The 144179-nt window shown below is 40.1% G+C and overlaps 4 protein-coding genes across 5 annotated transcripts in view; 2 read left to right on the top strand and 2 right to left on the bottom strand.

Moving 5' to 3' along the window:
* Window positions 1-37742: 37742 nt before the first annotated feature.
* On the top strand, window positions 37743-47040 carry LOC111228193 (very-long-chain enoyl-CoA reductase-like). Its single transcript, XM_022753997.1, has 13 exons — window positions 37743-37890; window positions 41078-41128; window positions 41405-41456; window positions 42058-42102; window positions 44292-44395; window positions 44653-44768; window positions 45618-45723; window positions 45911-45983; window positions 46110-46153; window positions 46243-46300; window positions 46481-46569; window positions 46670-46715; window positions 46876-47040. The coding sequence occupies exons 1-13, from the start codon at window positions 37867-37869 to the stop codon at window positions 47001-47003; spliced, it is 936 nt and encodes a 311-aa protein (XP_022609718.1). The 5' UTR covers window positions 37743-37866; the 3' UTR covers window positions 47004-47040.
* Window positions 47041-48716: 1676 nt separating this feature from the next.
* Window positions 48717-84211, bottom strand: LOC111228192 (retinal-specific ATP-binding cassette transporter-like). The gene is made up of 51 exons (XM_022753996.1): window positions 84143-84211; window positions 83549-83664; window positions 82605-82698; window positions 82358-82499; window positions 81986-82125; window positions 80275-80402; window positions 78443-78640; window positions 76012-76101; window positions 73918-74152; window positions 73329-73468; window positions 70908-71024; window positions 69895-70092; window positions 66794-66999; window positions 66535-66711; window positions 66103-66325; window positions 65070-65291; window positions 64680-64884; window positions 64487-64561; window positions 64144-64365; window positions 63502-63679; window positions 63257-63388; window positions 62917-63056; window positions 62642-62779; window positions 60920-61098; window positions 60472-60574; window positions 58838-59043; window positions 58482-58536; window positions 58253-58336; window positions 57540-57715; window positions 57187-57311; window positions 56900-56998; window positions 56623-56812; window positions 56378-56472; window positions 56035-56067; window positions 55241-55346; window positions 55040-55114; window positions 54691-54860; window positions 54257-54434; window positions 53948-54063; window positions 53027-53174; window positions 52810-52933; window positions 51775-51904; window positions 51513-51633; window positions 51342-51404; window positions 51136-51242; window positions 50687-50828; window positions 50006-50140; window positions 49749-49852; window positions 49471-49563; window positions 49103-49352; window positions 48717-48861 (listed from the first exon to the last, which is right to left on the bottom strand). Exons 2-51 carry the CDS (start codon window positions 83612-83614, stop codon window positions 48742-48744), a joined length of 6993 nt encoding a protein of 2330 aa, XP_022609717.1. The 5' UTR covers window positions 83615-83664; window positions 84143-84211; the 3' UTR covers window positions 48717-48741.
* A 414-nt stretch (window positions 84212-84625) lies between these two features.
* Window positions 84626-119110, bottom strand: LOC111228251 (rho GTPase-activating protein 29-like). Of its 2 annotated transcripts, XM_022754093.1 has the most exons (23): window positions 119074-119110; window positions 117628-117988; window positions 103592-103735; window positions 100515-100611; window positions 99605-99677; window positions 99036-99096; window positions 98364-98510; window positions 96865-96929; window positions 96674-96784; window positions 96438-96518; window positions 95527-95709; window positions 95127-95264; window positions 94750-94940; window positions 92746-92915; window positions 91956-92084; window positions 90268-90366; window positions 89794-89957; window positions 88631-88819; window positions 87971-88108; window positions 87460-87695; window positions 87004-87319; window positions 86788-86896; window positions 84626-86596 (listed from the first exon to the last, which is right to left on the bottom strand). In XM_022754093.1, the coding sequence occupies exons 2-23, from the start codon at window positions 117887-117889 to the stop codon at window positions 85635-85637; spliced, it is 4065 nt and encodes a 1354-aa protein (XP_022609814.1). In that variant the 5' UTR covers window positions 117890-117988; window positions 119074-119110; the 3' UTR covers window positions 84626-85634. The 2 variants fall into 2 exon arrangements, with proteins under 2 accessions (XP_022609814.1, XP_022609815.1); XM_022754094.1 differs by lacking the exons at window positions 103592-103735; window positions 117628-117988; window positions 119074-119110 and adding an exon at window positions 101496-101706.
* A 7303-nt stretch (window positions 119111-126413) lies between these two features.
* The window catches only part of prkdc (protein kinase, DNA-activated, catalytic polypeptide), a 42516-nt gene continuing 24750 nt past the window's right edge, over window positions 126414-144179 (top strand). The window contains exons 1-37 of the mRNA XM_022754081.1: window positions 126414-126712; window positions 127822-127898; window positions 127980-128084; window positions 128505-128579; window positions 128716-128824; window positions 128943-129055; window positions 129882-129981; window positions 130092-130147; window positions 130633-130663; window positions 130746-130903; window positions 131025-131171; window positions 131449-131613; window positions 131816-131984; window positions 132297-132346; window positions 133164-133286; window positions 133708-133857; window positions 134089-134198; window positions 134503-134662; window positions 135037-135123; window positions 135212-135331; window positions 135902-136061; window positions 136196-136305; window positions 137420-137507; window positions 137664-137827; window positions 137934-138086; window positions 139129-139236; window positions 139416-139642; window positions 139780-139874; window positions 140178-140280; window positions 140751-140884; window positions 141015-141245; window positions 141617-141843; window positions 141924-142132; window positions 142251-142383; window positions 142632-142790; window positions 143537-143740; window positions 143913-144101. Of these exons, the coding sequence (XP_022609802.1) occupies window positions 126550-126712; window positions 127822-127898; window positions 127980-128084; window positions 128505-128579; window positions 128716-128824; window positions 128943-129055; window positions 129882-129981; window positions 130092-130147; window positions 130633-130663; window positions 130746-130903; window positions 131025-131171; window positions 131449-131613; window positions 131816-131984; window positions 132297-132346; window positions 133164-133286; window positions 133708-133857; window positions 134089-134198; window positions 134503-134662; window positions 135037-135123; window positions 135212-135331; window positions 135902-136061; window positions 136196-136305; window positions 137420-137507; window positions 137664-137827; window positions 137934-138086; window positions 139129-139236; window positions 139416-139642; window positions 139780-139874; window positions 140178-140280; window positions 140751-140884; window positions 141015-141245; window positions 141617-141843; window positions 141924-142132; window positions 142251-142383; window positions 142632-142790; window positions 143537-143740; window positions 143913-144101 (4962 nt within the window). The 5' untranslated portion in view covers window positions 126414-126549. The remainder of the gene's footprint in view (window positions 126713-127821; window positions 127899-127979; window positions 128085-128504; window positions 128580-128715; window positions 128825-128942; window positions 129056-129881; window positions 129982-130091; window positions 130148-130632; window positions 130664-130745; window positions 130904-131024; window positions 131172-131448; window positions 131614-131815; window positions 131985-132296; window positions 132347-133163; window positions 133287-133707; window positions 133858-134088; window positions 134199-134502; window positions 134663-135036; window positions 135124-135211; window positions 135332-135901; window positions 136062-136195; window positions 136306-137419; window positions 137508-137663; window positions 137828-137933; window positions 138087-139128; window positions 139237-139415; window positions 139643-139779; window positions 139875-140177; window positions 140281-140750; window positions 140885-141014; window positions 141246-141616; window positions 141844-141923; window positions 142133-142250; window positions 142384-142631; window positions 142791-143536; window positions 143741-143912; window positions 144102-144179) is intronic.

The raw sequence follows: 144179 nt of genomic DNA, 5'->3' as shown, positions 1-144179 counted from the left end.
TGGAATTACCCCTCATTACAATGGATTTTAAGGACTGTGTGTGTGTTAAAGGAATGCTGATGAATGCTGATAATGTTAAATTTTCATGATCAGTACAGTGAGCAAGCAATATATTCTTAAACAGACTAAATGACTATGGACTACCAGCAGTGGCGATTCTAGAGTCCGCTGGGGCCCCAGGCAAAAACTTGCCAGAGGGCCCCTCCAATCAGCATTCATCAACATTATTACAAATTTTCACATTAGTAAAATTTTTAAAATATAAACATAAAGAGCATGAAAAACGAAGATATAGATAAAGGGCAGAGAACCTTGTAATTTTCAAAATATAGATTGTAAAGACCAATAAAAACATAACTGAATAGCGTCAACGTTGGCACATTGTAAACAGCCCACATCATAAGGCCAGTGCTCATCAACACATTAAGCCCCTTTAGGGAGGTTTACTGCTGAGGGCTTTTGGTAACTGATTTTCTCTCTCGATTTGGTTGTTTAAATCCTTTAGCTACTTTTTTTTCATAAAAGCAGCTAAAATCATATCTAGCAGCTTTTTGGACAGACCTTATCTCCTTTTTTTCTTAGTGAATGAGCTCTGATGTGGCTCTCTGGACTAACAGTGTTCAGTAGGTGGGATAGAGCATCAGCATGTTCAGAGACATGAATGGGCTATGATTGGTACCCAACAACCAATCCCAATTGTTTTATTTCTAAGTGACTTAACTGAGTTTAATTTTGTTTCATAAAAATACTTCAGTTACACAGCCTGTATAAAACAGTTTTCTTAATATCAGTGTTAAATTTAGATGCACATTGAGCCTTGTTTTGCCTACTAGTTGCATTCACATGGTAGCACATTGCACCTATGGTCTGTATGGCATTGCATATGTGGATACATACTTACAAAGATACCTTCTCCATGTCTGTTCAAAAGCTGTCTCACATCTGTATAAACACAACAGAATTTTACTGCTGTGGCCCACATCTCTTTGCCACAAAACAACCTAATTGTGATGATAGTAGATCAGAGGACAGGAAGAGACAGCGCTGAATGGGTGGATTCAGTCAACACCACACAGATACCATAACACACAGCTCTTGCTTTCATATTCAAAACAACCAACAACCTTCCAACAACATGAAAAATATATGCTTTGAGACATCCACTGCCCCAGTATCAGTAAATCAGGGACTTTCTGACCGACTAGAGATATTATGTGAGGATGGACAATGGTGGAGCCATCTACCAGAGAAATGGGACTAGAGGTATCATGACAGACTTTGGCTTACAGGAAAAATTCCCCCTCTAAGTCTCTCTCACTGTTGCACTGTATATCACCAATCTGGGATCTCCAATGCATTCCAGGACTTTTGTGATAAAGTGCTGTAATTTACTTTCTAGGTGTAGCCACATTTTAAATCTACCATCTTCTTCTATTTCAGCTTCAGATATTCTCTCAAATTACTTCTTGGGTCTCTGTGATGGCGAGTGATGGCAAGTTTTTGTCTGTGTTGAGAAAAAAGTGAGTGAAGAAAAAAAATGCAAAGTTGTACCCATTTGTTCAAATCACACAAAAGCTGTCAAGAACTATTTTGTTTCTCACATGATACTGATAACCACAAAGATCCACAAAGCTGCAGTTCTGGCTCCACAGTTTATTCATAGATATTTAACAATCACGTTTTCTTCCATGTTGAAAAACAAATATTTACTCTGATGCACAACAGCTATATAAGTGGTGGGAAATGCCATTTTTAGACACTAGTTCCAGTAGACATACCTGCAGTGGTCCGCACTTTAGATTATTGTCTGTGGAGAAAATGGCTTGTCTTGAGAAACTATCTCATGTATAGATAGATAGATAGATAGATAGATAGATAGATAGATAGATAGATAGATAGATAGATAGATTTATGTGTCCATTAGCTCATTGTTGATGATAATAATAATAATAACAGTTGATAATAAATAAACAAAAATAATTAGATTAATCCACTTCCTTCGGCTGAGTTGTTGTATAGCCTGATGGCAGTGGGAACAAAGGATCTCCTGAACCTCTCTGTTCTGCAGCGCAGTGAGATGAGATGTTTGCTGCAGCTATAGCTGCTTCTCTGTCCTGCCAAAATGTTGTGGAGAGGGTGGTTGGTATTGTCCAAGATGGCTTCCATCTTACATTGCATGCATCTCTCCACAACAGTCCTGAGTGAGTCCAGATTCCTGCCAAGCACAGATCCAGCTTTTTTGACCAGCTTGTCCAGTCTCTTTGTGTTCATGTCGGACATGCTGCCGCCCCAGCAGACTGCAGCATTAAAAAGTACACTGGTCACCGCTGACTGATAAAATGTGCAGCGTTTCACTGCAGACATCAAAGGACCTGAGGAAAAAGAGCCGGCTCTGGCCCTCCCGGTAGATGGCATCTGTGTTCAGGGACCAGTCCAGTTTACTGTCCAGGTGCACACCTAGGTATTTATAAGTGTGCACCACCTCAATGTCCTTCCCTCAGATGTTGACTGGCTGAAGGGTGGGCCTAGACCTCTGAAAGTCCATGACCATCTCCTTGGTCTTGGAGGTCTTCAGAAGGAGGCAGTTCTTGTCGCTCCATTTACTGAAGGCCATCATCAGATCCCTGTACTCCTCTTCCTGCATGTTCCTGTGTCATCTGAATACTTCTGGATGTGGCAGGACTCAGAGTTGTATTTAAAGTCCGCCGTATACAGGGTGAACAGGAACGGAGCCAGAACTGTCCCCTGTGGAGCCCCAGTGCTGCTCTTCACTGTCCCTGAGACACAGTTACCCAGCCTGACGTACTGTGGTTGTCTTGTCAGGTAATCCACAATCCAGGACGTGAAGCAGGGATCCTCCCCCATCCCTTCCAGCTTGTCTTTAAGGACGGGGGGTTGGATGGTGTTAAATGCACTTGAGAAATCAAAGAACATAATCCTCATGTAACCACCTGGCTCATCATCAAGTAAGAATGGGCATGTAAAAGACAGCATCATCCACTTCAATATGTTCATTGTAGGCGAACTGTCGGGGGTCTAGTGCATATTCGACTTGTGTCCTCAGAAGGTGGAGAAGCAGCTGCTCCAAGGTCTTCATGATGTGGGATGTGAGGGCCACCGGTCTGTAGTCATTAATCTCAGCCGGTCGTCCTACTGTAGGTACCGGAACAAGACATGATGTTTTCCACAGGACTGGGACCCTCCCTGTTTGAAGGTTTACTTTACTTTACTTTACTTTATTTATTTATAGAGCGCATTTCATGCACAAGGCAGACACAATGCGCTTTACAGCATACAACAAAACAATAACAAACAATACAAATAGCACAGAGTAGACAAGCGCACAAGCACACACATTCAATCAAACGCTGTTAAGAGGAGAAAAGTTTTTAATCTATTTTTAAAAAAGATTGACTGACGGGGCAGTCTTTACTGCCTCGGGCAAACTGTTCCACCTGCGTGGGGCATAAACAGAAAATGCAGCCTCCCCTTCCTGAGTTTTGGTGCGGGGAATGACTAGTGTACTAGTGTTTGTGGACCTGAGGGTTCTTGCTGGTGTGTAGGTAATTAGCATGTCTGTTAGGTACTGAGGTGCAAGACCATTTATTGCTTTATAAACTAACAGGAGGACTTTGAAATCTATTCTTTTTTTGACGGGTAACCAGTGCAGGGTTTTAAGAACGGGTGTGATGTGTTGATATTTTTTTGTACCAGTGAGAATACGTGCTGCTGCATTTTGAATTAGTTGTAATTGTCGAATGCTTGTGTTTGCGAGGCCAGTGAATAGGCCGTTACAGTAATCTAATCTGCTGGTTATGAATGCATGAATTAATTTTTCAGTCAGGTTTTGATAGAAAACTTCTTAACTTAGATATATTTTTTAGATGGTAGAAAGATGATTTTGCGATGTGGTTGATATGACTCCTGAAGTTTAAATTGCTATCCATGATTATGCCAAGATTTTTTGCAACAGTTTTACTCTCCAGGGAGAGGGACTTGAGGTGTTCAGCCACTCTCAGTCTTTGAGTCTGTGCACCAAAGATTAGTATTTCTGTTTTGTCTTTATTTAACTGCAGGAAGTTTTCAGTCATCCATTTGTTAATGTCACTTATACATTGGGTGAGGGACTGTATGGGAGATAAGTCATCATGGTATAGAGAAATGTAGAGTTGCGAATCGTCTGCATAGTTGTGGTAATTAACATTATGGTTAGTGATGATATGTGAAAGTGGAAGCATATACAGGTTGAACAGTAATGGTCCAAGAATTGACCCCTGGGGAACCCCACATGTGACGTCCTTTTTTTTGGAAGAGAAGTCGCCGATGGAAACATACGACTTCCTGTCATGTAAGTATGAATTGAACCATTTAAGAACAGGACCAGATAAGCCCACCCATTTCTCGAGTCTCTCTAGCAGAATTTTATGGTCAACCGTATCAAAGGCAGCACTGAGATCAAGTAAAACAAGAATGGATATTTTTTTGGAGTCTGTGTTTATATGCAGGTCGTTTATTACTTTAATGAGAGCTGTTTCTGTACTATGGAGGGGACGAAAACCTGATTGATAAATATCTAGGAGGCTATTTGATGTGAGATATTTTTTGAGTTGAATGTAAACAGTTTTTTCAAGTATTTTACTAAGGAATGGCAGATTGGAGATGGGCCGATAGTTTGCTATATCATTTGGATCCAAATTCTTTTTCTTCAGGAGTGGTTTTATGACGCCTGTTTTAAGTGATGTGGGGGAAAGACCAGTTTATGATTTTTAAAACTTCAGGTGCTAAACAATTGAAGACGGTTTTAAAAAATGTTGTTGGAATAGGATCCAAGCAACAGGTGGAGGACCTGAGCTGACCAACAATATTAGAGAGATCTGTTGGATCTAAGCGGTCAAACTGAGACATAAAAAAGGTGGAGCCCCTGGAGAAAGGATGGAAAGGTTCATTTTTTGGGCTGAGGGCACTGATGTTTTGTCTGATTGTGTTAACTTTGCTATCAAAAAATAAAGCAAATTGCTCACATTTTTCTGTAGACACCAAATGTGATGGGATGGTGGATGGTGGATTTATGAGTCTGTCAACAGTGGAGAAAAGTACTTTACTGTTATTGATATTTTCATTTATAATTTTAGAAAAGAAAGACTGTCTAGCTTGTTTAATAGCTTTGTTATATTCATTCAGTTTGTCCTTATAAATCTCATTATGAACCTTAAGTTTTGTTTTTCTCCACTGTCGCTCTGCCTGGCGACACTTTCTTTTAGACTGACTGACCTCTACGCTAGTTCTCCATGGAGCTTTTAGTTTTTCTACATATTTAGTTTTGACTGGTGCAATGTTGTCCAGGATACTCTGTATTTTTGAGTTGAAACTGTCCACAGGATCACCAGCTGATGATACATTGGACAGTGACAACTTATTCATGGCAACTTTCAATCGTGTTGTTGTTGATAATGCGTTTTTTGATTGTACGAGAACCATTATGGTATACAGAAGAAGCAGATACATTAAAATATATGCAACAATGGTCAGAGAAAGCTACATCTATTACGCATGGTGTAGTAATATTAAGTCCTTTTGTGATGACGAGATCCAAAGTGTGTCCTTTATTTTGGGTGGGTCCACGGACATGTTGGGAGAGATCAAATGCCTCCAACAAACTCAAAAAGTTAGTGGCATCTGGATCTGTTTCATTGTCAATATGAAAGTTGAAGTCACCTGATAAGATAAGGCAGTCATAGTCGGTGGAGACCTTGGCTAGTAGTTGAGAAAATTCTTCCAGAAAGCCACTTTTCATTTTTGGTGGACGATAGACTGTGACTATTAAGATTGAGGTTTTACAGTGTACAGATATTGCTAAGTATTCAAAACAATTATATTCGCCAAGAGAGATGTCCTTACAGCTATAAATGTCGGAAAAGACGGCAGCAATTCCACCACCTCTCCTGTTTGCTCTGGTGGTGTGAAAAAAATTGAAATTGGGAGGAGCAGTCTCAATGAGTGTAGCTGCACCATTTCTATCTAGCCAGGTTTCAGTGAGCAGAGCGAAGTCTAGACTGTGGGTGCTAATTAGATCATTTATTAAAAAGGATTTATTTGTGAGTGACCTGACGTTTAAAAGAGCCATTCTTAATATTTGAGGTGCATTTCTGTGTGGGGTGGTGGTGACTAGAGTAATATTGATAAGGTTGCTAAGGTTAGCTGATTTTGGGAGATCAAAAATGCATTTCATAGGTCTGACATTTGTGATAACTGGGATTAATGAGACAGTGTTACTGGAATGTTTATGGTGTGGATAAGCTGACCGTCAACCAGAGAAAGCTTTGCAGGAGTGCAAGGTGAGTTCAATGTTCAGGGCTAACAGGCGAGATCCAAAAAAATTTGGGTGGAGGCGGTCGTGTTTGAAGAGGTCCGCTCTCTTGTGGAAAGAGGTGAAATTGTCAACGTATGGAATATTTTTGCTCTGGCAGTAGCCTTTAAGCCATTAAAATACTATTTTTTACCTAACCATCATCATTTACGAGTCAGTAAAAGGCTTATGATAGGCTACCTGACTAGCGCCTTCTTCATCTGTTGTCTTTCTCTTCTTAGAGAAGTATCTGAACAAGCTCATCTGAAAATGCAGTCAGCAGTTAATACATAATGACGTGTAGATATTAGCTTAATGCTATCAATTAGTTTACCCAAGTTAGCGTCACTGAGTTGGCTAATAAGTCTACCTTTTCTCCAGTAATTCGCTGCCTTATTCCTCACGACTACACTTCTCTGACTCTGACCTGGTACCTGACGTGACGTCACTTTCAAGGCCGCGCTCTCGCGAGTAATTAACTCCAATAGGATGCAATGAATGCATCAGGGTGCTGGGTCTGTACTCTCGCAACAGTCTCATGATCATGTGGTTAGATGAAAAGTTGATCACGCTATTACGATTCACCCTGAAGGGGGCATGAATGTGTGAACCAAACTTCATGCCAAACCATCTAATAGTTGTTGAGAAAACCACAAATGTTAACCTCATGGCACACAAAGGTAAAGTCAGGGGATCACCAGTAAGGTTCAACCTCTGGGTACCATGGATATCTGTGGTAATCTGTTGGGATATTTCAGCCTGGGAAAAAATGACTGACTGACTGACCAACTGTGGCTAACGAGAGCCATTTGCAATTAGCATCAGCTACAGCATTTCATTATGTCATCCATCAGTAAACATGTTGTCATATCACAGGTGGATATGGCTCAGCATCCTCCTCTATCATTATGATAAGTTTATTCTTAACAGTCCCATGTGCTGATGATGAATGTCAGCCTCTCTGAACTCACTTTTATGGCTTTAATTACACAGCACTCCCTAGCCCTTGGTTGCCTGCAGCTGACAATAATAAGGCGGAAAGAATTTATGGAATTTAGTCACTTTGTGTGTGTGTGTGTGTGTGTGTGTGTGTGTGTGTGTGTGTGTGTGTGTGTGTGTGTGTGTGCTTAAAATTTTCTTTGATCTTCACATGTATTCTGACAACATCTATTCATTTTATACTTTTTTTTAAATGTAGCATTTGGTGCTATTCATGGTACCACAAAGATACTTGATGTTCTTTGGTTCCACAGTTCATTCTCTCTCTACATTTAAATGGCATATCTTTTGCGCACCATGCTCCATGTGAGACCTTTTATGTTTGCTGCTGCACCTGGTGCTCAGTGCTGTGTAAGTGTCCTCCAGTGTGTCAGCATTCAGTACCAATTAAACAGGTTTATTTGCCAGTGTGCCCATTGTGCTTGGTGAGTAAAAAGTGTTTCTGACTCTGATGCGGACAAGTGGGTTTATCAGCCCTTTCAACATTGTGATGCTACTTTTATCGTTTAAGATCAATGCATGAAATGACTGCTTTGACCTCTGTGATAACCACAGGCTTGTGAAACTTCACACCACATCTTACCACCCTGTGATTTTAGCTGTTGGAGAGTAAGGAAGGTAAGATGCACATTAATTGTTGGTTAGCTGTCCTTGTTGCTACAGGTTGTAGTATTGGAATATATTCCAATTAATTTACATTTGTATAGTATATAGTATACTTAACTGTGTTACTTTGGAGTTTTCAAAACCTTTGTAGTTGTCCTCTGCTCAGCAGGGAGGGCATGCTGCTGTGGAGATGCACCGTCACTTTTCAAACTGGGCCTTGGCCCAAGACCAAAGCTAATGAGGTCTTGTAGGTTCCAGTGCTCTGAAACAGCCTGTCTTATCATTTTAGGTAAAGTAATGAAAATCATTTCTACAATAAATCATTTAAAGCACATTTTACAGGCAGGTTTTGATAAAATGCTTCTATAATCTATTTTTTTTCCCCACTTACTTTTACTCCTGCTATCCTTTTCTCTGCCTCTAACCCCACACCATTTATTCCGCAGCCTTGTGGGTAGACACACTCTCTTGTAGCCTGAAGGCTCCAGGTCTAATCTCACAACAATCAATGTCCATCGACAGACATGTGTCCTGAGCAATTATCCCTGAGCAAGCAAGTGACCCCATACCTGATCTCTCATTGTAAATCACTGTAGGTAATAGTGTCAGCTAAAGTTTAAGTGCACTGAAGTTCTTAAAGATAACTCTCAGCAGCAGTCAGTGACATTTTAAAGTATGAAACAGCAGCACAGACACGATTTTAAATAATGCATTTCTCTTAAATAATCAACTAGGGGGAATTTATGCCTTTGACAGTCATCAACACAAGAGAAAGTCTTGTTTTGCCTTCCATCCAGCCTACACTGAACATACTTTCTATTGTATGCTCCTTGCAGGACATCATCTCTTATTGATATTCAAAAGTGCAGTGAAGGAGTTGTGCCTGCAGGCAGAGAGAGCAGAGGTCTTAATTAACACAAGTAAAGGGCAGTGACAATAAACAAGTGAGCCCACACACACCACTCTAGGCCATTTATCAAGGCGATACAAATGTAGACATCACATTTTCTCTCTCCTTTTCATTTCTCAGTCTCTTTTCCACATCCGCTCAGACTGGCCTCCTCTCTCTGTTCATTAGTCTCTCTTTGTAAGCATGCATTGGGCATTAAGAGGAGAATGGGGAGAGAAAACAGTGCAGGGGAAATTTGTATTGTACACATTGAACATTTGTGAGAATGATCACACTACTGTACTGGTGACTGAGCACAACGGGCAGGGATGGGTGTGGTCAGAAGCAGGGGACAGGGTTAAATCAAACAGTCAATCGAGTCAGCATGTGCGTTATCTGAAAGCACCACCCGCCTCCTTCAATGGGAATCCACTTCTCCCAGATCATTATGGAGGGCGATGAGGAAGCAGGACTTTTCTCCATAAAATAATCTATATTCAGTGGACTGAAATGACTGAGAGATTCTTGGGCTGCTGCGACATTTTTAAGGGTCAACCATAAAAGACAAGAAACATCTGAGATGGAGAAAAATCATTACTCTCCCGGTTTACTCTTTCTTATCGTGCTGCAGCAGCCCAGGCTTGGAGAGAGAAAGAAACATATGCAGATGGGGGTGGGGGGTTGGGTGGGTGTTTTTATGCATATCATGTGTTGAGGCTGCAGCTCAAATTTCATCTCATCATTCCCCCAGCTAACATAAATTACACACTCAAACCAAAAACTTAGATGCTGCCAGTAAAGGAAAATAAATCTGATATGTCTGGCTGGAAGGAAGTGAATCACACCATGAGAAATTTAAGTGTTATTAATAAATCAACTCAATGTAGAGCTGAAGGGATTATTTGAATGTTGAGGAATGTGTACCATGAACATTGAGGCTTAGCAATATTGACCATAGAACAGAGACATTTAATTATTACTATTAAATCCTTTATTTAGACAGGTAGTCTCATTGAGATCGGGATCTCTTTTTCAAGAGAGACCTGTGTACAAAAATAAATATATACAGATTATACAAAGAAAGACACAAATTCACAGGCATTAAAAACAGCCACACAGATAATTCACAGACATACATTACACACATTTAAGAAAAGCAAGTGTGATTGGAAATACATACAGTAAGTATAACTTTTTAAACCTTGGTCCAGTGAAATAAGAGCATGTAACTTGGAGCTCATTCTGCAATGTAGTATTTGTAACCATTTATTCCAGTTCAGTGTGAACAAGATGTACAATTTAGGAATAAACTCCCATTGCCATGTGCAAAATTAGAGAGAGAGAGAGAGAGAGAGAAAGAGAGAGAGAGAGAGAGAGAGAGAAAAAAAAATAATGAATGTATGTATTTAAATGTAACCAGCGAGCAGATGTAAGTGCAGCAGTTTTTGCAGCAGAGCCTTATAAATAAATAACATACAATGCTTCTCCCCTCTGTTTGGTAAGGAGGACTACCCCACCGTTTCATATCAATGCAATGGTGAGAAAAGTGTCACGTGTAATGAAGCTCAGTACGCTGTGATACAGAGTCAAAAGGCTTCAGTGTGGTGGGAGAAGCATATCACCTTAATCAAGAGCAGATGGGATTGTAGATTGTACAATTGTGTTTCTGTCAGGTTTTGTAGTGTTAACAACCTAAATGCAGAGGGAGTAGTTGGAAAAAGTGATTGATTAAACAAAGAAAACAATCAAAAGGCCTGGGGAAACAAAATTCCAAAAATGGAAACACAAGGAGACACAGAGGATACACAACAGACGTAAAACAGAGAATCTACTGGAGCAAGAGGGAAACTTGTAAAACTGGGTAAAACAGAGTAAAACAGACCATCTGACAAAGACAGAGCGGAAGACAGAGACTTAAATAATCAAGGGAGGCAAGGGTAATTGAACACAGGTGAAACACATTAGGGTGGGGAAACAGGACAAAGACAGGAAGTAAAATTAACATGAGAAAGGAAGGAATGCTACTACAAAATTAAACAAGAATTAGCAAATGTCCAAACATAAATTCAAACAAAGTCCACACATCCGAACCAAGAGTCAACAGAAATAGACCTGTCATTTCAAACCATGACGGTTTCGACTCTAAGGAAAGAAATTATATTTTTTTCTATACAAAATATTTTAAGGCCTCAGACCCATCAGAGGCCTCAGGGCTTGCTTTATCATGGAGTTATGTTGTTGGTCTTCAAAGATCCAGCATCTTGTCTTCCAAGATAATAAATCAGCCATACTGTGCTCAGCCCATCCACAATATATGCTACCAAGCTGGGAGCATGAGAAAAATAAGAAAGAGCTTTTTCCAACGTTCTCTTCTGAGGTAGGCTTGGCTTTGCCTTTAGGCTACGCTTTGTCTTTGCCTCCTTCTCTCCCACATCTGACAGTCCTCGGGGGCTGGCGTGCATGAAAAAGTAAGGGACTGATTGAACTTATAGCATAGTGCTATGCTGACAATCTCACTGACAGACACTCACATACAACCGCCTTGTGAGAACAGCAGGCTACCTCTATTTAGAGTAAAACATAAAAAGGATACAGTTATAATGGAATGCCACAACAGAGAGTTGTATAATTATAGATTCAGTGTGCTCCATTCCCTATCAGCGGCAACTCCAAGCAGAATGGAAGATTGGTCGTGAGCTACTTCTCACTTCACCTTTCTCGTTTGTTGCCCACAGTACTGCAGGGCTTTATGCTTAAAAACACCAGGGGAAAGTTTTCATTTGTACGTCCCATGTTCTCTGCTTAGTGGCTCAGTTTGGAAATTCATGTGACATAATGGTGCAACTCTCTCAGATGAATTAACCTGCGTAGATGGACCCTGTTGGATAACAATCACTTTGGGGATGCACACAGATCATTTAGCCCCAGGTTAGGTCACCTCCATCCTGTGTATAAAGCTTTAATCTGACTTCAGTGGGAGAACAATAGTCTTCAGGTCACCTTTACTGTCAGACTCTCCGTATTGCGGGAATAATGTTGAGAGGAAGTTGGTTTCATGAGACATCAAAGCACACAATGTTTAAATCATTCCTAAGTATCTCATAATCATATTTAAAACTTGAGCGCAAAGCCAAAAAATCTGTGGTAAACATCAGCTGTTTTGGGTTTCCAGGAATGTTAGATGGATGAGGCTTACATTTTTAATGACCCCTACAAGTCTGCCATTATCTGAGGCAAGAGTTTCAGAGACAGATTTCAGTCAGTTTTTGAAAGAAATTCAGCTCGAGCTCTGGCTGCCAGTGTTCTTAGAGATGGAATCACAAATCAATTACTAATTAGTAAAAAGATTGTAAATCACTGCCTTTGTGGTGTCATGGTTCCACAGATAATATTTTTTAAGCCTGTGATGACACTTGTGACAGCCCCTGCCTAGCCGGTTATGTGGGTAGAGTGGATGAGTTGCTGTGCTTTACTGTGTTCTTGAAGGTAAGTGAAGACCACAGTTGCAGCAGCCAGACAGATTTGGAGCAAATGGGCTAAGTGCTCCCAGAGGATAAAAAGCTCAGTCCAACACTGCTCTGGTCCTCTGTGTGTCACATGGAGTCATCCCTTCCAGCATTTGCATGTTTTCATTTGTTTTGTTTTTGTTTTGACAACACTCCACAAGCCATTACACAAATAAATAAATAAAATAATAGCAGCCAGCAGTAAAAGAGTAATTGTTGTAGGTTGATATTCAGAATGAATCACAACTTTTTAAAGTTCCACATTTGTCTTGTTGATCAAAGTAACATGTCGTCTGTAACGTGTTGAGCAATATCCAATTAGCTTTTCACTTGATCCTTCAAGCTATCAAGGGAAAAACAGCTACAAGCATCTGACGCTTCCCAACCCATTTCCTCCCTCAGAGGTTCTTTTAACGCCTAGACTTTCATGTGTGGTGCTGTTATTTCAGACAGATAGTTTACAACATCCCTGATAGCTGCTTCGATTTCTTCCATGTGTCAGGATTCTGGCCATTCCCAAACTTGGTTCCAACCTACAAAACCTCTAATTGGCTTGGTTGTTTTTATGCCGCTGCGCCAGGGATAGCCGGGGACGGACGCATTATGTTTACAGGTTGTCCACCCGTCAATATGTACGTATTGTCTGGCACATTCTTGTGAAAGCGATATCTCAATAAAGCCTTGAAAGAATTTTTTCAAATTTGGTATCATTCATTTGGACTGAACTGATTAGATTTTGGCGGTCAAAGGTCAAAGGTCATGGTCACAGTGACCTGACAAAACACGGTTTTGGCCTTATAAACACAATAGCTAAGGTCCCGGTGACCTCACATTCTTGTGAATGCAATATATTAGGAATGCCTGGAGGGAATTTCATTTCATCTGGCAAAAACACTCACATGGACTCAAGAATGAACTTGGAACTTGGTCAAACGTGTTTTGTCAGGTCACAGTAACCTTTACTTTGATCTGAAAAAACACGTTTTTGGCCGTGACTCACAAATTCATACACTAATTATGACACAATTTAACTGAAATATCTATAAGGATAAAATGAAGTGATGAGATTTCTTGTCCAAAAGGTCAGAGGTCAACTTCACAATCATAATATTTTGAAAAAGCACATCCTGGCAGAGGCATACAACTGCAAGGTGGTAATTCTAGTTCTATTTATAAGAAGCAACACTGGACCATTAAATTGTGAGACAAAATTAAAAGATGTGGGCAGTAGTTCATCCATTGTTGGCATAAAAAATATCGATTATAGCTGCTTTAAGTATACTGCATCTTAGTGATGAAACGCAGAAGAGGTCTTAGTATGTCCTCATGTCGACTATTGTGGCTGCAATGCTATTGAGGCACATCTATTATCTTCACTGCACCAGTCTGCTGAGTTTAATATTCATTCCCATATCCTGACCGGAAGATGAGTGTCAAACACTTTGACAGTATGTCAAGTAGAAGAACCTAATATGATGAACTCCCTCATCCCACAGAGATATCATTGTCTTTTCATCTGCTGGAAAAAATCAACAGTGTGCCTCTGCTGTGAGGTAGCAGCTTGCTGAATGAACCAGGGATGAGTCTAAATGTGTGGACAATTTTTCTGTCATGGCTAGACACAGCAGTGCTGAATCAATCCCCCCGAGGCATGGAACAGCCTCAGGCTATTATATGGGGAGCTGTTACTGTCAGACCCAGAGGAGTAACAATGTTGACAATGGCACTCAAGCAATGTGAATCAGATGCCCAGATTAGCCTTTAAACTGGTGTGTATGTCTAGATTCAGCTGAACCATTTAAATGCAGGGGGAAGGGCTAACAATTAGCATGCTAATCAGTGCTGTTACTTTTTAAATACTCATGTTCTCACAGCTCATCAGAGCTCAAAGACCCTCCTGTTGGTCAGCACCCACAAGCATTTTTGTAGCTGCAGTGCAGCAGTGAACATACCCCAAGCAAGATATATGGATTTTCCAAAGATTTAATAGTGCCTTAATTGTATGTTGACATTTTGGAAAAAGTGTGATGAAATCTAGAGCAATCTTAAGAGCAGTCTTATGCATGTTCACAAAGTGTGGTGGATAGTTTGTCAGTTTTTTTTTTCAATCAAAAGTATTTTTGAAGTTTATAATGAGGGCGCCAGGGATTTTAATGCAGCAATAGAAATCAAATGAGAAACAGAAAAAACAGCAAGGAACTAAGCATCATCAAAAAAGCTTGATTTAGTGCCACTGCAGGACACAGCTACGAGGCTCTGTCACAGAAAGAGCAACTAACTGTTAACTCTGTCAAATCTTTCAACCAAATCCAACTTTTATTTGAAACTAATGGCTGCCTCGCAGGTAGGAAATCAGTCTAGAAACTTGATGTAGCCTGTGCTTTGGAAAACGGTTGACAGTGATGTAAAGTAAATGCAATTTGTAGTTAATGGGCCGAAACATGTAAAAGCACTGGTGAAGTTTTTCAAATCCAGCCATTATTAGTAGAAGTAACTCTACCACAGTAGCAAGATTTGTTGACATTCCCATAAAGCCTTTGGTCAGCAGTTTGTACTTATTGCCTCAGGATATGATGCAAATTCTGGATAAAAACATAAATAAATGAAAAATGTTGACCACAGGGCGGGCTAGATAGCCTGAAACATTTTTGTTAATGAACAGATAAGGATAAATTTCTCCATTACAACATAATCATACAATCATGAAAAAAAAAACACCAAAGACATCCAAAAACACTATGTGACCACAGGAAAAGGGTATAAGATGTACTTTCAAAGAGTCAGCTTTAAATTAATAAAATCAGAAAGCCACTATTTAATTAGAAAAGAAAAGATGATGGAAAAGATAATTTTACCACTTCAGATTATAGAAAGAGAACTCTGTAATCCAGCTTTCATCCCCTCCAGCATCCTTTTAGACGATTTCAGAAGGCAGCAGGGGGATATGTGATTCAGGGGAAGACTGACAAACAGCTGTTGGATATGCATTCAAGATTTCAACAAAGGGATTACAAAAATTAGGTACTCAAGGGAGTCTATAGAGAAGCAATATCACATTTCTGCAGTTACTTGTTCATAAAGAGCACAAGAGTCTCTAAATCCATATGGCTTTACTGTGTGAGCCTGTGGTATTCAATTGTTTTGAAAATCAGACATTATAAAAGAAGAAATGGGTGACCCTACAATATGACCAGTCTCTGCACAGCACATATCCCCTTATTTCCCTTCTGATGTGCTCTGGTATACAAGGATTAATTGGTACACAGCCTTCAGTGTGCTGAAATTAACATAACTTTAAAATGGCCATCTCAAATGTAAATGTGTGTTAAGTCACTCATTATCAATGAATGAGGTAAGGTAAGCTATGGCCTACTAATGAATGTTTTGCATTATATGAACTGAGTGTCTGTGGCAACATTCTAGGAAAAAATGCTGTATTATGTTACTGTTAATACAAACCAAACATTTCCTCCTGTTGAGGTTTCACATTAAAAGCATTTAACTGGTATAATATGTTTACTTTATGTTTTGAAGTAGTAACTGCATTTACTGTTATTGTTCTTCATAAATGTGTTCATAAAACAAGACAACTGCTATTTTCCGAATTTACTTACAGTGGATCAGTTTGAAATATTACAGGGAGTCGTTGAACAAGAACGAGCAGCCAAAGTAGCCTCGTGGCTACGTCACATGATCTAGAGATTCAGCGTCTCTTGCCCTGCAAAAATAGACAGAGAAAAGACGTGTTGATAGTGATACTGACATCATACCCAGCAATATTACATAATAGTGACACCTGTCACTATAGTTGTCTATGTCTAGGCTGAATCTCAATAGCAGCAATGCAGCAGAGACGCGCCCCTCTGATGTGCTGCCTCAAGCTGAAACCGGTGAAGTCGACCAAAGCACAGCCATATGGTCCTGTAGCTGTCCAAGGAGCTCCACTACTGTATCAACATGCATAAGGAAGGAGGTTCTGATGACGAGATGCTCAAGGAAGCTGCTGCTGCTGACTGTGTGCAAAACATCCTGGCTCTGGCTAACATGATTGTTTAATTGACCCCTAGAAATTTAGTAGAGACTGCACAAAATGCCCGGGGTGCAAGACCCTCCCCAACGTTATTGATATCTATGTTTGGACCCTCCCCTTTGACTTAGCACCATTACCCATAAAAGTTCAAAAGTTCAAGGTGAAATGTGTATGAGAATGTATGTTGTATCTGAGAAAGGCTTCAAATGAAATGTTTTGCCTTAAAAAAAAAAAGAATAAAAAAAGAATACAGAAAAAAATGACAATTTACAGTTATGACAAAATACGTTTGTGCATTTTCCTTTTTTGAGGCACAACACTGGCTTCTTGCTGCGACATTACTTATCAACATTGTGTGGTAGCAAACAACTAGGTAGCCTAGAGAATGCTGAACTAAAAATGGGCACCGGAAAATTCTGTGTCAACCTTTAACACAAGGGTCATACTGTATGACCAACTGCAGTAGCAGAAGACTATTCTTCTGATATTATAAATAAAGAAATATTTTTGCAACTGTACTGTACTGTTTCTGACTCTTATTATTCTACACAGTGTGTTACTTCCCGACATTTGTTTCCCCTGACACTTTGTTTTGTATTAGATGTTTTATGTTGTTTATATTTTATCAAACGAAGATTTGATTGTTTTCAATTAAGTTTTTTTTTTAATGGTAGTTTTTTATGTCAATAATTGTATTGTGTGGGAACTTGGTAATCAATGACCTGATAGATAGAAGCTCTTCCTGCTGACTCTGACAATATTTGTCTTCCCTCTTTGAAGCTAGCAGATTTGTAAAGGAATTGATCCAGACTGAAACATATGGTTGCCCTGCTATTCATGTGGATTTCTTAAATGTATTATCTGTGTTTTTTCACCATTAATGACAACTCTCCACTTACTTCACTGTAATCACATAATATTTAATCTCTGCAACCAGCACAATGTCATCAGCATAGAACAAAAGAGTAAAATTCTTACTGTTAATCAATATGCCTAGATCAGTCTAAAAAAAAGTTGATGCATATCTCCCTGCTTCAACCAAAATGGAGAAGGAAACCAACAAGTCCTGAGATGACTGAACTGCCAACATGCAGCTGGGGCTTTGTACAAGGATTACAAAATTCACCATCAATTAATTAGAACTTTAGTGACCAAGCAGCAATGTTTGTGTTGTGAGACACAAAGTCTGAGGTCAATTAAAATGAGACTCAAGACAGTTGAAATAATAGCTTCTTCTCCTACAGGTGAGAAGTTGAGCTCATGAGCAGTAAAAGGCTTCTGAGCTCAGTTCAACACACTCTGCTTCAACTTTACTGTGGTCTGGTATGACCAGCTAGCTAAAGTTAGTTAACGTTAGCTACTACAATTCACATACCTGGTCTGGCATCAGTCACAAGCCATTAAAGAAGTTCATCATAAGGACATGCAGAGTTATGGACCCAAAATTGATGCTTTGTTACTCTTCCCACCATCAAAAAATCAAATTGATGGGAAACAGAGACAAAGGATCCTTCTCTCACAAACAGACTAGCATTAGAATGTCAGAGAGATGTACAACTAGACCATGGGTCAAAGGGCCAGCTCCAGAGAATCAACGAATGGACACCAGCCAAACTGGAGAGCATAGGCAAAATCTCCCTTTTGCAACAATAAGACTCTGTCTATTGATGTTTGATTGATTTGAACTGTTCAGATGTATGATTTGTTAACACTATGCATTAATCTCAGCTGTTCTCACTTCTGTCATCTATCATTCCAGATGACAAAGGGTTTTAGGTTTAATTGAGATTTGTGAACAGGGATCATTTGAATCTTGGACATTTATAGGCTCTTATCCCAGAATTTGTGTAACAGTTATTAGATTTGAATTTTACATTGGAAATATATTGTGGTTGGCAAATAACCCATGACCTTCTCCTCCATTACTGCAATCTTCCTCTGATCAGGAGGTTTGGAGTGACAATGAGGAAGAGCTGATAGCTGATGTTGACAACCATGAACTTCCTGGGGAAGTTGCTGCATCAACACCAGAAACAACAATAATCTTAATTTTTAATCTTCTTCTTCCTCACTGTGTCAGATTATGCATTTGAGGCAGTTTTGAAAATGTTTTCACCAAATCTTCAGTATTGCGTTTTGTGTAACTAAACTGAAACACTTAGATATGAAGTTTCCTTCCACACTTCACATGTTTAGCAAATAACTGTCTCTTTAAATAAGGATGATTTCACAAAATATGTTGTTTGTCCCAAGTGTAGCTCTGTTTACAGTTATGAAGAGGCAGCAGTAGTTCTTCACAATGGAAATGGTAAGGCTGTCAGAAACCAGTCAAACAAATGTTACCATGTGGCATATCCAAGGCACCCTCAGAAAAGACTTGGACAGAAATGTGACACAATTCTAATGAAGTCTGTAATTGGAATATATTCTCCAGTTGTCTGGTGTCCATTGGTTAATCCTCTGGAGCTGACCCTTTGACCTTTGGTCTGGTTCTGTGTCGTTCGGACATGCTAATAGCATGGTCTGTTTGTGGAAGAGGGGTCCTTTGTCTCTGTTTCCTATCAATCTGATAGTTTGATGGTGGGAATGTCACACCGTGGTGAGGTTGTCTTGTCCTGGGTTTGTTTTGTCCTGTCATTTCCTGTTTTATTTTGAAAAGTAATTCTCCTCTCGTTGCAGGTCACTTGCCCTTCCTCATGTGTCAGTCTGATTGCCCTAAATGTTTCCACCTGTCCCCCTATTTCCCTCCATGTGTTTAAATAGTCTGTGTTCCCCTTGTCTCGTGTCAGAGTGTCTTTGTCTTCGACCTGCACCCGAGCCTTTGTCCATGTCCACAGCAATCGCCAAAGTAAGCCGTTTGTACCTCGAGAAGAGTGATTTTTTTGTTTGTAAATTTTTCCATAGTTAAAATTCATATCCCTTTGTTTTTCCTTGTTGAGAGTGATTTTTTTGTTTGTAAATTCTTGCCATAGTTTCAGTTCATAGCCCTTTTGTTTTTCCTCTTTAAGAGTGAATTTTTGTTTGTATTTCTTCCCTTAGCCTAGTTATTAATAATTCTAGATCCTCCGCTTAGGAGCGTGAGTAGATTATTTTGGTTTATTTTTATGTAGTCAGGTTTTTCCTCCTCCTGGAGTGTTTTTCGTTCCTCAGGATTCAGAGTTAGTGTCTAGTCTTTGTCATAGCCATTTTGTTTGTCACTCTGTCTGAGGTCTCCGGTGATATCAATAAAAGCCTATTGTTTTCTAAATCTCTGCATCTGAGTCCTGCTTCGAGTCTTGGTCTGACAGGGAAGAGTCGCAAAGTGTCAATTGTGGGTCTGTAACTCTGCATGTCCTTATAATGAACTTCCTTAAGGGCTTGTGACTGATGCCAGGCCACGTATGTACGCTACAAGGGCATACCACTCTCCAGATCGCTTTCATTCCCTTCTCTGCCTCCTCTAGTCAGTATTTCACCACCCTCCTCACTCAGCACTCTAGCTGAGTGCAAGGCTCCAAAATTGCAATATGTGGTAGTCCTACCACATGTCCAGGTCTGACCAGTAGCCATCCTACTACATGTGCACTGGAACCCATTCCCACAAACCTTTTTTCAAAACCTTTCTCCCTTCATTGTGCCAGCAGTCACACATGTGACAAATGCTTCACTGGTTTCGGGAACATTTCAAACTGGTTTAGGTAACCCCTCTGCTCAAAAAAAAAAAAACTCACTTAACCCTGCTCAAGTAGAGAACTATAGGCCTGCCTCACTACTTCCATTCTTATCTAAGTGTATAGAAAGTGCTGCTTTTAAGCAGGTCTCAGAATTCTTGTCACGGATCAATCTCCTCGATCCAAATCAATCAGGCTTCCAGAGTGGCCACTCCATTTAAACAACCCTGTTGTCTATGATAGAAGCCCTAAGGGCAGCCAGAGCTGCAGGACAGTCCTTAGTAATCATCTTGCTGGATCTCTCAGCAGCCTTTGATAAAGTGAACCACCACATCCTGCAATCTGTCCTCTCCAACATGGGCATGTTGGGCAAAGCCCTTTCTTGGTTTGAATCCTACCTCACTGGGTGCTCCTTCACTGTGTCATGGCAAGGGAAAATGTCCTTATCCCCTCCCCTCCCCACTGGAGTGACCCAGAGATCAGATCTGGGACCCCTCCTCTTTGCAATATACACCACTTCCTTGGGTCTAATTATCCGCTCACATGGCTTCTCACATATGCTGATGACACCCAGCTATACCTGCTGTTCCCATTAGATTGCCAGCGTATCAGTTACACTTCTCTGCAAATGGAGGGTGTGAGTGACACACGGCAGGCTAGGGAGTTAGCATCACTCATGGCCTTGATCATGTTTTTGGCATTGTACCAGGGCACAACGTGAACCAAACTTTTTTTTAATCCCCCATGTCTTAAGCATAACATCAAACACACCTGCTAGTGTGTGGTTGGTATGCAAACCCTGAAACTGCTTAACTTGTAGAACAACTCTCTGCAGAGTAAAATCCTATAAAATAATGTCATTGGTGAAGCTGGAGGCCAAAATATCCTGGAAAAGGCTGTGGATATGCTCTTTCACAAAGTTGTGCAGCTTCGGTAATAAGATGTTAATGATGTGGTGATGGCTGGGAATTTCATACTTCAGTTCCAGTACACTGAGGAGACAGCAAAATCCCGTATTTTCCACAACTGACAACGGCTGGACATCAAGACCAATGTATTGGGTAAGAACTTGTGTTATTTTTACTGCCCATGGGTTGTCTCACGACATTTTCTCCCACTTCTCCAGTGTTTGCTGCAGAGTTGGTAGTCGCTGTTTCGTGCTGCTAGCATTAGCAAACTCCTTGTACTGTGCGTCGTGTTGGTTCTTTTGATGCTTTATCAAATTGCCTGTGTTGAAGCAGCTACTTTTCACCCCCTCCTTATCTTATCTCCTAACCCCTGCTTATCTTAAAATATCTTCACACTGCTGACATTCCTCCGCCTCCGTTTATCGCCGCACATCTGCTCAACTGTTGGATGCTACGCTTCCATAAAGAGGTATCATGTGCTGTAGCATCGGAGTAGCTTTTATGAATACAAGTACATGAGCACAGTATCAGACCCGATACTTGATACTTGATACTGGTATCGGTATCAGTGCATCACTGGATAAAAGAATCTCCCAAATGACTAAATGTAAAATGTAATGTAAAATAATAGTCACAGGAATTATACCAGGTCCAAAAGAGTGAGAACTTCATATAAATGGGTTTTGAAAATGCCATGAACATACAGAACGCAAATTGTTGATAATGATAACTGATGTATGATTTTCATGAATCTTGCAGATGTGATGGCCAGACCAGGGGTGGCGTCCAGCTATTGGAACATGATCAGGTGCCATGTGTTTGTCTCTGAATGGGTGATCAATTCACCCAATGGTCCAAATTTCCAGGATGACACATTTGGAGACTGTCATTTCATTTTGAATGAAATGGAGGACATTATAGATATGCTGTGTATTAGAGCTTAAAGTTTTACAGTTAAAGTTCAGCAGCCCAACACACATTTATGGAAATGAAACCATGTGAGAAGTTTAGAGAGAAAAATCACTATTAGTCTGAGCTGTGACCCCTAATATACTGCTTTTTTTAAGACATCAGACTCCAAAAAGGTTCGGGAATCACTGGTTTAATTTTTAACAATACGTCTTATTATAGAAGCTTGTTTAGTATCCCTTGTGTAATTTTCATCTTAAAAGTAACAAACAACTAAAGGTTAATGTAGTTCATTATTTCTATGAGTGCCTTATTGTTTTGGTCAACATGAGAAAGTAACAGAATGTAAAAGCATACATTCCAGAGACATAGTAAGTAAGGGAATTTAACAAATACATTAGCTGAGTCCCAATTCTGGGGCCAAAGTGTTCAGAGACTGCATTTGAAGAACGATTGCGTCACAGCGGCTCGACTAGGCTTTCCCATATTGAAGGCTCCTTCAAATGTGGCAGAGAAATGCGTCCTTTTTTCCTGGGCAATGAAGGATCCAATGGGTGGATCCTTTGTGGTCCAACCTATCCCAAGATTCATTGCGCCGGTAATGAAAGCAAACAACAATGACAGAGAGCCCGAGGATTACACTTTTAAATGGAAGTGTTGCGTTTCAGGTCAGTTCAACAGCTAATGGTACAACTGTTACAATCCAGGGCCTTAAAACCTCAAGTTTTTGTGAAAGAGTTACATGTCGTCCAGGTTGCTAGGCGACCATGTCCTCCAAAGGATGTGGCCCCTAAAATGGGACACAGCTATTGATTTAATCTAAAATCATGGAATTTCACGTTTTGGTAACTTATGTATGACTTTTTTGCATTCATCGCCTAAGCAGTACTAATTACTACTACTACTAAACTACTAATTGAATATTTGGCACTGATGAAACCCCATCTGTAGACTCTTAACTTTGCAGCTACCATGGGCGTGGGAAGTGGTGTGCTGAGGGTGCTTCAGTACTCCCTATTGACAAGGGGTGGAACACACATTATGTTAATAGTTGGCTATCTGAACTTTTGTATTACGTTTTGGAACGTTTACACCTTTCTAAAAACCTAGGAGCCTTCAGAACCAGGTCGGCAGCGACCCCAGTCCTATATATTAACCTCTCCACCGGGGTTGGGAGATGTGATTATACAGGGTTAAGATATATACATCTAGACACAAGGTTTTTAAAAGTAGTAAAAGTAGTAGTAAAGTTCACATGTACATCACCTAGGGTTATATCTGTACAGTATATTCCACCATATATGTATATCTCAATGACAAAGAATAAGGATATGCCAAAGATTTGGTCATATTGTAGCCATGTTTAATGTGTATGCAACATTAGATGTATCTGGATAAAGTATACTATATTAGACAAATGCTGACTCAGAATTTGGCCTGGCATAAAGCTTTTAAAAAAATCTCCAGATATGATCCATATTCTTGCAAGAATCTAAAAAGGATATCTTCGGATTCTTGGGGTTTTGGGCTCAGTGTCAGCCTGTCAAACAACTCCTTTCAGCATAAAATTAGATGATGGTTGCTCATAGAATGATGGGGAAAGGCCAATTGTTGCCTCACTTTTTATTAAAACAATAGCAGTCTGTTTTGCCACCAGATTTCTGTGGTGGATGGATCACTCAGGTCTGGTTCTATGTCACAGGCTTAATGTTAAGCTAAGTTAAGCAGGTGCTGAAGCTGAAGGTGTGAAGTTGTTAGCTTCCTCCATCAAAAGGTTTCTTCTAACAGTTGGAGGGTCCACCACAATGCACCACGGCACAATAACAAATGTGAGCGCCACATGCAGAGCATCCAGCAGCTGACTTTTTTTTTTTTACATTGAACGGGATAACGCATGGTAAACATTGTTATAAATGATGTATGAGTGAAGAAGAGGAAATCCGGAACTCACCATCCTGGAGCCAACAGCTCAGATAGAGAAGGAGGTGATTATTGGTAAGGTAACTATTGTATGTCAGTAGGATGTTTCTTCTATTCTTGCATTAAAAAAAACCATGTGTTTCTCATATTTCTTATATTGTATTTGAAGTATCAGGTGTATTTGTATTTTGGCTCACCCCTGTTGGACTGGGCTACTTGCATGTTATCCTGCTTGAAGAAAAGAAAGGTCAGCTCGTATGGCCTCTGCAGACTGAACTGAATAAAATAGTTACTTCAGTACAGTAAAATTGCTGCAGCAAAGACACATTTATCGCAGCAGTAGAAATGTCACGACTGAATAAGGACCAGCATTATGAGGTCGCAGAGGGAGCCATCTGCTCAGACGGCATCTGCAATTTTTCCCAAAAATTTTAGCTGGGACATGTGGGTGGTAGCTTCTTGACAAAGCATCACCATGTGCCACTGTGTTTTTTTTTTGTTCACTTTAGGATTACAACTCAAAACACACTGGGGAGGTTCCAAATAATCACAATAATAACAAGCATTATTATAATAATAATTATTATAGGTATTGTGCTTTAAGGATAAAACTTAATTTTCATCAACCAATGTATTTGTTCCCTTCCTTTTGTCCTTTACAATAACTGACAATATTTCTGGGAGGCTGAGTGCAGGGAAGAAATTATGTCATTTATAATATCATATACAAAAATAATTGTCTGTTAACAATTAATAATGCAAGAAGCATTATAAATGTGATGGTAACAGTTTTGTAGATTCACCATCTTTACCCAGATGTTCCTCCAATCTCTTTGCTGTTTTGTACTCCCCACTGTAATCTCCTCTGCACATAGTTATCGATTTTTATCTGTAATTTGCCTTTTTCTTCAAATACTTTGTCCTTGTCCTGTCTCTTATCCCCTCAGCATCATTGCGTTTCTTGCTTGATAGAATTCTGAAACTATCTATTAAGGTGCTCTTGTTTTTCCGGTTCTTATCTGATGTCTCTAGCTGCCTCTTCCGCTTCCCCTGTGCTTCAGTCTTTCCAAACCTGCTTCAATGAGTGACTCATCATTGTCTCTCAGCTATCAATTACCTTTCTCATTGTTTGACTAAATCCATTGTTTTCAGTTTCTGCTTTCCTGTCTGAACATCCCATGCCAGAGGCTTTCACTTTTTCTCTCTCTGCTGTTCCACTTTCCTGCTCTTCTGACTCTGACCTTTAGCATTCACTGCTGGTTTCCACCCAGAAGGTCATTTCTATTTCCTCATTTTGACTCAAGGGTCTTTACTTGCAGTTTAACACCTAGATTTCTTCTTTGTGGATCTTACTTAATCAGGCAGTCAGTGAAGTGCAACATCTCATTGCCTGTTAACTTGCACAGTAAGCCCACCTGGGTCAGGTTCTTGGATCGGGTGTTACAGCAAAGCCCCACTGAGTATTCAGAAGCAATTTATTAGATGTTGTTAACTGTGAAAAAATGCCACTGTGGCTGAAAGAAATTTAAGCATTTAATGCACATAATGAACATACTGTAGCGACTTCTTAAATTTAGTTTCAGTTAGTGCTCATGTATTTGCATAAAATTGTATTTTATGATACTGTACAGCTTATTGAAAAATAACCATTAGCAGTAGCAGCCAACCAACTGTGACCTGACTACCATCTCCTCAGATCTCCAAACCATTAGCAGCATTCATTAATCACAATTCTTCTTGTTGTAGCCATTTTTATCTGAGATGTATGTTCTGTGATCTCTCTGTTCTGTCTATGTCCTGCTGCATCATGGGGCACACCTGTAATACACACTGTAAAACTCTGCAAGGTTCTTTCCTGGTAAAATAAGGTTAAAACATATGATCTGTTGAAAATCCTCTGGCAGACTCAACGAGGATGTGAGTTTGTGACTGGATATGAGCCCTCATCTAGCAGGTTTCATAGATGTTCATCAGTCCTCCAGTCATCCTGGTTTTCTACCTGGTGACCCATGCTCAAGAAGGGCTAACCCTATTCAGCCTGGGACTTCCCTTAACAAGCTTGTGGAAATAATTTGTGTATATTATAATATTCCACTGTATCAGATCTGATCTCAGCATCAGCACCCATCCTTCTGTTGCCTTTTTATTAAATCATGCCTCATTGCAAAATAGACAGATTCTTGATATATCAAACATTTCCATGGTAAATGTTGTCAATAGTACAGCATGTAATAGTACTGTGTCAGTACTAATTATTGTTTACAAGAGGAGCTTCTATCTCTGCCATCGGTACCGTATCCTTCATGGATGAATGTGATCATTTTTGTTTTGGCAGGAGTCTCCAGTCTGGCTCTGCCTGTGTATGCACTGTGTAGGCTGGAAGAAAAGATGAAGTGCATTGGAATAAAATAGCCAAATATCTTGGATTTATTAAAAGTTACATTTGAGACTATGAATGCAAGATTATTTAATTAGTTGTGTTGCTTCATAAAAAATTCTACTCCATTATATATAAATTACTAATATGTCGAATATCTGTTTGTCGAGATCATGGTCTTGAGCACAACCTTTAACCGGGAGAGAGCTCAGGCTCAGACCTGAAACAGCACTGAGCCTTCAGACGTGCTGGTCCACCTCAACTCTGAAAGATTATATTTCTCAGTTCCCGCCCCCCTGCTGCAGTCACTGTCAGCAGTGACCTGGTGTAGAATCTGTTTGTCCAGCTGATGCCGAGACTCAACCCACGGAAGAGCACCACTGGTGCACAGCTTCAAAGAATCCATTATCAGAAGTTTCCTGTTGGAGCTTCTTAAAGGTCATGGGTCGTGGGTTCAACCTGAGGAGTGTCTAGTGCTGATTGGCTTTCAAAGTGTCCAGCTTTTCAACAGCTGGACTCGGCTTCCAAACCATTTGAAGGTTAGTCAGCACATTTTGAGGCCATAGATTATTTTCTTTGTTATTTTGGCCTTGGTTCACCCTGAATTGTGTTTCTTCATTTCACTTTAATCACAGTCCAAGGTTCAGATTTTGGTCTGGGGCACAGGGAAGAAACCATCTTTAAGTGGGAGCCTGACAACACACAGGAGCATTTAAAAACCAAAGAGTCAAGATCAAACTGGAGTGAAAGGGAGAGGGAATATTGGACTTATATTCACCACAGGGCCATAAAAACAACTCCAATTGAATTCATCATACTGACTTTGTGAGGTGATAATATGTCAGTGTTGTGTTTACAGATTGTTCCACTGCCCCAAAGGGGACAAAAAATCAATTACTGCTGGTTTAAGAAATCCTTTTATCGTGTCTTCAGTTTGCTTCACGTTACTCGTCATCATTCCAAGCGTGCCTCACTATACTGATTCATTCAACTCGCACAGAGACAGGAGTCAACCACAATGCTCTTTTGATATTCAGCAAAATCAGAGACAGCTTTATCAGAACGTACAATATAATTAATAATTAATCTAGAAGACTCGTTACCATAAAAGAAGAATTGTAAAAGAAAAAACAACACCAACAACAAAACAATATCAACTTAACTCTTTGTGCATTACTCTTTGGTGAATACATTCTACCACTGGGGATCAGATCATCAAGTGTTATTGTTATTATGAATTGTATTGTTATTGTATCATGGACTGTCAGTCTTCCAGAGCCACCATGAGGTTCACATTTGTAGTGCTTTAATTTTAGAAAGCATCTCTTTTGCTACATTTAAACCTGGCGTCCCCACGACTACGCCTAAAACTGAGGCACCTATGGTCGCTCCCTGATTGGGTCTTATCAATCACAACTACCAGTTGTGAATGCAACATGAATAACGAAAAGTGCTACTGACCTTGTTGCCTTTGCTAGCAGCACTTTGCTTTTCCTCATTCATGGTATTTTCTGCAACTAACCAACTGCAGAGTGGACAACCTGCTTCTTATTTACACTGGCACATGCATGCCCAGAGTACGTGAATGGTCACGTGACTTGCGTTTTCAGGTGTCATAGACAGAGATCGTTTCTGATATGGAAAGCGGTTGTCTGGATGGATATTGGTTTAGTTTTAAAACGCCATTTTAAAATGAAAATGTAGTAGTGTGAACAAAGTCAGCCTGTAATGTTAACACTTGATGTGATAGAGGAGTCAAAACAATTGAGAAAGTGAGTCTTGAAAGTCAAAACAGCACTCAGCCATGTGATCACTGAGTCACTGGTATTGATCGACGACTCTACCAAATCTGCACAGATATGATATGATCACCTCGTACTTTGGTACAGAAAAAAATCTTATTGACTGCACCTTTACTGGAACTTTGAAGGAATTTTCAAGGGTAAATGTGAGAAGAAGTGTAGATAGTGCCACTGCAGCTTCTGTTTGACATGAAGTGCTATGTGCTTGCACTGCTACAGTCACATTACAGAATCACAGTCCAGATTTTTGTATCCTGGGCACTGACTCATTACCTCAGTTTTTTTTTTTTTTTAACCGCCATTCTAGAGGTCATGCTAGCACCAACTCAAGTTCAAAACCTGGTTAAAGGAATGATAAGGTAAGAATCAATAGAGAAATTTCTCTTGAATATCAAGAAGTTGTAGGGTACAAAGAGGAACAGAGGCTGTTTGGTTCCTTGTTCCAGATCTTTCAACACCCAACAAATCAACACATACTTGAATAGAGGTGAACTAAAATCCAGGCCCAGACACCACTGAAAAAGAGAGAGGTCAAAGATGCACAGGTACGTTTCTCATTGGTGCTTGTGTTAAAGTGAACCCTTTCATTAAATGTCACACTTTACTTGCTGAACTACTTGAGGGAAAGAAAAAAGAGATTCACAGCTAACAAAAATACTGTTAAAGAGTCTGGCAACTACTTGAGACCCTTGTGTTAATAATAGTCATGGAAGAATCTGCTGCAGTGAAGTTTAATTCATCATGAATGACACTATGTAGCACGCAGCTGGTAGCTGAGTTTGTGTGTATACACAGCAAAGCTACACACAAATCACAGACAAAACTGCATGATCTTAAAAAAAAAAAATCAGACACTAAATGACAGTGATGGACTTTACTGCGGGGTTTGTGATGGGCAGGGGGGGTGGGGGGGTGGGGGGGTTAAACAGTTGGTTGTTTCCACAGTGTGGAGGCTGGGATGAAACTTTTATAATGGCTGCCACTGCAACTGACTCCTTTACCATCTGTCTGGACAATGAAGATTGCATTATGTGTGCAAAACTAATGAAAACAATGATGTGTGTGGTTGCAGCGACATGTCGTAATATGTTGACTGATTACTTGGGATCTCTTCCGCAGCAACGGTAATATCTTTTCCCTGTAGCAGTGACAGCACAACAAAAAGCAGGAATGACATTGCTCCTTATGAGAGCCTCATATCTGCGGTTAATGTGGCGAAACATTTTCTTTGTCTTTGTTGTGATGCAGACTTCAGTGTTGTTAGCAACAGACATTATTGTCACAGTCTCAATTGTTTACACACTGCAAACTCATAGATGTGGCCAACTGATACTGTCATAAAAATAAAAAAGAAAGTGAACAAGCACACCTCTGAAAACTTTGTTTTAAAAAAATGCTCCATTCAAAGTTTGGTTCTTATTATCAGAAGGAGTAATGTTAGCAGACATAGTTGCAAAATGTCACTCAATTTATAAACATTTACCTTTTTCTGCATCTGCATCATCCTCCAGTGTTATTATTAGATCAGGTTAAGGTTAATTCAGATTCGTCATGTTAGTGTTCTACAAGGAGCAGTAATTGGGTTTTTTATGCCACTGTTTGACTTACTATAGAATGGATTTTGTCTGAATTAGATGGTGTTGAATCAGTCATGTTCATCAGCGTTATATTCTGCAGCCTGAGCAAAAAATCAATCCATCTGACATAGAAATGTGGTAGACGACTTACCTGGCAGTCTTCTTTTCCCTGCAAATGGATTTTGATTAAGGTCATTTCACAGAATTCTCATTATTTCTTTTTTACAACCCATTAGTTTTCTCAAAATTAAAGTGAAAGGTTGTTTTTGCCTTGGAAGGAACATTAGTAGTCCTTTGTAGTATCCGCTCACTTCATTGGGTTAGTCACTGATAAAGTGTGGGAGAAAAATTCTGAACCGAAGTATCACGCTATGCTGTGGAGACAAAACAAATGAATAATCTGTCTATTATATTTGATTCTACCAATAATCCAAACTCATTTGGTGATAGAAATTCTTGGTACACTCATAGCTGATGACTTCCACTCTCCTTTTTCAGTTACTGGTATTTATGTATTACTGCATTACTACTATGTATTAATGGATTCATGTCACATTTCTTGTCATGGTCATGATGGTAAAAACTTTCATCATGTCTGTCTCTAATGATCCTAACAATAATAATTTTCCTTCACAATAATAAAATCTGATCAAATTCTATTTGACCTGCTGCAAAACTTCAGACAGTTTATTTTCAGTTCACTTTACTCCGCATCTACACATCAAGAAGAACAATAGGTAGGCTGAAAAGTCTCCCTCGTGTGCTGGAATCTGTGAAAGATGATCAAATAGAGATACATGAAAGAAAGCAGTTTAAGAATTTAAAAGATCCCTTGTTTAATAACTGATTCTACAGGATACTATACCTGTACCGCCCAGTGCCAGGTCACCATCTCCCCCTACTGGAGAGACGCTACCTGTACTGGGGCGCACGATCAAATAATGTGCAGCAGACCATATTAGACTAATATACTGTGTAGTCTCTACCGCAGATTACTCTACAGATTGCACTTGAAAAGGTTGTTACGGGAGTGTAATTGTATAATTGTAAGACTAATAAATAGATGACTTTAAGCATGCACCAGTTTTTCTACATCCGGCATGCTAACTGCCAGGTTTATTTGTATTCCTGTCCAAAGCTCTGTAACCCTTCAAGCACTGGCATGAGATGTTCACAAGGGGAACCAGGTGGAATAAGCCACAGGGCTCCCAGCCTTTAGGTCACAAATGGGTGGAGTGCAGTTCAGTTTAGGGGTCGGCTATTGATTTTTATAGATGAATATTTCCAGAGAACAAAAAATTTTAATATAGTTTAAGGGACTGTGTACAAAATATTTTTGGGAATAGAGGGTAAGAAAAGGGGAAGATTATTGTATTTTTTTCTTTTTTCTTTGGTTGAAGGGAGGGAGGAGATTTTTTGGTAGCACAGGGGAGGGTCTTTAATTTTTCCTCATCCTAAATTTAATTCCAGCCTTCCTTTGTGGTGTATTAAATAGTTACACAAGTAGTTCAGACAGATAGCTTTAACTTGTGCCATTGTTCATAAAGGTGGTGCACTTTGCCATATGCAGAACACAGCAGTTCTTTATCTTGCTTTTATTCATGGGTAAACTGGTCCTATACGTATATGAGATACATGCACGGTACATATACTGAATTAATATGTAATAAATATGTACATATAAAATAAAAGTACATATGTAAAAAATATATTTGAAACCTATTAGAAATTGGAACAATTTCATATATTGACATATGTCTAGCCCAAACAAATATGTATGTGTATGCTCATATTGTAGTTACATAAATATATATCCACCCCAAAGTCTGTCAATATATGTTGATATTATATACAATAGACAACCTTCCTAGAATGCGAAGATTGACTTTTTAATAAATTATTATACAACATACAACATATTATACCATGTAAAAAATCATCATACAGATATTTTAATATATATGTACATACACAACTTTTACTGTGGGTATTTCATATATGTTAACTTATATCCTCATGTATTCAGAGGATGTATTTATGTTATAATAATATAAGTGGGTGCCCACACTTTCAGATGTAAACATCAACACACACGACTCTCACACACAGTGCATTTTCTTCAATTTTCTTTTTCTTCAAGTGTCTCCAGCACTTCAACATCAAACAGAGGCTCATTGAATGTAATGTATGTGGGCTTCATGCAGTCATCTTACGCAGGGCCGCAGCCTGAGGAAAGTGGAGGCAGACTTCCTGCCAGCCGCCATCACACCCCCTCACCCTGCAGTGTGCCAATTCCATTTAGCTGTAGCCTCCAGCCCCTTTCCATCCAAACTCCACATTTCGACACCAGACTGAGGTTTGCTCATTTAAAGAACCAACAGCGAATACAAGGAAGAAAGAAAGCCCCCAAACTACAATGAGCTGGCATCCTCAGAGGTTAGACGGATAGAAAAGTCAATAATGACCACTCCGGACCAGCAGGTGAAAGGCCCTCCCTGCGATGTAGTCTCAAACTTTTGATCATTGAAGGCAACTGCCATGACTAAGCTTTAAAATACTTTTTAAAAAATGCATTATGACTGTTCCAGAAACTTCTTTCCCAAAAGTTCTCATTTTCAAAATAAACACAAAGTTATACTCCTGAAGTATAAAAATATAGAACTATAAAAAAGACCACAAAAATATTTAAGATCACTGCTAATTAAATTTCATCCTTGTTGAGATTCATAAACAACATCCTAAAAAGGCATGAACCTTTATTGTACACTTAAATTATGTATTTGTCTTTAAAGTAATCAAAGAATCCATTAATCTATTACTTGGTCATTATGGTCATCATGTGGCCAAAGCTCAGTACCCAGAGGGAGTGGACACACTGACCAGCAGAGGACAGTCTTGGCCCGTATGGAAGATGCCTGTGGGGACCTTTTATATACAGTCTCTGGTGGGGACAATCGAGGGTCTGTTGTATCATGATATGAAACACTCAGCTTTTAATGCTGATCATCAACCGGCTGTTCCATGAATAACTCATATTAATAATAATAAATAATTTAACCCTGTGAAGCCTGACACATGAAATAATAGTCAGAAAACTAATTTTTTTTAGAAATTGAAGTCTTCATTGGACCTTTTGACAAAATCAAAAATGTTTTAATGGCAATTTATTGACCACACAATAATTTATTGTAGAAACAAAATCAGATATTGCTCATTGCATTTGGAACATTTCAATTGTGCTGATTCTGTTTTTTTCAAACAGGAACCTTTTACAACCTTTTTATTTTGCCTTAAGGTAGGAAAAAAAGAACAGCAAAAAAAAAAAAATTCTGTCATCACGTAGACAAAGATAGATTTTACATTTCCAACATTTGTGGTACAACGTATTAGTACGCTTAATGTGCAAAATGCTGCAGTATCCTGCAGCAAGCCATAAAGCTGTTCATGTAAACTTATCCTGTAAACTTATTGTAGGAACTACGCATTCAAAGAAACGTTAGACCTCATTTAAATTGCTCCAGAAGCTATGCATACTTTTGTTCATTTTGAGAAGAAAACATTACTGAACAAAATAGTACATGCTATAACAAGCCTAAAAGTACTCATATCAACTTATTCATTTTGAGATATTTCAAACAGAAGAGCAATGCACATGATCACTGCAGAAGTACTTCCTGCATACAGTATACAAGTCCTTCCGGACAATGCTTTTAGTTCTGCTGCATGGCACAGCACTGGTGCACTACTTATACAACAGGACAGTCTTATCTGTTTCAGAAGAAATCAAGGTTTTTGTCCTGAAAGTGAATCAGTGTCAGCAATTTCAGAAATCGGTCTCGAGATATTGCATCACAAACTGTGGGATGCTTTGTTTCCATCTCCCAGTAGACTCGTACATTGAAAATCTGTACTAACCCCATGTGCATGTACATACCCAGAACCTGCTCAATTTCTTTGGCAGTTGTGTTTAATGACTTTCCATCTTTCTGTACACTGTACAAATTTGTTTGTTCTGCAACTTCCTGTAGCATTTCATCAGTAACAAACTGTTTGAAATGTATGGTGTCCATTCACACGTCTTCCGAGGCCTCCTCAACACACTCTTCAAATTCAACAGCTGGAGGTTCATATTCTACTTTTCTCCATCTGTATTCTTTCCTTTTGTCTTTGCGCCTTGGTGACTGCTTTGTTGCTGTGCTCTGTGTTGTTATTGTTGTTGTTGTTGTTGTTGTTGGGCCCTCTAATTCTGCGCTATAGTCTGTTTGACAGTTTCATCTCTGAAGTCTTCCGCATCACTACTTTCTGAGTTTCCCTCAGTAAGCATTGCATTAGGAGTCCATTCCTCCTCCTCATCATCATCCTCATCCTCATCTTCACCTAACTGCTCAATGTCGCTCGTATTGCCATCCATAATCATGCTGATGACATTTTGAACAGTGTACCTTCTTGTCATCTTAAAATAAACACAAAAAACTATTTATTGTGTACTTTGACTTTCTTCTCTGGCTAAATAAATAAATATAACATACAGATTGGTAGCCTGGGAATTTTTGGTTTTATTGAAAAAGACAACTGTGAGCAGGTGAGCCATTGCAACATCCATGTGACTATCATGAGTCCAGATAGCATGTATAAAAATTACATATAACTATCTCAGATTTCACTCTAAATATGCCATGTCTTAAGATGACATTTCAAGATTTTACCATGAAATAAGGTGTTTCAATACAGTAAATATTCATTTTGAAAAATTAGTAACAATATAAATGTTATTCTTACTGGAACATTGACTCACAACTTGAAGGCAGCCATTTTGGAATTGGCATTCCAAAGCCCGGATTGATCATGCTGATTAGATACAGGTCTCTGAAACTCATGAACCAAATATGATACACCTGGCTTTATAAAATAAATTAATAATAATAAGACATGATAAATGTGCGTGAATCAAAACCCACTAATTATCAGCTTATTAACATATACAACTGCAGACATGATCAATCAAAACTTTTATGACTGACTTGGAGGCTTATAAGAAAGTGAGAGTCCCATGAACAATTATGAACGGATTTCATCTGTACCAGAAAGGATAAACACCTGCCATATGTGTTTCATAACCTGGCACCCATATATTGTTCTCATTAATGACTCATGACTAATCTATAAAGCATTAGTAAATTATTATAAAGCAATCAGTTACACCTTATAAACCTCAACCCGATGTGGAGTCCTTTCAAGCAGGCATTTCTTTAGTTAACCTCAATTTCACCTCAACATTGAATTCAGTTCAGTTCAATTTCATTTGTACGGCTCTAAATCACAACAAACATTATCCCAAGCAAGCACTGTACAGAGTCAGGTCAAGACCTTACAGCATTGTAGAGCGAAACCCAACAGTTCCCACCATGAGCAGAGCTTGGCAACAGTGGAGATGAAACATCTTTTCAAATTTAATTTTTTTAATTTGAAGGGACCTCTGACAGAACCAGACTCAGGGCGGGTGGCAAACCTGGTGCTAATCTGGTCATACAATGTCCAGACACAGTACAGTGTTGGAAGACAAAAGATTAAATAGAGGCTGCAGTTCATTGCATTGACTGAATCAGAAATCAATACTCCTTTGGCAGTTGTTCAGAGTCAACAGTAGCTGAATTCAGTGTCATTACGTCCCTTTAACTAACTTGTTTAAAAGCAAATATGTAGCCACTTCCTTTAAGTTCTTCAAATTTTCAAGATTTTTTTTTTTATTATTATTTTTTTGGGCCTTTTATGCCTTTATTGACAGTGCAGTAGAGAGAGACAGGAAATGGGGAGGCAGAGAGAGGGGGAATGACATGCAGCAAAGGGCTGTCCGATGCAGGACTCAGACCGGGGCCAACTGCAGCGAGGACCTTAGCCTCTGCACATGGGGCGGATGCTCAACCAACTGAGATACTCGACGCCCCAGTTTTTGAGATTTTATGGATCATTATGATCATCATTTATAGAAATGCTATAATTACAATGACGCTTAACATCATATTACTCTAAAATACAGATAGCTGCTGTACTGTTGAAATTTTAAAGACACTTTCCATTTATTGAAGCACCTCAGTAATGTGGTAAAAATATCTTTTGACCTCTTTCTCTAGGTGTACCAGTTACCTGCCGTTACTCTATTTTCAGACACTGGTCTTATGAAGAAGGCCATAGTCTCTCATTTACAACCACTCTTGAATTACACACTTGAATTATTCATTTGCTGGAGTGAGAAAGTTTTAAAGCTGTTCTTTTTTTCCTTTTTTTGCTGCATATTGCAGCAGTTGTTTGGAAATATAAAGGCTGCAGTCTGTTTGCGTGATGCTGCATGAGGAGATGAAATTTGTGCATGTTTTTCATGCATTTCTCTCACATAAATCACACATAAGTCACACAGTGTTATCCAAACGCCTCTGCACAACACCTCACCACCCGCTGGTGTCAGCTGTATCCTGACTTAGTAAATAACAGACTTTAGTGTTAACCATGTCTAGCATGTCTACTTGCTGTCTGTTTCTCCGTCTCATCCTCCTCTAAATTCTACCTGGTTTAAATTTGCCTGAGGCCTTCAGGATCTGGTCCAGCTCTGTATCTGAGAGACTTCTTTTCTTCACAAACTGAATCCCCTTGGGCAGGACATCTGCTACCTGAATACGTGCCCAACTAGATTTACATTTTCTGGATCCATTTTTGAGGGGTACAAGTATGGAAAAACAAGATTTAGCAAGAGCATGTGCAAGACTAGAGGGCAAAGCAGGCTGAAGAAAACCTCACTAAGGAGTTGAAGAACTCACCAAGGCTGTGCATGAGAGAGAAACTGTAATCTGTCTCTTAGACAAAACAGTGCAAGTCATTCATAATTCAGCAACTTATTTGTGCTGACTCATATTGTATGTTTAAATCTATATAATATAAAACAGGTCAGAACAGGTTCAGCTGACTTGTTTTATTGGTATTAATACAAAGCATGTTCAGAACAGACACTCAAACGTTCATTAGTTATGTAACCATCCAAAGTCCAGTTCTAGATAATAGTACTTACCTCTTCTTCATTAAATACAAGTGAAAAACTGAAATACATATAAATATTCTATCAAGCAGCAAGTTAAATAAGTTGTTATCTTCAAACAGCTTCCTGCTGTTCATTATACCATAAAAATAAAACCACAAAACCTGCTGAAAACAGGACTTACAATCTATCAGTAAACACTTTGTTTTCAATGTAAAAATAGCAACACTCCACTATACATGAAAATTCAGTACATGCGCAAAGAAGTAAAAACAACACAGAAGATATCACTGAAAGTATATGAGGTGGTACACGCCGAGGTACAGGGTTTCACAATGATACTTTATAAGAAACCATAAACTGGGAACTCTCAAAATATATGGCTGAGCTAGAGACACTGTTGTAAGATTCCACTGAGAAAAGATTATTACAATCTAACACAAAGGCATCCTTTTACTTTGAAATCTTTTTACTTTATTCCATAAACTACACACTGTAACTTAAAATAAAAAAAAAATGTATCTTTAACCTTCATACATGTGGAGTACAGTTTGACCCCATAGATATTTTGGTGCTCAGTTCACCGCTGGTGGGTTCATCTTCTGCTGACACAACTAAGCGCTGCAGCTGAAGACGAAGGTGGTTCGAGTCATAACTCTCTCACTGGCATTTGGTGGAGCACATCCCATAGAATGGTATTTTGTTCTATGTTTCATATGTGTCATGTATTTTTAGCATTTTTTCAAAAGTGAATTTCACTATGAAATGCATTTGCTGTTTGCTGACTCTGCACCTTTTTATTTGGGTTAGTGTTATTTCTTCCTCTGTTGTCCCTGTTATCGTTAGCTACTGCAATGGTCCACTTTTTCAGCTGTTTTTCAGCTGTTTCAGTCTCAGGTGTCTCAAGTTGGACTCCACCAAGTGCTTTCCTCCAACGATACCTCAGCAAACAGAAAAAAAGAGATAGAAGGGAAAGCAGGAGAAAGAAGCAGGAAGGAGAGGCAGGGAGGGAGAGCATGTGCAGGGTTTCTGGAGTGCCTCTAGTGAGTGTGTGTCCCAGCACTATCTCAGATGAAGAAGGAGAGCAAGCGAGAGAGTGTATGTGAGAGAGAGAGAGGGAGGGAGAGAAGGAGGCTGGGAAGAATAAGGGGTCAGTCCAGGAGTTGTCCTCGAAAGGAGAGGAACTAACTCTGCGTGTGTGTGTGTGTGTGTGTGTGAGAGAGAGAGAAATGAGTGTGTGTGTTCTGTTTGCTTATAATGATTTTTAAGGTCATTTTTTCATCCTGTACACAGAGGACATAATAATAATAATCCACAGCCATGAGCCGGACCACCTTCTTTGAGGTAAGTTTGCTGTATTTAGGCCTCAGAATGCAATAGTTAGCTGAGATTTTAAATCTTCACATTGCGATAGAGGATTTTATGTATTAGATTACTTTGTTTCACAAGGTCTCACTTGAGCAAGAGACTCTTTAATAAAGGACAAGCAGAATTAGAGAAATTCTTGCATTAATAATGTCTTCCTCTCCATTGTTTTAATCATTTTGTTTATATGGAAACATCTTCAGAAACTTTTTTTTTGCTTTTTGTGAATAACTATCCAGCTAACAAACTACATCACTCATTCTGAGGACAACACACGGAGGGATAATTTAAGTCATCGAAATCAAAACTTTTAAAGTCAGTGTCGGTCTGATGTTGGAGCGATCATTCTGCTCAGTGTCACAGTGTTTTAGAGAAAGACAGAATTATGGCTTAGTGAACTCCAACAATACAAATGAGGTTTAAAGTTTTTAAAGTCCAGGTTCATGAGTCAGAGTAAAAACTGAGTGTGAGCCTTTTTCATGATTTTTCTCTTGTCCTCAGTCTCGTCTCACAGGGCCTGACGAGCACTAATGAAAGGGCAGACAAGTAATTCTCTGTAAGTGCAGCGGGCCTGGGAACGTCAGCTGATTTAAAACAGGCTCTGGGATGTATGCCATCCGCTCAGTAGCTGTCACATAAAGGCTGCAACCCCCCATTAGCAAATATTTAGATGGTTCATGAGAGAACCTGGTCTCATGGGGAACTTGCAACCTATTTAGAAAAAAAATGTCAGTTCTCATAACCAAAAGATCAGTTAAGATTTATTTTTACTTTAAATTGACTTTAATAGAATAGTTTGACATTTTGGTAACTGCACTTATCTGCTCTCTTGCTGAGAGTTACACAAGAAGATAGACACCATTCTCATGTCTGTACACTAAATATGACGCTACTGCCAGAAAGAAGTTAGCTTAGCTTAGCACAAAGACTGGGCACACACAGCCAGTCTGCTTCTGTCCAAAGCTAACAAACTCCTCATAGCACCATCTCTAAAGCTCAAGCACAATTGTAGATGGTACAATCTTTTTTTATGTACTGGAACAGATGAGTCTACTGGGACAGATGAGTACAGGGACAGCTGAGTGTACTGGGACAGTTGAGGGTACTGGGACAGATGCTTGTGGAAAATTTAGGGCTGACTGTCGATTTGCAGCACGCAAAGAGACAGCTGAGTGCTTAGCTGATTACTTTGCCTTGACTGAAAAAGGAATTTTTTCTCTAGTTTGGTACAATGGTAAACACTGGGAAGCCATATGCAGCTAATTGGCTTCAATTATATTATGCTCAGAGTTTGAAGTAATGATCCTGCAGTTCAATATCAGCCACACTCGTCATCTTACACATTAAGATGTTGTGGCTATGAGACTTCATCAGTTCACAGCCATTACTTGGATTATTATGCAGAAAAAAATGGATCACCTTCCATGTCAAACTCAGACATCAAAAAAATACAACACGCATACAAAGAATGAGAGTTCATTACAAGCACGTACTATATATGTTCTGTGTGACCTGTGCTGTCAGCAGTACCCTGTATACCCATGAGAGGAACGGGCGTCTGATAATCAGATTTACAAGGGCATGGCACAACAGAGTACACAGCACTTTACAACACACGGCCCTAATGACACCCTTGATGCTCTTCACCAGCATGTAAATGCATCATCATGTGCCCTGAGAATGCAGCTGGGAAGGTTAGCAGATGGAAAGCAAAATAAACCCACCTCCCATGATGCTCTCTACTGAAACACTACAAAGAGTGCCAAGATGAGATAGTCTTTTTAGTGTATAGTGGGGTATTTTCAATGCAAATCTCACTGTATTGTGAGGGTGGACAGGTGGGAGGGTATAACTTCAGAAGGGTGTAATTTGTTTTGTTTATTTTAAAAAAGATAAGAATGCAAACTCAGTTTCCTGGTTGGAGATGTAATTGATCTTGTGAAAGTGAAAGAACCCATGACTAGAATAACATCTGAACACAAAACTAAATGACATACCAAACTTGTATTTTTTGTAATGCAAACAAGATACAATAGAGATATAATATGTGCAGAGCTCTCTCTCTCATTCTCATTCCCTCTTTCTCAACTGTGCACTCAGCAAATCTTTAGGTATCCATTAGCCGGTTATTACACTGTCCAGTAAGGCAGCCAATTTAGTCCGGACAGCTCTGCTGAGCAGCACAGTATGGAGTGCTTTCAGGGCAAATTGTGCGACGCCACCCACCATCCTCCTTGCATATGCTGTACATCACTACTGACATGCTCTAATTAAGATGAAAAAGATGTGTGCAAGAGAGCAGCAGGACAACATGATTCCTTTCTTTCTACCAGATTCTCCCAGCCTCTTTATTCAGAATGAGATTATTGTACTTGATCAGGAAGACAGCAGAGCAGAGCACTGAGGAGACTGTCAGCTGTGCTTAGCCATACAGGTCAATTTTCATTGTTTTATTCCTACAAGAAAACTAAATGTGAATCTGAATGTGTAGATATATTGTAGACCAGGTAACATGTACAGTTTCAAGTACACAGGTAAATATGTGGAACATGAACTTAACTTTTCTGTTCTAAAGCAGAAAATTGGACTGGGGTCCAAAAGACTTTTTGAATATATGAATGCTTTGTCGTGTCAATATTTAAAGGCTTTATTGAGGTTGATGAAGTGCTAGCTGGAATTTAAGAAAACTTGATCAAAACAGTCATAAAGGTGAATAGAGATATTCTGTGACAGTGATATGGATAAAGTTGACTTCTTATCAAATTTACATCTACATCTACTACGTTATATTACAGTCTTCTGATAAAGGAAAGGCACAATTAGGGATGCTGCGATATCCAGGCATTACTGATATCCATGAAATTAAAAAAATTAATAAATCAATTCATCTGCTTGCCTTTTCTTTGTCCATTAAGTGTAATAGTTCTGGGTTTTATTCAGTTCTGGTTACACACACTCTGTCCAACTCCCTACATTCGTATTTAAGTCTAATTCATTTGCCCAAAAAAGAGACAAATCACACAATGAACAAAGTTAAAGATGAATTTGACTGATAGCAGCATTATTTATTTATTTTCGAATTTTTCGGTATAGCAATAAAATCATTATTGCGAATTCTTGTGTGTGTAACTCACTGCCTGGGTCTTATTCTTTGTGCTTTCTTCAGGTGGAGGTCCTGGATGCCAAGACAAGAGAGCAGCTTTGTTTTTTAGATAAGGTATGATGACATGTTCGCACGACTTGGAGGATTTAAGTCTGAGGCTTAAATAAATACTGTGAAGAAATTCGATTATACATAACATACAGTTTCACCGTTTGGTTTGTAGCCTTAATTCATCCTGGCCCACTGAGTATTTTTTTACATTATTTTCAAATTATATTTAAACAATGTTTGGCCGACAGCATTAGCTTGTAATGACTGTGTTTTTATTTGGTTTAAACACAAGAAGCACTATCATCAAGGTTACATACTTTATGTTTTTACTCCATTCAGGTGGAGCCCTGCTCAACAATAGGAGACATCAAGAGCCTTTTTCACAAATCATGTGAGTGTTCATCTTGTTTGCAGTGTTTTTATTTTATTTTATTTTATTTATTTGCTGGCCTTTATGTTTTATCTTGATCCCTGACAGAAAATAAAATGTCTGGTATAATACTCTGATCCACTTACAGACTGCAGGATTTGTAGCTCATTAGCCAAGATATCCATTGACTTTGTATCTTCTGTTGCGCATTTACTGCAAACTAAAACTTCAATTCACATGATTCCAGTTATGAATAATCATGCTAACACTATTTAGTGAATCATCTTACAGTACGTCATGCCGCATCACTTCACCCAAGAGATGTCCCATTATAAACAATTTCTTGTTTACTCCTCTGAAGTCTGCATTGCTTATGTGGGTGTCTGGTCAGAGATGTTACCAAATTTGTGCCAAGCCTGAGGCTGTCAGCATCCATCAGACCAGCAGAGCTCAACCTTATTCCATTGTGATCAATTATTATTGGGCCTGAGGCCAATATCTGTGTGTGCAGAGCCAGGTCCGTTCAACTCTGTGTATGTGTGTGTGTGTGTGTGTGTGTGTGTGTGTGTGTGTGTGTGTGTGTGTGTGTGTGTGTGTGTGTGTGTGTGTGTTATCTACAAAGATCCTCACTGGTATCCAGCAAGACAGGCCCTGAAGCTTGATCCCAGTAAGTAGCCATGTTGAAAAAATGAGATGATGATCAGGATGATCAAAATTGGGTGGCAACTATTCACTGTTTAATAAAAATTGGAAATCATTACTCACAAATAGCAAACAGCATTCTGCTATTTCCATCTAGCCAGACAGTGTGGTAGAAAAGAAAAGGGGGCTGCTCAGCTGTGGACTGGAGCTGGAGCTGTTGAAGGACAATCTATGTTTAGTCTTTAAGCTTTGACCTGTCCCACCAAAAGAACACAGTCTCCACAGTCTCACAGTGTCTGTCTCACCTACTGGAAATGTGATGCTTTTGTCTCTTAGAGCCCCAGAATGAGGCTTAGGCTAAAGAGGAGAGATTCCAAGACCCTGTCTGGTGTGTTTATTATAATCACAAAAGGTTTTCTGCCACTATAAACATCATTTTTGGCAGGATCGCAACAGCAGGGCCAGCCTTGTAATCATGAATGTCCCTGACTGGTTGACTGACTGACTGATTGATCACATTTCCACCACTGGTCAGCCGAATGTCATGTGACTGAGTTGGCGTTTCCCCATTCAACATAGCTCTTTCAAAATGATTATGCACAAACAGTTTCTATAAGGGAGTGGTTACAGGCTACAGTATTGCCAACTTAGCGCATTTGTCACTAAATTTAGAGAGGTTTATTTTTTCAAACAAAACTCGGTATAAACCTGGTATACGACTGGACCTTAGGGCTACACCTCTTATTAGAGGCAGTCACCCAGCCACCCTGGTTTTTCCAGCTGCATGGAAGCTGCAGGGAAGCTGAGTAGCATTTCCAGTTCATGGAGCCTTGCCCATGAACTGGCATTCTGGCAAATAAATTACTTTCAAGGAGGCAGAGGAATAACTAAACATGAGACACACCAAGCAGAGAGAGCAGGAGAGAGAGCGGGAGGGAGAGAGAAAAGTCATTGTTAACTGCTAAAGAAACTAGCAAATCTGAATAACATCTAAACAACATAAAAGCTAGCAACTGGAGACGATGTCAGTTTACAGCGGTTCCACAACAGTTTTCAAATTCTTCCTCGATTTTGCACATTGACCATAGGCAGTCCAGTCATATAAACGGTTTTGGCCCAGTCTTGTTAACAGAGAAATAAAGGGTTTGCTGTGATGTAGCCGTTATCATCATTAGGTGGGTAACCTGAGGTAAAAGCAGGCATAAAGCTGTTTGAAGTTGTCTGGAATGAAAATGGGTTACGGATGATTAGCCATAGCTTTGATTGTGTATAAAGGGTCCGCTCCACAGAAGGGTGTGCAGTAATTGAACGTCACATATTTAGAAATGTACAGTCTATGTCCCCCCAAGCTGCTGTTTTATCATTTGACATTGATGCAAATTGGAGTATGACGTAATTTACATACACACATGTTGAGAGGAGAAATGCATCTCCCGCAAAGCCACTGGAAAATTATGGAGGAACATTTAAAATGTTCTCTGATCTTAGGTGTAAGTTTTCTAATATTAATGCTAGACATATTGCAAAACCTAGATGTTAGCAATGGGTAAATTTAATTAAATCATTTCCATTACATTTTGTAACACAGAACGTCGCTAACAGAATGGACGACATAAATAGCACCTCACATTTCTACAGAGTCGCCATCAGTGTGGAAACCATCATCTTTGTTTTCCCCATGATAGAGAGAATATTTCATGAGCATCCTTTATCCATTTGTTTTCACTTAAATTAAAACAGGAAAAGCAAATTCAACACATCAAGTACACGAGAAAAAACCTATGAGGTCTGATGGTGCAGGGCTTTCGTCTGGAACGGACTATGAGGTCTATCTTGTTGCAGAAAAGCACAGAGTAGAGATTTGGTTTAAAGCTATCTGGGCCAGTTTCCCCTGAGGATATTCTAAAAATTTCATCCAATTAGCACGGTATCTTATCTGTGGCTCCAGGTACAGAGAACGTGTACTGAAAAACTGATTGGGCATTCATTAAAAAACATTCTCAAACATCAGTCTTAATACAATGGTTTGCTGAATACTTCCAAATAATCCAAAGCAGCATGATTGTCATAGTAGGCTACTGTCAGCATTGTATTTCTCAACTCTAGGAAGTTTGTTATTCTAGAGACGATGTAGATAGTATAATTATTTTATACTACCATGTCAGATGAAGCTGAATATCAAATATTTACCCAGGATTTTTTCTCCTTTTTCAGAGGGAAAATTACTCAGAGATGATGAAATCTTACAGAATTTACCAGTTGGGACCACTGCCACCATGTACTTCAGAGATCTTGGCCCACAGTTAGGTTGGACTATGGTAAGAAGAGCAGAAAAGTACCAATATACTGTTATGTGTACAGCACTGCATTTACATATAATTAATCTTAGCTGACATAATTTTGGGAATATCTGGCTGAATCCTTGTATGAAATGACCAAGGATATAAAACAAAGGATTCTCAACTAGTTTCAGGATATCTCGGATTTCACTTATTCTGCTTTTTGATATTTAGTTTGCATCAAATAGCAAAGTGATGGTATAAGGTGTTTGCTTTTTCTGTTCTACTGTTTCCAGGTGTTTCTGGCCGAGTATATCGGACCCCTTCTCACCTACCTCCTCTTCTATTTTCGAGTACCGTACATTTACTCACACAGACATGCCTTTACCTCCAGTCCCCATCCTGTTGTCACGTAAGTGGAAAAAAAGAGAGTCAACTACAGCACAGTTTATGACAACCTATGGCAATTACAAGCCTATGATAAGCTTTAAGTTAGTTAGCTAGATAGAAACTACCAAACAAGCTCACTGAAAGCCCTGTGGCTGACCTTGACATGCTGGATAACGCTCTTCACTGGCAGGAGACTGATTTCTTGGTCCAGAAAAATATACATTTTTGAGTCTTCATTGAAGTCTCAAATTTGTTATTTATAGAGGCTTAATATGGAGCAAAAGTCTCAGTAAAATTAAATGAGGAAAAGTAACTGTTATCTCGTCAGTGTAGCATCTACCAACTTGTTATAAAAATCTATATTATTGGCAGTTATGACAAGATGGTGTTCAAAGTCTCTTTTACTTGTGTTAATTTACTTGTATCATCCACATTCTGTTGCTGGGTTGGTGTCATGACTGCAACACAATTTATTAATGCAGCTATGAAGATATTTTCAGCTAAGTGATATATTTAATTTTTTTTCTTTATATTACACATTATCCAAACTCAGTACCATATTCATATCTCATTTATTTATGCTATTGTTCCTGATATTCTAGTGTTGCATCTAGTTGCGTATGTGTTTCATTTTGGTTTGTTGTTATTTACTGTATCTTGCACCTTCTTCGCTGAATCCCAAAAGTTTTGTTGCAGCAGTGACACAGTTTGGCCAAAAGGAATCATTAAAATTTCATCTTTTTTTATCTCAAATCTGAAATCTGAAATCTGCCATGATAAAGACGCGCACTACAACAAGACTGTTACACACTCAGTTATTCACTTAAATGTATTTGTATTTGTGACCTCTTCCCTCCCCTCTGTCTCTCAGACTAGCCTGTGCCTGTCACACCTTCCACTATATGAAGAGGTTGATAGAGACTATCTTTGTCCATCGTTTCTCTCATGGGACAATGCCTCTCAGGATAATAGTCAGGGTGAGGACATGACTACCCTTAAAAGGAAGAGCTTCACCTGTGCGCTAACCTGTGTGTGTGTGTGTGTGTGTGTGTGTGTGTGTGTGTGTGTGAGTGTGTATATGTATGTATGTATATATATTACATATATAATGTATATATAATTTCCATATATTCATATATCTGTATTGTTTGTTTCTTCTCTTAGAATTGTGCCTATTACTGGGGTTTCTCTGCTTGGTTGGCCTATTATATCAACCACCCTCTTTATACACCTCCATGTAAGTTCACACACACACACACACACACACACTCACACACACATACCCATATACACACATATACACACAAAATGTGGCTTATCTATTTTCTGCAGCTTATCAATGCCAGACAATCTCTCTTCACAGCTTACGGAGACCTACAAGTCAGTTATGCACTAATCATATTTGTGGTGCGTACACTCTTATCATAAATTCATGTGTTCATGCTTCATGTGACACATTGTGATAGTATGAGGTGAATTGCATATTTCTGCTCCAGGTGTGTGAACTGGGAAACTTCTCCATTCACTTGACTCTGAATAATCTCAGAGGAGATGGTGAGTTGTTGAGCTTGTGATCATGTTGATCATCTGCTTAGTATTCCGTATTAACACTAATGATCCACCATATGGTGATAACATGGTTGTCTATAGTTCCATCAGTATGAGAAATGCTACATACAACTGCATTTAAATGTTATCTAAAGTCAGTCCTTTCTCCACAAACCAATTTCTCAGGACCCAGGGGGAGAAGGTACCCTGTTCCAACTAAGAACCCCTTCACATGGCTGTTTTTCTTTGTGTCCTGTCCAAATTATACATATGAGGTAATACAAATCATATAAAGTAAATTATCATGGTAGTGAATATCACCCACACTTGTGTATTCACCTCTTTGTCTGCCTGAATATTTGACATATAATGCAGGTTGGAGCTTGGCTGAGCTTTTCCATCATGACGCAGTGTCTTCCAGGTATTTACAGTGCATTACTCTTTGTTGACATAAATTGACATCACTTACTGCACCAGTGTAGCATGTACATACAGACGGTGGACTGCAAGGACCACAGTTTGATATTTTTAACAAAGATTTTGTGCTCTCTTCTGTTATTGTATGTTTTTTTTTCTTCCAGTGGCACTTTACACATTGTTGGGGTTCATTCAGATGACGATCTGGGCCAGAGGGAAGCACAAAGCCTACAGCAGGGAGTTCAAGGACTATCCCAGCCTCCGGATGGCCATTGTCCCGCTTATTCTGTGATCGTGGCTTAAACTGGGCCATATATTCACTCCTTACACGTGTGTCATGAAAATAAGAAGCTGCTACTGCTGAGTCCGGCACTATGCAATTTTTTTTTTTTCTAATGAATGAACTAAAAGGAGTGGGAATAGGAGCAATAATATTATGGCATTATACAGTAAATCTTTAATAGCCTGTTCAGTTTCAAAAATTGGTTTTAGTTTTGATTTGGCATTGTGATATGAAGTTAAAAATGAGATGAGATAAATCTTCATTGCTGTGACATTTTCTATGCTGTGTTGACAATGACTACACATATTGATTTATTTATTTTGGTGTCCGAATGCTTACAATATATCAAAGGTTTCAGGATAAGCGAAAGAAATAAAACATATTCTCATAATGAAGTGCCTCTGGCAGCAAACTATCAAATTAAAAAATGTCATGGCATCCAACATTACTTTGAAGCTCTCAGGAGGAATGCTGATGAAGCAGACAATTAATTATACTAATATTATGCTTCTCCAGTGTATATCTCAGATTGTTTTCTTCAGAGAAAAGGTAATTGTGCTGTAGAGAAGTATCTTGTGGCATTAATGTGTAGAGGGCTTATCAGGTAGTCAGTGATAACTGTTGAGGTTCTCTAGCCCTTACTGTCTAATCTCAGGTTTTATTAAAATGTTAAAAAGTGTTTTCTATAGAAGTGAATGTAAGGCATCTGAGGTCAAACAGCATGTCTGAAAAAAGGTCCATATCCTAAGGAAAAATTCAACTTTATTTGACATGATGCTCCTTTTAAAAAACATCACTTCTAATGACACCAGGTGCCGGTTTCCATCTGACAGTTTAGCAAAGTCGCACATGTATATGTTACTTAGTTAGTTAGTTGGTTTATTGTCCACAAGGGGAAATTCATGAAGCGCAAAAATTAAACAATACATTAGTGGCATAAAAATATCGAATGACATTGAAATGATTTTCATAGCAGCAAGGAAATTTTGTAAAAATGATGAGCTATATTGCACTACTAGCAGATTTTATTTCAGCAAATTGCCAAAATTCTTGGTCAAAATTGTTATGCTTCAACTAAAGCTGCATTAATAAAGTGCTAAGGCTATGCTTCTCTGAGTTTTTATTTCACATATCTAAAGAAGGCAAAAAAGATAATCTTGCTTGGCATCAGAAGCAAAAAAAAACACAGGATCTATGCTTTCTTTACAATGCACATCAAGCTCCAATTAAAACCAGATATTGACCTTTTTTTGACGTTTCATCTCTCAAAGTCCTGGTCCTTGTCATAAATCTAAAGCTCAGTTTCATTGAGTTTGCAAGGCCTACAAGGTGAGCAGGAAGTGGAACATGTAGCAGGCACACAAATGCTCCACACTTTCAAATTCAAAGCCCACTAACCCTGTTTACTGGAGAGCAAAGGAGAGCATGTGCAGTGTTGTCACATGTCAAACCATCAGTCAAGCATGACATGTCCTTCACAGACTGTGTTTCAAGGCCTAATACAACACAGCAGATTAGCGTGGGCTGCTCCATTCCAAACGATTGTCCAATTGTGGATGAGAAACACAGCCTACTTTCACCCAAAGATGGAGGACACATCGAATTCATCCTTCATGACTTTCAGTATCCCAACCAGATTCATGCATCAGTTGCTCGTCTCTATGAGGCCAGGGCTGGGACTTTGAGATGACGCTACAGTGAAATGAAAACCAACGACTCTCTTCCAGTTGAGCTCGATGAGGTAAGTTCACTTCCCCAAACACTTGATGGGTGTGTTGTCAATGTATCGTTGTGCCCCAGCTGCTTTTGGATGCAACACAATAGTGTCATCTTCTCTTGACTGTTGCTTGGCGAAATTCACAAACACCTGCAGTGATGTCAAAAAATCAAAATGAATGATGTAGAAAAAAAAGGGTTGTTTGAAGCAGCAGATTGACATATAGTGAGGAGAAAAACAAGGATATAGTGTTTAAAAAAGAAAATAAATTAATTAAATATTGACTAATATTAGCCTAATTCAATGGAGATATGTGAAAGTAAAAAATGTGCACCCCTGTTAAATTCCAATTTCACAGTAGATTATGTTGTGTTTTCTTAAACTCATTTACCTGGTCAAGAGTGGTCTGTGACACTGAGTAGTCCTCTATGTTTAGCTTGTCTTTGTTAGCCAGGACCATTTGAAAGATCCTAGCCAGTGAGGAGGAGGAGATCTTATACTGTAGAGTGTTGTAGTGTTTCTCTCTCTGGATGCAGCCAGGGAAGGTGCTCTCCATGAAGGCTTCAGCAGGGTTCAGGTCCGGGGCGCAACCGGGTTTAGCCGCCCTGATCTTCATGGTCACCACGTAGCCATCACCAAATCTACGTAAAATCAAAATATTAGTAATTTCAGAGAATGCTAATTTGATATTGTATCCACTGGAAAATTAGAATATTTCATGTATTGATCAGCAGCATAGGATGAAGTAGAAAGACCAACTTGTATTTGAGATGCTGAATGGTTCCCAAACACTTGAAGGATCCATTAACCATAATGGCTAAACGAGTGCACAGTGCCTCACATTCCTCCATGCTGTGAAGATGAAAATATACGAATTATGTTCTGTACTTAAAGCAGTGGTAGAAGAGTAAAGAGTTCAGATGAGATATTATTTTTAAGTGTGTAAATATACTTAGTTACTTTCCACCACTGGTTCACAAATACACACACGTGCATACACACACACACACACACACACACATAACCATACAGCCTACCTGTGTGAAGTGAGAACCACAGCTCGTCTGTCCTGAATAACACTCATAATGGAGTTCCAGAGGAAGCGTCTGGAGAGAGGGTCCATACCTGTGGTGGGCTCATCCTGATGTACAGTAAGAGTAACAACAAACACATTAAAACACACACACACACACACACACACAGACAGAAACAGCATCTGCCATGCTCATGTAACTGTGATCCCAATCCTAAGCCTCTGATCCAAACCCAGAAATGTCACTAGTGTTGGCCTCACCAGCAGCACCAGAGCAGGGCAGCCAATCATGGCAATGGCTGTGGAGAGTTTCCTCTTGTTTCCTCCACTGTAGGTCCCAGCGCTCTGACCTGCATATTCTGAGAGACCCAGCTTCTGGATGGCCCACTCTGCAACCTGAGCATGAGGAGGGTGAGGGACTCGCAATACAACTTTGCCAAACTTCAGTAAAGTAAAGCCATAGCCTTGCTGCAGGAATAGATTTGGCAGGTGTGTAGATCACACTATGTACACTTTCGAGTTTCCAGTTACACAGGGTTCCCGACTGTTCACTTCATTTTCTAGCTGATTGCTGGTATTTACTTCTCTCTCCAAACAAGTTTGTATTTGGTAAAGGAAGAAGCTGGCCAACCATTTGTACCTAGTAATGTCTTAAGCTGTTCAGATTTGGTGAAATGATATTGCCACTGCGTTGCTTTCTTCATCAGACTGGCATTTTTTTCATCAGTGCTTATAGTGACAGGATGTTCTGCTGTATTCAGCTTGAAGTAAAAACATCATCTTTTTTGGTATAACATCCAGAGGAGGTGTCCAGTGGACATGGGGGTTATTAAGTTAAGGGGATCAAGTCTTGGGGATTGTGTTCATTTAAGACCCAAACATCATGTATACATTTCATCATATTTCTCATTTTACACTTTTCACACTTAAGCTCCAGCTCACCCTGCTGATCTCAGACTCTGGGACTCCACGGAGGCGAGCGTAAAGGTGTAGATGTTCTCTACCTGTCAGCAACTCATCTATGGCGTCAAACTGCGGGCAATATCCCATGTTCTGGTGAACGTCCAGGATGTTGGTTAAAATGCTGCCACGACAACAATAATGGAAACAAGTAAGCAATAAATAGTTCACCAATATACACCACCTCTTACATGATACAGTACAAATTCAATACAGCTCGGTTATCGATTCTTTTGTCATAGAACAAATTTTGTCATCCAACGGCTATTTATTGAAAGCTAATAACCTGGAGTGACTGGGTGCCTAACAAATACAACTTAATGAGTATTAAGAATTTTTTTTCATTTAGAGACTGATGGTTATCAGCCTCAGTGTTGATATTGAAGCCCATATTGGTTGCCTCTTATTTATAATAACATTGTATGACGAACCTGTGACCAGAAACTGAGGCTTCTCCTGAGGTGACGTCAATGTCGCCTGTCAACATCTTGAATGTGGTGGTCTTTCCCGCTCCATTTACCCCCAGGAGACCAAAGCACTGCAATGGATCAGAAAAAAAAATCATGATAAATGGACTATAATGCGCCCAGAAGACTTTCCTCTGTGCTGCAAATCGTATCAGTTTAACCGTACCAACCTCTCCAGGTGATACTCCAACACAGATTCGGTCCACTGCAGGGGTGATTGTTCCTGTGTACGTCTTATGAAGCAAGATTAGAGCAAAAAATTAAGGATGAAAGTGGAAGTACTTTTTTTTTTTTGTTTATTGTCAATGATTGAACATATTTTGAAAAGAAAACTGTCTCACTTTGGACAGGTCTCTTATGCGTAAAATATCATTTGTTTTTCCACTCCGGTAGATGTGCTCTCTTTCTTTAGCCACATCTGCATCTTCATCCAAAATAGAAGGCTTTGGGCAATCTGATATCCTGCCAAGAGAAAACCAGTCAGCCAATGAGCCTGCCATCAGTCTGTGCACCAATAACATCATATTTTTAAGCTGTGTTATCAGGAACAAATCCTTTAAGTTTCTCTGCATCTCATTACACACTAATTTAATTCAAACTCACCAGTGATTCAAGAAGAAGCGATACTGGAAGAGAATGTTAAGGAGGAAATAGACGAATCCTTCAACAGCCATGCAGAATAGGTTCTTCCCAATAAAGTCCCAGTTATAGGGGTCTGGACTGTAATCCTCACCTGAACAAACAACATAACACACCTGTTAATGACATTAAACCTTTCAAGTGGATGTTTTTCCTCAACATGTGGGAGTTTTCAAGTAACAAGCAAATGATTTGATATATGAAATATACCATATGTACATGTAAAAATCATATATTTAAGACTGTATATGAATATATTTCATATATTGACATATATGTCTAGCTCATACAGATATGTATGTTTGCTTCTATTGCGTTTACATAAATATATTCCATTCCAATGTTAAATGATGTATATGTTATGTTTGTTGTTTTAATAAACTTTGATATATAAATTAAATATATTGTTAACATACATTATATGGTCACAACATATACATTATACCATATAAAATTCATCATATATATATTTCAATATAAGTATATACACAAATTTTACTATGGGTATTTCATATATATCCAGAAGATGTGTATATGTGATAATAATATATCCCCTAATAGGTGACATATATGGCAACATCACTCTTGATATAGGGACAGTTATGTCATATTACGTTTCTGCATGGGATTAACATTTAGAAATGAGACAATATCAGAATGAAAGCAACTGAAGTTTAGTTTATCCTGATTATACATTATCATCAATACATATATTTCATATTTTGCCATTTCAAACTCTCAGACATATTCTTGAACATCACTGGAGGAGAATTTGTCACAGAGTATCTGTTGTACAAGTGACTTGTAGAGTGTCTCACAACTCTGCAGCTGACCTGAGTGTTGATGGCACATGTAAGGCATCAGATTTCTGATGCAGGCAATGACCCAACATTCAGTCAGAGTGATGACATAGTGGCTGACAGTTGAAGGCTTTTGTTGCTACAAGTGTTTGCCTGCTGGGATGTGAGGGATAAACAAGTCTGTGTGTTTTGTCATTACCAAAGCGAGCGTAGATGTCAGTCACAGCCTGGTTCATGGCCATGTCTATGAGACCTCGTCCCAGGCAGTAATGGGGGAAGATGAGCATTACGGTCTTTAAAAGCTGATTGAACTTGTACAGAGCCTAGAAAACAGTGCAACACATATGCATGAGGATGAGATGGGAGATGGATAGATGGATGATAGCCATTTAAAGAAAGGAGAACCCTGTTCTTACTGTGGTTCCCTCAAAAAGGTCCAGGATGAAGGTGATGGCGCTGCTGTTGATGCCAATGAAGAGGTTAATACATGACAGAGAGACGTAGGCTGTGCTGGGGATGCTGAATATGTAGGACATGGGGTACATCATGGGTGTCACAGACCAGCTGAGAGAGAAAGAGCAGAGCGTGCGTCAGTTAAGCACAGAGATTGTCACAAACTACATTTTGTAGACTGCAGAAATGCAAATTGTTAGCATGAATAAATGACCCCCGCCTTTAACAGCAGACAGTAGAACTACCATAAACAAATAATAAGAGACTGACAGCCTTAAATCATCTCTACCCTGTGTTTTACTAACATACCGTGTATGAAACTATTTACTAGATACAGAATATAAAATATAAGCTACGTCTTAATCTAAGTTTGAAAAAGCAAATTTATGAGGGGTTGTAAAACAGCAGCAATAGTGCTAATGAAAATGTTTATGCCAAATAAGAATATGAAGCAAGGCAAGACATAACATCAGAGTAAAAACACAGGATGCAAATATTGTAATATATACTGTACATATACACATAAATTGATGAGTTTGATGTGCAGTGTAAAACAGAACATAATCCAATGACTGTCACAGTGTGAGCTGTGGAGTAAACTTGACCTACAGGAGTGTAACAAGGATCTGGTGATGACAGTGGCTGACATACAGACTGGATGGTGAAAAACATCTGCTAAGGGAGGGCATCTGAAAATCTACCCATTTGTCCTGTGTTAGACGAAGAATCGAAACCAAATGCTGGAGTTAAATTATGCCTAAGCTCGCTACAGGACACAAATGTATTATTTTCAAAAGTAAAACCCACTTTCAATCAGTCTAAATGTAGCAGTGTTCTGTTGCGTTTGCTTATTTTGTTTCCCCTAATCTTACCCATTTTCTTACCCATAAAGCATAAGTAGGGCAATAAGTGGTTGAAGGTTGGTTGGTGAGGTGTAGCATTTCTTATCGAAAAAGATGAAAATTTCCACCACCATCGCTGCACTGATGGAGTAATTCACCTGGAGAAAGAACACAGTCACACATAATACCAGCGATTACAAAAGCTATGTCATGAGTAAAGAAAAGACAATCCACAGTAGTCACACTCTTTGGTCTTCTGAATGTCATTATCCTTATTTTTACATCCCCTTGGTTACAGCAACATAACCCAGGCATTGATGCACATTTCAGATGGAAACAGGGTCACTGTACCATGTCCCAGAGGAAGTTGGCCATCCAGTAGACCAGTGGACTGACACCACTGACAAACTGCAGGTGCTTGGCCTGGGTGACCCTCTCCTGGATGAGATAGAGGACAAAGCTTGCCGGGACAAAGGACATGGCGAAGATGACGCAGATGGCCACCACTGCATCCACTGAGGTGGTCAGGCTGGGGAAAGGACACGGAAATGACTGAGCTTCCAGGAGCTAGTGTCTCTGAAAAATATCATACTATTCAGCAGTGACCTCTATGAACAATGTTTATGTTACAAATCTTTTGTTTGAGACTCTTAGATAAAACTGACTGGATCACACGTGTCACACCTGGGTTCTACTCCTCTTTACTTTTCCCCTCTAAAGACCAGAACAAGATTCAGACCTTAAAATGTAATTGGATGGGGACTATGTGGCTGCTGGTCACTCACACAGTGATCTCAGAGAGTTGTTCTTTGGTGAGGTTCAGGGGATGGTTAATGGCAGTGATTCCATATTCATCCAGGTTTGCTTCTTTGGCCAGGTTTGCACGGAGGATGGCGTTGTTGGCCACGTTCATGAAAGATACCATAGCATGCCAGCCCTTATTGTTGTACCACACCTGTGGAAAGACAGTGCAGGATATACTGACCACGGCTTATGTGTAGTATTGGTAACATAGTGATGTAATGCATAAACGGCAGTATTTACTCGGTCTGTACAAAGTTATGTACAGCCTATTATACTGTGTTATACAATGAGGAAAGTGATGCAGCTTTCATCTGGCTGCTGTGGACTTACCTTGACATTGTTAGGAGTCTCCATGTACCTGAGGAACGTCCCTATGTCCTTCAGCGTTTGTTCAGAGTATTTGCCCTATTACCAAAAAAGAGCCCATTACAAAAGAAATCACAGAAGAGCAAGGAGATGAACACTCAGAAACTAAGATACAAGTTCACACAAATACAAGCAAACACATCATTTAAATGTTTAAAGTCATACCCCAGTGACATTGAGCAGTCGTCCCAGCTGCGCTGCTACATCTTGGATGGTCTTTGGCTGCAGCCCTAAAACAGGAAGCTGCCCTCCTACTGATATACCTCCATACCTGGACACCACAGAGAAAAGTCTCTTGGTATTTGTGACAATAACGCCAGTAACTGCAGATTGTACTACATCCTTACAACCACTGGAGGGAGAACAGCTCCACTTCATAAACACATACATTCGAGTCATATTTTACACTTTTCCAGTGTTTATATATGTAGTTTTAAGAACCAAAAACCATCTCAATATAGTTTTACATCTCCTTTCTCAGGGTTCTCTCTAGAGCAAGACTGTTTTCAAAATGACACAGGGACAGGCCAATCAAAGATGACAGACTGTAGCCTACAGCCGTAGCTAGGTAAAAGTCACCAGCAAATGGTGATGGTCAATATTGGCTTGACATCCAATGATTGTGGAATGTTTCCTCAACATTTTTCTGACTTGTAGCTGCTAGCTCAGCAACAGAATGACTGCTTTCATGTTGTGGTTAAAATAAAGGGGTTTTAATAAAGTTAAAACTACAACAAAAAAGGTTAGATGTTGGCCCTGGGTGGGCTGGGCTTGGGGCATTGCCTAGGGTGGTGACTGTTTTGCTGTGACATCAAAAAGTTACAGTTACTGACGGCTCGTTTTAAGGCTGAATACGGGCTGTGAGCATTTCTCAGTGGATTGAGCGCTTTGATACTTCCATAGCACCTAGACCTGTTTTATAATCAAAAACATGGAGATGGATGCAAATTTGAATTTACCTTTGTTCATTCACCCAATATTTGCTCTTCAAGCTGGAAAGAGATCATACACACAGATACATAATTATTCTTTCTCATATCAGAATATATTTCAATTAAAAACATTTTATCACCACACATTTGATGTAAGAGAAATACAGATTTTGCACAACTACAGTAAATTTCAACATTGCAATGAAAATACCTACAGAGTCTTTATGTGTAGATCAATGTAAAACACAGAATCTATAGCAAATTGATGCCATAATGTCCAGGAATGAAATATATTTGTTTGCATGCACTTTTTGCTTTTTGAACAATAAGTTAAGTTCTCCATTTTTAGTTGGTACAAAGGATCAAATACCTGGTTCTGATGAGGGTGGGGTAGGTCTTCACCAGGTAGTCGGAGATGTTCCTGCCTGTTAGGTCCATGAGAACATCTCCTGTTGACTGAATCCTCTGATGCACAAAATAACACACAGTGCACTTGTTATTTAAGATACTCATCTGCAGTGGTTGACCTATGAATATATGTGGATTTTAGTTGAATACATGGAAGTGATACAACACACTGTGGTCATTTTCAGTATCAGTGACCAAACCACCTACCTGTGGAGGTGGCAGGCCTCCAGCTCCCTCAGGGCACACAGGCAGCATAGTGAGTTTTGTGGGTGTGCTGCACTGACAGACTGGAGACGGTCTGAGAGAGTTCCACTCTGGATCAGCCAGCATATCTATCAGAGCAGGGTTAACCAGGGGCATCTCCCACTCCGTGGTGATGTTGTTACATGGGAAATCTCTGCCAGTGGGAGAAAGTGACCCATGTGGTCAACAAAACAGCACAGAAAACAGAAAAAAAAAAAACAGATCTTAAAGTGTTACTCACTCCAGTGGTTCATCCACCATGCAGCGAGTCCCAAAGCCAGGCTTGTCCAGCAACACCTCACCAAAGTATCTCATCTGAGCATCCATAGGACGTTCATTACTGCAGTGGACAAAATATTCAAAAACAAGATCAGCAAATCACATAATTCTGTCCCATTTATAAATGTAATCTTTTTTAGGCAAATTCAATTGAAATATTGTACTGATCTCATTAAATTAAGTAAAAGCTCATTAAGATTAAGTAAGACTCCTGACTGCTAAATGTCATGAAGAATCCTTTATAATCACCTGAAGAAGGTGTACTGTCGTCCATACATCCAGGGACTGAGGGTCAAACTCGGATACTCTCCAAAGGGTGGAACTATCAGAGTGAATGTCAGTGCCAGGAAAACAAAACTGGCCGGCAGCACAATCTACACGAAACAGAGGTGTGACAGTGATTATTTTCCACCAAGCGAGAAACAGTCCAACGGTGGCCTATGTGGGACAAAATGTCCAGGTTGTTTGCTGTTTCAGTTGCTAGATTCAAAACATCAAAACTTCAACAACACAACTCATAACATAAAATGCTATAAAGATTACAGTGGTTTAGTGTGTAGTGGATGCAAGGATTATGGTATAGTGAATTATAGTAAGGTTACCTGGGCGAAGAAGTCTTTGTAGGAGCGGGTGGCGTGATGCAGCCTCTTGATCAGCAGAGCAAAGAACTGTTTGACTGTCAGACACAGGCCTCTGACCTGGTAGGATCCCCTGCCTGCACCGCCTTCTAGGACATCACATGGACCCTGGCCATTGGCGTGAAAAGCTCCGTCTGTCTCTGGAATACAGAGTTCAAGTTCAGTGCCACAGCCTGACTTGCACAGACGGTGGGTGTCAGCTAGAGCAAAGAGGCCAGACAGCAAGCCAAGCATGCTTAGTCTTCTGTGGACAGAGACCAGAAAGTAATACACCTGTTGCCTACCTGTAGGCATGTACCTATGCATTGGCAGCATTGCTCTACTTGCCTATAGGCATATAGTTCAGCATCTTTTGCATATTGTCGGTACATCAGTGACAGCTCCAGATCTAAATGTATGTTTATAATAAATCATACAGTTAGTCACGTCACTAGTAAAATTCCCCAAGCTGAAGCTCTCTACATTACACTGCTGTTGGGAAAAAACACTATTGCCAAAATGTGTTGTCAGTAATGGATAAAATAATGTTCAGAATGTTTTTATTGGACAAAGGAAGCTTGAATAGGTTTCAGCACATAAAAGACTGGAAACCCTCTTAGATTACTGTTATTATTAATAGTTGTTTTTTCCACAACAGCAGCATTTGTCCTGAGCTTTAAGCTGAAAGTCACTGTCACCTTTTAGTGGCTCCATATCAACAACAGCCACTCTGTTGAGTCCACAGAGGCTAGCTCGAGAAATCTGCTTCAGTGATTTCTTGTCTGGGAGGGTTAGAGAGTGGAATACAAAGGATACAACTCACATGATGAGAAGTAGATGGAGAAAACAGGGATGGCTACATACATACAACCACATACGGAAATACAACTACACAACAAATCAATAGGAAGAGAAAAAAAGTGCTACCTTGTATACACTTTCTGTTGGTTGCATTCCCATCAGCAGTGACCTTTAGGAAGATCTACACAAAATAGTCAAGATTAACAGATGCTTTTTATAAACAAAGCCTAATGACTGTGAAGGTGAAGCTGAGGCAGTGACTATATGACAGATTGCCCCAATGATTTCTTTTCAAATTGCTGTTTAGCATTTGTACTTTAATGACTAAGAATCTGTCTTGTACAGAAGGCATTCACTGTCAATTTGATCTATTGTCTCATTTCTTCAAGTGCTGGCACCACAATGCAAATTTGTAAATGTATATTCCTTTTACTATGATTACTACAACTGCTAACATTTATTTTGCTATTAATTCCATGCACCTCTTCCAGTGATGTGTCGGACACACCGAAGCTGCTGAGGCCGATGTCCACCAGGGTTTCCTCCAGCTCCCTGAAGAGGCTGGCATAGGCCCTGGGCTGGAAGTTACGGTTGGGAAGCAGATAGGTCAACTCCTGGCCAATGGTCTCGATCAGACGAGCCTGCGGCACGTGATGATGGACCAGGGCAGTGATGCTTTCCATGTTACCTGGAGATGATTTTCACACATTTCTACTTAACATGCCACCATGCCATTATCATCACTGTTGGTGCTGCAACAGTTCACTAATTTAAAGGCTTTAGAGTCTTATCTCCCTATAAAATCCAGAATAGAATTTAAAACCCTCCTCACCTACAAAGCCGTTAATGGTCAGGCACCATTGTCTCTTAAAGAGTTCATAGTTCCCTATTATCCCAACAGAACACTCCACTCTCTAAATGCAGACCTACTTGTGGTTCCTAGAGTACAATCTATCAATCATTCTATCAGGCTCATTTCCTGTGGAACCAGCTCCCAGGTTGGGCTGGGGGAGGCAGACACCCTCTCTAAGTTTAAGATCGGGCTTCAAACTGTCCTGTTTGATAAAGCTTATAGTTTGGCCTGGCTCAGGTGAGCCCTGAGCAGAGGTGAACAAAGTACACAACTTCATTACTTGAGTCAAAGTATAGATCCTCCTGCTCAAACATTACTCCAATACAAATGAAAGTTTTTCAGGCAGATTTTTACTGACTGAGTGACTGACTGACTGACTGACTGACTGACTGACTGACTGACTGACTGACTGACTGACTGACTGACTGACTGACTGACTGACTGTAGAACCTGTAGAATACAGAAAAGAAAATTCATTCCACAGACTAAAAGCTCTGCTTCAAAGTAAAAAGTCAAAGGTAAAAAGTAAAGAGTCAAAAGTACAATATTTGTCTTTAAGTGTAGCGGAGTAAAAGTCAGAGGTTTCCAAAAAAATAATACTCAAGTAAAGAATTCAGATTCCAGAAAAATATACGTACAGTACTCAAGTAAATGTACTTAGTTATACTGCTATAGGCCTAGACTGCTGGAGGAACTCCCGTGATGCACTGAGCACTTATTTTCTCTCTCGCTCTCACTCTCCCCTTGCATTTATATCATGCTACTGCATGTCATTAACTTGGTAATTGCTAATTGTGGGAAGGTTTCTCGCGATAATATTGTAAGCTCTTGGCCTTATCCTGAAAAGTGAGATAATGTATGTTGTGATTTGGTGCTATACAAATAAAATTGAATTCAATTGAATCTTTACTACATATAGTATGAGAGGAAAAGAATAGTCAGTGATAAGATATCAAATTTAACTGTAGCATATAGACAGGGGGAGTTTCCCCTGTGTTTGACTGTTTATACAGAGGGCACACAGAAGTTGACAAAGTATAGTGATTACAGGGTGTTTCTAGGTGTGTTGACAGCAGGTATTTACGTAGACTGACTACAATCCAATGCAAAGGCACTATTCATCAGCATGACAAAGAGATATTGTCACATTGTATTTATGATTTTGAAGATGAACAGAATCAAAACAGGTCTGATGAGATTGACAATGAACTTGGCATAACACACCACACTCTCTGACACTAATGTAACAAATGGTGGCCTTACCGTCCATCTGCCTGTCCGCAGCCTGGCTCTCCTCCGTGTTCGCTTTAAACTTTGAGCATGTGGAGCATATACAGGAGCAATCCTCTGTACAGTCGCAGCTAGCCTGGAGGACAAAATGTTACCAGAAACCATAATTGACTTTTTTTTTTAATATCTCCTGCACTTGTTCAACCTCTTAGTCTTACAAGGACTCGTTTACATAAATACTTCAATAGGGACATACTAGACTGTATGTTTTCTTTGCTTATTTATTCATTATTAATAACCAGGGTTTCAGACCAGAATTTTAGTGTGTTATGGTCTAAATGTTTTTCTGCCTAGATGACAATCTAAATCTGACTAAAAATGAATCCACATTCAGCAAAAATTTATCATTCGTTGACAAAACTACCACTCTCTAACATTTTAACGCAAATGCACACAAACATTCGCTACTCCATTTTCTCACCTTGGGAGTGTCATGTTTCATTCGTCGTACAAGAGTGAGGTAGAAACCAGCACCAAAGCAGTTCTTGAGGAAGATTGGGGAGCCGCAGCAGTAGAGGCGACCCTGTGAAATGATAGCCACCCGGTCGCTCAGCAGGTCGGCCTCGTCCATGTGGTGGGTGGACATTATCACTGTTCGCCCTGCAAACCGGACACAGAGTGAAACAATGAAGAAGGGATGAAGACAGATGAATGAAAGAAGGAAGATGTTTGATAGTTCTGATTTTTTCTTTCTGTCTTGGCTCAAGATCTAATAATACTGTTGTGCTGTGAAGCTATACAGCAGGAAAAATCTCACATTCATTTTTAAATGTCCCATATTGTATAAAGTAAAATTTTCATAAAACAGGTCTTTTGGCTAAATCATTAGATGGTGTTTTATTGTATGTTTTATTATCCATAAGAACATATTTCTGTGGTTTTAAATACCAAAAACCATCTCAATGTTGTTATACCTCTCCTCTCTCAGGCTTCTCTCTGGAGCTCAACAGGTTGGTGAGCCAGTCAGAAGAGAGGCTATGAGCCTGTTTTCTGAGTGACCACATAAGAATACAGGAGTGTTCAGGTAACCACTTAGAGCAAGCAAATCCTGATCACAAAGTTACGTTAGTCCTGACGGCTCCTTTTAAGGCTCAGTTTCTGAATACGGGCTGTCATAAAACGAGCTGCAGGGACTTCCTTAAAATTGTGATGTCACAACAAAGCAGCCTCTGTTCTGATTGGTTCACCAAACTGTTGTTACTAGAGCTCCAAAAAAAGCCTGAGAGAGGTAATGTAAAACTACATTGAGATGGTATTTAAAACAACAAATATATCTTTTTATGGATATCAACACTTCAAATAAAACACTGGAAATACGGAAAATATGGAACCTCTAATATAAAGGTTTCGGTTCAGCTTATCTGTGGTAGGCCCAAGAATACATGACATCTTTGTGAGAGTTAAACTGGAAGCATCTATGCTTCGAACTTTGTCACAAAGGGAGTCAATTATTGTTTTATTGTGTACATAACAGCTTTTCTTAAGCAAGTTTTTTGGATATCAGGTTTACTTGAAAGACTATCAGACCTGCTGTCAATAGATGCTTCAGTGATGAAATGTTTTTTGCAGGAGGCAGATTGAATTATTTGTGGCCTGACCAGACACACCTTTCAGGCTTGTTCATCGTCTAACCTCTACATATTATGTAATATAGCTATAAGTTACCATGCTACTTTTCGATGTCAGATAGCCTCAAATCGTGTGATATGCAGGGCCCATGTAATGTAAACAATTTAGGGAAACCTGATATTGAAATGTGTTAATGTCATATAATATTTGTTATATGAAGACTGGAACATTAAGCATTATGGTCTAATGAATTATACTCAGCTTGGCTGTCAACAGAAATTTGGAATTTGTCACAAATACAACACCATGTTAAATGGTTAGTTAATGTGACGGAAACAAATTGAAACAAACGGTAATTTAGTCAGCAAACACTGACATAAAACCAGTTAATGTGGTGCTCATAACACAAACTTCATTCATGCATGATGTTACATTACATTAAATGCATAATGATAACAATTATATCATAATAATAACTGTGTAAAAGTTGCCAGTGTTAAGGGACAACTGTGCAGCAAGTGCCCGCAGTGTTAGGACTCTATACCCTCCTTTAGCCAGCAGGTGTCAGTGTTACCTGTACGGTATTTCAGCAACAGGTCCCAAATGGAGCGTCTGGAGTAGGGGTCCACCCCTGAAGTGGGCTCATCCAGGATCACCACCTTAGCCCCACCAACAAACGCCAAGGCGACCGACAGCTTCCTCTGCATGCCTCCTGAATTAGAACACCATAAGATGCACATGTTAGAGTGTGTGTGTGTGTGTGTCTGTGTATGTGTGTGTGTGTGTGTGCGCAGTTTACACGACACGAAGCTTTGATCTATTTGTGCATACACCTGCTTCCTGACAGACCTGAAAGGTTCTGGGTCAGTTCATCTCTCTTGTGAGGCAGACCCAGATCCTGCAGCATGTTCTCCACCTCTTCCTCAGCCTCCGCTATCGGACGGCCTTTCATCAGTGAGTAGAACAGGATATGTTCGGCCACAGTCATACTGACAGAAAACAAGAGAATGAGAAGGATGCAATCACCCATATCATACACTGCTAGCATGTTTATTTATCACATTGTTTGATGAATATTCAATTGTGGTGCAATGTAAGATTCAGTATACAGGCTCCAAAACTATTCATTCTTGTAATTTTGGAGCATCTTTTATACATGTTTTAACTAAATGTGAGCAGGGTTACATACTGCTGAAAAAGGATGTTGTGTTGAGGGCACATTCCCAGAGACAGGCGGATGGTATCCATGTCTGTGCGGATGTCCTTGCCATAAATGGCTGCTGTTCCCGAGGTGGGAGGGAACATACCAGTCAAAATAGACCTGGGAGAGAGAGAGAGAGAGAGAGAGAGAGAGAGAGATGAGCAGCAGACAGTTTTCTACAAGTTCACATGTTCAGATTATTGGCGTGCATGTACAGCATCTGTGTGACATACATGGTGGTGGTCTTCCCAGCCCCATTGTGGCCCAGAAAGGCAGTAATCTGGCTCTCGTAAAAACTGATGCTGAGGCCGTCCACTGCCGGTCTGGGGCTGCTGCTGAACACCTTGACCAGGTCCTGGATACAAACACCCTTCACCAGGTCAGCTGGCTCTGCCTCAAAGAATGCCTGGCCTGCACACAGCAAAGACAACCGCATACTGTATACACAATATGGTGCATTTAAAAAGCAAAGTAAAATACATCACAGCAGTCGTACCTTTCAAGTAAACAAAACAACAGAACGATTATTAATAAAAGAGTTCAACCAAATTACAAAAAGTCATATCACCATTTCATTTTTTTTTCAGAAAGTAACAAAAGTCTAATTTTATTTATGTGTATGAAGAAGACAGGACACACATATGAAGTCAGGGGGTTGGAATGCAAGTTTCCATCACTTATTAACTAAGCAAACTGAGAAGTTAGCACTGTGTGCATTCACATATATACAAGCAAGTGCAAATACACACAAGGACAATGAGTTCCCACATACAGTGAAACTGACTGGCAGAGAGAGAAAGTGAGAACACTGGTCTTGATAAAAGACTGTAGTTTTTTTTTAATATTAAAAAGCAAATAATATGCAGCTATTATACCATCTTTCTCCTGGTTCTCCTGACCCTCAGCCTGGTTCACCTTCCCCAGCCTCTCCCGCTGATCCTGGTGTTCACATGAGGCGGTCTCCTCCAGGGTCTTGGGTTTCTCCTGGTTTTTCTCCTGTTCTTGGTTTTCTTCCTCCTCTTTTTTCTGCTGCTCTCCTTGCTCCTTGTTTGCCAGGTTATCAAAGCCTTTTTTCTCCAACTCAAGTGTGTTGTTGCCTTTCAGAAAAATAACAGAATACACACACACACATAAACACTTTACAGTCCAGGTCCTCTGTATTTTAGACAAAAATTAGACATATTCATTTTAGGATAGGTTTGTAAATGATATGCTTACAAGCTGGAGTCACAGTGTTGAGCCAATAACAGGGGAGGAGGGGGAAGTAAAATGGTCGACCAATTCCATACTGTCCTGTGATCAAAAGAAAAAAATATTTAACACCTGAGCTACTGTAATGTAGATAAATCAATAATCCTGTGTCCCAGAAATGATCTGTAATATAATAAAGTAATATGACATATACACTGACCAGGGAAGACATTGTCCAGGTACCAGGCCAGCACAGCATACAGTACAGTGTCCAGGCTCATCATGCAGATGGAGGTGAGGAAGGAGAACTCGTCCCCCTCCAGAGGGCTGGTCTGGATATTGTCCCACTGCAGACCCAGACCCTGCTCTTCGTACCTCGACAGGTACTCTGTCCCAAAGCCAAACGCCACTTGGGACAGCAGACTCTGAGGAAAGAGGCATGAGAACGTTCCTGGACTGATACCATAGATGAGGCTAGACTTACATTATGTGGCAGTTTACTCACTTTAATGATTTGCTAGATAGATATATATGTATATACTGTATGTATATATATATCTATTATTGCTTGTTTGTAATGTATTTTATTCTCAAGCCATGCGACACCCACCACCAGGATCTTCATGTCTTTGGTGATGTGGTCCTGCCAGGCGAAGAAGAAGATGTGTGGGAGGTAAAGGGTAAAGTAAACAATGCCGCAGCAGGCTGCTGCCAGGTTGGCGTGGTTGAAAAAGACGCTGAGGAGGAAGCATTGCATAATGGTAGCCATAGTGAAGGTGAGAAGAAAGAGGAAGAGGATGATGGGATTGCTGTAGTTCAGTACCCTCCCTCCCTGTAGGCCAGAGAGAAACACATAGATTAACACAGATTTTCCTTGTGAAATGTTTCAGTAGCATTAAAACTAACATTTTTTGTATCTTATATTGTATTTGATATTCAACAGATTATATTTTGCATAATAATTGCAATGCATCAAACTCATTTCCCTAAACCCTGGAATTTAAAAATAGTTTTAAGTAATCTTACTAAATAAAAACAGGGCAAAAATAATAAATGACTACTGACTCTTTGTTGAGGTAACCTCAGTATAACACGTTGGTTTATACAAATTAACCACTAGAGGTCAGAACAGCCCATCTTACTATAATGAGAGGACTTGTCACTTTTACAAGGTAGAAGTGTTAATCATTGACCATCATTCCTGCAAAGCCAATGACATAATTCCCATGATGTCATGGTATTCATCGTTCTTTCATTAATGATTAATAGTGTAAGTATGCAATCGGTGAGCCGTTATCATTAATGAATTATTTCAAGGAAAAAGATCTGATAATGATTCGCAGTAAAACTGGGTAGTATCATGACATTTACAGCCAGGCTCATTAACATGATCAGAGACACATTGTATTAATCATTAAGAGTGAATAGTATCTCAGGTGTATTAAGTGTCTCTGGTAAAATATGAATTGTAGCATGAAATCTAATGGTAAAAATGGCAACTAAATGCCATAAAAGTGAAAATCCAAAATGAAGTACCTCAGAAATGTACTGGAACTTAGGGGACAAAAAGTCTACACACACTGTAAGAGCTGGTATATATAGACAAAGAGACAAAGAGAGGAATGTTGGTAAATTTTCCTCACCATGATGATGGCGGTGAGGAGAGCGGTGCTAGTGCCCATCATGATGAAGCTGTCAATAAACCATGTGGACCAGATGACACCATTGGTGACGCCCATGGCCTTCAGGGTCTCCTTCAGACGGAGTTCCTTCTCTAGAACTATACTCTTGACTATCATGGACACAGAGTAGACCCACGCCAGTACCATGAAGATGGGGAAACAGCGGTTCAGTGTCAGCATGAATCTGTATGGAGGAGAATAAAATGAAGGAGAAGAATGTTTTGACTGATGCAGGAAACCTTAACTGTGCGATTCCAAGTACTGTAACACTAAATTGTGACTGAAAATGATACCTTGAAAAATCAAAAGCTAAAATGAAGTCAATGATGAATTCTGTTGTAAATGTGATTGAACTTTGTGTAAAGTTACTATAAGATCATGGTTTCTACTCACAGATCATCCACATAACAAGGGTAGGGCATCTGCTGAAGGTAAACACCCAGGGGCCACTCCTTTCCTGTGTGAGTCTTGATGATCCCATGCTCTATTATGTCCTGAAGGTAAGCAAAGCCGCCCCAAACATAGCGGAGGTCATCCATAGGATCAGCTCTGGGGCCAGGATCCCAGTACCTGAGCAACACATACATAATTAGTGTCCAAGTTTATCATTGTTATGCTAAACCCATTATTTAAACTTGCTTTTGATTCTAACCTGTCTTTGACCTTATTGGTGCGCTCCACTGCATCAATATCCATACGGATCTTGAACTTCACATGAGGCGGCACCTTGGTGGTCCAAGGGTACATATTCACAAAGACAAGGCCTGCCCAGAACTTGCTGTCCTCCAAAAGGTCCAAAGCCTGATAAGTGATGGCATCTTCATCAGGCAGAGCCACAAACTTATCCAGGATGACACACTGGATGAGGGAGGACGAGCAAGACAGAGACCAACATATAAATGGACTGATCTCAGACCTGCGATTTAGAGGAGGATCAGCAAAACAGCATTAAAAAAGCAGTGCTTTAAGCAAAATATTAATGTCAGCATGCTAACATACTGACGGTGACAATGCTAATGGTAACGTTTACCAGGTTTATTTATCATGTTCACCATAAACAAAAGGGGGAATGTCATTAGTTTTGCTACCAAAGTATTTGTAACCAAAGTATTGGTCAAACTGAAATTTTGACCCAATGATGTTGCAAGATGACAAGTTAATAGATCACCAGAGTTAATACAAATTATCCTGAGGGGGGCATGAATGTCTGAACTAAATGTCACAACTCGAAACCACAAATCTGAAGCTTATACTGGACCTAGATGAAGAGTCAGGGGATCACCAAAGTCATAATAGGGTTCATCCTCTTGGGACCATGAATGTGTTTACAAAACATTGTGTCAATCTGTCCCGTTAATGTTGAGATCTTTCACCAGATCAGACATAGAACACTTCCATTCCAAGAGTGGCTAAAATCTTATTACTTTAAAAATGAAGATCAGATGTCAGAATTTAGTCAACAAAGGCCTTCTTTTTTAATCTTTTGGTCTTAGCATTTAGCTAGGTGAGTATATATATTTTTTAAAGTTGAAAAACACCAGAGGTGCAAGTGTTGAGTGACGTCTCTGATCCACACTCTACGTGCGCATTTGCAGTTACATTTGAGCAGTGGTTGTCTATTCCCTGTAAAGCATGTCTGATATAGCCATTCACTGTAGGCTAATGCAAATAGGGAGGGCCTTGATCCAAGAGGAAAGACTCCAAAACAACTATTTACCAGTGAGATCTCACCCAAAGCCAAAGCACACATGCACAATTTGCCTTGGAAACAGAGACATGCAATGAAAATACATGCTAATACTGTATGCATTTTACATACATAGTGTATTCTAGACATGCACAACAAATGGTCCAAATCTCAAAGGCCGTCCCTTAATTCACCCAAGCATTCATCGACTAACACTGCAGCCCCACTGTGTGGTGTGATACGCATGCATGCCACCAACATGCAGCCAACCAGCCATCAAGCCCACGGTCATTGTTGCTGCTTTATAAAGGATGGTGGATGGAGTGACAGCTGTATCTAATCGGCCTCAATCGTTCCCACTCTCCCTGTCACACTCAAGTGCTGTAAGCTTCAACTTGCACAAAAACAGTGAGCACCAACCATCCACCCAGCCATGCCCCCAGGTGCCCCCCATGTCACCCCCCAGGGCGATAGGCCTCTCATCCACATTAGCTCCCGCAAGAAAAAGGGTGATTTCAACTTTGTTTCAAATAAACTGGCCCACTTTAAATGTTGAGGGCCTTCACGAGAGAAGGTATGTGATGTGTTTTCTTCTTTTTTTTTCTTTCCCTCCACTGCATCAGCAGTAAACAAAAGAGACTTGACAGCTAGTTTGTTTCTCTGGCTCTCGCCCACCTGGGTAGATTTCCATGTCTCTGGACAGGGAGACAAATTGCAGAGTGTAAAGACAGCTTATCTAAACTCTCACATCATGTCAAGAGTGGTATTCAGCACACAGTGGTCAGGCAACTGAGGTATTGAAATCAACAAATGACAAGACCTGTGCCTAATTTGATTATTTCATGAATAGGCTTGTCCTAGAACTTGACATTTCAGGTGAAGTGAAATGTGGAAAAACAATCCACATTCTTACTATTACAGTCCAATGGGGGAAAAGATAAAAAAGATAGCAAATGATCTTGACACCTTATTTTCATCCGGAAATTTAGAGCCCTCTTTGACTAGTCAGTATAATTATGTACGCTGGTAAATGTACTAAGCAAGCACTTTATTAAAAACACCATACTAATACTGGATAGAGCTTCCCTTTGCTCTCAAAACAGCCTCAGTTCTGCCTTCCACAAGATGTTGGAAACTTTCCTTTGAGATTCTGCTCAATGTTGACATGATCGCATCACATCAGTTCTGCAGATTTGTCAGCGGCATATACTTGCTGCCAATCTGCTGTTCAACCACATCCCAAAGGTGTTCTACTGGATTCAGATCTGGAGACTGGGGAGGCCATTGAAGTTCACTCTGAACTCACTGTCATGCTCATGAAACCAGTTTGAGACGACTTTTGCTTTGTGACATGGGGCATTATCCTGCTGGAAGTAGACATTAGAAGATGGTAAACTGTGGCCATAAAGGGATGAACATGGTCAACAACAATACTCAGATAGACTGTGACATTCAAACCATGATTGATCGGTATTAATGGCCCAAAGTGTGTCAAGAAAATATTCCCCACACCATCACACCACCACCACCAGCCTAGACTGTTAACACAAGGCAGCTTGGGTCTATGGATTCATAATGTAGAGGCCAAACTCTGACCTAACATCTGAGTGCCTCAGCAGAAATCCAAATTCATCTGACAAGGCTACGTTTTTCCAGTCATTAACTGTCCAGTGTTGTTGAGGGGTGGAACCTGACATGGTCTTCTGTTGTTGTAGTCCATCCACATTAGATGTGTTGTGCATTCTGAGATGCTTTTCTGTTCACCACAGTTTCTCCTCTGACCTCTCTCATCAACAAGGTGTCTACGTCCACAGAACTACTGCTCACATGAACTGAAGCTCCTCACCTGTATATGCAGGATTTTATACACTGCGCTGCTGTCATAGGAGTGGCTGATTGGACAGCTGTATGAATGAACAGGTGTACAGGTGTTCCTAATAAAGTGCACATTGACAGTATTTCCCAAATTCCAGCCAGATGTATTTGAGCGGCACATGCATTTTGCCAACAAGTCTATTCTATTCTACACAAACAAAACCTCAGCGTTTTTAGTGATGCCCACTCACATCCCCATATTGGTTGAGCATCCGAATGACACGATCAGTGAGGTTGAAGATGTCTCGCCAGTCAAAATCAGGCACGTCATCTGGACGGTCCTCTGGTGGGCCATTGTATAGGAAGTTGAGGATGTGTTTGGAGGAGAACGGCGCCTCCTCTAGACTCCTGTCAATGAAATCCATCACTGATGGATTACAGATGGTGTCCTGAAACAAAAGGAAGGAGGGGAATAACCTTTCTTTACCCTGTTTTTTCCATTTAGAGCAAGAACCTTTTTTTCCAAGGAAGACATTGCTGAGACACCAGCAGGAACACAATAACATTTCATAACAAAGAACTAAGAAGAAAAAAGACAGACGAAGCAATAGTGGGGAATTCAGAAAGAAAAATTCAAAGTTATGTTATTAAATTTGTTTAGCTTCCTCATCATTTATTCATCATTTACCATTTATTTGTCTTTTGTCTTGTTTTTTCCATCAGTGAAAGGGAAGCAAACAGGGCCAAAAATATAACAGTCACAGCTTATAGAGAGGTAGGAAAGAGACAGATAAATGGAAAAGGGAAAGAGATGGCATATTTTGGTAAGATAAGGTTCTATATTCAACGAGGAAACTTTTAACTCCTGAGACCTAAGCAGTTATCAGTGAGTAAAAGATCAGGATAAAAGAACAACAGCATCATTAATCATCTCATTCAAAGAGACAGTTGTTAAGGATTGGATGTTAGCTGAACAGCAACACAAAGGAAGATCCTGATCATATCTGCTGTATTAGGCACAGTAGGGCAGGTATGTGGATGTAATTTTGAACCACAACTGAAGTTAATTGTTAGTTTAAAGTGATTCAAATGCTGCATGCAATCTTTCTTCACTGACTCTTCCAACATTTGGTTCAATGTTCAAGGAGTTTCTATGGTGAAGACATAATTTGATAAACTTAATTTATCCCTGTCTTCATTATTTATGGTGTTCTGGTGTACTATTTACACCTAATTATTCAGTAACACCATATTGTTGTCCTACCCGGATCATCTTGACTTGGATTCCATCTTGGAAAAAAGCCCAGATCTGAGGAGCCACTTCCTCCCAGGCCTTCCCCATGGTCCTCAGCCTCTCCAGCTCCTCAAATGTAGTGTTAGCCTGCAAGAGAGATGGGCACATGTATAGAAATATATTGGCACATGTAAATACCCACATTTTGCTCACATAGAAGAAATTAACAATGTTGGGGTGAATGTCAAATCCACACATGTGTACACGCGCACATGTGTACACAACACTCACAGACTCAAATACACACACTGTCACAGTTCTCCTAATCTCCTGCTACATACCATTCCCACATTAAACTCTCTGTGAAAACAGGCTTTTGAAAAGACAACACACACATTCTCACACAAAGAATTCCCCCAGGCCTGTTCAGATAACCAGCAACTGTGCAACAAATGCACTCAGTGCCAAATCGTCAAATATTTACTGCACGCTTATCGTTAAAACCCTGGATGTGTGTTGGTACAGTGCTTTGTGTGACAAATACCAAACACTGGCTATTTCAGTATTCAGTCATGTGCATTGGGGGATGAAAGCGCTCAAGAGTACACCCAATTAAACGCCTCTTGTGTGTGTCTGATTTTGGGTGACAATGGGGACAATGGAGCTGGGGTGACAATGGAGGCCGTTGGTGACAACTGGCCGAATGTATTCACCCTGCCCAGTGAGTCTCAGTCAGGTTCCCACAAGTGAGCACTTCCTCACTCCCCAGGGCAGTTTAAAATAGCAGGGAAAAGAAGGAGGGGGGTTTGGGGGGGGTGGGGTGGCGGTGGGATCTTTAAGGTGATTTCTTCAACGGCGCTGTTGAAGGACCTTGTAGCTAGCCAAGATGTTGGGAGTTCTTTGCCCATGCATACATACAGAATAGTAAATATAATGTTGCAACAAAGTAGTGAGTAGCTCCACAATTATCTAGACTCAATAAAAAAAAAAATACAAAGCCCTTACACACACTACTCATTCATCTTCGTCGAGGAGGTGACAAACACATCAGGTGGTTGCTGAAAGAGTTAATATATATGGTATGCTATGATTGTCATACTATGTTTCATAGCCAGTGAGAACGGTTGTCAATTATACTCCCCAAATGAGCACAAGGTAAATTCAATATTGTAGATAAATAATCTTAGATTCAGTCTGTTCATGAATGCCAATGACTGGTTCCAACTTCCCGGGTAATTCTTCTGTTAAAACATTCATGGTAGAGGACTTCCATATGGCTATATTTGGATAACAGCAGGAGGAGTTGAAGATGCTCAGTTTAAATTTTGTCTTCTATTATTGAACATGTTGGGTGTATACCATTTTGAGCCAAAAATAGCAAAGCAATGAGTTCTTCTAAGTATTTTAAAGTAAAATAACCAAATTGACTCTTGTTTTTATTAAGGAAATGTTTAACTTCCTTGTCCCTCCAGTGTTTGCAAAGTAAGAAAATACAGTACAGAGCAGCGATGACAGGATCAGAGCAGTCACATAGAGCATAACAACATATGTTTGAAGGCATGGCGCTTGACGTGGCTTTTCCTGTGAAATACACTGATGTCTGACAGAGTTAAGATGAAGACAAAGAGCTTATAGAGGTCATATTTTTTGTCTTGTAAAGTAATGGATGAACCCCTTGGTCATTAGTGTCTTAGTGCAATTAAGATCCCGATCTAAGGGAAGAGGGAAACAAAGAGGGCACTAAAGGTCGGGAAAGAGGAAACACAACTATGTGTGCGTGATCACACGTCTTGAAGGACAGACTCTTGCTGCTTACATAACACTGAAAAAGCCATGGCGCCACTAGACTGCCTGGTAGTCACCACAGCCGATCAGCTTGTGCTCATCCATTGCAACCAAGCCATCCATGACTGCTGCCCCCCTGAGGGGCTTTGACCAACACGTACCTACATCTAGAAACAAAGGGCTGGACATGACATGAGGAGAGCTGATCCTCTTTTGAGGGCAAATGCATTGTTCCCTGCAGTATAGGCTCGCCTGCTCTGAAGCAAACCAAAGATATGGATGTCCTAGACTAATAGAAAAAATCTAGAAGTGCTAATCTGGGAAATCTTATTTATTTATTTTCATGAAGTTTCCATTATCTCTCCATCTTTGAGTTTCTGTACCTGCTACTTCTTATAACCCAACCACACAATTCTCTTGTAAAAGCAAAAAAATGCAAAAAGTAAAATGAACCACATCTTGTCTAATAGAAAAGTTTTTCCCAGAGTACTACCAGGCCTGAGGGGTTAACAAGTTCTTCCACTTACATGCTAAAAGCCACCATTGTGTCATATCAATCAACGATAGGTTTTCAGTGTAAATGGCCGAATCATAGAAAGATGACTCAACCTGTAAAATGTATTAAACCATGGTACTATATGAAGATTCAGCAAGTGTGCTGCTTACATTTCGTATGATCTGCCTGACAGCTGGCGAGTCGGGGGCGTAGAGGATCTGTCCCATCAGCATGGGCTTGACAGAGTTCCACACAATCCTGGTGGCAGGGTTGGACTCCAGTTCTCTCATCAGATCATTGCAGAAAGGAGCTGGAGGGAAAGATTATGTGCAAACACTGTCAATATCACTGTTAGGCAGAACATGTTGACAAGAAGTTGGCAACCAATTATAGGAAAACAGTCGCACATCATGAAATAAAGTTGCAATGTTTATCCAAAAATGCAAAGTACCAAATTAGGTGCAGCCTGGATGAAATATATAGGAGAAAAAGAGCCCAAAATGTTTTGTAAAAAACAGAGACACGTGAGGAGTTATGAATACAAACAGGATTTAGAAATGTTTCAAAAGTTTAACTTTATTCTTCTTTTCACCACAATTTCATTCAAAACCCAAGTGTAACTGTACACACCAACATATATACACACACACACATATATATATGCATATATATATATATATATAGATGTATGCATATATGCATATGTATACATACGATGCCTACTCTTATATCTGTCATACTAATATATGGTCCACTCACTGGTGCTGTTGTCGTACGTGTAGTGGCCCTGTGCACTGCCACTGCTGATTCCAAGGAAAGCTTTGTAGTTATTGTCCTCGTACCAATTAAAGGAAGTGACTCGAGAGAAAGCCCCCTCGGTGTAGCCACAGACCAGACGGGAGGCAGCTGCCATCACCTGCCTGAAGGACAGATTGTTCTGGAAGAGAGGAGTCACAACCTGGAGAAGCTCCCTGGAGCTATTTCTCTGGAACAACTGCAGAAAGATAATGCAAGAAAAGCGAGGATGATATCATCATATCATGATATGTCCAGTGCAAATTTATAAATGAGTGGGCAATGAGACTGTTAGGATGTCCAGTTTTGTGACTGAAAGTCCCATAAATTGTTTTCACTGGCCATTGTACGCTGTTGGGTTACTGGAAGTTAAAGTTCTTCTGAGGCTTGCATAGGCATAAATATCACAACAAATAAGACTGCATTTGAAAATATCTGGTGAATTGGTAAAAAGTCAGAAGTATTAGATCATATATATTCAAACCTTAGTCACCTACATCTCCCAAGGAGCCAAGTTGCAAACATAAAATCTGGTAGCCTGTGCCACTTTGTACAGTTAAATGTTGGGTTTTGTGAAACTCTTACATTCAACAGTTTAAATCATTCACTTTCAATTTCTTGATCAATTAATGTAGATCATCAGCTGTGGATCAGTGTCATGCTCACAACAGCAATAATTCAACGATCTGAACTTGCAGCACCTCTGACTAGCATCTCCTCCACAGCAATGACATCTACTCCTCATGGCTACTGTGATATTTAGAGTTGATTACTACATCAAACTGTCTAGAAGCTGACCCATTTTTAAGTGAAGGTCACAGCCCTATTATGTGTAAATCATGGAGGAGACTCCAATATTTGAAGATTGAGGAATAGGCCTAATAATGGTATTGTATGCATAAACCTGTGTGGATTTACAGTGGGAAAAACACTTCCAGACCCTGCAGCAGTTATTACATCATTGCTCTATAAGACATAATTTGACAGACTGTTAGCCATGAAATACATAAAAATGAGAAAAACTAGGGTGATACCGAGTAAATGTGAAATTACAGGACATTTACAGGTCATTGTACCAAGATAACCTTCACAGAGGACCATTTAAAATAGTATACTGTACACATCTATCACTGCTGTCCAGAGAAAACAATATATCTCCAAATCTGGATTTTGAATTTTTCTAGTAAACTAAGGAATTATGTTCCTTTAGGGGTTCAGAAATAAGGCAAATAAACCACTTATCTGAAAAATGCATTGCCACAGAGCTGAAAACAAGACTGGTCGTCAAAGAAAATTCCCATTTTCTGGATACATGGTTTTGACAGGACAGCAATGCTATGCTACTTTAAAAATAAAAATATAGCAACAATTCATTTTTCTTTTTTTTTCTTTTTGGCTTTGTTATCTTCTGAAGAGCACATCTGATTTTATACTGTGTATTGGCGGGGAATGACTGAGAGTGGTTTCACGTCACCTATCGTCGAGACAGAGACGATTGTCTCGCCAACAGGATGTCAGATCGTCAGCTACACTAAATATCCCATGGAAACCTCCACAACAAACAAAGCAAGTATTTCCACTCATCCACTTACACTCAATAAAGGTACAACACAAATTACACTGATACAATTGCGCAAACACAACATCTTACACTAAACTGCAAAACACTTGACAGAAGGGAAAATACGGTTGCATTGATGTGGATAATTTCAAACAAAATAATGGGCACACAGAGAGAAAGACACATAAACAGATCATTCATTCACCACTGCTGTTTTTGTTTCATCAACTTTAATGTCTGGAGGTTTCACCTGTTCCTGCAGCTTCAGTGTTGTTTCCATTGCGATGGTCCCGTACTGATGATGTATCTGTTTTTGAGGCTAAATGGGCCTGTTCTGGATTTAGCCTTCCTCATACGCACTAAATGATGTCCCCCTACTGTCTGTGTTTGCGTAAAAACTCAGGCAAGAGGAAGCAACTGTTTCCTGATGGCTAAAAATAGTAGGCAGTGAACTTTTGAATAGAATTGGACTGGGGCTGCATGGGCCTGGGCCTTACCTCTCGCAGTTTGTCTGAGGAGGCAGAGACGACCCGTACCCAGAAGTGAATGTCAATGCCTCCAGAGTGATTATCCAGAACAAGAGGAAGCTAAAGAGAAACACAAAAAATGATTATTATATGAATCCTATAATGTGTTTTCCTTTAATTAGTGAAAACTTTTATTCAATCAATCAATCTCTAAACTGTAAATGTGCAGTATTTTTTTTCTCAACATTAACACCACACTTCCACCCATCCAATTTCTTCCTGACACAAAGGATGTTAAAGATGTCTCCTCTCTGGTGTCACTTTCTCTGTTTTGAAGAGCAACAAGGATAAGAGTCGCTACCAGCCTGGTGAGTTCGGTGAGCCAATAAGAAGAGAGGCCACAAAGCAGTATCTGTTTGCGCTGTAAAACATCTGAAACTGATGTCTAGCCCACGACCACATGTCTCCTACAGTATGACTGCAGTGCAGAGACCTCATCATCTCAGTGATAATCTTGTTGCCTTTTTTTTTTTTTTTTACAAACATTATTGAAAGATCAATGTCAAAACAATTTTTAATCTAAACAGCTTTATAAATGAAAATATTTTATTAATATAGGGATAAAATGTGTGACGTTAACGTGTTTTAATGGACCAAAGAGAAAAAACAGAAATACTGTAAGTTTCCCTTATATTTGCTGAGCACTGCTTTCTCTTGATCTGCTGGTTTTGCCCAGAGATCTTCCAGCCAGCTCACAACACAATAGGCTAAAGGTTCAGGAAGCAGCACGAGGCCAAGACACAGAACTGCCAGAGGAGACATCCTTCCTCTTTGACATTTCTTCCTATCCCAGTGTGTGAGAGAGAGCGATACGGAGACTAAAGTTTAAGCATTTTCCTGCTACAGCACAGACAGACAGACAACTAAATACACTTGGCATAGTTGCATGTGATTGTGCCTGGATGAAGACAAGGCAGAGGGCAGCCATTGTTGCCGTCTGTTTCCAGTCCATGTTTACTCTCAGTGCCCTGTGATTACTAAAGAGAGGATCCTCCCTAAGCTAATTACAGAAAGAGGCCAAGTCCGTCTGCTCCGCTAATGCTCATGGCTGTTTCACAAGTCTTCGCTCCTCCCTATTTGAAGAAGCAGGTTGGCAGAGTTGGAACACAAACTGAATCATTTTCAAAGTCATTTGCACATAAATAAGGCCTTGCTAAAATGTAATAAGGTCAAACAGTTTCCTCAAATACTTGCAATTACAATTTCTCTCAATTTTGCTTTCAACCTAGGAAGTGAAAATAATTAAAACTAATTAAAACTAACTAACTAACTAAAATTGTACAAAATGCTGCAGGAATTATTAATATATGTTTCTCAGCCATAATTTATACATATTGATTACTAGTATTTTCTTATTTGTACTAACAGATCATGGTTGTGTAAAATGATATTATTATAACTTATCTTTTTTCTACAACACTGGGTGATATTTACACTTTGAATATTCCACCTTTTTGAAATGTAAAATACTACCACCTGAAAATGATCTTTCATGGTTATCTGTAATATACACATTTCTCTGAATGGAAAATGATGTCGTTGTATTGATAGTTCATTAATAGTTTACTACTCCCACCCTATGAGTCATAGCTCTTTTAAAAATACTAACAGCTGTTTATCCATTGTGTCTCCTGACTTTAAACATGCTGTTTGTCAGACAATAGGCCTGTGTCAGCTTGTTGTTTTGATCCAGATGTGATCTGAGCACAAACCCCTGAAGTCAGACATAAGGTGCAACCAGAGATAATTCTCTAAGTGTTAAAGTATGAGGGACATCTTCCTGATACTACTGACAACTTTCACCTGGAGCCACCCTGTCAATGTTATTCTATGATATGTAATATAATATATTAATATTTTTGTACAGACAGAGTATAATAAACACAGCTGTTGAAATGTCTCCTAATATTCATGAGCCATTTTCAATTAGCTAAAGGAGGTCTTATTTGGGAGTCAGGTATATCATTAAATCAACTTGTCAACCAGATTAATGCATTCATTAGACACGTGCAGTGGATAATGTTAACACTTAAATGACACTGCTGGATAACTATTCTGATAACTATTCAGCCAGACCTTGGCTCAGCCTTATCTGAGTGACCCTTTGAAAATCTTTGCAAACAACTTAATAAACATGGCAACATCCCAATTTGGACTCATTCAGTTACAGCCCCATACAGGCCTCTATTCATGAAGTGACTGGATAACTCTGTCAAGGCGAATGGTGCATCTATAAGCTGCATACTGTCAGACGTCAATAGATGGCTTTAAAGACTCTTGGCATGCTTATGAGCAGTATGTAAATGTGGAGACAGGGCTGAGAATGGACAGATATTGATTGGGCAGAAAAGTAACAAGTAACTTATCAGCCCTCTAAATCCCAGGATATACAAGCACTGACCAGCCGGAAGAGCTTGAAGAAGTCGACATTGGCGTAGAATTTGTCCTCGATGATCTGCAGCCGTTGTGGGGTAAGGATACACATGGCATTGCGAACAGCATAGAGTCCACGACGGCTGGGGAAAATAAGGAATCGCTCCAGCAAGTTCAGGCTGCAGGCGATATCTTTTAAATGCAAGTCTGGGACCCCAAAGGCAAACTGCAAAAAAGAAGGACAGGAGATATAGGTTAGGGATCAGTCAGTCAGGAAGAAGCTCCAGTGTTGTCTTGACTGTATGTTTTAGGTTATTGTTATGCTAAAGGGTGAACCACTGCCCCAGTCTCAGGTCATATGGACTCTGGAGCAGGTTTTTCTTCAAGGACTTCGCTGTATTTGGATGCATTCATCCCGCCCTCAGTTCTGGGCAGTCACCTTGGCCCTGCTGCTGAGAAGCTCCGCACCCGCCCCCACAGCATAATGCTGCCACCACCATGCTTCTCTATACGGATGGTATTAACCAGGTGAGGAGCAGTGCCTGGTGTTCGCCAGACATAGTGTTTTGATTCTTGCTCAAAGTTTCTGTCTCATTGGACTAGAGAATTTTTTTTCTCATGCTCTCAGAGTCCTTTAAATGCTGTCTGACAAACTTCAAGCAGGTTGTCATTTACTCAAAGTGGCTTCTGCTCCAGCCACTCAACCATAGAGGGAGGCCTGATTGATGGAGAGCTGCTGAGATGGTTGACCTTCCAGCAGGTTCTGCATCTCCACAGAGGACCTCTGAAGCTCCATTAGAGTTAATGTTGGGTTTCGGTCACCTCCCTGACCAAGGCACGTCTTGCCGAGTTACTCAGTTTGGTCAGATGGTCAACTCTAAGAAGAGTCCTGGTTCCAAGCGTCTTCCATTTTTCACAGTTACTGAGGCCTTTATGCTCCTGGGAAGACTCAAAGCTTTAGAGACGGTTTTATACCCTAACCCCACCCTTGCTCTGACCTATGCATAACCACAGTTTCATCACAGAGGTCTACAGAGAGTTCACTTGACTTCATTGTTTTTTCCCTAGCATGCAGTGTGAATTAAGGGATCCTATATACACAGGAATAAGCTTTTCTAAACTATGTCCAATCAGTGCAATTTATCACTGGTGGACTTAATCACGCATCTCAAGGATAATTAAAGCAAACAGGATGCACCTGACCACAGTGTGGAGTGAGATATTAAAGGCTCTGAATACCTCTGTAAATGAAAGATTTCACTTTTTGATTTCTAATAAATGAAAAATGTTTTCATTTTGTTTTTGAGGTTAGTGGTTGGGAGTGCAGATAAATGGGTAAAAGTGTGAAAAAGTGAGGGGGCTTGAATACTTTCTTAAGCCGCTGTATATAATCCAGTAATGCTGTTGTGGGATGCTGGTCAGCCTAACTTCAAATATGAAGTACTAACTAGTCATCCTCTCTGAATGACCTTTCCTTTAATTTGGACATAGCAGGTGTGCACATCTGCACTGATTTTAAAATGAACTTTCATCATGTCCCTGCCACATTTGCACGAGAATGAACAAGCCGGAAAGTTCAATTCATACACAGACACATATATTCACATCTACAGTCACACCTGGGAACATGACCTGTTAATCTGAAACCACTGCACAATTACTCAAACACCAAAATGGATTAACTACTGCCTTCCTGAAACACTACAGAGTGAACAAATCAGTAATTTCTGGTCCTTAGATATATAAGAATTGTTGTTAACATTTACAGTGTGACAGCCCTGGTGCCATGCAAGGTAAAAATGTAGAGTCAAGACTGGCAGACAGCTGTGTGTTTATGCATGCGTATTAGTGTGCGTGTACCTGTTCGGGCCTGATTTGAGCATTGACTAAATGATTCACCACAGACTCTGTCAGAGGAACGTCTCTCAGCAGGAATGATGTCAGAGTTTCATCGTCCTTCAGGATAGTCTCCACTTTTACCCCTCTGCCTAAATAGAAAAACAGAAGCAGTTCAAGTGAATGAAAAGGCATGTGAATGACAGCTCTTTAATTTTACATTCACATGCAGCTGGGTTCAATGACTATATGCTGTCTACCAACACATATTTATTAAAGCTCCTTTTGATCTTGATATTTAGTGGCACATATTTTGGGCAAGTTGTGACAAATCTGCAGGATTAAAAGGATCGGAACACGGGATTAAGACACTCCACCTCTGCACTGTCTCATTGTTTCAGGGGCCTGTCTGTGCATGAATAAAGTTTGTTTTGGAAGCTACAGAGTACAGAACATGAAATCAAGAAAGGGAGTGGAAACGGAGATATTGATTTTAGATACCCAGATGAAAGAATGTAATAAATGGACATGGAATAGAAAAGTTTTTAAGTCTTAAACGTGTGTTTCTAGCCAAAAGGGGCGAAATGTCGCAGAGAAACGTGATATATTATTGGGCTTTTAGGCATATTTGTTATCAGCAGCAGCTTCAGATAAGTGTCTTCAATCTTCACAGAAAACTTTGAAAGCTCCACTGTGTCAAGTGGTGAGAAAAAAGGTGTCATCTCTGTTGAATGTAGCCATTTGTTTTTGTGGCGAGGTTACTCACACTGCCTGAAAGTTTACGAGGCACTGACTGCTGACATGAATGTCCTCGGGGGTATTACGCATCTGGGTAAAGCAACACACAACTGTCAAAACAGATGCTTCATCACAGTGTTTCTTTTGTACAACCAACATTGTGCTTGAATGTGCAAGTTGGGCATCCAATCGTAACATGTGGAATTAAAGATATCCGAGGTGCACATGAAGGCAACATAACACTCAGGAGGCAGCAGAGGCTACATTTGAATAGAGCACATACACCTGGCTGTACTTGTTCATAACCAGGGCCTTAAAATGTGAATATTAAATCCATTCAAACATTTTCTGTCTCCTATGACCATGATGAGTCAAATTCATCAGTTACATAACTTGGCTCTCAACATGATTCATTTTTCTTTCTTTCATGGGAACTTGTGTGGAATGTGGATTCATATCTTTGTTAGTCCATCTACATATTTCTCCATGAGAGTGGCAGCATAGAGAGCTGCCAGACATAATCATTCACAGGCTGGAATGCACTCAGCCTTATCCCACTCCCATCATAAAGATTTATTTTGCCAGCAGGGAAACATGATGTACATACAGCATAGATTTACATACGTTGACAGTGGATTGCTAGCATGGGGGGGGGGGGGGAGAATAAACAAACGATGGCGGTGAAAGTAAGCAGCTTACATTACGGGCCTTTCTTAAAACCATGTGATGTAATCCTGTTACACTGTACAAATACACACAGGCTCATGGGAATAGAGGTGTGAGATATGATGTAGACTGTGACATTGTTTTTCAATCAGATGGTGACTCCGAGCTTTCATCTATCAGTATGTATTCATAATAACAAAAAGATATCTTGTTGCCTGGTTTGTTTACTTGCAGGTTGTCTTTCCAAGTTCTATTAAATCTGCAGATGTGTTTTACAAAAAGTCATGACTCTCTAAAACACAGTATGTTGATGAAAGCCTGGAGCACTGACCTGAAATGTGTTCAGGATGGATGCGCAGAGTATCCATGAAGTTACTCATGGCATTCAGTTCCCTCCAGAGGCGACTGAGCTGGATGAACTGCGGATCACTAAAAAGAAGCTCCTGGGCATCTGAGTAGAACCGAGCCAATCTGAGAAGTGAGGTCAATAGTAGATCACACACATTTAGTCTTGACGGAATAAACATTCATACATGACTGTAATGTATGACGGTAAGTAAAACATAATCCAGAGACTTTTGAACACATTCTCTTTGACTCCATTAAATAAGTCTGCCTTTTCATCTCAGGTCAAATGTTTCATAGGAATTCAACATCTCTGGCTTAGATCCATCTCCCTCTACCAGCCCAGCATGATACTCACATGGAGTTGTTGTAGTTGGACACAAGGCCAGGAGATTCACCACGGGTGGGGTACTGGAAACAAGGGTTGTTGGCATTACAGAAGATTCCCTGGATCCATGGCAGGACCCCTGTGGAGGGCATGGCCTTGTTGGGGAAGTGGCCTGAGGGAGAGGAGACACTGTTCGCTTTCAGGGCTCTACACAAGTCATTTATCAACATTCATGAATAGGATGCCATGGACCACAGAGGACAGAGTTGCTGCTTACATTCATGTTGACGGTAGAGTGGATTCACCCTTCTTAGCCAAACCAGTCCCATGAACAGTATAACAGGCCACATGATCTCCATAAAGAACCGTATCTGGTGGAACAGAACAACGTAAACTTTCTAAAAATGAACATGACTGCTTTGGAAGCAGTGAGTGACTCATTAATTTAATACATGAGCAGACATTAGTGTGTGAGTGTTTTATGTATGAAAAAATCCAAAAGAGTTAACTTGAAGACAGTTCATATAGCAAACTGGTGCAATAGGCCAAGAATGCCTCAGCACTTTGTTACTATTATTTTTATTATTTATTATTATTACTCAATCAATAAGTCTCACATGGGTGTGGCAGTCCTAGACTTGAAGTCAGTGGGGATGCTAACAGCCCATCAAATATTATGCTGACGAAATAATATATAATATATATACATACAGTATACTATTTCATATGATGAAAAAAAAAAGTTAATTTACCAGGTATAAATACAATACTGAATGATACACAAATATCACTCAAGGGAAACGCTGGACATTAACTGGTGGCAACATTATAACTTTCAAAATGTTATGACCGAGTCTCCTGATCAGTTTTACCAGAATATGCTGCAGGCTTAGGAGATATTTTCATGAAATCTGATTTATGTGCTTATGTGCTTCAAACCTGGAAATGCTTTGATACTTTTTTTAGTTTAATCATGTGTTGTACAGATTGTAAAACCCTCTAATGCAAATTTTGGGCTACATAAATAAACCTTACTCTGACACAAGTATAGTGGGGTATTTTCATAATTTATCCTTAAGCATGGACTGTATAGATGATCATGATCAGGCTCCATTTTTGGGAAAAAAAATTAGATGGTATCATCAGCAAAGAATCAGACCTGAAAGCATTTTAGCTAACTTGACAAATGTAGTTTGTAGTTAATGACTGAGAGGATTTTACCCTCTGCCTCCTGCGGACGGTCCAGTTCTTCCACAGCAGGAGTTTGACCTGTCTTCCTGCCCCCATGGCTGGCTCCTCCTTTTCACCCCCGCAGGGGCTGGCACCAGCCAACAAACCTGTATTCAACCATCCCACAGTGCTACTATAATCCAAATGAAGCCTCCTTAGGCATTGCAAAAAAAATCAACAACTTTAAAAGTTTGCATTGTGAAAGCTATACTTTGTGGATGAACTGCTATGCACGTCAGAGCTGTCCCTTCATTCACACAGCTCCATGTGAAAGCCAGCAATAGCTCTGCAATGAGGTTAATGAGCTGTACACTTCACATGGCTAGCGTAACAATTATAGACCTTCCCGCAGTCTAAGAATATGCTCTGGTTACTATTCATGGTTAATGTCCCCACCAAACAGCAACGGATCCTGCACATTGCAGTTGCAAATCACAATCACAATCACAATCACAATCACTTTATCTTTAATCTAGGTTAGTTACAACTATTATGTAATTTTATGGCTCCAAAATCACTAATTAGATATATATAATATGGCTACATTTTAAAGCATAAAGTACAGAATAGCATAGTATCACTTACCTCAGAAGAACAGTGTAGACTGACAGCCAGTAAATAAAGCATAACACGGCATATTGTACCGAGTGTTCCTTGAGGTTGCTAACACAGCTTGTTTCCAGACCTTGTGAATAGTTAAGCAGATTGATTTAATCTCCTTTCTCAGTGTTGGGACACTGTCAATGCCTCTCATCCATTTGTAGAGGCCTTCATGACCTAACCACCTGGCACTCATACTGTATAATCCTACTACTGTTATAGTCTTACCACTGTTTAATAAATATCCCCATTTTGAATTACAACTGAAGAATCTTTTCGCAGGTCATCACACTGTTTGGTTCACTGTACAACATGGATCAAGCTCTTCTTGCTAAACAAGAGCTCAACATTGCAAAACTACTGATAATCATGGAAATTATTCTTCTTTGTTCAATAAAGTTGTTGCAAATTTTAATCATTTGAAAAATAAAAAAAAATCAAACCATCATGATTGGAAGTTGTCAGATATATTTTAATAAGTTACAAAAGGGTGTTTGTTTTCATGTACCTGTTTTTTTTTTTTTTACACTGAACTTTTCAACAACATTCTGTCAACCTTGTACATTACCATGAAAAACAGATACCATTTAAATAAATGATGTGTTTCCTATTACTTACAAAGATACTGTAAGATTTAGGTTAATGATAAAAAATACTTCAGTTTAAAAAAAAAAAAAGAAAAGAAAAGAAAAGAAAAACACTTTGGCTATTATGAAATGTAGATGTTATCTTAAAATAAGAAAGATAATGCCATGGCATTTCTAAAAGCTTTTCAGAACAGTTTGAGTTGACACCATACAAGTTCAACAGTATAAAACAAGTGGATGTACACCCTTTGCAACCGCTGCTTCATAACATTAGCAGATGCCAATACAAATATTCAGTACAGCAAGTAACAAGGGTCATTATATTGCTTTATACACAAGTTATTAGCAAAATGATTAATTATAACCTAAATGTAACAGTTTGAAACATTATGACTCACAGTAGAAACATGATTTGTGGAAGAGTATTCATGTCAGGTAAGTGCACCAAACTTTTTTTTTTCAAAGTCATGGCTACATGCACTATTGTAAAGATTCAAACATAGTTTTTGGTATATAAACATACATAGATAGTGAGCGTGTAAGAACTTTATACAAAATATTCAAATAAAATGTAATTGCACAGTTTCAAAAGAAAAATTTATAAATATTCTGACCAGGTGCCAGAGTGTACTGAGTAGGTGATTGGTAAATGAAATATTGGTGAATCATGTTAAAAAATATACAGCAGTTTAAGTGCATCCTGTTTGTCTTTTGAGGACAAAGGTACATTTAATTCTCCACACAATGCCCACAATGATAGCACATCTGGAAATCGTCTTTGCACTGCCAACGCAGATGTTTTTTATTCTTTCACCAACAGAATATGGCACACAGTGTTCACATTCCACCACTGTTTCTTAGATCTGTGATAGCCCCTGACTCTAAGAGAATCACACAAAATGAGCCTCTCGATGTTCCACCTCTTGGAGGCGTCTGGGCCTTAGTCTCTGGTACACTGGTTTGGCCTGGTTTTGGCCCAGTTCCTCAGGGCTAGAACTGGGAGACTGAGACATGGCCACCTGCTCAGCCTCTGTGACCTCTTCAAGAGGCTCATCTACAGACACTTCTATCTCAATCCCCAACTCCTCCTCCTCATCATCCTCCTCCTCCTCCTCCTCCTCCTCATCATCATCTTCTTCCTCAGCACTGTTAGTTAACACACAGTTCTGCAGCGCTTTAGCTTTGCTCCCCGATGGGGGCTTGTAGAAGGTTCCAGGGGGAGGCTGGAGAGTCCTGGGAGCCCTGAAAGCTGTTGTGATGGGGCTATACTTGATTACATTGTCCTCTCTTCTTAAAGTCCTGCTAGGTCGCACTGCGACGGTGTAAGGTCTGTTGGGGTAGATGGTGCTAATAGTGTCCCCTGTAGTTCCAAGGGAGAGGGTTGATGGCACAGAAGTTGATAAGTTGCTGGCATCCGCTGCTGTGCTCTCTGTGGACGAACTGGCCACAATTCTGACAGACCTAGAAGCAACATCGTGCTTGTACTGTTTGTCCCAAGTTCTGCGTAATGTCTGGGTGTCAATAAATGTACTCCGGTAATGCGTGGCCACTCGCAATTTTGTATTCTCCGTTTCGTCCACCTCCTCGATGGACTGGTCACAGCTGCCTCCTTTCCTGACGTCTTGGTCAGCGCTGTTCCAGCTGTTGTTCTCGTCGACTTGGCCTCGGCTTAGAATCTGTTCAGCTGGCATGCTGACCGGCCGGGAGGAGAGTTTGTTGCGAGGGTGTCGAAGCTGGACCCTGGTGACTGTGATATGCTGTGAACGACAGAGCCCTCTCTCGCCAGGTTTCGGGACTTCAGGGACACCTGATGATAAAACCCCATTGAGGGTCTCTGAATCCACTTCATCAACTTTAAACACAGAGAATTAAAAAATGATTAGACATTAACATATCAATTAAAATGACGTGGACTTCAGAAATTCATAGATAATATCTTGCAGAGAGCTTTAAGAAAATATTCTGAAGTAATAATAATAATAATAATAATAATGAGAGTAATAATGTTCTCTATTGTTTATCTAGGTTTGAAACAACACTGACCAGGTTCAAAGTCACTTCCATCGAGGCTCGGCGTGGTCTCCTCAACCTCAGCCAGTAAGTGGGAAGAAGGAATAATGGAGGAATGCCTTTTATACACCTTAGAGGTTTGCTGTATGGTAGGGCAGACAACGTAGCGTCAATGTATGTTTTATGTTAAATGAGAAAAGGACAACCCTGCTGTGCATGATCCCATTTTTAGCATGAAAAACACATTACCTCCTTAATATCTCCCAGCGACTTAGAGTGCCTGCTCAGCCGCCTCTCCTTCTCCTGGTGGGTGAGGCGGGTGTCGGGGCTAGGGTGGGCATCAACCTCTGAAGGCGAGGTGATGCTTAGTGGACTGAGGGGGGTGTCAAAGACCATCTCATAGTGTCTGATCAGGAGCTCCACAATGAGTGCTTGATAGGGGTAATCCACCAGAGAGGAGAGAGAAACTTCAGCGTCTGCCTGCCTTGGCTTGATCAGTGTTGGACCGAAGATGATACCCAGGTTGCTGGCCGTCATCTTATTCTCCTCTGACCGCTCTGTGACCCTGGAGAGGAAAGAAGAGGAGAGGATGAATAATCAATTAGTAATTATCAGATCACTATTTGAAAACTTTTCGCAAGTAGGAACAGTTTAATAATGCACTCAACAGAAATCTGTGTTGTGTGTGATGTGATTGAGGCCTACCGGTGCAGATGCTCTATTAGGAACTGCAGTGTCTTGTAATGAGCTGGTGGCAGCTGCCTCAGCAGGTCCTTGATCTTGAAGAGGACCCGGTTGAGATCCACGCTGACCTGAGCCGAGGCCACCGGGGTGGGACTGAGACGTAACGCCTCCAGTTCCTCCACAATGACACTCTGGCTTTCCTTGGCCAAACCGATGAAGTCGTTATAGAAGCGGAACAGGATGAGTGGCTCTGGAAGCTGCCAGGGAAAACATGGAGGAAATGAGATCAAGTAAAACAAATGAAACAAGGAAGTTAATGATAAACAGAAACAACTGAAATATATAAGCAAATACACAAGTGGGGATTAGGGGATGAGAAGTGGAGAACATGGGCTAAAAATAAACAAAGACAAATAAACACCACTGCGGTGGTTTTGTTCAGCAGAGTCACTTTTAACTATCTCGTGTCTGTATTTAGGTGGCCACCTTTGCAGGTTATTATGTTATAGGTAAGGTTTCATAAGCAGCTCACCTGTCTCAAGTAGAGTTTGAGTACGTTGCTAATGTCGTGGGGATAAAGGTCGGAGAGTTCCACCAGGTCCTTGCCGTTCTCAAACGCCTGGCACAACTTCTCCACCCGAGACTTGGCACCATTCACACGGTAGATACCCTTCACAGCACAAAAACAAAATGCATTCAAACTCGGGAAAATTAGATGCAATTTTCTGGCTCACCATGGTGACACTGGGTGATCACAGCTGCCGAATATTAACAGGATTAGAAACATAAGCGTTGCACAGTATATGCATTTACAGAAAGTTCGTCCAGGCTTTAAATTAAAGAATGTGGGTTAAAGAATTATGCAATCTAATCTGGTGCCAGGAAAGTGTTTGCAAATGTAACTTGTGCATTGCTGTTATTTCCCAGAAATCACTTTTCATGTTGAGACTTAAGAATAATTCCTGAAAACCATTATGAATGACAACACCAGCAGCCTCTACCGGCCTAACCACTGCATTTTATATTTTGAGTCACAGTTAGATCCTCTTAAGCCAAGCCAAAAAGAAAATGTTTGAGGAAGCTTTTCAATACCTCTTTTCTAATTGTGAGTAACATTGTCATGAACAATACAACTCAACCCTCTATTGATGTGACAAGAATCATTTTATCTTTCATATCTGACTGGAAATACCTTCATGTTGAGCGCTCTGTTCTCGATCTCTGACGTACACTTCCGTATGATGAAGGGGATGCAGTCCTGACTGTTCTTCGCTGCCTGTGTGAAGTCGATGCCAAAGAGGTGAAGCCTCCCCTGGAGCTTCTTATGGCCACACTGGATGGCCAGGGTTTCCAGACACTTCTTGTGGCAGGCCAAAGAACACTGCACACAAGTCGACATGTATCTCAGTCACTCAAAAAAAGGGCAGTTGCAACAAACAGCTTAAAAGGTGGAGAATAAAATGGATGAGGTGGAACTGTATTTGTCCCTGCTGACCATCTTAATGGTTGGTATAAGAAAAGTAAAGCAAATGCAGAAAAGCATACGATCCTACAAACACACACTTCCTGGGACTTTTGGGACGTCCCACTCTAGGAGACCAACAGACACCCTGTCTCTATACCTCAAAGCCATTTTAAAGCATCAAATCCAGCTGGTTCAGTGTTTAAAATTTGGGAACAAAAATACATCCTCACAAAGTCACTTTTGGGAACTACACAGTGAATTAAGACAAAAAAACAAACACAGAAAGCTGCATGACACGTAACCCATTGAACCAATACCATGGAAAGATTCCAATACACTGCAGAGTTGTGTTCTTATGCTTATGCTCCTGTCAGTGTGTTTACCAGCATTACATAACCAATCTTTAAAAAAAATGTCCAGCAACCCCTTTGTTATTGCCTTGTTCATTGTTTGTAATAAATATGGAAAGAAACTGGATCTAAAATAAACGGGGGGGGGGGGGGGGGGGGGGCGCGACGGCACGGGGTTGATGGAGGGGACTCCTCGGAAGACAAACAAAAGGTCTTCAGTTTCCACTGCCCGCTCCCCCGACTGAGACCAGTTGGTGGATTTGGTCTCTGAGGAGAGTTTGTGGCCAGATTCAACTCTCCCCTTTATTCAAGTGTTTTGATGAGGGCAGAGGTGGTCTTTCTCTTTTGTTTTAGTTTGATTTTTTGCATTCCATGAATGATAAAGAAGCCATTGTGAAACTTTGGCAATGTTCATCCTGAACTTGTACTTTGACTCACTACATTTAATAAAAGGTCCAAAGAGAGTCGTGGTTGGTTCTATTCATTCTAAAAAAAGAAAAAAAAAAAAAAGAATGAAAAGAAAGAAGAAACCAAGGTTACCTCCTCACACTCTGCTCCATGAAACACCACCAGGCCATCGCACTCTCGACACTTGGAGGGTGCTCTGAGCTTCCTCAGCTTGTGGGTTTGAGCTGCCTTGGACATCTGGGTGTTTCTAAAGGGACCTGGGGAGCTGGCTGTCTCTATTACAATCTCGCTTAAACCTGCAGAGTGAAAGGGGAGAGGGCATTAGAAGCCATCATCTGCCTGTCCCTTATGTACTTTAAGAAGATACTGAGAATAAGGTCATTTTCATACAGAATAGATTATACATATTAACACATATACAATATATAGAAATATATAAGAAAATCCAGAATGAAGAAAGATAATAATACAAGAACAAGCTAAATATATGCAATGTAGGATAAAAAGGATAACTTAAGAACTAACTAACAGACAAGACATGTTGAAAACATGTGGAAAAAGGGGAATGATGTGGTGCAACATTCGTGAGTGTTCAGTTTGACTCACCGTTATCAGAGGGCGAGGGAGGCTCTCTCTCATCCAGATCATCAGCGGAAGACATGGTGCCAGTGGAGGGGGTTCTGGGTAATCTCCGCTTGAAGTCTCCTGAACAGTAAGGCAGGACACACCAGTGAGTCCACATCTTCACAGTCACTTCAAGTCAGTTTCTTTCCTTTTCTGCTCCCTGTCTTCTACATCACAGTGGTGGCAATGAGGTGTGCTGAGCCCCGGACTGTGACAACTTTTTCAATTTAATGCATCAATGAAGAGGTGTGGTCGACTACATGTTGTTGATAACCAAGACAATCCAGTTAGGGATTGTCGGGTGATTCACAAGTCCATTGACTGATTAATGATTTCCAATAGACCTAATTTTAATAATGTTGTTTAGCCAATCAGGAGGCTCAGCCCTCATTGTCTCATCAGGGATAAACTCCTACACCGTTAACACCTTGGTTGTTGGTGGGTGGAAGTGGGGATTGCATTGTAGGCACTTTGGTACAACTAAAAATGGCATACTACCCTTCCACATTTTGATATACGTTATTACTAACAGTTGACTGACAAACTACCATCCTCCCCCAGCCAAGGACAAATAGTAAATTATAAATTCTTATATAGACATTAATTCAAGAAAGAAGGAAACAGGATATTGTGTTAATATCTACTGTGCAATGGCGAAACCAGTAAATATAATATGTGTATAACATGCTCATAGTTTGCAATAGACTACTTGTGACTGTCAAATTGTCTAATTAGTGAAAGGCTCACTTGATGAGAGAAACACATACCAAAAGGTCTTGCATGGACAGACACACATTTTTCAAAAACATGTTTTCACCTGCAAACACTTGCAGGAGTCATGCTAGATCCTGATTTGTTCTTCTAAGGACATTACACTGTGACACATATGTGCTGTTGCACAGCAACAGAGGAAACACAGAGAGTAACCCAAACACCAAAGCTACTTTTTTATGTTTGTGTACATTGTAGACTGATACAGTTGCATAATGTTAAAACCAAGAGGCCCTGTCAGGGATGGCTAAGCCCCTGGATTCTCAGATAACTTGCCAACAAAGTTGGGTGAACATCACGTTCATAGGGAAAAAAGTACATGGAGGCCCCGGGGGCATTTAAGACAGTCAGCACTGAGGAATGCCCATCCTGTCTATCATTTGCAAGGTGTTGTTGCTTTATCAATGACCTAAGCCTGACCCATCTGATACTTAAAGCTGCGTGCTATATGACGAGTGTGGGAAACCTGATGATTTAACTTCCTTGGCTGTACGGTAAACACAAACGCTTCAGAGGTGGAGAATGTGTTTGGACTTCCTTGATAGAAAATGTGACAGCAGGCAAAGATTTATGCAGGGGAACAAAAGAACACATGAAGCTGTTAGAATGCTATCCTAATTAATTAACAAGCAGCCTGACCATTAACACAACCTAAAAAAAACAGTAAGCCATGCATGTTTTGTTTTTGTTTGTTTTTATCCTGTTACAACAATTTCTTACTTTGTGAACACACACTCACACACAACTGTTATGCAGGACACCATGCTTGATCTTGCCTCATGTTGTTCATTAAGAATAATCTGTCTTGTAAAGAGCTAATTTAAGGTAAACTAAGTTCAATTTAAAGCTAAGAAAATGATGAAATTAATTTAGGCACACTGTGTCTCCCATGGTCCTACCTGGACTCGCAGTGGGTGAGTCCATGGAGCGGGACTCACTGCTCCCTCCAGCACTTTCTGAGTCGCTGCACATCCCTCCACCTTGGCCGGCCGTGGCCCAGGGACGAAATGGGGTCTGAATCCGAAGTGCTGGATAAAAACAAAATTGAGCATCGAAAGGCATTAAATAATATCTCAGTCATGTGTTGTAAAAATGCAACTCCAACACTTCACTATTACTTAAATATCTATGTTAACTTAGATAGCTTTGAGATTAATCTCAGTTAAAAATGAACTTGTTTAAATGAGTATGTGTGTTTGTGCATATCTGTCTTTAATAAATGGGCCTAGAAAAATAGGGTTAGTGCATTAACCACTGATGGACCTATTAGCACAATGGTGCCTGAAAAGATCTGGGTGGATCCAACTTGCATACATAAATAAAAGAAAACAAAAGGAGACAACAACACAAGAAAATCGGCTGCACTTTAAAGCCTCTGTACCTGGCTCTACGACCTTTTGGACTACTGAGGAATGTAGAATTGTAAAATGTGCCATTTCTGTCTGTTATATAATGAAATTTACCCAGTTAGTTTGGTAAACAATGCACATGACAGCTCTAGAAAACAGCTTTTGCTGTCAGGATCCAGTCAGGCTTACACAAGGACTTCGTGTTTACCGATGATGATTTCTACATGACGTCATGTCGACTGCATTTGACCAGTAATTACATGTTTGTCCATGTTTGCTCAAACATTTTAAGACACTATCTAAGAGAAGCAGTTACTATGCAAAAGGTAAACATGCATACCTTGGATGTCTATGCTACTGTTGGAGCGCCGTTCTGCAATCTTGGTATGCTGGGCATTGATGGGACTGTCTACGTCATCTCCACCAAGGAGGTCAGAAGTCACGGATGCCTGCGACAGGTTACTGTGGGACGAGTGGTAGCCACTTAGCGAGCGCTTGTTGAAAGGCAACCTGGGGAGGAAAATGATGGAATAAATATAATGCTGTTGTTTATAATAAACCTACAGTGCCTCAAAGCAACATGCATTTTTGAAGGCTGAAACTCAGACACTCATGATGTTCAGCATTTTGTGCCTTATATTCAATATCTATTCAGAAAATCCACTAAAAACTGTGTGTGGTTATAATGGGACACTGAAAAACCTCACAGTAATAAAATATATTTGATTGCAGGAGGAAAGAGGATTTACAGACTGACATTAGTGTTACTCTTAAGTAAAATTCCAGTGTGTTTCTTCATAGATACCAAATTCAAGAGACTTTTTCTTTAAATGACAATGTTGTGCTGATTGATCTAATCTGCTGTATATACAGTATAGTAACTTTTTTCTGAAGGTACTCTTGGTGTTCAATTCCTGATCAAGATTTTATTTGCCTCACTAGACTTTATAATCTATATGACATGCGGCACATTCCATCCTTAGAGCCTCAAGTTGGTTAAAAAAAATTCAAAGAACAGAAAAGCACTTTCATGTCATTCAATCTAAATTTCTCCTTTTTTGGCCATAATTAACTGTGGAAATGCTCCTGAAATTTAAGAGTTGTCTCTATTATAGTGTGATTAGTCTCATATGTCAAGCAATAACATAGGCCAGACAATTTTAAATTAGATCAGTATCTGTAATTCCTACACTGCAGAATCAAATTATATTCAAGATGTTCCCTGAATGATCCTGATATTATGAGATCAGTCCCACTTTACCATCAAAGACAGCAGTTAATTAGAGAACAATGATGATTAACTGACTTACAGGCTTCAGAATGGCTGATGTGCAAACCATGCCAGCCATTGTTAATGAGTAGTATCCCACTTTATCTCACAATATACAATATGTAGGTCAGCGGTCTATATTTAACCTTTTGAGGACCAGCGTTGAGGATGCATATGAGCATGTGTGTGTTTTATTTCCTCTCTCCCAAGCTGAATTCTTTTGATCAGTGGGATCAGAGTTGGGGGGTTGGGGGTGTGGAAGGAGAAAACTAAGTGAGAACAAAGCACTCTCTTATTTCCATCTGCCTGGGGTGTGTGTGTGACCACAAACCTGTGTCAACAAAACTCTCCCAAAAGGAAACTAACTTTTTGGACCAAAGCTTTCTGAGTGCTAAAGTTGCCCAAATATAGAATAAGCACCATGTTTTAGTTTAGTCAGACAATGTGTATACGGTTTGAAAACTACTGAAACCTTTCAAAGAGGTTCAGTGAAACTGCCCCTGCTCCTCTCTCCCGTGACCGCAGTCATTTCCGCAGGAAGACCCAGCCAACCTGATTGTTTTATGCTTTCCAAAACAAGCTCTCTCACTGACTCACTGCACCTCTGCAGTGAGGTCTACAGCGCCACTGTATTTACAACCACTTGTTTACCACAAATAAATGTTCATCTTCCCACAGAATCCTGTGACGCCACATTTAAGCTTCAGATACAGTATAAAAATAATATATATCATAACCACTACATGTAAAGACTGGGACTTTTTTTACTGAACATTTCAATTAACTAAATGAGAGTGAAAGTAAACTCACTTTGTGACTGTTAACCCTCCTGAGAGCTTGTTATCTGTCTTAGAAAAATAACTCAGTCATTTCTTTGATCAAATCTGACATAGTAAACATAAACACTGATAACTGAGGGGATTGGCATAGTTAAATTTAGGTACAAAACCCTAAGCATCAGATATCTAGGAGGAGGACATTCCGGTATGGCTCATGATCCATAATAGGAAACCTGCTGTTTAAAAGCAAATCAGATCAGATTAGGATGACAACCACAGAGTCACGATGTCTCACCCTGTGCTTTGTGTAACAGCTGAATCAAACGAGTGGGACTCCAGGCGAGGCCCGTCAGTGGGCAAACTCCTGACAAAGTCGATGTAGCGCTGGCCAGGCTCGTACAGCTTGGCATTTTCACACAGACTCTGGTGGTTGACAGGGAGGGATACAACCTGGGCCTGTTGGAGCTGGAACCAATTGACTGTCACCTACAAAAAGTAAACAAACATTTTTATCCTGCAGGAACTGCTTCCATATATTTCTGAAACTGTAGTAAAATGTGGTTAAAATCCCAGTGCCTCCTCTTCAGTCTGTCCTGGATAGTCCACTGCTTCCATCATTCCAAGTAGTCCAAACTTCAAATAAACTTTTATAGCACCAAAACCTAAACTTACAGCCTTGAGGGTGAGGTCGCACTGAGAGACCATCTCTCGGATCTGAGTGATGATCTCACTCTTGGTGTTGGCAAGATCCACTCTCTTCTCTCCAACATCAATCTGACAGGCTTTGCAGTGCTCCCTGGCCTCCTCAGCCTGCAAACACAAGGTAGATCAGTTGTTGTTATTATCATTATTATTATTATTATTACTAGATGTTTCATGTTTGGTAAATGGTAAATTGAGAGCCGATAACAGCCAAAAGAGGCTGGTATTCTATTCCATAACGGTCATATTTGTTTACTATTAATGTATATATAATCCTATGAGATGAGTTCAGGACCCATACAAATCTACAATATACCACATTTGTGCACGTTTGTGCTGAGCTATCAGCCCAGCAGAGGAGGTGCTGTACCTTCTGCAGGGCATCCTCCTCCAGCCGGCGCCTCTTCTCTAGCTGTTTGGCCGCTGCCGCTCCCCCTCCTCCTCCCATCTGCTCCTCCTCCAGGCGGCTGGTGGACACTTTGGCCTTCTCATATTCCTCCTGCCGCTGGACCTGCAGCAGCCGAGCCTTCCTCAGAGCACTGTCGGCCTCATGCTGTGGAGATGTACACGTATTAATTTAAAGCACAGACCACACACATGCAGCACCTACATGCAAAAACAGACATGCCACGTACAACATAAGCGCAACATTGCAGTATAGACTAAAAGCGTCTGATCTTGCCACTTTTCCTTTGTCTTTCTTCCCCTGAAATGAAAATGACTACTTCATCACCATCTTAACTCAGTGACACACAGGAAGCTTTAAGAATTTGTGCAAATTTCTACATTCAAACCAAAAGTAGGTTTGTTTTACTCCAACGCTAACCAAAGCCATCACAAAAACGTAGCATTTAAGGTTATATCCACTTTTATCTTAATAGTAAATGGGACCAAAGTAATTTATACAATATTACATAATTTATGTTTAATGATTGATTTATCTTCAAGTGTGGGTCCTTTACGAGTGCCACTTAACATTAAAAACTACTTTAATGTTAAAAAGCAATTAATCTACAAATGACTGATCATGAGCAATTACAGTGGTAAGTGTTATTAGCTAAATAAATTATGCTCTTTCTATCATAAGTGGAGCAGAATGATTGTCCTGGTAGGCTGCATTACTACCTGACAAAAGCATTTGTATGCATGTGTATACTGGGCTGAGGCCCTTCAAGAGCATTTCTTGGACCACGTCCACAGGTCAGCGAAATAAGCTTTAGATTCTGGATGCATTTGTGTGGGGCCCTCTTCAGAGCACAGCCTTTATGGTTGTCAACTCACCATCTTCTTTTGCTCTCTCTGCCACTGCTCCTTGACCTCTTTTCGTAGTTTGTCCAGCTCATTCTTTCTGGCCAGGAGAGGCTGGAGAGAAACACGTAACCCCCACCACCACCACCACCACACACACACACACACACACACACACACACACACACAGTCAGTCAGTAAGTCCTCCTGTTTCTATTAAACAACCCAAGTTGTTCAAAGTACCAAGCAGTAGCTGTTTTGCTGATTACCTGCATGAATTTGTTGCTTTGGAGCACTGCTGCAGTGTGAAGTACCAACTGGCTGTATTCACTGTCATTTTTGAAAGCAGTCATGTAGATCTCACGGAAAGGCATGAATTCCTTCAGTGAAGAGGAGAAAGTCTTAAAGGCGGCAGCAAAACTTATGAATGCAAGTCAAGTTAGCATCAATATGTACTCACCTGCTGACTTGCGAGCGTCTTGGCAGATTCTGCCATTTTGGCGTAACTCTTCGCACACTCGATATCTAAAAATAGACCACACCAAGGTTTACATATAATTACTCTCTACTGGCCTGCAGATTGTCATTTCCCTGTGTACAAACATTTGCATTGTGCTGCAGTACCTTTTTGTATTAACCATTTTTTTTAAAATACACAACTGACTGAAAATCATTTAAAGTACATTCTGATTAAATCATACAATGTCCTTGAGTCATCCGCCACTTCTATAAAACTAATCACTAAATAAAGCATTTGGATGTGTTAAACAAACAAGCCGTCTGTTCACCTGATAACAAACGTACTGTACGACCTGACTGAGTCCTTTGTGTCACTGTGTTGACCGGCCAAATGACTGAGTATTAGACTGAAACCATTCATTAACCAGTGAACTGAACGAAAGCTCTCACACTGCACATTCAACCTTGAGCCCGGATAAGGTGCCATTGTTTTAAGTCCAGTTCAGGTGATTGAGTGAAATCTAATTAATACCCAAATTTGTTCCAGAGCTGAATTCTGTGCTGCAATACGTAGAATAATTTAAAACATTTTCATCTACCATGTGCTGCATGGAGCTATGTTTAAGACCAACTGAACGTATGAACCAAAATAAAATTAAAAAATGGAAAAATATTATACTATTTCCCATTGAACAGAGCTAATGAAAAATCTGAAACTATACAAAGACATCAGGAAAACCATTTGCTCATGAACAGTATTTCCAGTAGGTTTTTCCCAGATAAGAGTAGGCATTCAAGTGGATGTAAAGTAAGTACAGCTAAAAACTGCCAGCCAGCGTGTTTTGCTTATTGTTTCGTGACTTGGAGGTTTGACCTTTACTGTGCAGAATGATGTCTGTGAAGTGTTCAACACTAGAGGGCTGTTTTCACATCCAAAAAGGATGTGATGTCCTCATCTTAAATCTGAGTTTGACAGGTGAATATAGGAGCAGGAGTCTGTTACCCAACAGAAACTAGTTTGGAAACACTTACACGAGTGTGATGTGATATTTTTTACATAATCTGATTTTTAGATTTTTCAGTGACAAAGATGATATAGATGCTATATTTTTCTTTGACTATGTAACTGAACGTTTGTGTGGAAAAACTATATCAAAATCATATTCAAACAGAGTAGTTTTATATGTCTTATAACCTACCTTGAAGGATCTTTAACTTGATACCATTGTTTTAAATAGGCACAGAAATTAGTGTTGTTGCTTTTTAAAAGCCTAAATGTACATGACAACATCTCATGAAGATGTCCTGACATGACTACACACACTTGTGTAAATATGTAATGAAGCTTAAGGACTATGTCATGTGTACTTAAGTTAAGTACATAGTCCATGACACTAGCTAACTTTTGTACTTTAGCGTGATAGGTGCTACTCCGCTGCTGCCTCCCTACATGTCAGAAATATTCTATGTATTTATCCTTCCACCTGTGCATTAACTCACCCATGTTGAGACGTTTTTCCACCCATGCCAGCAGCTCTTTGGTGTACTTGGACCAGGCCTTGGCGTAGAGCAGCGCGGACTCCACCCCGCTGTCCTGCCGCTGCAGCGTCCTGTCCACCTCTTCCACCCGAACCGGCAGACACAGCCCTGTGACAACCACAGGGATCCCACGAGGGAGCTTGTAAAAGATGGGCTTAAAAATGACCGGCAGTGGCAAACCCCCACGTATCATACCGCTCACCGCTGCTGGACATATGTGTTTAGCTAACAACATCTGTGATTGAGTCATGGAGAAAAGCCCACACTGACCTTGTGTGAGTGTGATATGGGCTAATACCATTTGAAGGTAAGTAATGCTGACAGAGGACTGACTGCTGGATGTATTAATAAGGGGTTAAGGAGACTGGTCATCAAGACGTGAGAGCTACTAGTGCTCTTACCCCCGATAACCCTACAGACACTGCTCTAATATACCTGCAATGGCAGTGATGCAGCACAAACAAAAGGCCATAACGCAGAACGATCAAGCAGAAACAGCAGCAGTAGCTCGGCTTAAGACTGATTTATGAATAAGCTTTTTTCCAACAAATTAGAAGGATTAGTTCCCCCTTCCACACTTTCACATAGCAGCACCAGAGTACAGTAGCTATGTGTTACAGGGATCTGTCTTACCTGGCGGATCATCTTTCTCAGGACCGGATCCTCCAGATTCCACAGAAAGGTTCTCAAAAGACTGAAAAACAGACAGATGGGGAAAAAAAAATATACCAAGGGGGTGGATGAATTTCCGACTCAAAGCACGTTAGGCTCTGCAAACATTCTTTAAACAAGGCTTATCAGAACCATGACTTCCTTTCTAGAGCACTTATAAAACCAACTGCAGGAAAACAACAAAGCATAGATTAATTCATCTTTTGCAGAGACCATTTCAGGAACATGCGTCAATCTGCAAGCACTCGCTTAACCCCTGGACTCTGCAGGCTAATTTTTCATATCTTTTACTTGACATTTCAGGGGCAGTAGACCACATCCTGGCGTTAACAGGTCAGTGAATGAACTAAGGATAAGTGTGTGTGTGTACAAGAATGGGGGCATATGAATATACTAATGTCAGCCTTTTATTTTTGATGCCAAGCACAGCTACGGAACATGTTAAATATCAATTTGATATATATATATATATATATATATATATATATATATGTATATATATATATAAATAAATATGGCAGTTTTCTTACCCTGCTTCTCTTAGTTAGGGGGAGCCCCAACACTGATCCATTCTCTACATCTCCCATAAGGAAGTCAGACACTCTGAAGGAAAAAAGACAGGGAAATCAACAGACTGGGTTGACAAAGGGTGAAATTGATCAGATACAACATATGCAAGAGGAGTCTGTTTAAAACATTACATCATTGTGTTTTAGATTATTGGGTTTTAAAGGGGTACTCCAGCTCTTTTGTATTGTACTTCCATAAAGTAAAAGAAACAGATTTTTAAAAAGAATGGCCAAAACAGATCCACCAAAGGCTACAATATCCTGTCTCTAGCATGGGTCAAACTACAAAAACATCAGATTCTGCAGTACCCATAATGCAGCTCTGGAGTATCTTTCATCAGTAGTAGTAGTGGTGATAGTATCTTTCGCTGTCCTCCTGCCTCCTGCCTCCTAAATGCCCACTTTTCACATTCTCCACTTTGTAAGGCAAAACTTCTATTTAAGAATGTAACATTTTAAAAAAATAACTCTGATGATGTCATCAGGGTTATTTTTTCAAACTTTGAAAATCAGCAATTCAGTGGAGTGCCCCTTTAATGTTCAAGACGAAATATCTTATCCAATGTATTTGTCAGCTTGGTATTTACACAGACATATTTGTAATGATTAATTTATTATTATTTATTTATTATTTATTCTGTATTCTCATTTTTTATGTACTTGAAGGCTGTCTCCATAGCATCCCTATTGCTTTTTGTGATTGTTTATTTTTGCTTTTATGTTAGCCGATTTATTGACTTACATTAATTATTTACTCTCAAAAACAACAAGGAGCAAATACAGTTGCTCTTTCAAAAACCTGGGCTTGATTAAGAATCTGCAATTTAATGGAGTAACAATGGGCAATCAATAGTGATGACATCATACTTACACATTGCCAAACGTGAATGCCAATGTGTCGATAGCGGTGTAGATCTCTCCAAAAAGCTTCTGTTTGTTCTCTTCGTTCACCTCCTTAAAGTTCACTCCTGTTAAATTGTAATGAAGCAGGATAGAGTCAAGCCTTGGTAGCAAACCTAAACCCTGCATTCTGAAGACATCCTGTGATTAAGGCAAGAAACCCATGGCATGATTCATCATCCTGTGCATGACGTCAAGTATGGAGTCAATGAAAGTCTCTTCTGAGTCATGTTGTACTCCTCAAATCACACTGAGAGCTAAGGAAGTGTTCACTTCATATCTCAATTGTGCAGACATTTTAAAATTGAAAAGTCCCTCAGAGGCATCCAAAAACAACTGTGTACCTAAAAATCAGAAAAGATAAGCAAAGGCTGCAAGTGTGTATATTTGGCTGTAATCTGGAAAAGCAGTAGCTTCCTGCTGTAAGTCTAAACACAGTGATGACTGAGGACAGAGTGGGGGAAAAAACACCAGTATAAATATGGCTGTAATCAGTCTTCACAATAAACTTCCTGTCCTGACTGAGCAGAGAGAAAATAAATGAGGAGAGAGATGTTCAGAAAATGAAACCAAACACCAAGAAATATATTTGTGAATCACTGCACCACTCGGCTGCCTCCATGATTTCCTCAACCGTCTCTGCATCTTTTCTCCAGAGGCAGAAAGGAACATTCATGGATGAACCACAAGCTCGAAAGAGTCCAAATTTCAACTAATCCTGAATGGGTTTTTAAATCTTAGACGAACATTGGTTCAAATAGTATCTTCACTTACTTTCAGTTAGGCCCTTCAATATCTATGCCATATAATGAAAATTGGAGAGCACACACCCTCGAATGCCAAACAAATACTAAGATGTTTCCTCGTAGCTATTACACATTGCATCCAGGTTTTCGCTGTCAAACAAGTAACCTATACTGTACAACACATGGCACAACTACCAATTACCCACCTCAAAACAAGTTTTCTTCTTCTCCTGTCAAACAGAAGTAAGACTTCTTGATCATAACTAGAAACGACTACTTCTGAGTGACTGAAACGCAAACTTTCTGTCCAAACACCCTAAGTACGCCACTGAAAAACTAACTTTTCTTTATGGGGTGCAGCAATATGTTTATATATCCAGAAAAAGTAAAAAAAATGTACAGAAACAAATCCAACGGCAAAATTTGTCTCTCTGACTTGGCACCGGAAGTGTTAAGGCTTTTATCAGAAAGGTGCAAAAAAAAAAAAAAAAAAAAAAGGATTTTGATGGGTCCAATGTCCATGGGGCCGTTGGAGCCTCTTGTCAACCCCCAGACCAGCTACTGTAGGCACCACCATTCAAAGCACGCAATTCTCTTGTGCTGTTACATCTCCTCCTCTTCTGTCCAGCCCCTACCCCCAACAGGACATCCTGAGGCTTGCTGGAATACAATGCCAGTACTCGCTCAGGCCCCAACCAGTGGTCCAAACATGGAAGTTACATCATCGGGGAAAAATGGTATTGTTTCACTGGAAAAGCACAACACTCTCGAAACACTTGTCAGCTGCAAAGTCCTACGCAGAATTCAGATCTACGAGGAACTTTTCTTCCAATAAAGAGTAACACGAGGATGTAGCAAGGCATGCGTTTGGATATGAAGCACCAAGTGATACAATGCTATATGAACAACTATTTTGATCTAGTCTATGTCTTAGTGTGATGATGTAGACATGTAACACAATTTCTACTAGAAAAATTCCCAATACTTTTTCATCCTTGCAGTCAAACTGTATATTTTTAATCTTTTTTCTAACTGCCTGGTGACATGACACACCTCCATATATAGTAGTATAATAAAATTTTACATCTTAATGTTGTGTAACATAAAAAGCTTTGAGATTTAGTAGTGAAAAATACTGATGCCAGTATACAGCTGATAACCCCTTGTTACTGTGTGGGGGTCAAGAAGTGAGCGATTCTGGCCACCTAGTGGCAGAAAAGGGGTTATAGCATATTTCTCTGCACATTTATAAGACTATAGAATTGCAGCTACTGTAAATGCTCAGCCTGTTACATTATTTGCAATACAACACAGGTGCTTGCTTAGAGATATCACTAACAGTGGTGTCGATAAACCAGCCAACATTAATGATACAGGTTTAAAAAACAGCTACACGTTTTTAAGTCTATATTCTTCCAAATCCCATTAATGCAATATCATTAAGACCCTAAATTCAAAGCCTTTTACTGAATGACTATTGAGCTGTCAAATTAAATCTGGGGCCTCCTCTGTGTGTCTGTACTGTGCATCAACATGTTTGAATGACACATCAGTTCCTGCACAAAAGACAGGACTTGCATGCATCTCATAACCGTTTATGGCGCACACACCCACATGTATGTGGACTTGCTGCATTCATCTGCCGAGCATCCTGAGACTTTGCTCAGTTCCGCATGTTAACATTCCTTATAAAATAAAAGCCTTTCAAAAAACTTTGCAGCTCTTTCCAATGCAAATTGAGACAAGGTATACTCAGGGGATTCTTGTGTGGCAGCCAAGTTAAGAATTGACCTGCACGCCAGATCATAATCTCAGAGAATGAGAGACTGAAAAGGATTCCTCAGTGAAGTTCCCTCTGGACTGGCAGACCAAGCACAAAGGACAACCGTTTCTCCCTGCCTGTTGAATCAGGTATTTGACTCCCAAATATTATTTTCTTACTCTCTGTATGGGGTTTGAAACACATGCTGATGCATTTCTAAGCACTTGAGTGACTTCTGAAGAGCTGCATTGCTTTGAAGCTTAAGAAAACTCCTCAGAAACATTCCCCAGGAAGCTCTTTTTAAGACTTGGGGAGACAGAGAGAGAGGACGTAGTAATAGTGAATGTCCAGGAGGGAAAACTGTCAAGGGAGAAGGGGGGGATTAGATAAGCAGAGACAGAAAACAGACCAAAGGAAGAGTGGAGGAGTAGCTGCTATGTTTTGCAGGAAAGCACTGACTTATATATGTGTGTGTGTGTGTGTGCGTGTACGTGTGTGTGTGTGTGTGTGTTTAAGGGAGAGCTCGTCATCATGGCTCACCTTTGACCGTGGCGATGACGGTTCCAGCTGTACTGAGGATGTCTACTGAGTTGAGGCTCTGGTGTTTGCTGATAATGGCCTTTAGGACTCGCAGCAGCTCCCCGAGTCGCTCATGGACTGCCTGATGGAGGCAATCCTGGTGCTCTGGAAAGTGATAAAGACAGTTTTATTATGCCACTTCATATAAAACCACAATCATTTAAGTTACATTCAATTTACCTTGTAATAGTTAATAGCAATAACAGACAGTTTTAGTGAAGCCTCATGGTTTTGACTTCAAAAATGATTTATTACTTAGGCTAAACCAATGCAAATATCAATAACAGATGTTGCTTATGGGCTATAACTGCACTTGAATACGTATATCTGATCTGCGTCTCAACAGATCAATATATGAAAACTACGATATTAACAACAATTCAAGGAACAACTTTTAGAAAAAGGCAATTAAAGTAGTTTTAGAGCTTCTAGGCCTTACCTACCATCCACAATCAATCAAGCATTTTAAATAATAATATTGGTAAGGACTGTCAAAGCATCAAACATCTTGGATAGGTCAATACGGTATTTCGACCCTTAACAATTAACAATTTATCGTGTGCTATAAATCCTGAACAGATTGGACCTAGAACCCAGCTATTTTGAAAATCTCCCTGCTTTAAATGAATGGTGCAACCTCACTGGCAACAGGATTACTACATGACATTCCACCTTTGTTGGTTGAAAGGGTGACCATGGCAGCCATGTCAGAGTACTGCCATCCATTCACAGCAGTTCTAGTCAACACTGTAGCAGCTAATGGTCCATCCAGGCAACTCGTGCAGAGATAGCAGAGGGGACTGCACACAACTCAGCAAACCTACACAGAGAACTAAAATTGTGCTAACCTGAGAGCCAAGTGCATGAACAAACATGACCTACTGTGGTCAATTGTGCAATTAGCGGTTAGCTAGTCAGTTAACCAAAGACAACATGGCATCTCAGGTATGTGGTTTTATGTACTAAATGGAACTTTACCAGCAGTGATTCGTCAGTATTTACAAAGGACAACAGGCACTTGGGTATCAAGTAACCTTGATAATGTGCTTTTGGCATGGTTGAGGAATGAGGTCACGAATGAGACAATATGAGTAAGTACATGACGCAAGGTTAAGGTGTTTTTACTACTTATTGGAAAATGCACTGAGTACTACGGGATAATGTAAATGAGTTCTGACGGTTGGCATAGGTGGCTTTCCCAAGGATGACTGATACAAGAGGGAACTGAAGAGGCACAGGGACACATATCCCCCTCCCCCTCCCCTGTCTCACATAAACATAATACACACACACACACACACACACACACACACAACTTCCATTGTGACTAAAATATGTCCTGGTCCTCCTCTGTAAACACACAAAATATACAGGATGCTTATTTTCATGTCATGTTTTAAATATTTCACGTGTTATAATATGTATAAACTGATTAATTTTAACAACTATTTCTTGGTGAGATTTCCTTGCTTACAACTTCTTAGTAAAGTAAAAGTTTGATTGAAAAAATGCACACACAGACACAAACACACACAAACACACACAGAATGGATACAGGCAGTCAAAGCCACATTTTGTGCTGACGATCACCCCTGGATTACCCCTTCATGGAAGAGGGGATCAGAAAGACTTTAGCTGTCTCCCATTTTTGCTTTTATTCGTTAGCCCTCTTTTTTGGAGTGGGACAAATAGTGCCGCCAGTGGGGCTAATAATGCTTGGCCTGTGTGGCCGCCATGACAATGCTAGCTGAGGCCTGACCCGGAAATCCAGCCAACTGACCAGCAGGTGACAAGTTCACATTGACCAACAGGTCACGACATCACAACAATAATCAAACAACCAGTATGAAGTGTGAAAAAATGACTAAATATGAGTCATTTTCCCCCACTACTGACAACAAAAGCTCTAACGACCACATTTGCGTTTGTGTGTCAAGCTTTCTTATAGTTTTTCCCTCAAATATTGAAACATGGCTGTAAAACTGTGCCAAACAACCATACCTGCTGCTGCTTTACTGACAACTTCAATGCAGCAAATCAACAATGGGCCACTTAACATAAACGCAAAGACCTGGAGTGACTGGGTAAGGTGCTATAACTCCACAAGGAGGTCAAGAAATAATTCAAGGTGAACAACAAACACTTGCAAGAGATCCACACACAAACAAATCAATTCAGCAAACAGACCGCTTAAAAACCAGCGCACACCAAAATGATTATATAAGACAAGCACCAATTGCAGACTGTTCCACCACCACTTGAACTACTCCATGCCAACATGCCCTGTTGCTTCTAGCAAGCCAAAAGTTTCTCCACAGGACCTGAAGAGTCTTATCCTTCTCCATAGCAACCATCTTCATCCATCTTCATCAGATGTCATGCACAGCCCTTTCCAGTGCCGAGGACCTGGTGGTTTTTGATGATGAAGGCCTCTTGTCCTTTTGTTTCAGCTGCTCAACTCCCCACAAGGCAGGAAAAGGGCCAGTGGTGTGCTTCTGGCACAACCACACATCAAACTGAGACTCTATACAATCAATGCAAATGGGTGCCTGGATTATTTTGTCATTTTAAAAGTGACTGCAAAGAGTTATAGAGAAAAACAGTGTGATTCGTGATTTTGTAGTAGTACGGCATGTTCTCCTCTAATCACTTTCCACCACAGACCACAGCATGGGCTGCATATAAAGAAAACACACATATCATGTAGATTTATGTGTTATGATTTCAATAAAAAAAACTAAATACATACCTTTAAAAATCCAACAACAACAACAACATTATTCTGAAGTATTTTTGCAATTTATCCTTTACTGTCAAGAGAACCCAGTCTTCCCAAAGACCTTGTCTCACACAAGCCCACATGGGGACCACAGTCGACAAAGATTTGATAAGGGTCAAAGTTTACAACGAGCCGCTTCACCCCTTAAGCCCTTAATTGGTCCTGGTCAGTTTAGATCCCATTTATGGACATTATACGCTGAATGACAAAGTACACACAATGGCCTAAATCATCCCCACACAGGCTATACACCCCATTCACTGACTGAGTAACTGAATCCTGAGTCCTGGAGACATCAAGCCTGGGCAAGCTAGAGGTTTATTAAGGATGAGCCCGAACGATGAATGCCCACGAGACAGAGGGTCTTTCCTTTGCAAAGCTCCATGGGCTTCAGTCTTCAATGGGGGCTGTGTGGCCTATTGGACCATCCTAAATGGAGGCTAATTAGCAAGACATTATGGTTGCGTCCACCAGCCCAGCAGGATACAGGATAATGTACAGAGACTGATTATTTAACCCCTCAACTACCATTCTGGGAGAGAGACAAAGGGAAGAAGACTCTTTCCCACCAGGAAGGGCCGATTAAGGGAACGTCGGAGAAGTGCTTTTTTTTCAGCTGGGGTATTGTCATTTTTAGGACGGGAAATAAAGTTCAGAAAGGACTTTTTTTGTGGAAAAAGCTGCAATGTCAAAAGATGTTTTAGTTTGCAAATATTAGTTCAAGGCCATCTGAAAACCAGCAAAAACAAGCAAGCTGCTGGGAAGATCATTCTGTTTTCCCCAGGGAGGACCACATAGTTTTGATTGAGGACTTGTTTGAGTGCTGAAAACTCACCATTGTCCCTGGGGCCACTAGCAAACAGTGGGACTGGTCGCCTCATGGGCCAGCCACATGAAGCATTTATGGAACAATAAATCACAACAGCAGCTTTTCACTTTTTACGGGAAAGGGTTTGAGTATGTGTGTATATGTGTGTGATAGGGGAGGGGTTTTAATGAGTATGTGAGTGTTTTAAAAAAAAAAAAAAAAAAAAAAAAGAGGAAGGGGTTTGTGTGTGATTTGGGGTAGTACCCTCGCTTGGGATTTGTCCCAAATTTACCCCTGCACCCCACATCCCTGCCTCAGTGCGGGTTATGAGAGAAGGAGAGAGTGAGAGACATTCCTGGGCATAATAAGCCCTGGTGAATGAAGGCTACAGGGGGATCAGACTCTGATCCTGATGAGAAGGAGGCCGCGGATCAGGAGCTGCTCAGAGGCTGCCAGCAACACATTGCCAGGTTTTTACTTCATTAGCGTCATGGAAACCCAACATTCCAGCCTCTTGTTTGGGAGCGGGGACGGGAGTTGAAGGAGTCAGGGGTGGAGGGGGATCCATAATGAAAACATTGTCGGATCATTCACCATCGAGATGACACCTCAATACCAAAACATTCTGATGCTGCTGTGGAACAGAGACTCTCCATGTCACTCACCTATAAACATGCAGACATACGGCTAAAGAACCCCTTTGATAACTTTTTTTCCAGAAGATCTCATACAGAGAGAACATCACAGTTATTACATATACAGTTTTTTTTTTTTATGTGAAATCATTTCTTTGGTACCTGACCAAAGTAAAAGCCCCTACGTAGGTCCAGTGTTAACCTGCAGAGTTTATACAATGGTCAAGCTTGGGTATTTGACCAGTTTTAACACACACAACAATAGAGTTGGATCTACTGATGTCACCCAACACAGATTCTAACAGAATCAACAAAAGGTAGTTTCATTCTGACTTGGAATATATGCAATACCCAAATATTGCGCAAGGAAAATGTAGCGCAGTTGTAAAAAGAGCCACATCTGGAATATACAGACTGCTTACCAAAGGGTTAGGTTTTTTTGCATTAGATCTTTATATTCTTGGTCAGTTCACTAAATGGTTCAAGTATAGTTGCACAAAATGAAGGGACAGATGGAAATGTATGTTTTATTCATATATATATATATATATATATGTGTGTGTGTGTAGAGTCAAACAATTTTAAACTCAAGCATTTGAAAAGGTTTATAATGCTACATTTGCCCACAATGTATGGACTACCATAAATGTTTTCTTGTTACTATCAGCGCTAAAAAGATGCTGACACTTTTTCTTGATGTGTACCATAAGGCTCGACTCTCCGATGCTCCAAACTTCCACTAGGGCCTGACACAATATGACTTGGCAACATTCCTTTCGCTGTGACCTTGGTATGCTCAGTCATGCATTGCAAATCATGGGAGCAATGTATTATCTATGCTTCAAAACATTCTAGAGAACGGAGGGGTGCTTATTGCCACAAAGCAAGTGTGAAATCACTAAACATGTCACAACTGGGTCTGCAGAGGTCCGATCAAATAGAAGCAGCTCATGGCAGAGGGGGCCAAATAGGATGTTGGACAGGCTAGCCATGACTAATGTCAATCAAAATCTCACAATGTGTCCTTTTGAGTCAGACCACAGCTGGACATTCCAGCTACTCACCCCCTAAATAACCAACTAGGACTCTGTAGTAGTTTCAAAAAAATTGTGCATTCATCAAAAGCTATGGTAAAGCTACGTTTCAAGAGGTTCCTTTGAGGCGAGCCCCCGTCTTCAAAAGACATGCTACCAAATGTGGGTCTAACAATCAATCACTGTGTGACTCAATAACCTTTGTTTTGTCAAATGGATTCCTCTTTAATTGGCTAGGGTGAAATGCCACATTCTTTCACATTTCCCTCTCACTAGTATGACATCTCACGGCTACAAGCGAGCCTGTCGTTTCAATCCACATTTCAAAGTATTTGTCCAAATATAAGGGGGGTCGTGCAAAATGGGTCCACTTAACCTTTAACACAGGGTCACTGCAATGGGTGGCCCAATACACCCTCGATATGCCCCTCCTCATACTTCCTGTGGTCAGTGGCCCTGGTCCACCTCTGTCGACAGACCACCGGCAGTCCACTCTACGGATTAGCAGATTACATGCAGCTGGTAAAAGGCAGGGGAACTTTGCCTTCCCAGACTTCTATTTTCATACCGAGGCATTCCCTGTTGATTCACCTTTGAAGCTCTTTTTCCCATGACTGCATGCACAAAGACCTGCCGTTTAAAAAAGAGCCCTAGGCTAGACACACAGCACCTTCCACCTAGGTGGGGGGCTTTTATGTTCCCACTCTGCAGGCTACTGCCTTTGTCAGGCTTGTTAGCTGTTAGCTCAGGAAACCAAAAGCCAATCAATGAATGAAGGCTGAAGACAGAAAATACCTGACATCAAGTTTGACTAATAGAGAGGACCACATGATATAACCACATATTCCAAACTTTAGAAATAAAAATAACACCCAATAAGACATCGACAATCACCCTAAAATCCAAGGGTGAACTGGTAAAATGTTCCAACATCTCTTTCTAGTCAACAGACATGTCTACCCATGGATATTTCTCTCTTTAATCATTCGCATATAAATGAGATTCCCGGTGAGGAATGAAGAATTTGTTTTTACCCCTCTTTCATTTCTCTTTGGAGCTGTCTGTCACAGTGAGGAAAGACAGGCAACCTTTCTCTCTAGACCACCCCCCACCCCCCATCACCACCACCATCACCGCCTACTGTTGATGCAAAGCTCTGAAGGCTGGCATTTCAACTATGCTTTCTTTAAGAGAAACTGCAAATCCCCCCACCGTGCAACCTCTAGTTGGCAGCAGAACTGGTCAGGCATTAGCCTGAAGAGACTTCAGTTGCTCCCCACGCTGTGTAATGTAGGCAAAGAAACATCAGCAGGCCAGGGAGTTGGGAGATCTGTCCAACAAGCGCAAAGACGGGCCCATTTAGTACACCTGTCAAGGGGCAGAACTGGGATTTGAGGGGGCTGAGGTTGGGGGACAAACATTGAGAACAAGAGGACACTGTTCAGCTTTCCTAGCATCCTAATCCTGAGAGAATGGTCTTTGTGCTCTTGAGACCTTGCAAAGAGACCTTCAAAACACAATTATTCTCATAACTGTCAAGGCATTTAATTGACTCAAATGTAATAAATACAACAACTTTTTCTAATTCCAAGTATCTCTGAGCTTTGGATAACATCAAGGGTTTGAGGGAGATACATTGTTTTTAATGCATGCAACTGCAACTATGCAGATTATAAAAAGGAACTGAGACAAATATACCTAGCATTTCAAGAACATGTTCAGATGGAAGATGTTTTTTACTATGGTTACAACTGTCAGCTTGAGTAGACGTAGGCCTTGCATGGGAGCGGAGGTATTCAGGGCTGTGGAGGCAACGCTCATCTACACCCTACCAAAGATACAACATTTTAATTAACATTTTAACGCCAATAGGCCTCCTGCATTGATGGGCCCCATTATGAAATATGCTGATATAGAGGCTCCTGATTTCTGTCTGACAACAGGTGAGAAGTATCTGCTCTACAAAGCCATTATCAGTTTCAAAAAGCAAACTGAAAAGAGAGATACGGGTATTTTTGCTTGTGTGCCGTATGCTTTGGAAAGTTCAATCCCACCTCAATAGCTCCACTTTCCTCCCTTGCCCTTTCTACAAACCAAAGGGACCTAATTTGAGTCTCACAAGACAGGACAGACCCCAGTTGGTCCTGGCCATGCTTCACGCTCAGTCTGTTTACCTCCACATCAAACAGAGACTCACTTCCTTTCACTGAGCACAGCATCGGAGATCCTAAACATGGAGAGTGTTGCAGACAAAGACAACGGCTGGTTATCATACTCTCTCCCATCAGCGGCATCGGCCTTTAACAAGTTATGAGCTGTGCCCAGCATGGGGCTGACCCAGTCACATGCGAGCATGCCCTAAAGTTGGCTCTGGCAGAAAAACAAGGCCAATTATGCTGAATACAGCTCTTGCTACACAGGGAATTACAACAATAAGTGATGTAGACATGAAATTGACAAGAGCTTGTGAAGAAGATTTAAAGTAATGACTGGTGAACAATGAGGCCAGCATACATGCGCTGTGCTATGAGTAGCCGCAATCAGTGCTTTAGATAAGACAACTGGTCGAGTGGGTTCTTCTAGGTGACAAGAACAGCATTGTAAAAGACATTACTTACCTTGATGCCGTAATTGTTCACATTTGCTTTTAAATAAAAAGCACAAAATGTTGTTGGCCAGTTGTTGAGTAAAACACAAAAGCAAAAGCAATTTTGAATTGTTCAGTTTTATTTAAAATTCAAATGATTTGGTTGAATTTATTTTAATTTGAAAACCTAATCTACTTTTCCTGTTGCAAAAATTCCCCTTGGAATGTTTTCAGAACAAGTTTTTAACCACAAAAAACATATATTTTGAGTTTTATGAGTTACTGATAATAAATGGATATTAATAACAAACATGCCCAAAAATTAACTGATGATAATTTCATACATTTCGCAATCCTGCTAGTGGATAAATCTAAATCAAATGACTGTATTGGTGGATGAATAATTTGCACCAAAAAGTGCAGGATTTCAATTGAGCGCTGCTTTGCCTAATTCTATATTATTTTAATCCAATGCAGGGATAGAGGCCACAGATTCAGGGGGTACTTAAGCTTATACAGAGGATAAATTTGCCATCTTTGTTGCAAAGCTTTAATCCAAGAAGGACAAAGGGAGGTCCCCTGATCACAAAAAGAGGGGGGTTAAATCTGGTATCTTTCTTCTGAGGAATACATGTAAGAAAACAATGTGATATTTGTATGGATTGCCATGTTCCCTGTTAAATGCATGCAAATACAAGACACTGCAGTCTTCAGTATCCTTTACAGTTGGACAAAAAAAACTGTATTCAAGAAGCCTTCAGTACAGCGCGTCTCTAGTCCAGCCCTTCTTTGGAGCCCGCAATCTTTAGCTTCTCATGTGTAGTGTGGGAATCCTGGAGCTCTATCTTAGTGTGTGGCAAACATCGACAGCCTCCTAGAACAAAGCTTCCCCAGCAAAAACAGTGCCTATAACCATAAATCTTAGCAGGGGGAAGGAAGGAGAGACACACACAGAGAGGGAGCTCCCTTGGGTTCCAACATGAAAACAACTTACAAATCTTCAAGTGCACTTAGGCTATTAAACTCGACAAGTCGGCATCGTTTTGCCACCTGTACACAGCCTGCCATCACTGCACACATTGTGGCTTTCTAAAAGACGGATTTTCAGCTGATGGTGCTCGGTACAATATATCAGTTCATGTTTTGTTTCCTCGGGCAGAGGATATAAAAGGACCTACCATATGTCACAATACTCTGCCCTTTAATCCTGGAGGGTAGCAATCCAAAGATCTTACCCTTGCATGTCCACTAATGCTAAAACAATGCCCGTGCTATTAAACAAGGATCACCTAAAACAATTAAGGTAATGTAATAAATCCTGTGAGGCAGCTTAGTTTGTAAGATAACTACACAGTATTAAATCAAGATCTTTGGAAAATGTAATTTAGGGACCAGGCTCCCAAACTATTGATGTAACCTGATCTACAAGAGACAACTTTAAAGTAAGGAAGGTTAGTTGTCTGGTGCTCGGGATAATTTACAGTGGCTTTAAATATGGGCACATTAAAAAGAACCATAAAAGGAACTTTTTGGAGGCAAGAAGAAGTTTGCAATGCTTTACAGTGGATCCCAGACCCAGTGGGACAGACTGTCTAAACAGAGCACAGTTACAGCTATTAAGGAAGTCTGGAATGGTTAGTGAAAAGCCCAAGTAGGGCTAATTTTAGGCTGGTATTTCACAAGGGGTGATTTAGAATACAAATCACTAAAATAGCATTTAGGCTTTCTCTGAGGACCCAGACCAAAATCCCTTTCCCACAAAGCTTTACCATCATAGTCAACAGACTTTCACAAAGAGAAAAAAAGCACTTATTCTCCCACATCTTTACAGCATATTTCAACTAAAGGCACAAAAACAAAGCCAAAAGGCAACGTGGTAAAGTGAAGTGTAGCATCACTGCAACAACTTTACCAGTTTGTTTTTCCAAAAGAAAAATTGTCTCTCTAAAAACATCTTTGGCTCCCTGCCACAAAATTGTTATTCACCGAGTGGTCAAGTGTATTACAGTGTATCATTGTGCATTACACAACACCTGTGGAACATTTTTAGTAGGCACTTGTTAATCATTAAAAACCCACCACACGTTCACTGTGAGGAGAGATCCTCCACATATGACTCAAAGCACAACATAGAACTGACTGAAGGAGCTGGGGGCATGTGAGTCATACATTAACACTGACAAATTAAAACAGTGACTAATGGTGATGGAGTTGTAGTAAAACTTTGCTTTTACACACGCTGAATGCACAGGAATCCTTCCTAGAAAGACTGATTGAAATTGCGCAATATTTGAGAGTGGGTCAGGTTTCACTGGCAGAATGAACTACAGGGTAAGGGTATGTACAGGAGGGCACAGAACTGGGGTGGACCCATTTGCAGCAACCAGGCTAGTGTTGTTTGAAATTCATGTGCTGCTTTGCCATGGGTTAGGGTCATTAAAAGCAAAAAAAAAAAAAAAACACTCAAATAATGATGAGAGAATACATGATTTTAAACTAATTAATGGCACACATTGTCAGCTGTGAATGAAGATTTGGCTTCATTTTAAGATTTTAAGGTGTAACTTTATAGTGGTGACAATATATCAGTGCAACAGCAATCAACACACAAGAGAAAAACAGACTGTCTGGCAAGTGCAAATTAACAAGGTGCTGATACATCAACACGTAGGCAGCTCCAGGTCTACTGAAAAGGAAATAGCAACCCAACAAGACTCCCATACATCTGTCGTTCTTAAACATAAGATCGACCTCCTGTAGCTACAGAGGAGAGATCCAGATGCTACAGATTTAGATAATTGCTCACTGTAAATATGAAGTGTAGCATTCAATTTAAAAAGCTTTCCTGTAACACCCTGTTCCGCTCAGCTTCACACAGTGAATTGCTTGCTGGTGCAGTTTTCATTCTTAAGCAGCTGACACACAAAATTGGCAGATGATTCTGCTTGGCAGAGCCGGAGCATGAAACACTGATGACACACCTGTCCTAGTCAGACAGGCAGCCACAGTAATACACCAAAATAGATGATGAAAAGCACAACTATCTACCGCAGAGTTTGCTGAATAAAGACAGGCTGGGGCCAAATGTTTGTTACGCTAATCTTATGATGGCGAGTTCCAGAGGCCCTACTCACCGTCCAACACAAAAGCCAGGGGGACCACCTCCACGGCTCATCTGGTCTCCAAACGTCCTCAGTGACCCCAGTTGAGACCAACCTTCAAGAAATAATCCCCTCCAATTACTTACATCTCCTTCACAAGTGGCTACTGGACGAGGTCACGACCTTAAGAAAGAATGTCAATATCTGTGGAGATGCTGTGACAGGTCCTCAACACGGGCTTGACAACAATGAAGACACGCAGCCAGTTTCTTCTGAGGCACTTGTAAAAACCAAAATGCAGTCATGCGTCATGACTGTGACCACAGCTGAAGAGCCCCCACGTAATAATTACCATTTAAGGTTGATGTGCATCACTAGAAAAATAAACTTTTTTTATAAATAAAACTTTTTTAAAAAGAAATTGGCCCAAGAAATCCCCCGGGGACCAATCCCACAGGCCACAGCTATTCTTGACTTGGGAAAGTATAGTTTCTCTAAAAGCTGCCAGTTAGCAGCAGCATGCTAGTCCGGAGATGCCTCCTGGGAACAATGGGTGTCAGACTCACATCGTTGACTGTGAATGTAGGCCATGTTGAGAGGGGCACAGAGCTCTAAACTGAATATTGCCCCTGACTATGGGAAAAAAAACGAGGCTGTCCTTTGGCTTCAGTGAGTGGCTAGGGTAATGAGAGGTCTGAACTATTGTGAACCAGCACTGCAGAGACAATATGGCCATAAATTAGAAGGGGGGGGGGGGGTTAAATCCCGTCCAATCACAGCACAAGTCAGTGCCTCCCGACAATCTGTTAGCATGCTCTGCTAAAGTCCTAGAGTGCTAAACCTCAATAAAGATACATTGAAGATAAATTACTGACAACAGGTACAAACCACCCAGGTATGACCAACAAAATAAAAGCTGATTTCACACACGTGTTAGCCGTATCATATTTGAATGAGCAGTGGAAATAACAAGTCAGAAAAACAGTCACAAGACTTTTCCTGGTGTTTGAAAGTACTTTGAGACACAATGGTCTCTTTGCTGCTTTTTATCTGTTTTCCACATCGTATTTAGCCTAGTTTCCCAAATCTGCCCTTTCCTGTATTTAGCCAAAATAAGCCATCTAATGGGAATACTCTGCTTTACAATCACGTGTTGGCATCTCAGTGACTGTATTTGCATAACTGAGCCTGTGCTAACTGGACCTGTAAATTATGTGATGTGCAGCAGAGTGGGCTGACAGTCACTGAATCATTTTCTTTCCGATTTTGTTTTAAAGTATGACGTTTCTTCTATATAGAGATTATAAACCAGTATCTTATTGACAAATGACAACGGCAAAACATTTCGCATTACAGAAATGCAACTTCGTTACATAGCAAAAACCTGTATGTTTTATTTAACAGGCCATTAAAGAGACCAAAATCACTTCTGAATTTGTTTGATCCCACAATGAAAATGTGGAACTACACAAAAGCTTCAAAGTGTATGTCTTATTTAAATCATGCCTTCTTCTGCTCCATGAAGTTGCAGATATCAATCTCATGCACATGATTCCCTGCTTTGATCCATGGCATGTTGACAGGTCACTGAAAAGTCTCTCAAGCTTAAAAGGTGCCTGGTGCGAGTCCTGCTCTCTATATTGCCGCCCTGTCCAGCCGGGTCAAGCACCTTTACCGACCTCTCCAGACACACAAAAAAAAAAAAAAAAAAAAAAAAACCTGGAATTCGTCAAGACCCTTTACCCCCCCCTCCGTAAAAAAAAAAAAAAAAAAAAAAAAAAAAAAGCCTGGAATTCCTTTTTCCTAGGCTTGGGTGTCATGTCACAGTGCTAATGGGGAGGGAAAGGGTACCATCACCACCACCACATGGCCGACCACATGCACCTTCAGCTCATCTTATTTAGACCATCCTTACCAGCTCTGGGTGATTAATAAATATGGATGTGATCCAAAAGCCAACGCCAAACATACCAAGTCAGGAATGTAATAAACACCCATACACATATTCACAGTTACACAGCCCTGTCTCTACACATCCCTATGGTTTGGAAATTATCCATTTCACCACTGACGAAGTAAAGCCTATTAATTAGTGGCTTAGTGAGGGTTTTATTCTGTCTACAAAGCCTGGGCGTCAAACTTTCCTGCTGGAATGCTGCTGCTGCTGCTGCTGCTGCTGCTGCTGCTGCTGCTGTTGTGTATTTTTTGAAGATTTAGAGGAGAAAGCAGTAAGACGGAGCTGAATGTTTCCTTTTGACCAGATTATTTCTGCAAAATGCTCCATTTGTATTCGTTTGTCAAATGTGTCATCAATTCTTCATTAATAGAAAGTTAAAGAGACCAGTGAATTCACATTGTTTTGTACTTTGCAGAAGGAAACAGTTCAGGAACTCGACTAGAGATAGAGAGATAAGGCTGGGTGACTGACCGTGCAGCCAAGGCTATAGCTGGACAAAACAGGTAGATATCTCTGGGACTGTGTACATTGTGGTGAAAGCAACAGTGTGTGCACAAGAGTTGACTGGCAGCTACATTCCGTTACAAATCCCTTCAGCCGTGCTTATACTATTCCACGTTTTTTTCTCCTTTACATAGTTTGGATTTTAAGAAAGTACACATCTTGTTTATGAGCCAAGAGCAAATTACAAAGCAGGGAGGGCAGAGTTTAACCACACTGATGTAACATGTCATCACAAGAAGCAGGGAGACAAGATGACATTGCTAATACGTGGAGGCACTCACGTGTAATTCATTGAAAAGCCCACATCCACAGTGGGCAGTTGTTGTGTCAACAGATCATTGACAGGTTACCTCCAAAAGCAGCAGATATAACTCAAGTTTGTATTAGAATATTTTAGTGTGAATATGTGATAGGATTTATCAAGTCAAGTGTGAGACATCAGCACCTCAAAAAAATATATTGTTTTGTAAGAAGACTGTGTTTTCATCATCAGCAGAAAAAGCAACCGACACAGCAGAAAAGTTACAAAAACAACTGTGTGTATTTTGCCACAGTTTCTCTTAATGCCAATGTTGACTCTTTCCATACATACCTTTGGAGTTGAAAACTTCTTTGAGTTGTAGAAGCACATCAGCAAACTTGCGGACATCACTGACCAGCTGCATAATGTAGTTTGGGTCGGAGGCGGGGATATCCGGGCTGTCCAAGCTCACCGAGCCACTCTTGGAGACCCGTGCAGGACCTGCTGAACCCAAGCTGGAGCTAGACAGGCGGGAGATGCCAAGAGAGAGTTTGGTTCCACCACCACCACCTGACCCTCCACCAGTACTCTGGCGCAGCATGGCAGCCAACATGTCTTATTGGTCTAGCGGCCCTCGGGCCTGGCAAATGTTATCCCACTGTTCAGCTCCGTTCTCAGACCCAGCACTGCATCACAACAGGGATGGAGGAGGCTGCTAGGGAGAGAAAATAGCCTTAATTCTAAGAAGAAACAAGTGCAATAACATGACATTACTGATTGTTTCACAAGTATGACAGTATTTTCAACAGGTGAGACTGAGACAATAATGACTGCGTTTATCAGAAGAAAATATGGTCTGTAATTGGACAGTTCCTGAACAGTGCTGAAGTGTAAGCACAGCCCTGTTATTAAAGTGTATGAGATAATTTAATCAAGTAGCCGTTGCAGTCTTAAATAAGTCTAAGTAGTGATACAGAACACAACCAAAAACCATAATTAGCTGCTACACATGTGATAACATCTCACACATCATCAGTTACCTTTCTATAATAACCTATGCCATGTGTCTGATGTTACAACTGATGTAAATGCACTATGATGAAATGGTATTTGAATTTAAGGCAGCATTCACTGACAAAATCAAGTGTCCGCAGAGGTAGACGGAAAAGAAAAAAGATAAGAATACAACTGTTCATTGATTTCTCATCTACTACCTTCTGACCGTATCTCCCCGTGTACAGGTTATTAAATACCTACACCCCCCTCCTCAATAAGAATCCCATAATGGCATGACCTCTTACTTATCCTGAATAAAATAAGATGAGTTAATCTACTTTACCGCCGTCGGATCATGAAGGTCGTTTATTTAGTTCGGCTTTCATCAAATCTACCAAGCAACACCCTTTTTCTTAAAATCTCGATTTACGGTGACTAATTTGCTCCTGGACTGCGGCCACCATTAGCGTTTTGGTCGGGAGAGTAACTCGAAGAAAAGTTTGAATTTTATGGAAATCAGACATACTACGTTTACTGGATATATGCCGAATTACGTGGTTTAAGTGTGGTTTGAGGCAGGAAAAGATCAGAGGTACCAAGAACAGGTATTAGCAGCAGCACAGTAGTAACCTAAATGTGAACGGAACTCGCACGTGAAATTCATTGTTTAAAAAAAAAAAAAAAAAAAAGGACGAAGACCAGTATCTTTAAATGTTAGGTCAAACTATTTTTGAGCACGAGTTTGCCTGTGGCTAACGTTACCCAAACAAAGGTTAAAACTTATCAGATAAAACTACACACCTGCCGCTGGGTCCTGAAACATTGCAGCCGAAGGAAATCCTTAAACGGAGAAGTGACGGAAAGACAAATTAATCCACAGAAACACGCAGCGCGGCGCTTTTCTCACACAGCTGTATCCCAAACCCAGCTCCGCTCCTCTGTGTTCAATCGCCTCCTCTCTCCATGTGATGTTGGCTGTAGCTTGTGATTAGTGTGTGTGTGTGTGTGTGTGTGTGTGTGTGTGTGTGTGTGTGTGTGTGTGTGTGTGTGTGTGTGTGTGTGTGTGTGTGGAGTCCTCCCTTAACAACAGGTGTCTGGATTTTTAAAGTTGCAAGTTTGCCACAATAAAACGACGAACTTCCTGTTATTCCTTTCAAAATACATTTCCTGGGTAAGCAATCACGACAACCTGATATGTCAAACTGTTGGTATAACTTTGAAAGACTTTTAAAAAATAAAATAAAATGCTAACACATAAATAGGAGAATTTCCCTAATTTTCTCAAAAATTAGGATACAATGTGTGTCCTCATACCATGCTTCATATCCTAAATTAAAATGGACGATTTATAAACGAGGCCAGATAAAGTAGCCTACAAGCTTATATGTTCAGATTTTAACCCCTGATCCTTAGACATACAACTAGTACTAATGTAAAACCTTTCATGAACCACATGGATGAAAAGTGCATTTTCGAGTGACACGTGTTAAACTTTTATTCTGAACTCAAAATCTCTTTACTTCCGGCAATATTCTGATGGACTTGAGCCTTTAACCAACCTTAAATGATGCAGAAGTTCATTGCGTTTGCCTGGGTTGTAAATCTCTGCAGTTTATATAAAGGCCTTCTTGACTGTGTTGTTGACACATTCAGTGTGATCTGCACTTTGTTTTTCTTGGAGCAGGAAACCTTTGGACGTGGAGACGTCCCTCTGAGAAAGATACACCACTGTCTGTCCTTCTGAAGAATAAAGAGGAGTGGTTTATCTGGGAACTGCACCGATATGACCTGATGCTTTCAGACTTATGTTATCATCAAAACTCAAAACACCGATATGTTTCCAAAGATGAGTAACAGTCTAAAGTAAGCATGGCGGAAATTTGATTTAAAAAAAAAACAACATAATGTTACTTTTTACTGACACCAAGAAGTTGTTAGCCGTTTAGATCTATGTCAGGAAAACTTTTTACCTTTAGAGTGGATTGTAATTGAATATTCATATATCTGTAACTGATTTCCCACAGGGGCTAATGATCAGGAGAGCTACATCCAAGTGTAAACCAGTGCTCCACCCTTAAAAATCAAGAGACTGGACTGGAAGTCTCTCAAACAGAAGTCTTTTTACACCAGAGCCAATGTTTATGTCATGGTGTAAAAGTTTAATTTACATCTGCACTGTCTGCCTAAGACAACACAAAATACTGTCTTTTTATCTATGACCAAACCTTTTATTTTGGAAGATGAAAATAACTGGTAAGGTAAAGAAGACCCTATAGGTACTTTATCCTCTGAGGCTTCTCCAGTGCTGGAGAGTTTTTATATATAGTCTATGGCTGGAGACCTCAAGTAACACAGTGCACACTATTGGCATCTGCTGGTAAAATTAATGTTGTGCAACCAAATAAATCAGTTGTAGGTCCAGGTAAAATGCATGGTTGTACTTGGGATACATGGCAGAGAAATTGCCTGTTTAACCAGAGTGAATTTGAATGATATTTTACTGCCATTGTTCTTTCTTGGAAAATGTTAGAAAACAAAATGTTCCACATTTATGGTATCAGACAGTTCATCAGCTGACATTAAGTTCCTTCAAAAACACATTTCTTGCAATGCACATGTGTAATTACAAAAAAATACAACCAAAGCATGAATGACATGTTTATCAATGAAAAATGAAAAATAATAAGTGATATAAGTGATAAATGAGAAGTTGATTGGTTGATGATTTTAAATATAAAGGCAGGAGGAAAAAAAACCCTTTTGATTGTCTTGAAAAAGTTTTTGATACATCCCTCTGTCATGCTGTCATCTGTTACAAGGACATCTAATAATCGAAAGACGTGTTGTTAGTTCTAAACACAAGAACCAGCAAAAAAATATTTTCCCTATAATTCCATCCATAAGTAACACAATGACAGAATGTATAGCTATTTTGGCCATGCATTTCAAACACTTTCTGTGATAAAACATCTAAAAGTAAAAATCTTATCAGATGAGTGTCCATGGTCTAATTTGTGTCAGTTTAGGGGTCCTTGATGAGAAAAAGTTTGAGAACCACTGCCTTAGAGATGTAACTGACAGACAGGCTGTCTGCAGCTTCCTCTCCCTCCAGGCTTACACAAATAGCAGATGGCTGGGTAATAACAGTTTCTTCAGCAAGGGTGGATTCAACACCATCTTCGGCAGTGAGGAACTCTGCTGCCTGATCTGTGGCTCGTTCACCACAGGGCTTAGTGTCTTCATGCTCAAGCAGGTGTCAACACTGGAAGACAATCAAGTCTGTGAATCTGTGATGCCCACAGACAGCTGCACACATGGACACATTGCACATGAAGACACAACTTACCCGCCATCACTGAGCTGGTCTGCAGAGAAAAATGAGCACCCACACGCTCAATGTCATCCAAAGAGCTGAGTGTAGATTCTAGTGTCTTCACTGTGATACCCAGTGGCAGCGGCAAACTCCTCCAAAGACTACAAAGACGAAGCATTGACATTAGCATAAATAGAATGATTGAAAGAGTGACAGACAAACAGACAGACAGACACATCAGATACTGCAGATGTGGTGGAGTGATGGCACCTTAAGTCTCCAGAGATTCTTACATAGTTGCTCAGAGTCTTTGTGGAAGAATTGTGTGCTTTCTGATCCATGGTTAAGCAGATAATCTGCTGGTTGACCCTGCATCTCAACAATGAATTTCATCTGGGCACCACAAAAAAACAACATGTCACATTTTAGAAGAGACACTTTTAAACAATTCTTTCACTTGGTCTAAGGACACTATCGGTTAAGGATAAACTGCAGTGTCAAGAGACCTTTTGCAGTCTGCAAGGGGGCTGCAGCCAACAGTCCACAATCATAATGTTTTCTGGCTTTATATCAGCATATATAATGCCAACTGACTCCAGATGAGTTACTGAACAGTGGTTAACTGAACACTGTCACAGCCTGGCTCTTACAGCCATGACAAGGAGGGAAACTCACCATTTTAAAGGTCAACATTAACAGAAATCAATGAAAATATATTCTTAACGAATAATCAGAAATCATGGGGTGTGAATGTCAGTAAGATCAGTGTGAAGCGCATGATGTGCGAGTGGTAAGCATGGATGTGTGTAAGTGTTGTAGAGTGCGTAAAATAAACAAACACAAACAAAAAGAAAATGAGGCTGTCACATCACCACCAGGGATTCCTACAAAGAGAAGGAGAGAGAGAGAGAGTGAGTGAGTGACAGGACCTTAATTTTAGAGGCACAACACAGGGCCCAGGTGCCACCAGAAAGCACTGATGATCATGCTGCAAAACACATCGGACACTGCCGCGCAAACAGCAAGGCTCGCCACAACACACACAAATACATATTCTCATTAGAAAGCAGAATTAAAAAATTCAGCACAGCAAACATGAATTAAAAACTAGGACCTCACCTGCATATTTTAACTGCCACTAATTTTTTGGTTCGAGTGTCCTCACATTTGGCAGTGTAGCCAAAGCCACCGTCACCAAGGAAAGTTTGGATCCTGTGTCTGGACTCAAGGAGGGAGCCTGTGAATATCTGGAAGTCATATTTGGGAGAGACAGGGAGCAGAAAGGAGGATTTCAAAATAACATTAATTCATATCTTCCCTCAGGAGTCAGTCAACAATAACCCATAAAACCAAGGAAGGCAGGGAGTTTTTTTTTTTGCTTGTTTCCAATTTTGTTGTGTTCTTGAATGCATCCCTGCACATGTTAAAGGCCTTGAGAATAAAAGTTAGCAGTTTGAGATGTGAGCTGTGTCTCTAATAGTCTGCCCTCCACAAGTTTGTAAATGGTGGTAGATAAAATATGATAATTTAGTCCAATGCAATGCAACAAATAGCAACAGCCTCAAAATAACCTTACAGTTCATTCAGCTCCTTTCCTGTTTCAACATAAACTGATTATAATAGGCTTCACAAAGACAAAAGTTACACCATGGGCCAAGGGCAGTAGCTTGTAAATCAATACATAATAGACTGAATCTGCTTATTTTATCCTCTAACCTTTTGCTGACATGATAACTTATGATAAATAAACACTAATTCAGCACAATAACTCAACTTGCCTGAAATGTCACTTGCCAGTGACATCCTTCATGCTAATTGACAGCTGACGTTGAATTGTTGAAAATGAAATATGTTGACAAAGTTTTTCTCTGAGATGCTTCAGAAGTGATTTGTAGACTCAGGATTCTCTGCATGTGCACCTTCTCTGTCAGTTATGACATCAGGTGAAAATCATCAATCCTCTTTATCATTTAGGGGATAAACAGCTGTTAAAATATTAAGTACTAATGTAAGTGAGACTAAGTGGCTCCGGTGTGACAGCCATCGCCACAGTGTGCTGATCAGACACAGAGGAGGCAGGAGTGGGTGGGTTTGTGTGTGGTCTACAGGAAACAAACATATGCAAGCTCCGCAGAGAACAATAATCTTACACATAATATCGACATAACACTGTTGTGTATAATGTTCTGTATCTGACTATAAAATAAAATGTCAAATTCAAGGTAAGTAATAAGCTATGTATTGTTAAAGCAATGACTAGATAGATAGATAGATAGATAAATACTTACTTATCTCTATAGGGGAAATTCAGGATGTTTTAGTTTGATGGCTATGGTAGCTCACTCTAAGGTCAGAATGTTTCTCATTTGGTGTTACATGTTAATAACCGCGGATATCACTATGTTGGAAGCATGAAATGCCACCCAAATTGCAATAATGAATGTGCATCCATTACGTACTCTTCTTATTCAGTTTTGTTCCATAGATAATGTTTAGAAATGGCAGCAAATAGTTAATTTAGGTAGTAATTTAGCCTGCTGAAAAAATAGTGCAACTGTCAAAGTAATGTTTATGTTTAACCTCCTTGGCAATATGGATTAATTGCGGAAAATTAAACACATACATATATGTCCCGTGATCACACAAACCCGCTCTCATCTCAAAAGTCTCTTGATCAAACAATTTCAGGAATATAACTGTCTTTCATTTTGCAGGGTCCAGCCTGTCAGGGCACATTTAGGGAAATAAGTAGAAACATGAGATCAGCACTTTACTGTCTAAATGTGATCTACCCCTAGGCCTCTCTAAGGTATCATATATCAGGTCAATGTTGATCCACCACTGAGAAATAGAACCTTTTTTAGTAATTGACTTTCACTTTCACAGTATCACATGTATAGAATTCGGAAGATGTTCCCCAATGAATAAGAGTTCACAGCACACACAGTATTTAATGAACTGCATTGCAACCTGTAATGACAACCAAAATTTATTTGAGTTACTTTACTTGACAAATAGATAGACAATGACGCTGTGACTAGTGGGATTCAAACTGAAATATTGCTTTTATTAAACAGTTAAAAGTAAGTAAACACATATAAATAAACAAAAACCTGTCAAATCAACCAGTGAAAATGATTCAGTAAAATTGGGTTGTAATTTGAACTAATTAGAAAAAAAAAAAAAAAACAATTCAGTGACTTCTGTGAATGTTAAAATTTCAAGACTTGTTTGAAAACCTTTTGTATTTCATTTTGTTTTATTTTGAAAGCTTGACCAAAATTATGCGTGTGCTATTATGTCTGCCTTGAGAGTTGAGATGAGTATACACTACCATCCAGTGGTCACGTTGTGTAACTATAAACCAGTCCAGCTCAAAGGTTTTATTTTGAATGTTTTCACCGGAAGTATCACTATGCTATTATGTCTACCTTGATCCAAGTGGAACGCGTTATATAAAATGTAAAATATATATAATAATAGAATATAAAATGTTATATTCAGTACTTGTTTGTAATTCTTGCAGGTACTCTTGCTTTCTATACTTAAAAAATTCTTTAAGTGTAAAATCATCAGTGTTCAGTTCCCCCTAGTGGTGAAAGTCACAAACTGCAACTCATTTCGTCAAATTAGCATCATTGCAGACATAATAGCAGAGTAAAACTTCCGGTGAATACTTTCACAATATAGTGACAATAATGAACACGAATAATATGGGTATTGATACTGTCTATACTTATCTACTGCTTTCTATTACTACTTACCCTGGGAGGTTAATCTGGCCGTGCCTAAGAGTTACAGCATGTAACTACAACACTGCGTTGCTCCAACGCAGATATAATTGCGTAATAACAGTTAATGATAATTAATTATATTAAATTATATTTTACCAGTATACTCATGATGCTAGATCTCAACCATCAACTCAAATTAGGCTGTGTGGAGATGGCAGGGCACAGTGCACTTATCACAACTATCAAGCATCGAGACATGACATAGTCTACTCTTTGCAGATTTATATCAAACTGGAGTAGTCAGAATCTGATCTTCCTCACAGACCAGCCTCTAACACCACTGACAGACCGGTCCGGGAGAAGGGCAGAGAGAGGGAAAGTGGATCTGTTAATAGACATCTAGTGTGGCTTTTCCAGTACCAGAAAGAAAGGTGGTGCGGGATGATCTGATGTCTACTCCACTATAATCTGATGTGATTCTGCTTCAGTTCTCAAGAGCATGAGATCCATCACTTCAAGATAGTTCTTGTGTTACATGTACACTAAAGACTCACTTATTCAACAAGATAGATCAGTTCTGTTTGTGTGAAGGGAAATGAGGACTGCTCAGAAGAACAAGCACTACAGAGAGACACTTAATTTATAAGTAAAGCATTATAGAGTGGCAGGAGCAGGGGGACTGTGAAACAAGGAGATGGTCTATGTACCATTTAAATAACAAAGTCAAATCAGCTTTTAGAAACATAGGAAGGTTAAAGGAGAGGGCCTTTGGTCACTCCAATTTAAACAGCACACTGAAGATAATAGCAAAGCTTTCAACTATTTAATGTGAGCACTGCCAGGTTGAGGAGACTGCTGTTTATGGATTGCAATAAGTATGAACAAGAAAGATAATTTATGTAAGACGATCTCTGGGAGGCTGGGAGTCAGGGACTGATCTTATCAGACTAACAGGTCCACACTCCGGGCAGAGGGTGGTGATAAATACACCTAATGCACTGAGTTCCGGAAGAAGAAGAAAACTGCACTATTAGGGCTTTTATTTTGAAACTGTCGCAGTCTGTATCCTGGTTGTCCCTTGCGCTGAGGGCTAATGTGAGGAGCGACTGTGCACCGGCTCCTCAGTGGTTTATCCAGCCAGGAGAGCGCGGTCTTTCTGTCCATGTTGGAGGATAAAGTGCCGGTTGTGCATGTGTGAAGCTGACTGCAGCTCAGGTCAGCGCAGCGGTGATGTCTTCCCACGGCGGAGCTACTGGCGGGATTCACGGGCTTCTGCTCAAACTTCATGAATCACTATCAGACGAAGACAGCCGAGCTGCGGCTTTGAGATGTCACGATATAGTCGGTGACTTGGGGCAGGAATGCATGCTAACATCAACCGAGAATGATCTTGGTAAGACAGTGAAGTACCTCAGATAACTCCTCTCAAAGTCTCTTAGGAGCGATTTGAATCCGCGCCAAACTCCGTTGACAATCTGGCAAATTAAGGTGAACAATGCTTCTGTTGTTAATGAGCGGTAAACACCGTGCAGGAGAAGGCGCTGTAGGGACTTTTAGAAGCTGCTTATCAGTTCGGTATGCAGAAAATCTTTCAATAACTATGATAACTTTTTTATTTAAGTTTGCCTGCATCATATCAGCCTCTTCCGCCAAAACTCTTGTGGTGGGCGGAACGTGTTATCACATCCATGTGACTCAGAGGATCAAATCAAAGCTTGCAGGAGTGCACTGTCATCCACTGGAGGCACCAAAAGCGGTGTTTCTGTATTAAAAACGTTCAGCATGGTTCAGATCTCTGAAAGATGCTGTAACCACAGATTCCCTCCATGGCGCATTGCTCATCAGTGGGATTCACTCTTTAGTTCACATGCAGCACAAAGCATCTGCTCATATTATCACATTACAAACAACAGCTATGACCCTGAGCTCCACTCTTAGCATCCTGGTCCCCAGCTCCTCTCGATCCTCTTTCCTCAGATCCTCTTTCATCCACCTGCAGTGTTTGTCCCAGTATCTTGTTAGCTGATGGTCAATAGAGGCTAAAAATTGCACACATGTATTATTTATATTTGAAAATTTGATGGTGTTTTTGATTGTGCAGATGTTTTGTTGGTACCGTGATGCACAGACTGTGGTTATTTCCATTATTGATAATCTGCCGTTTATTTTCTGGATTAATCGATTTGTCGTCTAGGCAACAAAATATTTTTAAAAAATTGTGAAAAAAAACAATTTACAATTTCTCTGAGCCCACTGCGATGTCTTTAATGTACCAACTGTCTTACTGTCACTTTATTGTTAAATGCGATGAAGAAAATAAGCAAATCCTCACATTTGAGAACCTGAAACCGCAGAATATTTGGCATTTGTTCTTGACAAGTGACTGAAATGATTATCAAAATAGTTGTTGATTAGTTTTCTGACCATGGACTAATTGTTGTAGCTCTAGTAAGGATTATGCAGAACCACATATTAACATTTCCATATGATTCCATCTTGCAGCTTTACAGATGTCCTTATTGTTCTCGAAAGACTACGGACTGCTCAGCTTCCTCAGAAAGTCCCTGCCATCAGAGGAGGTGGGTATCGAGGAATATCTAGTGAACAATAATGTGGTGGATTGAGAAGTTCTTATGTTGACACAAACATCTGTTTTCCAGTTCCGGGACAGCCGAGTTGAGATCCTGTATTTTTTGGGGACGTTCTTGGACAGCGTTTCACCAAGAGTCAAAGGTTGGGAGAACACTTACGCCATTGACATAAAAGTAAGTTCTCTAGTTCCTACGAGGATAAATATTAAGGTTTATATATTATGGTAAATACCTGCAAGTGTAAAAATTTTAATATTTAAAATTTGTTCTTAGATTCATCTACTTTTCACGTGTGTGTGTGTGTGTGTGTGTGTGTGTGTGTGTGTGTGTGTGTGTGTGTGTGTGTGACAACAATTTAGGACAATGAAGGCAAAGGAAACATCATTACGTGTAAAGATGCGTCCATGTCATTAAAGTAATGTAATTGAATGTGTCAGTAAGACTGACACTAGGCGCCCTCTCTGTCGATCCATTCACTCTGTATAACACAAAACAATTCAGCACTACCACAAACTAACAGAGCAAATCTTTGCATGTTAACATGCAGTTCCACAATTTAATCGTGTTTTTTATTCTCTCCTTTTTTTTATGCAGGACACATGCATGGCTGTGTATACAAAGGAAAAACTAGCCAAATGTCGGACTTTGGTGCTGGAGCTCCTCATCAAGGTTGGTTTGTCTTTCTTCTTCCTATGATCTTGTGACAGTAACAAGATTATAAATATTTGAATTGCTGTTGCTGTACTTTTTAGTGAAGGACTTTAAAATAACTTGCTTAGAGCTCATTCTCGATAAATCTTTGTAGGTTCTGCAAACAACTAAGGCTTCCAGTGTCGCTGCAGACTTTAAAATCTGTGAAATATTCAACAAATACTACAGCGAGCTTTGTCAGAAGAGCAAACTACCAGATTCGGGTGAGTCTTCATTTGATGCCTAGCTGTGCTTTAACATTGTAAAGAGAATTGCTTATTTCAGCCAATGAAAATGTAAATCACTGAAACACTTATTCTTTTTTTTATTCTTTTGGAACAGTACTTGGAAAAATCTATGAGTTGCTGGGAGTTCTTGCAGAGGTTCACCCCAGTGAGATGTCTAACAACTCTGACAAACTCTACAAAGCCTATCTGGGGGAGCTAAAAGAGCAGGTTTGTTTAACAGATGTTATGTTATCGACAGGGATCAAATGATTTATTCAGTGGCTGGTTTTTGGGCAAAATGACTATTGAGTGCAAGTATTGTGTGTTTTTAGCTGGACCGCAACAGTGGGGCCAGCCTTATAATGGCAAATGTCACTGACTGACTGACTGATCATATTTCCACCATTGGTCAGCCGAGTGCTACATGACAGATTTGGAGTTTCCCCATTGGCCTTTGCTCTTTCAAAATGAATTGGCACAAACAGCTTCTATTAGAGGGGCGTTTAAGAGACAAAATAAAAAAGAGTCTGTTTCTTCTAACTTTCTATCTGAGCGATCACTTAATAAGTAAGTATAGCTGAAAACCCAGTACAGTCTTTGTCTTGAACTTGTGTTTGGTAATTTTTGTCAGGATTTTAGCAGCAGCTTGGAGGTGAATGAGCTGCCATTCAGTCACTATTTCACTACTTGTTCTGTTGTCTGACAACAGAAAAACATGTAAATGAGAACAGCTTTATTGGGAATTCAGCTGTATAAAATACTGTACATGTGAGCACAGAGAGTAGGAGAGAATAGGACACAATGATGTCAGTCGCTTACAGTTTCCACAACAGTTTTCACCTATGTCCTAAATTTCACACACTGACCATATGCGGTCCAGCCATATACTAGGTTTTCACCTGGTCTTGTTTTTTTTTAAGATTTTTTTTAATAGATTTTTTTTTAATAGATCTTATTTCCTGAACATGGCAATACCTAATGCAGTCAGTTAAAACAGCTGGTAAATGAGTGTGTGTGTTCAGTTGTGGTTTTCTGTTTTTTGTTTTTTTTCCAGATGACTTCTTCAACAAAGGAACCAAAACTCTTTGTTGTTGCTGGATGTTTGAGAGGAATCACTGCTCTAATGGTCAACTTCACTAAAACCATGGAGGAAGGTGTGTGTGTGTGTGTGCGTGCGTGCGTGCGTGCGTTTTTTTCGCATTTACAACAAACATTCTCAGTTCTGTCTTTGCATGATTAGTTACAGTGTGACTCTGACTTGCAGACCCAGCAACGTGTAAGGAGATTTTTCAGTACGCCCTGAAGGCAGTCAGCCCCCAGGTAAATGTCACTGTCTCTACCAGACCTTTATGGGGGAAATGGGTCTAGAATATCAATACCCTTTTGCTACCAACACATACATGTCAGTCTTGGCGAGCAGTGGAAACTGTCACTGCGGGTGGTATTAGCTTATTGTAGATCTTGTCGCTTATACTGTATGATGGCCGTTACTGGACAATGAACCAGACTCATTACATTTCACAGTTATGAATAGAGCCCAGAAAACATACTGGTACTTTAGTGAGTGATTAGTCATTTCTTCAAGGGCTGAAATGTAGCATCCAGATTGAAACTGACTGATAATGAAAAAAAATAAAAAAAAACATACTTGAAAGTTGTTAAGTGCTCTGATTATGTAGCGTATGGTGTCATAGTACCTCTTATGTTAGAGCATACTGTGTCATGGCGTGATGAACTGGTTTGTGACTGTGACTTACATTAAATGTAACATTATGTAACTGCTTATCTTTCCATTTTTGTTGCAGATGGAAATGAGTCGATATGCTGTCACGTTTGGTAAGGCCTCCTGCCTTCCATAGAAAAATGAAGACAACAATCCTCGGAATCTAACACATCTTTGTCTCTGTGTCTTAAACAGCTGGGCTTAGATTATTTGCCAGACATGCATCCCAGTTCAGCAGCTGCCTGATGGACCAGTACAAGACTTTGTTCGAGGTCATGTCTAAACTCTGTGGACACATCAACGCTGAGATGAAGAAGACAAGTTACTTTGCTCTGGAGAGCTTCCTCAAACAGGTAAACACACAAACCACACAAACAATGCAGACAATCAGACTGACCAGTTAATACCAAGAGTCAAAATATTCCTGAATTCCAACGCCTCTGCTGAACAGTGTTTTTTCTGATCATTTTTCAGGTTGCAAAACTGGTGGCTGAAAATATTGAGGAGCATAAAAGTAAGTTGAAGTTTTTCATGCAGAAGTTCTGCGGCATCATTAAGACCATGGATTCAACACACAAAGAGCTGTCCATCGCCATACGAGGATATGGATTCTTTGCAGCTGTATGTTTACCGCTTTCTTTGCTCTACTTGCAGTTGTAAACGTTGTTTATGTATGAAATATAAAAGTGTATGCACATAAGTAAACTAAATCATCGTTATCTACAATTCTATCAGTTGCTTAGACGTAATATTGTGTATCTGCATTGTTTCACAATTGTCCTCCTGTACAAGCTATTGGACAAGTCAGTTTAATCTTTGAGCTTGTGTTGGTGGTCATGTGTTCATGTTAGTACGAAATGCAAAAAAAAAAATATATTTTTTTGTTTTTCCTCTGTAGCCATGCAAGAAAGTTTGCCCACAAGATGTGGACTTGATGTACACAGAGCTGATTCAGCGCTGTAAGCAGATGTACCTGACGGAGTCTGATGGGGAGGAGGACAGCTTCTACCAGCTGCCCAGCTTCCTGGACTCTATAGCCAATGTCCTGATTCACCTGGACAAGGTAACACACTCACAGTCTCTCATGCAGATGTTGAATAACAACAGTACCCTGCATCAAACTGACAAGCTCCTCTCAATGGAGCGCTTCACATCTTTTCAGTCTTACCTGTATGTGTCTGTATACGCCATAATATCCTACAGTAGCAAGAAAGAATCACTGCACGCTGATAATTTGAACCTCTGATTTGTGACCATGGCCTCAGATTCCAGAGGTGTACACACCACTCCTGGAGCGTCTCCTTGTGGTGCAGATTGACAACTTCCCTCAGTACAGTGAGAGGATGCAGAGCAGCTGTTGCAAGTCCATCCTGAAGGTGCTGGTGGCCACGGCCTCTAAAGGTCCTGTACTGTGGAGTTTCATTAGCTCTGTGGGTATGTTGATCATGAGCACATTGTGCCTTTTGGCAGCTGGTAAGACGTGTGTTGATATGAAATTGTTTTAGAAAGGCTTTTATTTACAGAAGAGAGGTCGCAGGACAAATGTGTGTGTGTGTGTGTGTGTGTGTGCGCAGTATGCACTGACTCTCTGGCGTGTAAAGCCCTGTGAAACTGCAGTAGTGATAAAAGTGGAAATAGAGCTTCTTATTGTAACTATATGCTGCTTTTGTATGTATGAATGATCTTATCTAGAGATGAGATGGGACATAACATCTGCTAAGAGATTCCCTTTTGTTTCTTTTCCAGTGCACCAGGGCTTGATTCGAGTCTGTTCAAAACCCATCGTGCTTTCTGAGGTTAGACGCATGTTTTCATTTCATTTATTTCCATTAGAGTTGTTCCGATACCAAAATTAGTATTGGAAATGCCTCCAATACTGTCTATATATCGACGAGCACATAGTTTATGCATTGATCCAATACTGCATCATTTATTAATAAGCTTTAAAGTTTCACTCCTGAAAAAAACATCAGTTTTTCTGGAAATCAATTATTCTTTGCTGCTTTAAAATAGTAGCTTAAACAGGAAGTTGCTGTGTGCAGCCACTGGCAACTGCTGTTTTAGAGTGTCGAAGAATTGATTTCCTGTAAATAGTGTAATATTAGCTGTTAGCAAAATGTCAGCAATTTGGCAAAATGTTACACTGGAAAGTCCCACCAGTAAAAAGGCAACGTGTACTGTATCCAAGGCTTTAATTTGGAGGGGTGACACTAGTGTTAGGACATCTAATGTAGGAAATGTCTTTTTAAATGACTGACAGTCAAATTAGATAATAAAAGAAAGATTCTGTGGCATTCATGTATCTCTTCATTTTTTACAAAGGGTCTAACCTGAGTCATGCCATACATTACTGACTGCTATCATATCACATCCATACAAGGTTAGTGGTATACAGTTTTTCGGCTGGTACATGAGTTCAGGAATCGAAATCTGTATCGAGAAGGAAAAAATGGTATTGGAACAACTCTAGGAATTATTTTACAAGTATACATTTACTTGGCTTAATGTTTTATTTTCAGTGAGATTCAGTTTCCTTAAATTAAAGTCTTTTTTTTCTGATCTGATAGATGTGATTGATAGAAAAAATTTGCCTTTTTGCCCTTCTTGTCCCAGAACAAAGACAATGGAAATGATCCCTCTCAGTCGTCACAAGTTCGCACTGGAAAGTGGAAAATTCCCGCTAGTCACAACTACCTCGGCCTGTTTAAAGGACTTTTAGACTGTGATCAGTTGAAGGTACAGCTGTGTTCTTTGTGAAGGTTCATTAACCCCTGGGGAACTGAGAATTTGCATGTCTAATTTCAGCAGTTTGTTTTAAAACTGTTCATGTCGCCATCGAGCTCCCATGTGAAGACAGTGTTTATGTATTTTCAAAATACTACCAGCATGTGTGTTGGCAAATAATTATATTGTCTACTGCAAAAGCATTTTGAGTCCTTGTGGCTGCACACTGATCACTGTACACTTACATTTACAAGCCAACATTGTCTCCTCTACTCCGCGCCTTCATTGGCAGGGGGCTGCTGTGTATGCTGCAGAAATTGTTTCATTGTTTTCAGATGAGCAAGTGGAAAAACATTCTTTTCTGGGTGGAAAATGTTTTACATGAAAGAACTTTAAAGAACCCGTATATTATATTTTGTATCTTCCTCTGCAGGACTCAGGATTTCTGGACGGAGCTTTTGAAAGTCAGAACACTGCTCTTGTGTCTTTGAGCCGTCTCCTTTACGATGAGTTGGTGAAATCGATTCTTAGAATTGTGGAGAAATTGGACTTGTCTGTGCAGAAAGTGACAACAGGAGAGGAGGTGAGGTCTCACTCTCAGGTCCCACTTATATATACTGTGTGTCTCAGTGTCCTTCAGTTTTCCCGTAGTTTTTTTGATGGTGAGTAAAAAATCTTCATTTGGATGGTATTAAAATTTTGTAAAAGGTTTTGTTTACTTGTTATTAGCAGCATCAGTTAAAACACAATTCAGCTGATCTTCAGTGTGATCTTCTGTGTGTTGATCCATGGCACTTGCCTCCTTGTCTGTCAGGCTCCAGGCGATACAGCCCACGTCCTGCCCTCCTCTGACCCCACAGCTCATCTGTTGCCCAATAAAATCAAAGACTTCACGGCCTTCATCAACCTGGTGGACTTCTGCAGGTGATAGAGACACGACATGAACACTCCTGCCAGGTGGCAGAAAATGAAGAGTGCAGTGTAGGATGCCTCTCATCTGTGTTATTTTCGTAAGGAACTAGTCCAGTAGATCAGATCTCAGGTCTGACGGGTCTGCACTTGATTTCATCTTCAACTTAATGTCCACGAAGAAATTTGATCTACCAAACATGACGGTATAAGCGTCTCAAAAAGTGTCCAGTCAAACTGAAACTTGCAGTTCCTATTGGCAACCTTATTGTTATCACACTCATTTTACTCACTGTTTTCTTTCTTCCTGCCTCTGCAGTGAGTTGTTGCTGACTAGACATGTGGAGTATTTTCAGTCCTGGATGTATCCCTTAAGCCACGAACTCATCCTCCACTCCATACGAAATCCACTTGTCAGTGGCTTTTACAAGCTGCTCTCGGTCGCCACAAAAATCGCCAAGAGAATCAAATACTACCAGGTAATATGGCCACTAGTGCAAAGCTTTTCCTGTGTCGTCCAGTTTATTGTTGTTTGTAAAATGATCTGGGAAGGTCAGAACTTGTTTTCATAGTTAAAAGACTATTAAATTGTGTTTTCCAACTGTTTAAATAAATGAAATGAATTCAGCTTGTTTCGTAGCATATTTAGAGTGAATTAGGGTACAAGTGTCATAGAAAAGACTGACTTCATGACCAGGTGGAAACAAAGAACGAATGTCCACTAAGCTCAGACATGTGAAGTACAGGATAACGGCAGAATTGAACAAACTCAGAGGAAAAGTAGCAACGCCATGCGGTGCACTCCTCACATTGAATTTATAATAAAAAACAATACAAATCTGCTTTTGAACAGGGAGTTGGCCGGAGAAGCTCCACATCCCCCCAGAGTGACTCAGTGAAAAGTGCTTGCTTTGCACTCTTCTCCAAGTTTGGAAAAGAGGTAGTTTCTCTTTGCAGTATTTCGTGGGAATGTAGTAACTGAAAACTTCATGTGTAGAAGATGTGAGTGACATGTGCTTTCCCACCAGGTGTGTGTGAGAATGAAGCAGTACAAAGACGAGCTGCTGTCGTCCTGCTTGACATTTGTCCTCTCGCTGCACCACAGCATTGTAGCTCTGGACATCAAGGCCTACTGTCCTGCTCTTGAGGTGGGATTCTTTTTATTTTGTTTCGTCATGTATTTAGAAGTGGGATGATGATGGTTGTAAACAGCTTAAAACAAAAAGATAAATACAGTATACAAATGCAGGTGTGCAGTAGGTGGTTTACTGTAGTAATTCCCAACCAGGCATACTTGTACCTCAGGGGGGGTTCTGCTATTGCCAAGTAATTTCACAAAACAGATATTACAGTTTAATAAAAACATTGTCACATACTGAGTCATCAATAATCAATAAGCAAAGAAGCAAAGACAAATGTTAAGCTAAATGGAATTGCTAAGTGATTGAAATGCCCAGTTCATTTGTAAGAAAAAAAGTACAGTTACATCCACATTATATTTACTATTTAATTATTAATAACTGAACCAGTTTAGTTTAAATGAACACATTTGGAAGATGATGGGTGAGTTCATCTGACACGGCTGTTGGAGTATGTCTGAGGAATAAGGTTGGAAAGCAGAGGTTAAGTGGATTCATTCTGTGTAGATTTCAGATTGTTTGCTACATGACTTCTTAAACATGTGTGTGTGCGTGTGTGTGTGTGTATGGGGCATCTAGGCGGCTCTGAAACTGGGTCTGAGCCATGCTCCTTTGGCCAACGCAGCCCTAGATGCTCTTGAGGACTGGTCCTCCCACATTCCTCTGGAGACTATGCAGCCCTGCTACACCAACATCCTGCCTCTTCTGGATGGATACCTGAAAACCACTTCCAATAACAGTAAGCCATTCCAGTGTCACAGACGGTCAGACACATTTGTTTCATGATGTGATGGATGGACATTTTTGTTAAATTTAAAATGGAGATTACAGCTGAATGAATAAAATGTCTAATCCATGTGTTGTTGACTCCAGACAAAGACGACAGCAGCTGGGAGGTGATGTCTTCTTCGTCTTCAAGACGTGACAAAGGCTACAGCAGAGTGATGACGAGGCTTCTGAAGCAATCCAAGCAGCTTTCCATGGTAATAGATGGGGAACACAGGAAAACGCATTCCAGTATTTCAGGAGATCGCTCCTGTTTCCAGATTAGTAGTCAGGGTTGTAAAGATGCTGGAAGCTAAAACTTAGGGCTTTGTACAGGCCAGACATGAACTTTTTCGTTCTTAAGACTTTCAGCTTCAGCACATTCAATCTGAAATAAAATAATAGATACTATATTAAAGTGCTGAGGGTCAGCTTTAATTTTAGTGAATTTTTAGTTTGACTTCATGTGCATATCTACGGTGGCCCTGAGAGCTCAACGTACTGCAACTTAGGGGAAACATGCGAATAGACAAAACACAAAAAAATACAGAAAATGTCAATTTGACACATGTGCTGCAAATACTCGCAACCCAGTGGACACACAAAAGGACAAAAAAAGTGATTAGGGGAGTGACGCCGGTGGCTCACCCGGTAGAGCACCATGGCGTCATCCTAACTGCTGCGGGTTCAAGTCCAACCCACGGCCCTTTGCTGCGTATCATCCCTTCTCTCTCTCTCTCTCTCTCCATAACATCCCTGTACATGTCTCCCACACAGTTCTTTCTATATTGATGTAAACCTACTCAAATTAAAGCTAAGACTGGGCATTTTAATGTAGTATCTATTATGTTAGTTCAGATTGAATGTGCTGAAGCTCGGAGCCTGCAGAACAAGAAATGGACTGTGTGTGATTTGTCGTCTTCATAATTTGTCATGATGCACTGTTGCAGGCTCAACCGTAATCAAGTATTATGTCCAGAGTTTACCCTCTGTGGTGACTGCCAACCCTTAAGTCTGAGTAAAATATAATTTTGATAATTTATCACAGTTTGGTTGCAGCTGCTGTAACAAGGATAATATACAGTATTCACTTTAGTCCATAAAGGAGAGTAGAAAACAGGGATTTACAGATCCCAAAATGACTAAGGGGTTCCTGCAGGACTCACTTCATTTCTATTGTAATCCCTTCTATTGTAATTTCTTCAGGACACATGATAATGAGCTACCAATTACTGTCCATTACAGAAACTGATCTGAGTGCAGGAGCTTTATATTTGTGAGAATACTGAGGTTCTGTATCTCAGCTGACTTATTACTTGTATCTGTTTGCAGGAGGATGCTCCTCTTGTCACGGTGAGGCTCAGGGTGGTGAAACTGCTCGGTCACCTGGGAGGAAAGCTGAACAGAAACCTTGTAACTGGTATGGACTCACAACCGACCTTCAAATTATACTTTACCGTGACATTTTGCGTATTTGGTCCATGTTCCACAGTGGTACTCCAAGACTCTTGACAGTGAATACAGATGTTGGCTGTGCTCTTTTTCTTTTACCCTAAGTCTCTGTTTTGGTGTTTAGTGGTCTCATCAGAGGAAATGATGAAGAAATTTGTTGCCTGGGACTCAGAGAAAAGGCTGAACTTTGCAGTGCCATTCACCGACATGAAGCCAGTCATCTACCTTGACCCGTTCCTGCCTCGCATCAGTGAACTGGCTCTGTCCACAAGTGACAGACAAACCAAAGTACGTCATCTAACATCAGAGAGTTTCTGCTGTCAGCATCGGTTCACAAAATTAATTTGACACACGAGTGACTATGATAATCCAGTCTGTCTTGTCTCTGATGCAGGTAGCAGCCTGTGAGCTGCTCCACAGCTTGGTGGTCTACATGGTCGGGAAGAGTGCTCAGATGGTGGAAGGGAAGAATACTTTGCCGCCTATGTACAAGCTACACAAGAGGCTGTTTCCTGTGCTGCTGCGTCTGGCCTGTGATGTCGATCAGGTGTGTGCACTCCATTGAGATAGTCACCCCACATACAGTTCCCACTGGTCATAACATGTCCTTAAATCATGGGATCCCTCATAGTATTTGGAAAGTTTGTAATCATGAGACATGTTGATTAATAAACCCTCAGCAGAAACTCTGGAGAAAATTTCCATCTTTGCTCCATCGTTTAAAACATTTATTTAAATCATTTTAGGGCTGAACGACATGCAAAAAAAATCCTATTGGGATAATTGTGGCAGATATTGTGATTTATGCCATGATATCAGTGGTAATGGTCATTTTTGCATTTCATTTTCACTGAAAAATAAAAAAAAAAAAAAATTATGATAATGTAATTTTTTTGTTGGGTCTTGTACCAAACAAACATGATTCTTTACATCTGGAGAATATGATTTGTAGACCGGGGCATCTCTGTAGCACCGCAATGCTTCATTTATGGTATGTTGTGACACATTTTACCTTCATCAAAAACATTGCAGCTCCTGCGATTTGGATGTTGCCCTTGGCCATATTGTGATTTCGGTAATATTTTTATTAATTGTTCAGCCCTAATTCATTTAAATCACTTAATTATTAATTAATAATAATAATAATTAGATGGACCCCTTTAACTGAAAATAAAACCTAACAAATCGAGAAGAATGAATATTTGTAGCCCACAGACGCTCTGCTTAGAAACATTAATTCAGAAAAAAAACTTTACTTACAATTTAATAACAAAAGTGTTCTTGGTGTTGATTTTAAGGTTTTAACGTAAAACTATTTAATCTATTAAGAAACTGAACTCAATTTTAAACAGCTGCTACATTTGCAAGTATTTGACATTTTCATCTGTTACTGCACATCATGTAAAGTGTACCAGCCTCTAATTGGTCAATGGTTATTGTATTTTTATAATGATGCAGGTTTATTTCCCTGATTTTTTTCTTTTCTGTGATTCTCCCAAGTCAGCGTTTCACACAAGCAGATGAGTGAACACACAGAGTGTTGTTCATGATAATGTCTACATCTTTTTTTGACTTTGAATGTCTCCCAGGTAACCAGACAGCTCTTTGAACCACTGGTGATGCAGCTGATTCACTGGTTCACAAACAACAAGAAGTTTGAAAGCCAGGATACAGTAGCAGTTCTAGAGGCCATTCTGGTAAGTGTTTATGTTGTGTGAAGGGCTTGGAAGGCTGAACTTTCAAACACTTTGAACCATGGATCAATAATGTCATTCCACCACCTTTTGCTTTCTGCCATGGGATGTATACACGTGGTTGTTGAATAGAGTTTTCAGACTTTTTCCTGCAGTTACTTAGTTTTTCTGCCTCACTTTAGGACGGCGTGGTCGACCCCATTGACAGCACCCTGCGAGACTTCTGTGGCCGCTGCATTGAGGAGTTTGTCAAATGGTCGATCAAACAAACCACCCCCAAGCAGCAAGAGAAGAGCCCCACCAACATGAAGTCCTTGTTTAAGCGGATCTACAGCTTGGCGCTCCACCCCAACGGGTTCAAAAGACTTGGTGCTGCCTTAGCATTCAATAGTATATACAGACAATTCAGGTATGACCCTTATATGACCCCTAGTTATGGACCATTTACAAAATCACAAGCTGATATTTGGGTTTGACTGATTTGGTTCATGATCTCACAGGGTTGTTGTAGTGTATTTGTTGCACGCTCTGTCTGTGTCTCTGCAGGGAAGAAAATTCCTTGGTGGAGCAGTTTGTCTTTGAAGTTCTTGTCATATTTGTGGAAAGTCTGGCTCTTGCACACTCAGATGAGCGATCTATGGGTAACTGTTCCTCCACCTCAGCTTCTTACACAGGGCACGCACGTTTTCATATCATCAAAAATAAATAAACGGGCTGATGTGAAATGTACGAACGATTTCTATCAGTGTTAATTTAAGCTTCAAAAGCAGCTTTTTCTCTGGCAATGTTTTATCTACATCCCTGTGTTACATTATTATGAACTCTTTTTTTTATTTAGTTTTAAGCCGCTTGGTTGTAATTGTATTTATTTTTTTAAAGCTCTCACGTTGGGTTCAACCATGTTATGTTGTATGAAGCTGTTGATGCCTCTCCTCCATCCTCAGGCACATTGCAGCAGTGTAGAAGTTCCATTGACCATCTGAAAAGAATCATCAAGCACAAGGCCCCCAGTCTGAATCAGCACAATGCTAAGAGACGTGTCCCAAGGTTGGTAATCTGTGTACATGGATATCACTTCATCTGTTATCTTAAATTAACATTTATACTAAATTACAACCTATAGATGCTTTGAAATGAAATTCAGCAGTCAGATAAATCGTGTATATCAAGCATTGCTTTACATAGTTACTGTATGTACTGTATGTGTGCACTGCCCCTTTTTTAAAAAACTTTTTTTTCAGTTATTTGGATCCCCATTAGCCACTACCAAGGTAGCAACTATTCTTCCTGGGGTCCACTCGAATAACAATTACATCATAATGCAGTCATTAAACATTTGATACAACTCCAAAGACAATAATACCTCTAAAAACAGCATATACAGTGACTGCAGACTAAAATGAGGTTAAAAAATGAAAAGAGGAAAGCTTTTGCTATAATTTCAGTGATGTTTATGCAGTGATGAGATTATAATTTATATGTATAAATAAATTATTTGTTCCTTTCTCTTTTTTCAGGGGCTTCCCACCTGATGAAAAGCTTTGCCTGTCAGATATGGTTTTATGGCTTTTAGAACAATGTGGCCGTCCTCAGACTGAGTGTCGCCACAAGTGCATGGAGCTCTTCTATGAGTTTGTTCCTCTCCTCCCAGGTGAGCAATCCTACCCAGTGCTCCGTCTTCCAGGGTCAGCCTTGATGAGAAGACAAAAAAACAATAGATGTGATTAAAAATTGATAAATGTTAAACTTGTGTGTGTCTGTGTGTGTGTGTGTACACTCAGCAAAGAACTCTCCGCCTCAGTGGCTGGACGGCATGCTAAAGGATCATGGCATAAGCTTCCTGATCTCGCGGTTTGAGGGTGGGGGTCTCCTCTCCCAACCCACTCTCAGGGACCTGACAGGCCCTTTCAGTGTCAGAGCCACGCTGCAGTGGATGGACCTACTGCTGGCTGCCCTGGACTGCTACAACACCTTCATCAGCTTACACGTAATCAAGCCTCAACACATGCTTAGTAAGTCCTATTAGTGGAAGGGCTGATAGTTATACTTTTGTATTTCTAGCCAAACCATTACCAGCAATGGTGTAGTGGGATGACGTTAACAGATTGCTGCTCAGCACCTGTCACATGCATGTTTCCATAATATAACCACTCTGATACACTATTGCAAATTTATCAGAAAATCACTTTTCACACCTGTATTCTGTATTTTTTAATGTGTTTTAATATGTTTTACTTTATAAAATTAAAAAAAATGGAGTTTCAGTTTCATATGACTATTGATTTTGCTGCTTTCTTCTTACTAACATAAAAGCTCTTGACATTGTTTTGGCCCTGTTGTGATCTCAATAAATCTCTTTTTTTTTTTTTCCTTCATTTCCAAGGCTCCAAAGACGAGTCAAGTTTTCTGAAAGCTGTACATTTCTTCTTGACTGAGCTGGCAACTCAGAAACTGGCAGCAGCAGAGAGCTGTTTCCATCTCGGCGCTAAGAACTCTCACTTCAGCCCAAGAGAGGTGGACCAGTACAACTACAGCAAGTGCACCATCGTTGTTCGCCTGCTGGAATTTGCCACGATGATTCTTGTCAAAGGAGATGAGGAGTTTTGGAAGGTACTGAATTTAAGATACTCGGCCGTTATTGTTCCTTTGAAACTGTTTATTTTCTCACCCTTTCCTGTCTATATTTACAGCTTCTGGAGCACGATATTTTTTGCGCAGTTTTTTTTGAGTTGACTGCGCTGGCGGTGTGTGAGCCATCCACTGTTGGTTTCAACATGGCAGATGTGGAGGTGATGAAGAACCTACCAGAAGTGTGTGTTCCTTTATTGAAAGCCCTGCTGAGCTCAACTTACCGCAGTCATCTTGAAAGCAGCCTGCGGACAAAGATCTCACGTAAAAGGTATGTTAATCATCTACGAGTGCTCGTTCCCTGAGACCATGATCGTGAATTGTAGTGCCATTATTAACAACTAATCATATTTTTCTTTCTTTCTCAATTTATTTAATGACCTCCATAGTGTAGAGGAGTTGTGTGCTGTAGACTTTTACCATTCAGACACTCTGAGCCGACACGACCAGATGGAAATGGTTCTGTTTTCCTGTAAGCAGATCCACAAAGCCGGCTTCCTCAGCTCCATCCTGCACAGCCAGGTATGTGACTGGGTTCGATTCCAATGTGATAGAACATTAGCCCCAAACTGAGCTAAATATTCGTATCACAACTCAGTTTTATTGATCATCAAACACTCAAAACATATTGAAAAATTGACTTGATACATTCATACATGTAACTGAATGGACTAATTACATATTGTGATCTTAGACGGATTTTGTGCTTTTTGTATATCCTCAGATGAAGTAGCGTCCACACTTTTTTTGTGTTAATGTCTTTCTTAAAGGATTCAGCTTATGCCAAATCCCTGGGTTACCAACTTCTAATGACGGTGTATAAAGGCATAGCACCCGGTGAGGACAGGAAGGCACTTCCATCCTTGGACGTAAACACCAGGAGGGTGGCAGATGGCCTCCTTCAGCTCGCCTTTTCTCTCAGTCAACAGGTCAGTGCCTCTGTGCTTCCGCTCTTTAGATGAGTTTGGTAAGTGTAACTGCCCTTGAGCCATTGGAGCTGCAGCAGAAAAGCTACAGTAGGATAACAAGACTAGGTCAAACCTAGAGAGAGAGAGAGAGAGAGGCGCACACCAGTTGAGCTACTGGGGATCAAGCTTTGAGTCAAACAAGATTTTTTTTTTTTTGTATGTCACACATGCTCACAGCCTCTTTCTGGAATTCACAATAGTTATTTACTTTCAACTCCAGAACGTAACAGACTTTTATTAGAGGCAGGTCTTTATGTCTAACTCCCTCTGTTTGATAAGTAGAGCTGGTCATAGCTGTTAGTACGAAGCCTCCTTACCGATGACGTCTCTCTCTCACTCCCTCTCTCTTGCTCTATCTGCTCGGTGTGTCTTATGTTTAGTTATTCAGCGTCCTTTGTTAATAATGATACATGTAATGAAAGTCGTTTACACACTGCGGCTTGGTAGTCAGGGGCATTGGCTGGGTCAGGGACTGGCCCCGCTGTTGTGGTCCAGCCAAAAATAGGAATGTGGCAGATGGATATTGGATGTTTTTGACACAATTAAACTCACAGTTTGAACACTTGATTGTAAAAACACAAAATATACTTAGACCACTACATAAATATAAAGAACTATCAGTGTGAGACAAATTTTCCTTTGCTTTGAAGGCACCAACTGTTTTCATTGCTTGCTGCCTCCTTTTGTACATTATTATTCCTGTGCAGAGCGAGAAGCTAGTGGACTTGCTGCTGAACACCATCATGCTTTCTGTGCCAATATCTGGAAGTCAAAGCCATAACTTCCTGAGCTTCTCGCATGGCGAGTATTTCTACAGCCTCTTCCAGACGACCGTCAACACCGAGCTGCTGAGAAGCCTCGACACCACAGTGCCACACCTCATGAATGCTTCCTCCCAAAATCCCAGCATGGTAACGCCTCCTCATCTTTTCTCTCTGTCTGTCTGAATTGTTTTCAGTGTTTGTACAAAACTTTTATTTTTTTAAGCAATTCAAAGGCATTCGTAGTAGAAGTGCACATGTAAAGGAGCATTGCTGTTTTCTGTATGTGAGATGAGTTTTTCTGCCTCGAATGTCTCGTCAGGTGAGCATATTGCTGAATGGCATGCTGGACCACAGCTTCAGAGAGCGCTCTGTGAGGAAGACGCAGGGAAAACAGCTCGTTGAAGAGGTGCTAAGAGGGTGGAATAGTCTGCAGTCGTGGTGGGAAGGACACTCTTCCACTCCAGAAAGCAAAACTGCTACTCTCCTGCTGCTCTCCAAGCTCCTACAGGTGAAATTGATAATAAAAAATCATTATCATTATCATTTAAAAAAAAAAAAAAAAAAACCTACACAATGCACTATAATG

The sequence above is a fragment of the Seriola dumerili genome, unplaced genomic scaffold (assembly GCF_002260705.1).
Source record: "Seriola dumerili isolate Sdu_G_001 unplaced genomic scaffold, Sdu_1.0 BDQW01000216.1, whole genome shotgun sequence".
NCBI classification, from domain to species: Eukaryota; Metazoa; Chordata; class Actinopteri; order Carangiformes; family Carangidae; genus Seriola; species Seriola dumerili.
Note: the sequence above shows the minus strand (reverse complement) of the source record. Positions and strands in the feature narration are given on the sequence as shown.

Excerpts from the sequence above, each read along its gene's own strand:
- LOC111228193 (XM_022753997.1), top strand. The coding sequence starts at position 37,867 with ATGAGCCGGACCACCTTCTTTGAG. Across the intron at positions 45,724-45,910 it reads CTCTCAGGATAATAGTCAGG|AATTGTGCCTATTACTGGGG; the intron begins GTGAGGACATGA and ends TTCTTCTCTTAG. Across the intron at positions 46,716-46,875 it reads CATGACGCAGTGTCTTCCAG|TGGCACTTTACACATTGTTG; the intron begins GTATTTACAGTG and ends TTTTTCTTCCAG.
- LOC111228192 (XM_022753996.1), bottom strand. The coding sequence starts at position 83,614 with ATGGGGGCAGGAAGACAGGTCAAACTCCTGCTGTGGAAGAACTGGACC. Across the intron at positions 55,347-56,034 it reads TATTGGGTGAATGAACAAAG|GTATGGAGGTATATCAGTAG; the intron begins GTAAATTCAAAT and ends TGTGGTGTCCAG. Across the intron at positions 51,634-51,774 it reads CGCTTCTTCTTGAATCACTG|GATATCAGATTGCCCAAAGC; the intron begins GTGAGTTTGAAT and ends TTCTCTTGGCAG.
- LOC111228251 (XM_022754093.1), bottom strand. The coding sequence starts at position 117,889 with ATGTTGGCTGCCATGCTGCGCCAGAGTACTGGTGGAGGGTCAGGTGGT. Across the intron at positions 98,511-99,035 it reads TGAGAAAGATGATCCGCCAG|GGCTGTGTCTGCCGGTTCGG; the intron begins GTAAGACAGATC and ends TGGTTGTCACAG. Across the intron at positions 92,916-94,749 it reads GCTGTTACACAAAGCACAGG|GTTGCCTTTCAACAAGCGCT; the intron begins GTGAGACATCGT and ends TTTCCTCCCCAG.